This window comes from Schistocerca nitens, chromosome 3, assembly GCF_023898315.1.
Source record: "Schistocerca nitens isolate TAMUIC-IGC-003100 chromosome 3, iqSchNite1.1, whole genome shotgun sequence".
Taxonomy (NCBI): domain Eukaryota; kingdom Metazoa; phylum Arthropoda; class Insecta; order Orthoptera; family Acrididae; genus Schistocerca; species Schistocerca nitens.
The window spans coordinates 186,586,865-186,731,043 of NC_064616.1; the positions used below are offsets into that span (position 1 = coordinate 186,586,865).

The following is a 144,179-nucleotide window of genomic DNA, read 5'->3' on the forward strand; positions in this document are numbered from 1 at the left end:
ATTTTTCGACAAAATCGCCATTTCTGTCGATGCACTTTTGTAGACGCTGTGGCAGTTTTTGTATGCCCATGTCATACCAGCTCGCCGCCATACTGTTCAGAAAGATATGAACCTCTTCTTTCACCTCGTCGTCCGAGCTGAATCGCTTTCCGGCCAAATGTTCTTTTAACCTAGGGAACAGCTGATAGTCACTGGGCACCAAGTCAGGACTATAGGGTGGGTGGGTGATTATGTTCCACTGAAACTGTTGCAGGAGACCAACGGTTTGCCATGCGATGTGTAGACAACCGTTGTCATGCAGAATGTGTACGCCCTTGTTCCACATTCCTCTTCCCCGGTTCTGAATTGCCCGTTTGAGATTTTTCAGTCTCACAGTACCTGTCAGCTTGAATTGTGGTCCCAGCGATGCAGCTCCGACGACGAGGCGAAAGAAGGGGTTCATAACTTTTTGAACAGCATGGTGGTGAGCTGGTATGACATGGGCATACTAAAACTGCCACAGCGTCTACAAAAATGTATCGACATAAATAGTGATTATGTCGAAAAATAGCTAAATGTTCAAGCTGAAAACTGGTGTAAACCATTGTAGAAATAAACAACTCTACATCTACACCTACGTCCATACTCCGCAAGCCACCTGACGGTGTGTGGCGGAGGGTACCCTGAGTACCTCTATCGGTTCTCCCTTCTATTCCAGTCACGTATCGTTCGTGGAAAGAAGGATTGTCGGTATGCTTCTGTTTGTGCTCTAATCTCTCTGATTTTATCCTCATGGTCTCTTCGCGAGATATACGTAGGAGGGAGCAATATACCGCTTGACTCTTCGGTGAAGGTATGTTCTCGAAACTTTAACAAAAGCCCGTACCGAGCTACTGAGCGTCTCTCCCGCAGAGTCTTCTACTGGAGTTTATCTATCATCTCCGTAACGCTTTCGCGATTACTAAATGATCCTGTAACGAAGCGCGCTGATCTCCGTTGGATCTTCTCTATCTCTTCTATCAACCCTATCTGGTACGAATCCCACACTGCTGAGCAGTATTCAAGCAGTGGGCGAACAAGCGTACTGTAACCTACTTCCTTTGTTTTCGGATTGCATTTCCTTAGGATTCTTCCAATGAATCTCAGTCTGCCATCTGCTTTACCGACGATCAACTGTATATGATCATTCCATTTTAAATCACTCCTAATGCGTACTCCCAGATAATTTATGGAATTAACTGCTTCCAGTTTCTGACCTGCTATTTTGTAGCTAAATGATAAGGGATCTATCTTTCTATGTATTCGCAGCACATTACACTTGTCTACATTGAGATTCAATTGTCATTCCCTGCACCATGCGTCAATTCGCTGCAGATCCTCCTGCATTTCAGTACAATTTTCCATTGTTACAACCTCTCGATACACCACAGCATCATCCGCAAAAAGCCTCAGTGAACTTCCGATGTCATCCACAAGGTAATTTATGTATATTGTGAATAGCAACGGTCCTATGACACTACCCTGCGGCACACCTGAAATCACTCTTACTTCGGAAGACTTCTCTCCATTGAGAATGACATGCTGCGTTCTGTTATCTAGGAACTCTTCAATCCAATCACACAATTGGTCTGATAGTCCATATGCTCTTACTTTGTTCATTAAACGACTGTGGGGAACTGTATCGAACGCCTTGCGGAAGTCAAGAAACACAGCATCTACCTGTGAACCCGTGTCAATGGCCCTCTGAGTCTCGTGGACGAATAGCGCGAGCTGGGTTTCGCACGACCGTCTATTTCGAAACCCATGCTGATTCCTACAGAGTAAATTTCTAGTCTCCAAAAAAGTCATTATACTCGAACATAATACGTGTTCCAAAATTCTACAACTGATCGACGTTAGAGATATAGGTCTATAGTTCTGCACATCTGTTCGACGTCCCTTCTTGAAAACGGGGATGACCTGTGCCCTTTTCCAATCATTTGGAACGCTACGCTCTTCTAGAGACCTACGGTACACCGCTGCAAGAAGGGGGGCAAGTTCCTTCGCGTACTATGTGTAAAATCGAACTGGTATCCCATCAGATCCAGCGGCCTTTCCTCTTTTGAGCGATTTTTATTGTTTCTCTATCCCTCTGTCGTCTATTTCGATATATACCATTTTGTCATCTGTGCGACAATCTAGAGAAGGAACTACAGTGCACTCTTCCTCTGTGAAACAGCTTTGGAAAAAGACATTTAGTATATCGGCCTTTAGTCTGTCGTCCTCTGTTCAAATGGCTCTGAGCACTATGGGACTCAACATCTTAGGTCATAAGTCCCCTAGAACTTAGAACTACTTAAACCTAACTAACCTAAGGACATCACACACACCCATGCCCGAGGCAGGATTCGAACCTGCGACCGTAGCAATCCCGCGGTTCCGGACTGCAGCGCCAGAACCGCTAGACCACCGCGGCCGGCCTGTCGTCCTCTGTTTCAGTACCATTTTGGTCACAGAGTGTCTGGACATTTTGTTTTGATCCACCTACCGCTTTGACATAAGACCAAAATTTCTTAGGATTTTCTGCCAAGTCAGTACATAGAACTTTACTTTCGAAGTCATTGAACGCCTCTCGCATAGCCCTCCTCACACTACATTTCGCTTCGCGTAATTTTTGTTTGTCTGCAAGGCTTAGGCTATGTTTATGTTTGCTGTGAAGTTCCCTTTGCTTCCGCAGCAGTTTTCTAACTCGGTTGTTGTACCACGGTGGCTCTTTTCCATCTATTACGATCTTGCTTGGCACATACTCATCTAACGCATATTGTACGGTGGTTTTGAACTTCGTCCACTGATCCTCAACACTATCTGTACTTGAGACAAAACTTTTGTGTTGAGCCGTCAGGTACTCTGTAATCTGCCTTTTGTCACTTTTGCTAAACAGAAAAATCTTCCTACCTTTTTTAATATTTTTATTTACGGCTGAAATCATCGATGCCGTAACCGCTTTATGATCGCTGATACCCTGTTCTGCGTTAACTGTTTCAAATAGTTCGGGTCTGTTTGTCAGAAGAAGGTCTAATATGTTATCGCCACGAGTCGGTTCTCTGTGTAACTGCTCAAGGTAGTTTTTACGAGGCCTGTTCAGAAAATAAGCTCCGATTGATTGCCAAATTGAAACCACAGTGAACATCAGAAATGTTTTACTTGTAACAATTAGCTACACCTTTCAGCTACTTCTCTACGTAGTCGCCGTTCTGACTTAGACTTATGTCATAGCGTTGTACCAACTTTTCAATAGCCTCATCATAGAAGGCAGCCGCCAGTGCTTTCCGCCAATTCTCCACGCTGGCCTACACTTCGTTGTCTGTGTCAAAATGTTGTCTTCAAAGACAGCGGTTCATGTGACCAGAGATGAAACTCAGGGGGAGACAATTGCGGACTGTATTGTGGGTAATCTCACATTTCCATTTGAAAACGATGCAGGAGCATCTTCATTGCCCCTGCAGAATGCGGCTGAGAATTGTCTTGAAGAAGAAACAGCACGACAGTTATGTAATGTTAGCTGCATAACTTCAGGCGAAATTTCTCACCAGGCCCTCGTACTTGGCGGCAGACACTATTTTCTAGACATCTTTACGCACTCACTGCGAGCTCAGAAATGAGAAGAGCGACGTGATGCTAACTGGGGTTATACTAGAGACACTACCCAACACATCTGTGCAAAGCTTTATCGGATTTTCATAGTCGTTTCCATTTAGCGACCGATCGGAGCTTACTTTCTGAACGCCCCTCGTAGATAAAGCACTTAAAAAAATTTCACTGGATTCTTTGTCCCTGCCACCCGTTATGATCGTTTGAGTCTCCCAGTCTATATCTGGCAAATTTAAATCTCCACCCAGAACTATAACATGGTGGGGAAATCTACTCGAAATATTATCCAAATTATCCTTCAGGTGCTCAGCCACAACAGCTGCTGAGCCAGGGGGCCTATAGAGACATCCAATTACCATGTCTGGGCCTGCTTTAACCGTGACCTTCTCCCAAATTATTTCACATTTCGGATCTCCGTCAATTTCCTTCGATACTATTGCACTTCTTATCGCTATAAACACGCCTCCCCCTTCACTGTCCAGCCTGTCTCTGCGGTATACATTCCAATCTGAGTTTAGGATTTCATTACTGTTTACATCTGGTTTCATCCAACTTTCTGTCCCTAGTACTATATGGGCGTTGTGACCGTTTATTAATGAGAGCAGTTCTGGGACCTTTCTATAGACGCTCCTGCAGTTTACTATTAGCACATTAATATTGTTATTCCCTGTTGCATTTTGCCTACTCCAACCATGCCGCGTCTCAGGAGGCGTCTTGTCGGGCATAGGGAGGGAATTCTCTAACCTAAAAAACCCCCGTGTGCACTCCACACGTACTCCGCTACCCTTGTAGCCGCTTCCGGCGTGTAGTGCACGCCTGACCTATTCAGGGGGACCCTACATTTCTCCACCCGATAGCGGAGGTCGAGAAATTTGCACCCCAGATCTCCGCAGAATCGTCTGAGCCTCTGGTTTAAGCCTTCCACTCGGCTCCAAACCAGAGGACCGCGATCGGTTCTGGGAACGATACTACAAATAGTTAGCTCTGATTCCACCCCGCGAGCGAGGCTTTCCGCCTTCACCAATTCCGCCAGCCGCCTGTACGAACTGAGGATGACCTCTGAACCCAGACGGCAGGAGCCATTGGTGCCGACATGAGCAACAATTTGCAGTCGGGTGCACCCAGTGCTCTCTATCGCCACCGGTAGGGCCTCCTCCACATCTCGGATGAGACCACCCGGCAAGTAGACAGAGTGAACACTGGCCTTCTTCCCCGACCTTTCCGCTATTTCCCTAAGGGGCTCCATCACCCGCCTAACGTTGGAGCTCCCAATAACTAATAAACCCCTCCCCCCGTGTTCCTGCTCGGACCTTGCTGAAGGAGCAGCCACATGTCCACTCACAGGCAGAGCGGGCGATGCCACACGGCCAGCCTCCACATTTACCCTCCGCCTCGTGCGCCGCGAACGCCGCTGAACCCGCCACTCCCCTTGGGGAGAGGGTGGCCCAACCGCGCCCGGTACCCTCGAAGATGTCTCGACAGCAGGGACAGTGGGTGAAGCATGTAACACCTGGGGTATACCTTGCGACGCACCAGACTCCCCACTGCCGCTACACTCCGAGGCAGCAGCCTGAAGACGGCTGACCGCGGCCATCAACACGTTCAGCTGTTCGCGAACAGTGGCCAGCTCCTCCTGCGTCCGTACACAGCAGTCACACATCCTATCCATCCTAAGGAATCTATTTACTGAAGAGAGTTAATCAACTTTTAACTAGACTGCTAATTCACTAAAGGCGGCTGATTATTGACTAAACTGTGATTGCTAGCCACTTCTTGTAGGAAGCAATGAAAATAGCACTACCTGTCTCTGGACTGTATTGAAAACAAACACTAGCACTACTGGCACTATGGTTGACTAAAGGGACTCTCTCTGACTGTATTCAAAACAAACACGAAATCTATGGAACACTATTAATAGCACTCGACAATAAAAGCTTCCTAAAAGCAAAAACACACGGAAGAAGAAGCGACAAGTAAGAAAAATACAGTTAATACTCAAATTAAGGTAGCTCGCTGCACAGCAGACGTGAAGCAGACGGCGGTTAGGACGACACTGGAACTATGTACTTATAAAAAATAGGAGAACTTACTTTTGGGATTACCCTCGTTTTACCTTTTTTTAGAATTTTGAGATTTCTAGCACTTTTTTTGTTCTTGTTTTTACTACAACATACCTTTGTTTCACGTTACAAAACAACAATTTGCAAATAAAACCAGAACAAAACATTGACACCTTCAGTTTTGTTGTACTGTTTATTTTTAAGAAACAGACGGGAGAACGAGTATGTAGAACAAAAATGTTTCGTAGGTTATGCGGCCCTTTATATATTCTCACTCAGTTTCTAGACGGTTAATCGCTTCCGTTTTCTAGGGGGAATGTAGTAAGACACCGATCGCATACACAAAAGAATCGATAGAAATGCGGTAACGCCCGATAGGTATGCAACACACCGAAAGTACTGTTAGCGTGGTTGCGATCTGAATTGACCAAGACCACTAGGTTCAAATGGTTCAAATGGCTACGAGCACTATGGGACTTAACATCTGAGATCATCAGTCCCCTAGACTTAACCCTAGCTAACCTAAGGACATCACACACATCCATGCCCGAGGCAGGATTCGAACCTGCGACCGTAGCAGCAGCGCGGTTCCGGACTGAAGCGCCTAGAACCGCTCGGCAACAACGGCCGGCAGACTACTAGGAAAACTACAGTAGTTCAAAGTGACCGCTTGACTCACACTGGCAAGAAGAATCGAACCAGATGCTTCGAAGGTGACACGGTATGGCATCACCTTCATTGGGTGTCATTTGTTAGCGGAAGCGATAAGCAAGTGAGGTGTAACACCATAAGTGCTGTCCGAGTGTTTATTTCTAAGGCCATGTAGCACGTTTTCAAACTCGCATATTAGATTACAGTGTCTACATAGAGGAGAAATGGGAAGTTTAGGTAATATTTAATCTATTTACTATTGGTTACTATTTAACTGTATTTTCTGATAACGTGTTCCGTAATTTCGTAGTTAAAGTTCCATTTTTTTTAAAATAGTAGTCAGTAATGAAAGAAAATTTTACTAGATTTAACCCTTGTATTATTCTGTTTAATACTTTACTATAGATAGGTTTTAAACCGAGAGATGGGGAGATGGGAGCCGATGGAGAGTTTCTGCTACAATCTTTTTGTCAAACATAAGTATCGCCACCTCAAGGTATCGAGACTTTTTCTTCGACACTTTTATGATCACGATAGTTTTCTTAGGATAGGAGAGAGTCGTGCAGTATCGACCGGCTTACATTATCGGCCAATACTGTGATTTCCCTTTCCGTCTCCAAACGGCGAAAGCATGCATTAAGCAGAAGAAGCGTATGTATGCATGTGCACTGGAGTACAATACCTTCCTCCTCTCTTCAGCGCTTTGTCTGCTCTGAGTGCTTCATGGTCTTGCTGTAGCTCTTAGCACTCGGAAGGTATTTAGAGGCCGGTGGTACCCGTTTTTAAGGTAAATCATTAATTTCGTTGCTATGTTTCGGTCACCGCTTTATGCCGGGAAATCTTTCATGATAATTTCCATAAAAGAACGTATACGCTATGACTAGATCCTATTACCTGTTTCTCGTGCAGTTCAGGTCACCCGATTGTCTTTCAGTATCGGCCAGAAGTAATATCAGTTTTTAAATTATATTTTCTTCTTCTTACTTCTCTTCCGATTGAAATGGAGGAAAAAGAGCAAAGAGTAAAAGGAAAATGGAGTGAATGCTCCATGAAAATGGCTTAGAACAAGGTTATGTCTAACAAAATGACAGCGAGGGAAGCAGCTGAAGCGTTTTCAACAATTAGGAAAGGAAAATCACCACCGAAGCAGAAAAAAATAAAGTCTGAAATAAAATTGAATAAACTTGAACATAAGCCGGGTGTTCCAAAATAAAATAAACACGCAAAGAGTGGTCATGGGTAACCAATTACAAAGCAGAGAAGAAAACTGGTTTTTACTGGAAGTAATGAGTCATCGCAAGAGACGAGCATTATATGTCTGGAGTCATTTAAAGAAGACTGAGTGCTGTGTACCCAGTGTAGAGGCCGGACACATGTTGGACGTGTAGATCAGGAGAATATTTTGTACTTTCTACGCAATCTCTGTAAAACAGTGAGTTGATATAGTACCAATAAGTTCCCATGTTTATGTGTTCTGTTATTATTCAATAAGTATCGGTGCAGTGTATTATTAACAACTGATATTACCACAGAAAAGACAATAGCCGATACTGCAAAACTCTTTCCACAAGGTTTGTAACTGTAGCTCTTTTACTTTCGATGCCTTTAAGTACTATTAATGAAGAACAAAAATTATTACACTGTGCTACTCATAGAACATTTCTTTAGGTGAGAAAATAGTAAATCTATATTCTCATTAACGAGCACAGTTACTGCGTAAAGTCAAAAACCTTACGCTGGCCGATACACTCCCCTACAGTATCAACACTTTTAATGCAATACCGTGGTGATAATGTTGCTCAGACAGTGGTTCAAAAATCAAGGTGCATAGCATTTCAGAGCTTATATTAGTGAACTAAAGTTTTATTACGTGTTACTTTCACAGATTATGCGGCAGTAAAATAATTGATTTTAAAAAATACTTGTAATTGTTGACGAGCGGAAGCACGGCAGTGGTGGTGCAAAGGTAGCCCCTGTGGGCCAGAAACCCATATTACAACACAGAGGACGGGGTTGTCTATGTCCAAGGCGTACCAAAAGCACCATGGTAAACACCAACTACACTCCTGGAAATTGAAATAAGAACACCGTGAATTCATTGTCCCAGGAAGGGGAAACTTTATTGACACATTCCTGGGGTCAGATACATCACATGATCACACTGACAGAACCACAGGCACATAGACACAGGCAACAGAGCATGCACAATGTCGGCACTAGTACAGTGTATATCCACCTTTCGCAGCAATGCAGGCTGCTATTCTCCCATGGAGACGATCGTAGAGATGCTGGATGTAGTCCTGTGGAACGGCTTGCCATGCCATTTCCACCTGGCGCCTCAGTTGGACCAGCTTTCGTGCTGGACGTGCAGACCGCGTGAGACGACGCTTCATCCAGTCCCTAACATGCTCAATGGGGGACAGATCCGGAGATCTTGCTGGCCAGGGTAGTTGACTTACACCTTCTAGAGCACGTTGGATGGCACGGGATACATGCGGACGTGCATTGTCCTGTTGGAACAGCAAGTTCCCTTGCCGGTCTAGGAATGGTAGAACGATGGGTTCGATGACGGTTTGGATGTACCGTGCACTATTCAGTGTCCCCTCGACGATCACCAGTGGTGTACGGCCAGTGTAGGAGATCGCTCCCCACACCATGATGCCGGGTGTTGGCCCTGTGTGCCTCGGTCGTATGCAGTCCTGATTGTGGCGCTCACCTGCACGGCGCCAAACACGGATACGACCATCATTGGCACCAAGGCAGAAGCGACTCTCATCGCTGAAGACGACACGTCTCCATTCGTCCCTCCATTCACGCCTGTCGCGACACCACTAGAGGTGGGCTGCACGATGTTGGGGCGTGAGCGGAAGACGGCCTAACGGTGTGCGGGACCGTAGCCCAGTTTCATGGAGACGGTTGCGAATGGTCCTCGCCAATACCCCAGGAGCAACAGTGTCCCTAATTTGCTGGGATGTGGCGGTGCGGTCCCCTACGGCACTGCGTAGGATCCTACGGTCTTGGCGTGGATCCGTGCGTCGCTGCGGTCCGGTCCCAGGTCGACGGGCACGTGCACCTTCCGCCGACCACTGGCGACAACATCGATGTACTGTGGAGACCTCACGCCCCACGTGTTGAGCAATTCGGCGGTACGTCCACCCGGCCTCCCGCATGCCCACTATACGCCCTCGCTCAAAGTCCGTCAACTGCACATACGGTTCACGTCCACGCTGTCGCGGCATGCTACCAGTGTTAAAGACTGCGATGGAGCTCCGTATGCCACGGCAAACTGGCTGCCACTGACGGCGGCGGTGCACAAATGCTGCGCAGCTAGCGCCATTCGACGGCCAACACCGCGGTTCCTGGTGTGTCCTCTGTGCCGTGCGTGTGATCATTGCTTGTACAGCCCTCTCGCAGTGTCCGGAGCAAGTATGGTGGGTCTGACACACCGGTGTCAATGTGTTCTTTTTTCCATTTCCAGGAGTGTATTTACATACAAATAGTGGAAACAGACCTTCCGAGCACTACTTCCTGCAGGAGGAGCTCGAGCCACGGCCTGCAGGAAGTATCACTACGCCACGCCAAAACCTGATTGGTTGGAGACAGCTATTTAGGGGCTAGAACCAGCCCCAAAGTTCACCCCCACCCTTAAGTACCTTGGCGTCACCCTCGACCGTCGCCTCTCCTGGACTCCCCATCTCCGGACAATCCAAGCCAAGGCACGCTCCCGACTCCGTCTCCTCAAGCTCCTATCCGGCCGTACGTGGGGTCTGGACCCCTCCACCATCCTCCACACCTATAAATCCCTCATCCACCCTATCCTTTGTTACGTCCATCTGGCCTGGATCTCCGCCCCCCTACCTTTTATAAATCCCTCCAAATCCTTGAACGCCATGCTCTCCGCCTCGCCTATCGCATCCGTCTCCCCTCCCCCACGCGGATCCTGTATGATCTCATCCCCTTCCCCCACCTCCTCCTCTTCCTTGAAAGGATACAGATCCTGTACACCTCCCGCAAACTCGATCCTCCTCATCCGCTCGTCTCACCAATCCTCTCCCACCCCCGCCCGCTGCCACGCCTGTATTCCCACGTCCCACCCGGTCTCCACCTCTCCACCCTCCTTACCCTCTCCCAAGGTGGCTTCCGCCAGCTCCCCCTCCCTGATGATGTCCTCCTCCCCTCCATCTACCCCTCCTATCAGCTTTGATCCCCCCCCCACTTCCTGTGTCCTTTCCTTTAGGCACCCTCCCTCCCTTCTCTTCCCTTCCCTTCTCTTTCCTTTTTCCCCGTCCCCTCCCTCCACCCCTCTTCCCGCAGGCTTCCCCTCCCCCTTCCTCCCTCCTCCTATCTCCCCTGCCCATGGCATCTCTGCTCTCCCCTCTCCCTCTCCCACTCCCCTTCCTCCTCCTCCTCTCTTGGCAGGTCCCCGGACTCCCACACGCTCAGTGAACATTCGCGCGCCGGAGATCATCGCCATCAGTGTTTCGTGTGTGTGCCTTCGTTTGTGTGTAGTGTTGTTCGCCGTCACGCCACCACCGTTCACGTGCCGTCGCCATCAGCCATGTTATGTGCGCCGTGTCGCCTAATGTTAGTGATGTTTCTCGTCCAGCGTGAACGGCTCCATGTTTTTTTGGTTTTAGTGTCTATATTTTTTTGCCCACCGTTTTGACTGCCTTCTCTGTGCCACCTTTATGTACTACTTGTTGTCAAACTCAAGGCTGAAGAGCGGCGTATTGTGCTGCTGACAGCCCGCCTTTGTATAAGGTGTTTAAAATCACAATAAAGAAAAAAAAAAAAACAAAGTTCAGTTCACTCCCGATGCCGATCTCGTGGACTTCGACCGCTGAAGATTACGTCTTCGTCTCTGCCTCAATTAGGAGACTTTTACTGGCATCGTTATTGTTACCTTTCTCTTGCTGTTCAGTCATCAACCTTGTAAACTTACATGCATAAAATTGTGTTTGCAAAAACCTGAGAATTTTCGGTCACAACAGTGGGTGAGGAAAGAGGGCCTGGCCTACCGCAGAGCTGATAAATCCTGCGAGATGAAGTGTGTCGTCTAGTGGGATAAGCAGGAGTTGATATTCCGGGAAATCATCCCAGTCCGGCGGCAGTCCTTTTAATCGGGGTAAGGCAGGAGCGGCAGCTCAGAGAAAGGCCGACGGACAATTACCGGGCCTGTCGCGTTCGACCGCTTAGCTCTTGGAGCGGGTTAAGTTGCGTGAGCGGGTCAGCTCTTTGAAGCTGTGCAGCTGCAGCGGCAGCGGAGGTGCTATCAATGAAATTTTTCTCGCAAGTTTTTTACTGACAATTAAGTCCAGTTTAAACCAAACCCACCAGACTGTATCGAAAAACTGAGAAATATTTCACCCTCTTTAGCACAATGCGACGGTAAGGTGAAGAGTTTAAGGAATAGCACAGAGGTGTCACTATTGTCACTAAAATTTGTCTTTGTTATTGTGGTAAAAGCTGTGCAAGACAAATACGGGGTATTCAAAAATTCTCTCCGCAGTGCCGTAAGATTGTTAGCCGCGCCCGGGTTCGATTCCCGGCGGGGTCAGGGATTTTCTCTGCCTCGTGATGGCTGGGTGTTGTGTGCTGTCCTTAGGTTAGTTAGGTTTAAGTAGTTCTAAGTTCTAGGGGACTGATGACCAAAGCTGTTAAGTCCCATAGTGCTCAGAGCCATTTTGTTAGCCGCGCGTGCCGTATACCGCAGTGAATATACCGAAATAAAAATCAGTGAAATACAAGTTATTAATTTATTGAATATTCATTTTTACTTACAAATTTTCTCATTAAATGTTGAAAGTGTCCCCCCTGTTGTTGAATACACAGTTGAATTCGTCTAATCATGTTTCCAAACACAAGCTGTAACATTTCTTCTTTAACAGAAGCAGTGAAAGTGGATATTGCAGTTTTCAATTCATCGATGGATTTTGGGCGGTTTTTATGGACAGTTGGTTTCGCTGGAACCCAGAAGAAAAAGTCAGGTGGTGTTAGGTAAGGCGATCGTGGAGGCCAAAGTCCCTGTGAAATTATGCGATCACCAAAAACATCAGCAAGCACTGACATTGAAACGCGAGCTGTATGCGTGGTTGCACCATCTTGTTGAAAATAACCATTCAGTATTTCACTTTACACAAGTTCCCCATGAATGCGTACAGAATATCACTGCAGTATCGTTGTGCGTTTATTGTTTCGTTGAAAAATATGGACCCACAATCCGACGTCTAGAAATTGCAATCCAAACTCTAATTTTCACAGAATGAAGTGGTTCCTCATGAATACACAATGGATTTGCAGTACTCCACATACGAGAATTTTGCTAGTTCATGTACCCGGATAAATGAAACCAGGCCTCATCAGTGAAAAACGTTTAATTAAGAATATCCCTTCCATTTTGTTGAACGAAATTTTTGAGCCATTGACAATAATACAGTCTCTTGCCGTGATCAGTATTTTTCAGTTCTTGCACGACTGTCACTTTGTATGGGAAAAGTTCTAATTCTTTCCTTACAGCTGTGTGGGCCGTTTCGACACTAACATCGATTTCCTGGGCGAGTTTTCTTACTGACTTGTTCGGACTCATGGACATTTTATCGGAAATATCGAGTAGTTTATCCTCAGACAAAACGCTAGGACGACCACTTCACGGTGCATCTGTCACTGAACCCGTACTTCGAAATTTGTTAATCAAATCTCGCGCAGTATCCCGATGTGGGAGTGTTGTCTCCGGGAAAACTGAATTAAATGTTTGTCGAACTGAAACTGTGTATTTACTGCCAGCTTTGAACACTTGTTCGACTCTAAACACACGTTCTTCAATGGTTTTCATTTTAACAGTGATAAAAACGAAACAAACGAACAAAGGAACTAAAACGTTCACGTCAACACGTAACGAAACACACCAACGATACTACTGACGCTGGGGGAGATTAACGAAACAGTAGAATGTTGGGAGAGTCCACTTGATGGGAAGTAACCCAGGCAGGCGAACAATCATACGGCACTCGCGGGTAACAATCATACGGCACTGCGGAGAGACTTTTTGAACACCCCGTATTAATTTGAATATGCAAAGGTAGTCGTACTGTGCTATGTGTATTTCGTTCAAACAGACACGGTGGATTACTGTGCCGTCAGAAAATCCTTTTTTTTAGGGGGGGGGGGGGTATTAATCGGCGAAGCAAATTCTTTTATAGTTGGCAAAGGTTTATATGAAGTCCGCTCCTTCTTTTTCAACATTTAAGAAAAGTATTGCTGAACTAAAGCGTGACGGTCCTTCTTCCTTAGATTATCCACGTGAAATAGATGACATACCGAGGGTAACAGGATCTTTGCACAGCTGTGCGATTGCAATTCTTGGTATGTGTGTGATAATAACGCATAACTAGCACCATATAGGCATGCACCATCTCCACGCCTTTGTCAACCTCTGTCTGCTGTACATACACTTCAGTGATGACGCGTTCAAGTTGTAATAAGTTGGTTACGCTGTAGAGAGTTAAGCGATAATGCAGATATACTGAAAGAAAATTGAAAATGTTCTGTTATAACTATGCAGATGCAGGAGTTAAAATTTTCAGCTTGTGTATTCTGTTGACGAATCCTTTATTTCTTCGTAGATTTAGATTTAACACGCTCACCTATCTCGTCTCTACTGCGGACATGTGAGGGGAAGACAACTATAGAATATAAGTGCACCGTTCTACAGAAAGTATTGACGATGATTTTGTTTGGTTTAGGGATACATGAAGTTATTATCATTAGCATTCATATGATATCTATTGTGTAAAAAATTAAATGTATAGCTCTTTTCTTTCATATTAATCAACCCAACGGCTGATGACGAAGATGACGGCTCACCGATTGATGTCGACCAACTGCTTCTTAAAGACCTTAAAATACCAGGCAGGGGATGATTCTAGGACGTATCACTTTCGTATGATGCTTTAAATACAGAATCATTGATATCAGAAAACAATGAGTTACGTTCAATTACATTAATACTTTCAGTCACTTTCTAAACCCGCACTACACGTACATATTTTTTCTTGTAATTGTTGTAAATCGTGATCTGTGTAGTCCTAACCTGCTAAATAAGTGTTGCGATTTCATATAAAATGTTCATAATGTTTCACTATTTTTATCATAACAATAGCTTTCACGGGGCGATAAGCTGTCAACGGTTTCCAGACTAAGACAAAGTTAACTTCTTTCAACGAAACTCTGATCGATCGTTGCAAGCAGAAAAAAGTTTTAACGTTGAATAGTCTTGTGATATATACTTTCCGGATGTCACCAAGCTAAATTTTTCACTGTAATCTGTTATACAGCGGAGCGAAATATAACTGAGACGCCGCGCGGGATTAGCCGAGCGGTGTAAGGCGCTGCAGTCACGGACTCTGCGGCTGGTCCCGGCGGAGGTTCGAGTCCTCCCTCGGGCATGGGTGTGTGTGTTTGTCCTTAGGATAATTTAGGTTAAGTAGTGTGTAAGCTTAGGGGCTGATGACCTTAGAAGTTAAGTCCCATAAGATTTCACACGCATTTTTTTTATAACTGAGACGGAAAATACGAGGTCTTCCAGGAGCGTTAGTCTTGCAAGATTCGCAGGAGAGCTTCTGTGGAGTTTGGAAGGTAGGAGACGAGGTACTAGCGGAAGTAAAGCTATGAGGACACGTCGTTAGTCATGCTCGGGTAGCTCAGTCGGTAGAGCAGTTGCCCGCGAAAGGCAAAGGTCCCGCGTTCGAGTCTCGGTCCGGCACAAAATTTTAATCTACCATGAAGTTTCATATCAGCGCATAGAATTTCATTCTGGAACTATGGGTTTGTCAGATACAATATTAACTCTGCTTAGTTCCGTAGGAATTAAATGTTCTTTAAATACACAGCTGCTTTTTAAAAAATACAGAGTGTTCCACTTATCTGATGACCGCATGCGCAGTGTAACATCGCGAGTGTAACAGTGAAGTCTCCGAACGCAACAATAGCAAGACTGAATTATTCAGTTTCACAACGCCTGTTCATTTACCGTTCGTATGTGCTTATAGGGGCCGCTCGTATTGTTCGGTGAGTGTTTGAACAGAAAATTATAGGTGTTCGAATTCAGAGTCGTGGCGCAATTCACGAATCAATGAATAAATTTCGTGAAGCGTGAACTGTTCATGACGAGAAGGGTAAACGACGACGTACAGTGCTGACAGAAGTTCATCTCGATGCACACCGTATTCGAAAATCCCATAAAATTTCTCTTAGACGTCTTTCACAGCTTAAATTTCTTGCACTTCTATACAAGGAGCTGCTAAGATACTTCGGCTAAGGCACTGTAAAGTAATAGTAGTGCAAGAACTTAAACCTGGTGATCCCCCGCAAATGTCAGGTTCTGTGAATGGCTTTTGAAACAAGTACCGGGTATCAAAAAGTCAGTATAAATTTGAAAACTTTATAAATCACGGAATAATGTAGATAGAGAGGTAAAAATTGACACACATGCTTGGAATGACATGGGGTTTTATTAGAACCAAAAAAAAACACCTCATATTGCTAGACGCGTGAAAGATCTCTTGCGCGCGTGGTTTGGTGATGATCGTGTGCTCAGCCGCCACTTTCGTCATGCTTGGACTCCCGGTCCCCAGACCTCAGTCCGTGCGATTATTGGCTTTGGGGTTACCTGAAGTCACAAGTGTATCGTGATCGACCGACATCTCTAGGGATGCTGAAAGACAACGTCCGACGCCAATGCCTCACCATAACTCCGGACATGCTTTACAGTGCTGTTCACAACATTATTCCTCTACTACAGCTATTGTTGAGGAATGATGGTGGACATATTGAGTATTTCCTGTAAAGAACATCATCTTCGCTTTGTTTTACTTTGTTATGCTAATTATTGCTATTCTGATCAGAAGAAGCGCCATCTGTCGGACATTTTTTGAACGTTTGTATTTTTTATTTTATTTATTTATTTATTTATTTATTTTTGTTCTAATAAAACCCCATGTCATTCCAAGCATGTGTGTCAATTTGTACCTCTCTATCTACATTATTCCGTGATTCATTCAGTTTTCAAATTTATACTGACTTTTTGATCATCCGGTACATGATGGTGAAGTGGATCCTAACCTCATTCTGTTTTCAGACGAAGCTTGGTTCCATGTACACGGGTATGTTAATTACCATAGCTGTCGACACTGAAGCGCCGGTAGACCTATTCTGTTTCACGAGGAACCCTTTCACGATCAGAAAACTGGAGTGTGATGTGCAGTTAGTGGTAACAGAATAACAGGCCCAATATTTTTAATTACCCAGTTAACAGTGAAAGATATGCGCATAATATTTTGCTACCGTTTTTAATGAACTGAGTGAAAGAGAAGGAACGTTTACGTTATTCCAACAGGATTCGGGAAGGGCTCATATGGCCAATGTTTCTTTGCACGCTATTCACGAACAGTTCCATGGCGCAGCCATTATCAACAATATCATGCGCGCTCGAAGTCCCGATTAACCCCGTGCGATTTGTATTTGTGGGGAGTACTAAAGGAGAAAATGTACACAACAAATCTGCACACGTTACAGGAACCCAAGGAAAATATTCGCGAGTCAGTTAATTCAACTTCTCAGAGAGAATTACACTGTGTGATGAGTAGTTTATAGAGTAGACGTTAGAAATGCGTGGAAAACAATGGCAGGTTATTTTCAGCTTCTCTTTTGCGTGACATGGCTGGGTACAACATTCATTTGCATATATTTTAAATTTAATGCTGCGGTAATAGACGGACGACATGTCATCTGATTTGCCGGGCGATGGAGTACTCGCCGCGTGTCGTCTACCGCGCCTTGCGTGCGGTCATCAGATAAATGGAAGACCCTGTATATCTAGCAATTAAAGCATTAGCTCTCACGCCAAAAGTTTCAAATCCCTCATTCCCCATACGTTCCGTGTAGTTTTACAAAAAACACTGTTACTCATGATTTTTTGAAGATTCGTCTATGGCTGTAGAGAGAAAGCGAGAGAAAGAGAGGCGGTGAAGGGAAGAGAGACTGCATTCCATACACAGAGAGAAATGAATGTCAGATGTCCCTATCTGAATGCCATACAATTTCTTGGAAAGCTTGCGTTCCACAAGCGCGTCCGGATAAGCGAATACATGATGCAGTTTCCAAGTAGAAACTGCTCGCTTCAGCCTTTACCATGAGAGGTAAATGACGTCACTTTGTGAGACGTTTTTGATCCCTATTAACAATCACTTCTTTAAATTAATTCTATTACATTATTAACCTACGATATCTACTGTATAGATTGGAAGTGCAGCCATCCCTCAGTCGACCGATGCTTTCAAAATGGACCTCAGCATGTCTCGAAAGCAGGACCTCGACATCCTAACGCTGGACTGAGGGGTGCGTCAGAGATTACGTAGCTCTCCTATTACCGCGTTTGCATTAGCCAAACGGAAAATAGACTAGCGATCCTGATCAGACTTTGAAGATGCATCGAACGCTGGTGAATTCATCTCAGTACATTTGAACTCACTGAGCTGTATTCTTCAATTAATAAGGAGCATGAATTATAGAGAGCTTTTGATTCCGTGTATCACAGGGACGAGCCTAAGAAAATGCCTGTGATGCCCCAGAATTCTAAAGAAGAGTAGCTGCCAACATGAGTAACTTGTAAGTACATATCCCAGGACTAGCTAATCAGCTTAAAACAATTGATCAAAACACTTAGTTTAAAAATTCTGTAAAATTAGTTTTCCTTTAGAGCATGCAGGTATAAGAGTCCTATAGTTAGCGGTCATGTACAGCCGCTCACTCGACGAAACATACGTGCCTAAAGACCAGAAAGTTGCACACGTCACATCAATACTTAAGGAAGAGTAATCTGCTGAATTACAGACCCATATCATAGTCGTCTATTGGCACAAGGATTTTAGAACATTCGTACATTACGGATTAAGAGCGCGTACGGAAAAGTAATGCCTCCGAATTTTTTTGAGTGAAAACTCTTAAACGTTATTAACATTCTACATCTTTATTCTTCATGTGTACATATTTGCAGCCTTCTGCGGCTAGAGGGCTCAGAATTGTAGCGTTTAACATGGCGATGTGTAACGTAACTATGCCGGTGCGGGAGAAGAAGCGTGCTGTAATTGAGTTTCTAATTCGAAGAGTTCGTCCACACATGGAGAATCCCCTTCTTCAGCATGACAATGGCAGACCACACACGAGCGCTGCGACCTCTGCAACAATCCGAAGCCTTGGGTTCTCTGTCATCGATCGTTCTCCATACAGTCCAGACTTGGCCTCATCCGATTTTCATCTGTTCAAAATGGTTCAAATGGCTCTGAGCACTATGGGACTTAACATCTGTGGTCATCAGTCCCCTAGAACTTAGAACTACTTAAACCTAACTAACCTAAGGACATCACAAACATCCATGCCCGAGGCAGGATTCGAACCTGCGACCGTAGCGGATTTTCATCTGTTTCCATAACTTAATGTACACCTTCGAGGACACCGATGAATCGGTGCAAGAACACTGAGGTTGTGGCTCCGTCAAAAAAGTCAAACATTCTACAGTAACGGTGTCAACAAACTAATCTATCGTTGGGACAATTTCTTCGTCGCCAGGATGACTATGCTGAGAAATAAATATGTGCACATGGAGAGTAAAGATACAAAATGTTAATAACATTTGTTTTATTTAAAAAGCTTTAAGAATTTTCACATAAAAAAATCAGAAGCATTGCCTTTTAGCACTCCCTCGTAAACAGTTTATTGACACTGTCAGCACGGACTCAGAAAATACCGTTCTTGTGAAACACAACTAGGTCTTTATACACACGAAGTAATGAGTGCTGTCGACAGGCGATATCAAATCGGTTCGGTATTTCTAGATTTCCGGAAGGTTTTTGCTGCCGTTCCTCACAAGCGACTTCTAATCAGATTGCGTGCCTACGGAGTATCGTCTCAGTAGTGCGACTGGACTCGTCGCCTCCTGCCAGGAAGGTCACACTCTGTAGTAATCGACGGAAAGTCATCGAGTAAAACAGAAGTGATATCTGGTGTTCACCAAGGAAGGATTGTAGGCACCCCCTGTTTCTAATCTATGCAGAATTAACGTTAACAAAACCGACAAACTCCAGGAACTGATTCCTACACTATGTGATCAAAAGTATCCCAGGTACTCCATATCAGCGACCTCATTAGTCATTAGACATCGTGAGAGAGCAGAATGGGGCACTCAAGGACTTCGAACGTGGTCAGGTGATTGGGTGTCACTTGTGTAATACGTCTGTACACGAGATTTCCACACTCCTAAACAGCCCTAGATCCACTGTTTCCGATGTGATAGTGAAGTGGAAAAGTGAAGGTACACGTACAACACAAAAGCGTACAGGCCGACCTCGTCTGTTGACTGACAGAGACGGCCGACAGTTGAAGAGGGTCGTAATGTGTAATAGGCAGACATCTATCCAGACCATCACACATGAATTCCAAACTGCATCAGGATCCTCTGCAAGTACTATGACATTTAGGCGGGAGGTGAGAAAACTTGGATTTCATGGTCGAGCGGCTGCTCATAAGTCACACATCACGTCGATAAATGCCAAACGACGCCTCGCTCGGTGTAAGGAGCGTAAACATTGGACGATTCAACTGTGGAAAAACGTTGTGTGGAGTGACGAATTACGGTACACAATGTGGTGACCCGATGGCAGGGTGTGAGTATGGCGAATGCCCGGTGAACGTCATCTGCCAGGGAATGTAGCCAACAGTAAAATTCGCAGGGTGTGGTGTTACGGCGTGGTCGTGTTTTTATGAAAGGGGCTTGCACTCCTTGTTGCTTTGCGTGGCACTATCACAGCACAGGCCTACATTGATATTTTAAGCACCTTCTTGCTTCCCACTGTTGAAGATCAATTCGGGGATGGGGGTTGCGTCTTTTAACACCATCGAGCACCTGTTCATAATGCACAGCCTGTAGCTGAGTGGTTACACGACAATGACATCCCTGCAATGGACTGGCCTGCACAGAGTCCTGACCTGAATCCTATAGAACACCTTTTGGATGTTTTGGAACGCAGACTTCGTGCCAGGCCTCACCGATCGACATAGATACATCTCCTCAGTGCAGCATTCCGTAAAGAATGGGCTGTCATTTCCTAAGAAAGTTCCATCACTTGGTTGAACGTATGCCTGAGAGAGTGGAAGCTGTCATCGAGGCCAAGGGTGGGCCAACACCATTTTAAATTCCAGCGTTACCGATGGAGGGCGCCACGAACTTGTAAGTCATTTTCAGCCAGGTGTCCGGATACTTTTGATAACATAGTGCATCTCGAAATGATGGAAAAAAAGTCCTATGAGCATGTGTCTGGAAATGGACGGTGTGCGTGCGACGATAACAAATTGTACTGGAACACAGTACGGAGCTGCGATGCATCTACATCACAATACATGTTCAAAGTGGCCTCCATGGGATTGCAGGTGTTAGGGATAATAACGATTGCCATGCAGGATACACATAGTCGTACTTTGGCTTGCACCACGTTGGAGGACCACTTGCCTCTAGCTTGTACTCGTCTCAATATCTTGTAGAAACTGGTCCTCCAAATCTGGTGAACGCACAGTCCGCCGCCTCCCTGTACGTTCGTCTGTTTGAAAGGACCCATGATCACACAAATATCCAAGGGGGGATTGACATGCTGTGTGATGTGGTCGGTGTCTGTGAAGGTACTTGTTTTGGTTCAGACGTTCTGCCCCTCGACCGTTCACTTTCTGCTTGACCGTACATACTACCATCTGGGCTTGTTTCCGACATGAATACCGGACCATTCTGCTGCTTACAGTACGCTGCGTCAGTCACACAGCCTGTGACACACAAGGAACACACGGCACGTGGCAGAGGAACTTCCGTTCGTCAGCGCCATTTACCATGACAACGATTCTTCCGAATGCATGTTCGTAGGACCTTTTTTTCTCCATCTCCAGTCAGGAATCCATCCCTACAGTTTATCGGTTTTATTCATGTTCAACCTGTATGAGAGTCGAGGGGCATGAAAGGGAAACAGTGGTTGGGAAGGGAGTGAGACAGGGTTGTAGCCTCTGTATATTCAGCAAGCAGTAAAGAAAACAGAAGAAAAATTCGGGAGTAGGTATTAAAATCCATGGAGAAGAAATAAAAACTTTGAGGTTCACCGATGACATTGTAATTCTGTCAGAGACAGCAAAGGACTTGGAAGAGCAGTTGAACGGAATGGATGGTGTCTTGAAAGGAGGATATAAGATGAACATCAACAAAAGCAAAACGAGGATAATGGAATGTAGTCGAATTAAGTCGGGTGATGCTGAGGGAATTAGATTAGGAAATGAGACACTTAAAGCAGAGCAGGAGTTTTGCTATTTGGGGAGCAAAATAACTGAGGATGGTCGAAGTAGAGAGGATATCAAATTTAGACTGGAAATGGCAAGGAAAGCGTTTCTGAAGAAGAGAAATTTGTTAACATCTAGTATAGATTTAAGTGTCAGGAAGTCGTTTCTGAAAGTATTTGTATGGAGTGTAGCCATGTATGGAAGTGAAACGTGGACGATAAACAGGACAAGAAGAGAATAGAAGCTTTAGAAATGTGGTGCTACAGTAGAATTCTGAAGATTAGATGGGTAGATCATATAACTAATGAGGAGGTACTGAATAGGATTGGGGAGAAGAGGAGTTTGTGGCACAACTTGACTAGAAGAAGGGATCGGTTGGTAGGACATGTTATGAGCCATCAAGGGATCACCAATTTAGTATTGGAGGGCAGCGTCGAGGGTAAAAATCGTAGAGGGAGACCAAGAGATGAATACACTAAACAGATTCAGAAGGATGTAGGTTGCATCAGGTACTGCAAGATGAAGAAGCTTGCACAGGATAGAGTAGCATGGAGAGCTGCATCAAACCAGTCTCAGGACTGAAGACCACAACAGCAACAACCTGTATAAACGATTTAGAGGACAGTCTGAGCAGTCCCCTTAGATTGTTTGCAGATGATGTCATTAACCTTCTAGCGAAGTAGTCAGAAGATCACAACCAATTGCGACGGCCGGGGTGGCCGAGCGGTTCTAGGCGCTACAGTCTGGAAACGCGGGACCGCTACGGTCGCAGGTTCGAATCCTGCCTCGGGCATGGATGTGTGCGATGTCCTTAGGTTAGTTAGCTTTAAGTAGTTCTAAGTTCTAGGAGACTGATGGCTTCAGAAGTTAAGTCCCATAGTGCTCAGAGCCAAAACCAATTGCAAAATGATTTTGATATTATATCTTTGTGGTGTGAAAAGTGTACGGTCATCCAAATGTGCACTAAAAGCGATCCGTTAAACTTCGGTTACACCATAAATGACAAAAGGCTAAAGGTGTCAGTTCAACAAAATATCTAGGTATTACAATTACAAACAATTGAAATTGGAACGATCACACAGAAAATGTTGCAGTGAAGGCGAACCAAAAACTGCGTTTTCTTGGTAGAACACTTAGGAAGACAACAGGTCTGCTAAAGAGACTGCCACCATTACGTTTGTCGTCCTCTCCTGGAATACTGCAGAGTGGCATAGGATCCGTAAAAGATAGGATTAACTGAGGACATCGAAAAAGTCCAAATAAAGGCAGCTCGTTTTGCATTATCGAGAAATAGGGGACAAATTGTCACAGATATGATACGCGACTTGCATGGCAATCATTAAAACAAAGGCGTCTTTTTTTGCAGCGAGATCTTTTCACGAAATTACCATCACCATATTTTTTCTCTGAATACTAAAATACTTTGTTTACGCGAAGCTGTATAGGGAGAAATGATTATCGTGATAAAAGAAGAGAAATTAAAGCTCGTACGGAAAGATTTAAATGCTCGTTTTTCCCACGCGCTACTCGAGAATGGACCGGTAGAGAAATATTAATAGTCTGAAAGTTGTTCGATGAACACCATGCCAGGCACTTAAGTGTGAATTGCAGAGTAGACATGTAGTTGTAGATGTAGATGAAAGTGCAAACTATGTATGTTCTACGAGTATATTACAATGTTCACATTTTTGCAGTGTTAAATGTAATGTAATAAATATCTTAAGGGAAGACGTTCATGAAATTGACCGAAAATTTAAATATTTAATTAATTTTTTATTTACTAGTTGAGCTGATGGACAATAAGTACACGAAGTTTCAATGATGAAATCGCATCCGAAGTACCTGAAAAATAACATTCCTGTCACTCCCACTTCTTGAAGCAACACTTCAATATACGGGGTGGTCCATTGATCGTTACCGGGCCAAATATCTCACGAAATAAGCGTCAAACGAAAAATCTACAAAGAACGAAACTTGTCTAGCTTGAAGGGGGAAACAAGCTGGCGCTATGGTTGGCCCGCTAGATGGCGCTGCCATAGGTCAAACCGATATCAACTGCGTTTTTTAAATAGGAACCCCCATTTTTTATCATATATTCGTGTAGTACGTAAAGAAATATGAATGTTTTAGTTGGACTACTTTTTTCGCTTTGTGATAGATGGCACTGTAATAGTCACAAACATATGGCTCACAATTTTAGACCAACAGTTGGTAACAGGTAGGTTGTTCAAATTAAAATACAGAACGTTGGTACGTTTGAACATTTTATTTCTGAGAACGCATGCTGCTACAGCGTGATTACCTATAAATACCACATTAATGCAATAAATGCTCAAAATGATGTCCGTCAACCTCAATGCATTTGGCAATACTTGTAACGACATTCCTCTCAACAGCGAGTAGTTCGCCTTCCGTAATGTTTGCACTTTCATTGACAATGCGCTGACGCATGTTGTCAGGCGTTGTCGGTGGATCACGATAGCAAATATCCTTCAACTTTCCCCACAGAAAGAAATCCGGGGACGTCAGATCCGGTGAACGTGCTTCGACGACCAATCCACTTGTCATGAAATATGCTATTCAATACCGCTTGAACCGCACGCGAGCTATTTGCCGAACATCCATCATGTTCGAAGTTCATCGCCATTCAGTCATGCAGTGAAACATCTTGTAGTAACATCGGTAGAACATTACGTAGGAAATCAGCTTACATTGCACCATTTAGATTGCCATCGATAAAATGGGGGCCAATTATCCTTCCTCCCATAGTGCCGCACCATACATTAACCCGCCAAGGTCGCTGATGTTCCACTTGTCGCAGCCACGGTGGATTTTCGGTTGCCCAATAGTGCATATTATTCCGGTTTACGTTACCGCTGTTGGTGAATGACGCTTCGCCGCTAAATAGAACGTGTGCAAAAAATCTGTCATCGTCCTGTAATTTCTCTTGTGCCCAGTGGCAGAACTGTACACGACGTCCAAAGTCGTCGCCATGCAATTCCTGGTGCATAGAAATGTGGTACGGGTGCAATCGATGTTGATGTAGCATTCCCAACACCGACGTTTTTGAGATTCCCAACTCTCGCGCAATTTGTCTGCTACTGATGTGCGGATTAGCCGCGACAGCAGCTAAAACACCTACTTGGACATCATCATTTGTTGCAGATCGTGGTTGACGTTTCACACGTGGCTGAACACTTCTTGTTTCCTTAAATAACGTAACTATCCGGCGATCGGTCCGGACACTTGGATGAAGTCGTCCAGGCTACCGAGCAGCATACATAGCACACGCCCATTGGGCATTTTGATCACAATAGCAATACATCAACACGATAGCGAACTTTTCCGCAGTTGGTAAACGGTCCATTTTAACACGGGTAATGTATCACGAAGCAAATACCGTCCGCACTGGCGGAATGTTACGTGATACCACGTACTTATACGTTTGTGATATCGTAGTTATTACGTACATTACCGTGATCAAGAAAGTACTACACTATAACGTATTGCTGTGCTACAGAAAAGGCTGTCTCATTGTAGCTATACCACAAAAGTTACTACTAAAACATGATTTATTTTCCAGAAGAATTCAGAAAAACTGTCTAGATATAAAATAGATACAGCGCAAAAGCAATAATATAAATTGTGTCACTCATTAGTAGCGTCGTGATATAATCGTGTAGCTGTCAAATAAACTGACCACTGTGTCATCTGGTATATCTCAGAAAGTACTTTAAATCCAGAATGTACTTTCAAGTAAACCAAAATGATGCATTAATCTTATTAGCAGTACCGGTATATGTTCTAAGTATGTAACCCTTATACTCGTTGCATTATCGTGCAACGAACAAGGAAGAATGTGCACACAGTAACATTGTGCCGTCTTTTCACTACAAAAATGCATTCGTAATTACTGTCTAAATAAGTTCCCTTGGTTCTTGACTGGATAGTTAATTTTAAAACATTGTTGCATGTTAACAGTTTCTAAATCTGACAAAGCGTACTAGCAATGTGAAGTGAAAGATTTTATGGCAAGGACTAAGCTAAAAAGCAGATTATCTCTCAATAAACGGTTTTACATGTGAAATGTGGTGCAATCCTTTACTCTTCCTAGTACGCAGAGTTTCAACTTCAACGAAATTATCATGTGGTATACGTCGAATTCTGTAAGGTCCATTGTAAATCAGAAAGAATTTGTGACTCAAGTGTTTCTTCTTATGTGACAATGAATGAGCTTTAATGAGAACTTTCTGACCAATATATAGTTTCTTTGCATTTGCTTTACCATGCAGTTTTCTCCTTTTGTCTGCAGCAGAATTTATATTTTTAATAGCCAAATAAATTATGTCTTTGTGCCGAAGTTTACGAGTATTCGGAAAAGGTACAAACTCTCTGATTCTGTTCGGTGGTTCTTCATTCTTCAGTACAAGAATAGGTGGTAAAGCAGTGGAGCCATGAGGCATTTCATTCAGCACGTTTTGAAATAAGTGTAAATATCTGTCCCAGTACTGATCCTTTCTGTGACAATAAAGTCTGCAAAGCTTATTGATTTCATTCATAATCCGTTCAGACGGGTTGCAATGTGGTGAGTACAATGAAATAAAAACAGGTTTGATTTTATGATTCCGAAGCATGCGTGACCAAACAGCAGATATGAATTGCGGTCCGTTATCTGAAATGACTTTAGCAACGTGGCCAACTTCACGTAAGAAATTTTTAACAAAGGCGTTGGATACAGACCGTCCATTGGATTTACGTAACGCTGTGAAAGTAAAAAATTTTGAAGTAAGTTCAACAGCGACTAAAACGTACGAAAATCCATTCGATGTTCTGGCAAGGGGTCCCAAGGGATCAACAGCATCAAATTCTATTAATTTATAAGGAATGATACGAAACCACGGAGAACGATGTAAGATAGTAGAGGGTTTAGCATTTTGACAGAGTTTACAAATTGACAAGACTCTTCGAATTCTCTTTTCCATATTGTTAAAATAACAAGTCGTCCGAAGAATATGATAACATTTTCGTGGACCAAAATGTGCGTAGCTGAAATGAATGTACCAAATGAGCTTATTAACAAAATCGTCAGGAATGCAAAGTACCCATAGCTTGTCATCAACAGTGCAGCGTTTGAAGAGTATGTTGTTTTTAACCAGATAATAATGCCGAATCTGCGTGTTTGTCCTTTCATGTCATTTACTTTTGATGTCTTTCCAGATTGGATCCCTATCTTGTTCATGAGCAATGTCCTTTAAAGATGTGGTGATGAAGTTTTCAAAGGCGACTTTCTGAATGTAAAGAATACTGAAATTTTTTTCGAGGTTGCCTTCTGTGTTACTTTTCCCAAGCGCGGCCGGTGCACGTGGCAGTTCGTCCGCCTTGCGGGGAATGTAGACTATTGTGAAGTGGTATTCTTGCAGAAACAATGCCCAACGTTTTAAAGTGTCATGATTTAATTTTGAAGACATAAGAAATTGTAATGCACGATGATCACTGTATACTTTTACGAGTTTACCAGAAGGAAAGAAACGGTATTTGTTAAATGCCCAAACGATAGCTAAAGCTTCTAATTCAGCAACGGAATAATTTCTTTTCAGATTTTGTTAGCACGCGGATAGCAAACGCAATGGTTTTCTGAACAGTAGTGTCATTTTCTATGGCTTCTTGAAAGAAATGGGTACCAAGACCGACTTTAGAACAAACCGTGTTAAGGCAGAAATCTTGTGCCAGATCAGGATGAACATTGGCGCGTTGAGAAGCGCTTCTTTCAAAGAATTGAATTCCAACTGTGCATGTTCGTGCCAGTTCCAAATAGTATTCTTTCCAGTGAGAGAACAAGAATTTGCATATTCAGAAAACGACGGTAAAATTTACAGACCTAGAAAACTGTTGACTTGTTTTTTTTTTTTTTTTTTTTTTTTTTTTTTTTTTTTTTTTGATGGACCTGGAATGGCTCTGATTGCTTCTAACTTTTCAGGATCCGGCTGAATGCCTTTAGAAGAAATAATATGTCCCAAAAACTTCACCTTAGACTTCAAGTTAACTGTAATTCCTGATTCTGCAAAATTACGTAACACACTGTTGAGGATGCGATTATTTTGTTCCTATGAGGCTTCTGCTATTAGAATATCGTCCACATAGAACTCAGGTAATATGGAATTTAGCCCACTAATGTTCAAACCAAAAGGAAGTTTCCGAAATTGATAACAAACGCCGAAACAAAGAAAAGCTTTGTATTTTCTACATTCTGGATGAAGTTCGATCTGATAAAAGCTGGATCTGAGATCAATAGAACACTTTTACACCATCAAAATTTTGAAGAAGTTGTCTAACGTTTTCGGCCTGTCTGTTTCAGGGATGATGATAGTATTGATTTGCCTCGAATCTAAGACAAGCCTGATAGATTAATTTTTCTTCTCAACAACATGTAATGGATTGTTGTATGAGCTTACTGCAGGCTCAACAATGCCCTCATCAAGCATGGATTGTATTTCTGTTCTAACACGGTTCCTATAATGTGTCAGAATTACGTATGGTCTAACACAAAATTTTGTATGTTCACGAACACGAAATTGGTATCGAAATCCCTTGATCCTGTTTTGTGAGTAAAAACTGTGGAATGTGCTTGTAAAATCTCAAAAAGGTCCTGCCTACCGGTGTCATTACAATTCTCAATTGTCTAAATTTTATTCTGAATTCACTCATTAGTATCAAATATGCCGTCGATATCATCCCTGTCAATACTTGCAGAGTGATTGTTAGTGTCAAGCTCTGTCAAAAGTTCTGACCTGTTGTCTAATTGCCTCGTCATGGTTTGAGAGCCAATCTTCAAATTTCAAAACTATTGACACCTTCTTTCTCTAAACTTACTTCAGCATCGTGAAAATTTAAGATTGCTTTGTATTCCTTCAAAAAGTCTACTCCCAATATAATTTCTGATGACAATAAAGGAACGATAAGGAAGTTCATAGAGAAACTGTGGCTTTGACAAAAGAATTCTAAGTTGGTTTGTTGGTGTATATTTACACTTTTTCCAAAGATTGTACCTTGTAATTTAATCTTACGTAACGGCGGTGTGGGGCAGTCGTTCGATTTGTTGCATTTGGTAAAGGCTGTTTCTCTAATTACTGAAACGGGATCGCCAGAGTCAAGTACTGCCGTAAATTTTACGTCATTTACTGTAATGTGAATTACAGGATATGTTGTTTTGTTCTACGTCGTGTTCCTGGAGTAAGATGTCTCTAGTGTCTTCCATTTTTACGTAATTAATAGCCACGGCAGCTGCGTCGTCAACTTTATAAGTACGTTTTGTGGCTGCTAGCGGTGTGAGTCATTGTCTACTGTCTCTCTGTTGGTGCGCGTCGTTATTGGGATTAGGAGACCCAACTTTTACAAATTCACCTTGCCGAGAGGGCCCTGCCCTATTTGAATCCCGCCAATTCTGATGAAATTCAGGTCTGTCGTTAACATTATATCGTCTGTCGTCATTTCGGTAGTTTCTGTAATTTCTTTCTTGTCGGTCACGTGGTGGAGAATTTCTCCCTGAGTCGTAACTGCGCGGTGGACTGTTGCGTCTGAAGGTATTCTGTCTCCCTTGATATTAATAGTTCTGGTTCGCATGTTGTCTGTTTTTATGATTGCCTCTGTCATAGTCATTACCGCAGAGAGGTGATCTTTCCCTGTAATTATTATTACTCTGCCAACGGTTGTCATACGGGTGGTGTCTGTTTTGGTCACGATTTGCGTTGTAAGAATAGACTTGTTGTGTCCAGTTATTGTTTCTGTCGTCACGGAATTGTGACGGATGTGACCTGTAATTGTTGTTCTCCTGGTTTCGCGTCCCGCAATTGTCAGTGTCAATTTACAATTCTTGTAAGAGTCCCTGAAAAGCTTCATTGTCGTCTTTGCAACGTCCTACCAAAATAATATGTCTTAAATGTTCAGGCAATTTGATTAAGCAAATGCAGATGACTTCTGAGGGGCTGTATGGGTTTGACAGGTACTGATTCTCGTGCAACATGTCTTCAAAATATTTGACAAGACTGGAAAATTCAGATTGTTCAAAGTGTTTCATCATTATGATGCTATGTTTTACTCGGACTTGAGTAGCTTGAGACCAATATGCTGATTGAAGGCATGATAAAATTCTCCTTCACTGTGACAATCGTGAATGACCGATCGCATTCTTTCAGCTGATTCATTCTCTAAATAGCCACACATAAATTCTAATCTGTGCTCTAATGACCAGTTCGGAGGAAAACAATGAGAGAATTAATGTAGCCACGCTTGTGGATGAATGTCATTGCCAGAATTCTTAAATGTTTTGAATTTACGTGTAGTAATGAACTACTTATAGTCAAAGTCATCGTGTCGGCGAGTAGCATATCGGTCATTGTTACGTCGTGTCGGCGGTTCCATCTCAAAATTCGGTGCACCTTGCCAATTTCTTTCATAATTTCCGAAATGCCCTGTGTTATTATTTTGTGGATTTTCCGTATTTCTAAGTCCCTCTTCCCGTGTTGGAACGCGAGTCTCCTCTGAAATATGTAATTCTTGTATTACTTGTTCCAACTGATCTTGTACTTCCTGGATTTCTCTTATGTGTTGCGTATTAATTTGATTCTGATTTTGTTTGAAATTCCTAATTTGTTCATACTCTTCTGTGTCAGTGAAGGCTACCGGTCTTGTGTCATTCAGATTATCATCTACCTTCGTAGATAAATTATTTAGCTGATCCGAAAGTTCGACTACTTTCTCTGCTAATGAACTGATTTCCTCCGTGTGTCTTTCTGAACCAATTTTCAGAGTATCTACTGTGTCCTTTAAGTATTCCAGAGTTTTTGCAAGTTGCGTAACCGAATCGGTAGATGCAACTAAGTCAATTTTAGCCCGCAAGGTCTCGTGATTTTCATGAACAATGGTTTGCATTTCTTTTATTGCTGCTTCGTGATTCTGTAATTCATTTTCATGCCGCGAAAAAATAGGTTGAAAATGCTCACAAATTTGTGTTTTTACGTCATTACAGATTTTTTGACATTTCGATTCGATGTCATGTAACTCAGTAGTTAAAATGTTTGTTGAAGTGTTTCTTTAATTTGTTTCTGATTTTGTTCCATTTGTTTTCGATTTTGTTTCATTTATTGCATTAATTGCAATAATAATGTATTAGTGTCTGGAATCTGTTCCTCTATGCTTTTCGGCAGTGCATTTGCACCGGCAACATTCGCATTTTGAAAAGCAGAAAATGTGTCTTGACTTAACTGAGAAAAAGGTGAGGACGCAAAACCTGAATCTACGGTATTTGCAAGATTGTGTCCTGTCATTTCGGGTTCCTGAGGTGAGCTGTTCCCGACCGATCGATACTACCCGGTTCACTAGCTGTTTCACTGTCTACAAGATTATTTATTGCCTGGTCCATTCCCCTATGCACAATTACCAAATTACTATGTTGAACATTAGTTAATTCATTACACGGAGGCGCTAACACGATACTCTCGTCTTCACTGTCATTTCTCAGTTTACTTTGGAGCCTAGTATTACGTTTTTCACACGCCATAATTGTAACAATATTTCACACGGTAACACAGAAAAGAACAATTTGACGAGTAAAATAAGAAAATACATTAAAATAGCACTGAAAGTAATATCTAATTAATTGCAAGCACAGCTGCGAAATACTTGGAGCAAATCTACATGCATGCCACAACTGTTTTACTGTACAACAATTAAAAACTACAACCACAAATGTAATTCTCTCTACAATTACGCTCTAGCAATAAACAATAGCTACACTAATTACACAAACTACAAGAAAAAATCAGAAGATTTCAGTGAGGTATCCTCGGCTAAAGGTCGACATATGTAACGTCCCCTTAGAAAAATTTATAAATGACTGTGCTGGTAAACCTCTACGTTATTTGATTTTCAAAAAGCTGAGCAAAACTGAACGTAGTCAGACATTTCTCTCTTTACTTATTCTGATCAACAGTAAACTGACACACAATAATTTTTTTAGCTCAACGCAATCTGACTTTCAATAATCCCTACAAAAGAATGGCCCTGACTAACAATAACCTATACCTTACATGAATCACTTACCTCACAAAAATCTTCGTTACTCGAACTACTGCAATACAGCGAGCGCCAATACTGCCAGCTAAATAAAAGATTCTAATTACTGAAGGCACTAACTACTGGTACGCATAGTTAGAAAATGAAAGATTTTGATAGAGAACAAACAATGTATTTACCTTAATAGCGTTCAAAAGTCATAATATATATATATATATATATATATATATATATATATATATATATATATATATATATATATATATCAGTTCATGACACCCAGTCTTACTAATTTCCTTTTTCTGATGGACACACGTCCAGATCGTCCGCTCTCAAAACTCCGCCATCTCCCTCCCCACATCCACCACCGCTGGCGGCTCACCTCCAACTGAGCAACGCTACGCGCTGTTCACATCCAGCTGCCCAACACAACACTAGCAAATATTCCAACAATGCAAACCAACCACAGACTGCACACAGCACAGTCAGTGATTTTCATACAGAGCGCTACGTGGCGGCCGGCCGGTATGGCCGTGCGGTTCTAGGCGCTTCAGTCTGGAACCGCGTGACCGCTACGGTCGCAGGTTCGAATCCTGCCTCGGGCATGGATGTGTGTGATGTCCTTAGGTTAGTTAGGTTTAAGTAGTTCTAAGTTCTAGGGGACTGATGACCACAGATGTTAAGTCCCATAGTGCTCAGAGCCATTTGAACCATTTGCTACGTGGCGTTACCAACATAAAAACCTAAACAGCCTACTTGCAACCCAAATATCAGATCTGATGTGAAATGAGAGATCAAATAATTTCGCTTACTATGTGGGTTATTCCAGTGACCGGTGTAAAGACTATAGCACTGCTTACGAGCATTACTGTTTTTTAATTACGCTGTTTCCTTCTATTACTATGCCTATCAAGTACTGGACTCGCCGGTTCGACTGTTTTTTAATTACGCTGTTTCCTTCTATTACTATGCCTATCAAGTACTGGACTCGCCGGTTCGACTTTGTTTGAAACACAGACCTTTGAGTAAGAGATCTTCTTTCCTATGATCTGAAGTAGTCCAGTTACTGAATCGGACACCTGTTGCCCCGTCTCCATCAATAGGGCAGGAGTGTAGCGTTCGTCGTCACGACAGAACATGTGCGTCGTTGGCAGACACGTAAATGTTTTATTCCAAGTTTCACCGCACTTCTCCACAGTTTCCTGTGTGGTTGCATGTGAGATACCATCTGCGTCTAAATATACGCCATACATCAAGATAGCTGTGTTCTGTTTCTCGACAGAACATTGCGGAAGAAACGAAATGCGCGCAATTTTAAACCTTTCTTTTCTCCCTTGAGCCCTTCGAGCGTTCGTTATTTTTATATCTCGGATCTTTGGGAACAACTATAAACGATTAAGTAACATATATGAGTGTGGAATTCCATCGATAACGTCAGCTCCCGAATGAGCTTTAGAAGTTTTCATAGATTTCTTTAATTCTGTGATTGGATCAAGTAGTTACCCAACACGACGCGCGCCTCCTATTACTCCCCCCCCCCCTCTCTCTCTCTCTCTCTCTCTCTCACACACACACACACACACACACCAGGTATCTCTCCTGAGAGTCGTCTCTTGTATTTGGGCAGATATTTGTAATCTCACGTCTTCAGGGTAACCTCAAGATGGAGAACCGAATCGAACTTTTTCGTTTGCACTGGACGTCGCTTGAAACATGTTATGCATGAAATTAGATGTATCTGTTTATGCTGATATACAGGGTGTCACAGAAAAACACCAAAAAGCCTTAGGGACAGGTTCCTTACACCAAAAAAAGAAAGAAACGTCAGTAAAACATGAGTTCTAAAATGATAAATGAAAAGCACCAGTTTGCTTTTGTTCTACAATATTACTTTTATTTTAGTAAATGTCTGAAGATGGCCTAGTAAGCCGAAAACCGGTTAACAATAAAAGTAATATTGTAGAACAAAAGCAAACTGGTGCTTTTCATTTATTATAATGTTGTTCTACCAAGAACCGACGGAAGATTCTGTTAATATGCTTTCAAAATGCATATCTTAAGACCTATGATCACTTGTTCATCTTCGATACTACGAAATATACCTCCTCCACTTCAATCTCTTTGCTTGCCACTCAGTCGGAACGCCTACAAGAGAATTGTAATTTCTTATCTATTGAAAATGAAGCTTATAAAGGTTAGTCAACTCTGATTCAATTTTTGTTGGCAAAAAAACCGCCTAAAACAATTTCATGACGTAACGGAATTTCAGTTTATTGATCTTCACGAATCACAAGTGTGCTTTAAATTTCCGAGTAAAGAAAAGAGCTGTGTCCATCATATTGCCAAATTGACGCCAGTCTTTTTACATAACAATCACCGACGTGTCAAAAACAAAATTTTATGGTTTTCAACGCCACTAATGTGCAATACCGAGACATATCTGCCTCGCCATCATGCAACCGTGCCCGAGATGGGGCTCAAACCTGCGACCTCCGCTTTGAGAATCGTCGATACTACTCCTAACGAGGCAGCCCCGGATGTTAGCGGCTTACTACCACGGAGAAGTGTCGAGAACTGCCTCTGTGTTAGCCGACAGCGAGATGGGCCACCGGTTACTTCACGGGTGGGCAGCCGTGCGAAAACAAAGGGAATCGACTTCCCACAAACGAGACAGGCCGTCTCAGAAATCTGCTGCAAATTTGCATTTGGTACGTCAGAAAAACGAGGAGCCCGTATCAGTCTCTATAGCGACAGTCGTAATTAGGGAGCATCCTGGACATCGTCGTTAGGGCGGGGCAAGCTAATAATAGAACCGAGCTCCCACCCTCGCGTGTACCGGGGGCTGCAGCTGGTTTCAATCAATAACTGCGACCCCGGCAGCGCAGATCAATCTGATGAACGTTCTCGACTGCCATTCGTCGTGAGCACCTGAAACTCGCTCGCGATTGATTCGGCACCTGGCGCGCATCGCTGCTATTCGGCGGGACCAGATCGACGCGGAGGTGCACGAGTGCGCATGCGCGGCGACCGCTGGCCCGGGGGCGGCGCGCCCGGGCCGCCCGGGGAAGCGGAGCGTGGGCGGTGGCTGCCGGCCTATATAAGTCCGACGCCGCCACCGGGTCGGCCGCAGTCGCTCGACGCCCTCAACCGGCTCGCCACCGCAGCGCCCGCTGCCCTCCTCCCTGAGCAGCGCCAGCTGCCTCTTCCCTGAGCAGCGCCAGCTGCCCTCTTCCCTGCACAGGTAGGTCTTTACAACAGAGCACCTAACTTGTAAATCCAACAGCTTCCACCTTTCAGTTGCCACGTGCAACAGTCCACTACATTTGCATTCTTAGCTCGCACGCCACCTTTCAGTTGGTGGACGATTTGAATTACTACTGATCTTTTCAAAAACGGGTACAAGAGAGAGAGAACAGTCATTTTGCTTGCATTCACTGGTTAGCCGTTCTTTTTCTGCAAAAATACTTTTCTGAAATAACAGAATTATTTGTAATTTGTTTGAAACAGTAGCTTTCAGTATTTAACGCCTCACATTTCTATAGAAGAATATCAACTCTCGTTCCAAGTTTTAAGTAATGTGCATAGAAATAGTAACTATTCCTGAACGTTATAGAATCATTGCATATTTTGTCTTAATAACGAAGATTTTACCAGATACTTCTTGTGACGTAAATCTCTCTCTTCCTGCACCCGTGGTAGATAATCTAATCGGTGACAAATCAGGAAGCACGTCTCGAATATTTTCTGTCAGAGTAACTTGATATAGCTGTCAATAAGATATCACACTGCCATACGATCTGCTTCACAGATCTTATAAACTTTCGCATAATTCTTCTTACAGTGTATTTAAAAGAGCATATAACAATTAAAAACTGAATGCACAGAAAAAAATTGTCATTTCCATCTGACAAAGTGTATGTTCTTTTGTTTAACTTCAAAGTCTTGCATTTCAGCACCAGATACATTTTTCCTCTAGTTTACGCTGGTTCGAGGCAACACAAGGTAAGTTCTTAGAATAAGCCGCTCGTATCATTCGACTGTTGTATTGAATTCACGAGCAGAAATCCTCGAGTCTCTGTTCCATTTCCATTCAGAGGACTCAGTATATTCAAGAGCATGAACGCAACAATCAGAACAATGTCTTAGCAGATTCTAAAAATATGAAAAAAATTTAAATATCAATGAGGTAAATGTGGCTGGCTGGTAAACTGAAAAACATTGTATGAGCCAGCTACTGTACCAATTCAATATAATCTCAAACTGAAGTAAAAACTCAGAATTTTAGTTAAAATGTGAAAGTGATTACTAGTAATATTAGCTTAGTATCTCACAGGATACAAATGTGTTTTTAAGAAAGCTTTCATAAATGGCTGTATTAGTACTAACATGATCTCTTAACTTTAATCTCTCCCGAAACTTGATTTTCAATACAATAGTAAAGTTAAAGTAAGTGAAATGAGAATCACCACATATTTTCCATAGCAGTCTTTATGTTGACTCATTAATAACATGCCAGAAAAATAAAGTGCATATCAACCAAATGGAAGTTCTTTGTCAATGTTTCAATTGCAGCTTCTTCGGACATCGACGCAGAATGCAGAGGTCTACAACGATGGGTTTGATCAATGCTAGTTCTACAAGGCAACCTCGTTGTTCTAGCAATAAGCAGAAACGTTTCTTATAACACAGTAACAGAATTTTTTAAACACAATTCGAATCGCATAGGGCTTATCGCAATTTCAGCTTACAGCAAGCGGCAATCTAAACAGGTCTCATCTGTACTGTAAAACAGAGCTAAGTGTTGTATCTGCGTTCAATTCCCATGAGAGCACAAGAACGGCATCTGTTAATAAAAAGTAAAGACAGCCTAAACTAATTTTATGCTAGTTTAATCTTGTAACTCACACTGGAATGTACAGAATTCTAAGAGATTCGACTCGAAGAGAAAAGCAATGAAAACAAATTTCCACATTTCTTTGCACATTTTAGCCAATTGGAGGCTCTGACAAGGAGTTTGATACCAATGTTTCATTTTCTTGTAAATTTCTTAGCTGTCCCCAGACGCATTTCTTTCAAATTCGTGTAATTCCCCATCTCAAGCGCCATTTCGTTTCCAAGTGACCTGTCCCTACATTTATTTTCTTTTCTACTCTCCCTTCGGTAAAAATCTTAGACACACTTAGATACATTGGTGAAAAAATTCACACATATTTCTCTTTGAACCAACGTCTGAGCCTGAGCGTCTACTTGAGACGTTATCTCTCTCTCTCTCTCTCTCTCTCTCCCTCTCCCTCTCTCTGTCTCTGGGTGCCCCTCCCTAGTTTTGCTTAAGGTATTCGCCTATTCGCCGCTATACATCTCTTCAGAAGAGTAATGTTTCCAACAGTGAGAGAGGCGACGACACAATGAAACTTGTAGTTAGCGAGGAAGACTTTTTCGGATTGCTCAGATGGTTCAGCACATTTCATCAAACGTCAAAATATCAGTTTCAAACCTGGTTTCACTCACAGTCAAGGGCCCCTTCTCCTCAATCAATAAGAGATTTTTTGCGATTTTTGGAAAAAAGTAATGACGAAATTAACGTAAATCTGTTTTCACATTATTTATTGATTTTTGGGCGCCATTTTCGTATTTTTGTTAAGAAATTCAGTCATCACTAAGCCCACCGTCAGAGGTGTTAAAGCTGCTCTGACAAAAACGAAGTGCTTCCAGTGCAGTCTCCGAATCAAATCTGAAATAAAAATAAATAAATAAAACAGTTTTCTTAATCTATAGGATATTCCGCGTGGAGTACTAGCACGGTTTATTGAAATTTCACAAAATAATAACATGACGGACGTTTCGACAGAGATGTTGCCTTGTCGCGTGTTTTTGGTCACGTATGTTGCAGTAATTAATAAATAAATTCAAATAAAAAATTAGTCTATTATTCTTTGCGGTCACACCCGACGAATAATTCAGCCAAATTTCTGAAAGATATCTTACCAGTGTGCTCGCCATCCATTTCGTCAGCTTGAAATACGCTGTATCTCAAGCTGACGGAATGGATTGCAGACACACAAATAAAGATATCTTTTTGAAATTTGGCAGAATTATTTCTCGGACATGACTCCAAGGAGTAATGGGCTATTTTTTTTATTTTGGTTTATTCATTAGTTATTACAAAAAACCGTGACCAGAAACACATGACAAAACTACATCTTTGCTTCGGACATCCGCGATTTTATTATTTCGTCAAATTTCAAAGAACTGTGTTATTACTACGTGCGCAATATCATATAGATTAAGAAAATTGTTTGATTATTGATTTCAGATATGAGTTGCAGACTGCAGGACGTTAGGTCATGGACACGCCTCGTTTTTGACAGAGCAAATTTAACTCTTCGGATGAGGTACTTAGTGAAGACTGAATTTCTTAAAAAAGGAAACAGAAAATGTTGTCCAAGAACCAGTACATAATGAGCAAAAAGATTGTATTGATTGCTTCATTAGTTTATCCAAAAAAATTGTAAAATTCGCTTATATTATATACTGGCTGAGGAGAATGGGTCCTTTATCCACCGAAATCGATCCTTTCAGTTCACATTTCGAGGCAGAATGAGAGACTGGCTACAAAATTGTAAATATTCGACAGAATGAAAGGTCCCTTTTTTTAAGATCTGTGCATAAGAAATATATACATTGCGCAACACAATTACGGTATCAGTCTTTCGAAAAGCCGTAATTGCCTCCCATTCAGCGCATAAGTTTCAAATTTGCCTCAAATGTGCCTGTAACATTCCTCTTTAATGGCACAAAGGCGTGGCACCCTGCGACGCCATCCTCGGGCTCTGCGACATTTCCAACAGCAAGGCACCGACACAAGCGGGAAAAAAACCGACAGCTCAAAAGTTCATGTGAGCAGTAAGGTGACTAATAATGTCACACCGGCATCAAATTTTTTCACAATTCCGCTCAACATGACCGTTGACGTGTCACACGATGAGAAGATCGTCTCAGTCTCACATTTCATCCCGTCTTTTGATGTCTTAGCGATGGAGATAAGAACCGCGACACACAGCGTTGAAATGACGCGGTTGTCTTATGGGTGGCGGAGGGAAACATTTGAGAAACAGCGCCGCTCAGAATCTATACGCAAGGCCTCAGGGTGTGGCACAAAGGGAGAGAATGAAACCACTCCTTCCTCAGGGGCGTTGGTTCCCACACATTTCACGGTTAAAAAGACCGTTCGCAGAGTGATGAAAAACAGCAATATGTTCTTGACAAACTTTGACACAACTGATACCCCCTTACGTTTTCACCTTTCTCCAAGGACATTGTGGGGCTGCATCCCCACTCTACGTAATCGCACCCCTTTGGAGTGCAGCACGACTGCAGTTATTGCTTTCTTGTGCAGTTTGGAACCAGTACAGACCGTTCAAAACCATCCGACGAAATCTGAACGTAATTCGAAGCAGTAAGGGTACTTACCTTTTGCAACCATCCTGTTTTCCACCCTCCTGCGGCGTGATCAGGCCAGATTGAAACATTAACATGCGCCTGAATAGATCGGCAAAGGGTCTCTCTAAGAACCATCCAGTTCGGCACCCACACACCTTTGTTGACCATGCTATAAATATACATGCAGGAAACTTTGACATCAATTCAGCGTGGAAGCTGCTCTAGCGCCTGAAAACGCGCAAATCCCACTCAAAGGGTATAGAAGGGATTGCGTAACCCTCAGGCACTAGAACAGCCGCCAGGCTGACTGTGTCGAAATTTCTGAAAGTATATTTCTAACATGCTTAACTGAGGTGCGTGGATGACATCGAAAGTGTTACCGAACTGGAGGGTCTCAGAGGGAACATCTGCGGATCTATTCACGCATATGTTAATGTTACACAACAGCTTGATCACAACACAGGCGGACGGAAAGCGGAAGTGTTGAAAAAGTACAAGTAGCCTTTGTTGCTTCGGATCACGTTCAAATTCGTCGAATGGTTTTGAACTGTTCCTAACGGCTCCAACCTGTAAACGAGAGCAAAAATCGCGATCGCACTGCACACCAGAGAGGTACGACAACGTTCAATGGGGATGCAGGCCCACAATATCCTTATAGAATGGTTGAAACGTCCGAGGGTGTCAGTAGTGTCAAAGGTTGTCAAGAACATCTTCCTGTTACTCAGCGCACTGCGATCGGTCTATTTAAGCTTGTAATGTGTGGGGACCAACGCCCCAGAGAAAGAGGAGGTTCCATTGACGACCTTTATGCCACCTACTGAAGCCTTCTCGTCGATTCTGAGCGCCAGCGTTTCTGAAATGTTTTCCTCTGGCTCCCATAAGAAAACTATGTGATTTCAACACGGAGTGTCGTGGTTCTGATCTCCATCGCAGTGACGTCAAAGGAAGGGGTGAAATGTAGGTAAGAGAGGCTGTGATGGTCTTCTCATCGTGTGACACGCTCATGGTGGTGTTGGGCAGAATTTTGATGAAATTTGATGTCAATGTGACATCATTAACTCACCTTACGGCTCACATGAACTTCCGAGCTGTGGCCTTTTTTTTTTCGCATGTGTTGACACCTTGTTGTCTGAAGCTTAGCCGAGCTCGAGGGTGACGTCACAGGGCGCCACGCCATTACACCATTACAGAGGAATCTTTTAGGCACCTTTGAGATAAATTTCATACTTATGCATCGGAATGGAAGGCAGTTATGGCGTTTGAAAAAAGTGATCCTCTAATTATTTTGCGCAGTGTATATGTTTCTCATGCAACAATCTGAAAAGGTACTCAAAAGGAGATATTACATTTCTTCATAAATCCTTTATTCGGTCGATTGACTGTGGATTTACAGCCAGTTTCTCACTCTGCCGCAAAGTGTCAACTGAAACAATCGTTTTCAACCAATTAAGGGCCCATTTTCCTCACCCGGCCTATAATATATGCCATTTTTTTTAAAAAAACTAATGAAGCAATCAACTTAAATCTTTTTCCGCAATATTTATTGATTCTGGGAAAAGAATTTCTGATATTTTGAAGAAATTCAGTCATAATTGAGATCCCGTGCGAGGAGTTGAATTTTCTCTGTCCAAAATGAGCATGACACAAGTCCTGCATTTGCAAATGTTACCTAAAACCAAACAATCTTCTAAATGCATACAATATTGCACAAGGAGTAACAGCAGAGTATTTTGTAATTTGACGAAACAATAAAATGGTGGACGTCTGAAACAAAGATTTAGTTTGGTCATGAGTTTTTGATCACGTTTTTTGTAATAACCAATGAACAAAGTAAAAAAAAATTAGCCTATAACTAATTGCGGACATGTCCGAGGACTAAATCAGCCTAATTTCAAAAAAGATATGTTTATTAGTGAGCCCGCAATCGATTCCGTCTGCTTGAGGTACATCAAGCCGACGAACTGGATTACGGACATACTAATAAAAAATCTCTGTAAAATTTGGTTGAGTTACTCCTCGAGTATGTCTGCAAGGAGCGATAGGCTAATTTTTATTTTAATTTATTCAATAGTGACTGCAAAAAAGGGCAAAAAACACATGAAAAACTACAACATCGTTTCAAACGTCCACCATTTTATTACTTCGTCATATTTCAAAAATCTATGCTATTACTCCATGAGCAGTATTCTATGGATTTAAAAAATTCTTTCTTTTTTATCTCAGATAAAAATTGCAGATTCCATGACTTCTGTCATGGACACATGTCATTTTGGACAGAGCAATATTAACTCCGCAGGTGGGGGAGGAGTGGGGGAGGCTTCAAGATGACTGAATTTCTTCAAAAAATCAGATAATGTTGTCCAAGTATCAATAAACAACATGAAAAAAGATTTACGTTGATTGCTTCATTAGTTTCTGGAAAAAAAGGTTGTAAAATTTGCTTCTATTGTAGGCTGGCTGAGGAGAACGAATCCTTAATCCGTCGTCAACAATCGTTTCAGCTCACACTTCGGGGCGAAGCGAGAGGCTATAAAATTACAAATAATGGGCCGAATCAAAGACGTACGCTGATATGTAAGGTCTCTTTTTTAAGAACTCTTCAGATTCTTGCAAAGACACACACACACTGCGCTACATAACCAAAGGATCACTTTTTCCAAACGCCTTAATTACCTCCCATTCCAGCGCATATGTTTGAAATTTGGCTCAAAGGTTCCTACTGTAATGGTACAAAGAGTGGGACCCATCGACGTTACCTTCGGGATCGGGAACGCTTCAGACAGCAAGGTGTCGACAAATTCGAGAAAAAAGCCCCATCACGGGAGTTCATATAAGCTGTAAAGTGGGTTAATTACGTCACATTGGCATCAAATTTCATCATAGTTCTGCTCTACGCCACCGTGGGCGTATCACACGATAAGGTCATCACAGATCCTCTTACATTTCCTCTCTTCTCTTGACGTCTCTGTGATGGAGGTCAGAACCGCGACTCCCAGCGTTGAAGAAACGCTGTTTTCTTAGGGGTGGCCGAGGAAAACATTTCAGCCACACCACCACTCAGAGTCGCCACAAAAAGGCCTCAGGACGTAGCATAATAGGCGTCAAAGAGACCACTCTTTTCTCTGGTGCGTTACTTCCAACACAATCCACGGTTAAAAAACGGTGTTCGTAGTGTGATGAGCAATAGAATGATGTTCTTGACAACCTATGACACTGTTGACACGCCCGAACGTTTCAACCTGTCTCTAAGGGCAGTGTGGGGCTACATCCACAATGACTGTGTTCGCACCCCTTTGGAGTGCAGCGAAGCGCAATTATTGCTCTCGCGTACATACTGGAACCACTACGGACCGTTCAAAATAATTTGACGAAATCTGAACGTGAACCGAAGCAGTAAGGGTACTGACACCTTCCAGCCCTGCTGTTTTCCATCCACTCACGGCGTGATCACGCGGGAGTGCAACATTAACATGTGCGTGAATAAAATGGCAATGGTCCCTATAAGACCCCTAAGTTTGACACCATTTTCGGCGCCACTCACACAACATTTTTGAGCCTGTTACATACGTACCTGTCATAACCTTTGACACCAATTCAGCCTGGTGGCTGCTCTAACGTCTGAAAGTATGCAAACCCCACCCAAAGGGTGTAGAAGGGTTTGCCTAGCCTTCAGGCACTAGAGCAGGCATCAGGCTGAATCGATGTCGAACTTTCTAAAGGTACATTACTAAGGTGCTCAAAAAAGGTGTGTGAGTGACACCGATGGTGTTGCTGAACAGTGGGATAATGGAAGGATCCTTCGCCGATCTATTCACGCACATATTAATGTTGCACTCTCGTGTGAGCGCGCGCCAGGAGGATGGAAAACAGCAGCGTGGAAAAAGTGTAAGTACCCTTTGCTGCTTCGGATCAAGCTCCAATTTCGTCGAATGATTCTGAACGGTCCCTAGTCGTTCTGCCTTGTACACGGGAGCAAAACTTGCGATCGCTCTTCACTTCAAAGGGGTCGGAACCACGTTCAATAGGGATGCAGCCTAACACTGCCCTTAGAGACGAGTTGAAACGTCCGAGGATGTCAGCAGTGTAAAAGGTTGTCAAGAATAGCTTCCTGCTCCTCATCCCACTGCGATCGGTCTCTTTTAGCCTTGTAATATGCCGGGACAAACACCCAGAGAAAAAAGTGGTTTCATTAACGCCCCTTATGACACCTCTTGAGGCCTTCTCGTCGATTCTGAGCGGCAGCATTTCTGAAATGTTTTCCTCGGACACCCATATAAAAACCGTGTGCTTACTAGCGCTGGGTGTCGCGGTTCTGCCCGCCATCGGAGAGACGTCAAAAGGAGGGGTGAAATGTGGTAAGAGGGGCTGTGGCGACCTTTTCATCATGTGACACGTTCACGTTGGGCAGAATTTTGATAAAATTTGGTGCCAGTATGAAATGATTAACCCAACTTACAGCTCACATGAACTTCGGAGCAGTGGCTATTTTTTTCGCATGTGTCGACAACTTAGTGTTTGAAACGTCACCGGGCCTGATGGTGAAGTCGCAGGGCGCCACACTTCTGCACCGTCGCAGAGGAAAGTGGAGGCAACTTTGAGCGAAGTTTCAAACTTATGCGTCACAATTTGAAACAGTTACGGGGCTTCGAAAAAGTGATCCTTAGTTTAGAATGAAATTTTCACTCTGCAGCGGAGTGAGCTCTAATATGAAACTTCCGGGCAGATTAAAACTGTGTGCCGGACCGAGACTCGAACTCAGGATCTTTGCCTTTCGCGGGCAAGTGCTCTACTGACTGAGCTACCCAAGCACGACTCACGCCCCCTCCTCACAGCTTTAATTCCGCCAGTACCTCGTCTCCTACCTTCCAAACTTCACAGAAGCTTTCCTGCGAACCAGGAGAGCTTCTGTAAAGTTTGGAAGGTAGGAGACGAGGTACTGGCAGAAGTAAAGCTGTGAGGACGGGGCGTGAGTCGTGCTTGGGTAGCTCAGTCGGTAGAGCACTTGCCCGAGAAACGCAAAGGTCCCGAGATCGAGTCTCGGTCCGGCACACAGTTTTAATCTGCCAGGAAATGACCCTTAATTGTTGTTGCGCAGTGTACATGGAAAAGAGCTCTGCCTCTAAATTTCCAGTGATTCAATACAATGCCGTCGAAGCCAATACGTTGCCAATCAGTATGTCCTAATTTAGGTACTTAAATAATTTCTGGTGTCTACCAGGATGTTTTTCAAACAGGCCACAGCGTTCAAATTTCAGGAGCCTTTTAGCAACAACGGTAAGTATATCACATACAATTAACAGGTAGATACATCTTGAGGCTACTACGCATCACAGAATTCAACCTTTTGCAGCGTTTGTCATCTCAGCAGGGAAGCATCATTGTCTTATGTTCGAATTCACAGGTTCTTAATGGCATGATGATACCTATCTCATTTTCGGTATGTTCAAAGAGCGCTACACCTTGCAGCATTAGTAATAAATAATTTCGGAAAAAACGTCGGAATCAACGAGAATAGTGCAAGAAATTGATCATGGACTTTCCGGAGGAAACGACTAGGAATTCAGCAGAAGTAGTTTTAGAAAACTACAGAAAACATTAAATCTGGATGGCCGGACGAGGATAACTGCAGAACCCATCGAGAGCTACCCCAATTTTTTCCAACAGCGCAATATCTGATTGCTGCAGAACATTAAGTCATTTCACGCTTTTGAGAATATACTTGAATTAACTTCAAGTGACCGATCCCGGTGCTACAGCAATGATCGGTACGTCCAGCCATCCCACCACCCTTCGGACGGTGCAGTCGTTCCACCCGACAACATGGTCACCACCCGAGCTCCAGCGACGGACGCCACAGAGACGAGTACCTCTCTAAACCACCCACTTCACCGACTGAGATCTTCGAATAGGTCCACGTTCCCACGCCCTGACAGTGAAGAACACGTGCTCAAACAACGCTCTCCCTGTCGGAGCAAACGTCGTCGCTGCTGGCTCACGAATCCTCAAGACATACTTATCTGAGTCAATGTGGACGCCGCCCAACCAGCCGACGGTCCAACGCCGATCTCGCCGCACGGCACTAGCGATGACCAACACGTTTTGTCGGATGTGCAACCAGCTCAGGCCGACAAGAACAGCACCTGTCTTCCTGTGGACACCTTATGATCTCTCTCACCAAGACGATGTTCACATGGGCATTGGACTGACCCTCAGTACAGGGGCGTCGCATGGGATGACGATATGGAGGACGAAATGCCTCCTCCACAGGACTGTCTACGCCTCCAATGAGGTTGCTCGTTAATATCGGAAACGACGCATGGCGGCCAGTGGGACGGGCCCTCCTTAGGGACCCTATTCTACATCACCCCCAACGGCGGTAGACGCGAGTCCACCACTGCTACCACAGGCGTACCGATTCGCGACATCGAAAATCAACGTGACTCACGCAGCAACAAAGCTGCAGCTCTTCTGCGATGTGCTTCGTGCTCCTGGCGTCGACGTCGCCCTTCTTCAGGAAGTTGGTGTTGCCCCGCTACCACCAGTTTACAGCTAAGACTCATATAGGTCTGTGGGCGGGGTGCGGCGTAGCCTTTTAGATATGCGTATGCATCCTGGTCACAGATATGATACTCCTCCTGTCCAGGCGAGGCATATCTGTAGCCATTTTTTACATGCGTGTCATCAATATCTATGCCGTGTCTGGCTCCACGAGTCGTCGGCAGCGGTCCACGTTCGTAGCAGGCGACGTGGCTCCCCTGTTTTCCAAATACTATGATCGCTTCGTTGAGGACGGCAATTTCAGTTGCGTCTTCCACTCAAAGGACCCGACACCTGGTTATTCAGCATGCCGGATGCTACATATCTTGGTCAAAGGCTTTCATCTCACTGACGTTTGGGACATGATCCATGCTGACACGCCTGATTATACCCATTATAAAGCACATTCTGCGAGCAGACTCGACCGTTTTATGTCTCCATCCACGTTGGAAATGAAGTCTCCCAAGTAGAAAAATGGTCCCTTGCTGCGTTTTAGAACGATTGTAACACCTCAGTCGGCCTGGTGCAGCAAAGGTTCCTGAGAGCGTAACACTTCCCTGTTTGGAGACCAGCATTGCCGACAATGAATAGCCACTACATGGGCCTCATGCAAAAACCGTCTCCCATGGTAGGTGTCACCATTACACTGGTGACTTAAGTGTGAAAAACCTGCAATCACAAAGATCTTCGTGCAATGTGGCAAGAAAGCAGCAGCATGCCATTGGGACACCACCAATCTTCGCAACACCATCCTTCGCGAGCTCAGTGCGATCTTCCCGTCACCTGATATCCATGGGGAACGCCAGCATGCTAAAGCCTGGATTCTCATTCTTCAGCGTGAGAAACTGTACATTGTCGACGTGCGTTCGTGACAACAGAACCTTCTACACTAGGAATCGCCGTCCACAGTAAACGTTGCATCTGACCATCGTCGTCGACGTCGACTCTTCATCTCTACCCTCACCACCTCCGATAGTACTCTCCACACAACGCAGGCGGCGGTGTTGTCTGCCTTTGCCGGTCACTACCACAACTTTTACGACGACGTTCCGATGACGGGGCCAGTTCCTGACTCCTGAATGGATCCTCGCCATTGCAGAGTAGACACCAATGATGTTTGCTGTTACAGCAGACGAGGCGGCGGACGCGATGGACAAGGGGGCGAAGACAAGTCGTCAGGACCAGATTGTCTGCCGGTGGAGTTCTACCAGGCATTCACCACCTTAACGCTCCCTTGCTGGACGGAGATGCTTCGGGAACTCTTTACTCCGTTCTTCTGGATTCCAGCCGAGTTTCTCACTGGCGTTCTTTTACTGGTGCCTGAGCCATCGCATACAGCCCTCTGAACTTATGAATGGAGATCATAAAGTCTAGACGTGCCTCTTAGTGGCGCGCATAATCACTGCCTTACCTGTGTTCCCTTCATCAGAACAGACTACCTGTGGTTGTGGGGCTACCCTTCAAACTGCCTTGGGTGAATGCCGTGACCTCATTGCGATAGCCGCAGGTGTCATCATTTGAGAGAGGGCATGTAGTAGCGCTCAAAGATGCCTGTTGGAGTAATCGGCGATACGCTCGACATTTGAATTGGAGCGATGCCTATATTAGACGATGTCGGCAGGAATGGCAGAACACAGCGTCAGGAAGGAAGAGCTGGATCTAGAGAGACGACAGAACGTGAAGACGGAGCAATTGTCAGATGGGCACTCAAAGTCCCGAATTCATCATTATCATCGATCCAACATACAACTGGTGTTCAGTGACCACAAGGACCATTAATTGGTGGATCACAGAAAGGGAGCTCATGGCGCCCCTTGAGCCAACTACCACTGTACACCAACAAGTACGTTGTCCGTGGCGCGGGAATATTCGGCCTGAGATCTCATTGACTGGAGTGGAACTGTTTTCAGTGATGAGTCCCGCTTCGGACTGAGCCCCGCCGACCAGCGAAGACGTATCTGGAGACGCCCCAGTCTATTGAGGAACACCAACCTGACTGTCACCTTTGATTGTCATCCACGGCACCTTTACAGCACGGCGGTACGTCGGCGATATTCTACGTCCCGTTTTGTCGTCCTTCATGACAAGCTATCCTGAGTTTACATTTTACCAAGGCAATGCCCACCAGCATGCAGCAAGATTTTCTACTGCTTGTCTGTATGCTTTCCAGAGTCCAGCTTGGCCAGCAAAGTCGCCGGATCTGTCCCCAATTGAGAACGTTTCGATGTCAGGGCCCTCCAATCAGTTCGGTCTTTTTGGCGATGTAACGCCCCAATTGGACGGAATTCGGCAAGGCCCTCCAATCAGCTCGGTCTTTTTGGCGATGTAACGCGCCAATTGGACGGAATTTGGCACGACATTCTTCAGGAGGACATCCAGCAACTCCGTCACCCAATACCAAGCTGAATAACTGCTTACATAAGAGCCAAAAGTGTACCAGCGCGTTATTGACTTGCTCGATTTGTAAAACTGTTTCTCTTGAATAAATCATCCATTTTTTTTCTGAAATAGTAATAATTCTTCTGTACATGTGAGTCACATCTACTGATTTCCGTTCCACTCGCATAGTTCCTTTGTGGTTGGTCGTTTTTAATGCCTAAGGGTGTATTATTATGGAAAGGACGAGGTCTTTACCATTGAAGAAAAAGTAAAATATTAACTTGAGTAATATTTAAGTACGTGAGTTCAGAGTTGCTGCTGCACAAGAGCGCTTTTTCAGCACATCGAATTTCTCATTTCGTCCAGCAGGCGTCTTCCTCAGTGCTTTTATATGTAAATATCTAGATTAGTTCATTCGCCTACCAGCAATAATGAATAACAGACATACTACTTAAATTATAAGTAATGGATTTTTACAATCAAAATGGATGGGATGGGCAGATTCTGATCATACATGTGGTAGTAGCCAGTAGATATCAGTTAATTCTCAGAAGTATGAGGACAAGCCTGGCACTGGACGAAGTGGCACAGTGTTTAAGAGCACAGTTCAAATCCGCATCCGATGATACAGGTTTGAGTTTCCCATGGGTTTCCCAAACTGCATCACATTCCATTCAAAACGACATGTTCAACTTCCTTCTCTTCTCAGGTGTGGTCCGTATCAAACGACCTCGTCATGGATCATACATTCAATTCTATCCTTATTTGATTTTTGTTGTGCTTCTTATTCCAAAAACGTAAAGAAGGATATTGGGATATTCATTATGCCGAACATGGGTGTTTGCCTTGTCGTGTTGTGTCAGTACCTCAATCCACTGAGCAGAGTCCCTAGCGAATGGCTTTCACACGCTTAGGTCTATGTGCCTAGACTGCATTTATACTGATGAGCCATATCATTGCGACCACCTGCTTAATAGCCCACCTTTGGAACAAAGTACAGCAGCAATTCTGCTTAACATGGATTCGGAAAGTAAATGGTATCTTTCTGTAGATATGTGGGACCAGATGTCTACACACAGATCAAGCAATTCCCATAAATTTCCGATTGGCAGTTTCTGGGCACGGAGCTGGTGCCCGATAGTGTCAGCTCAGATCAGGCGATTTTAGTGTCCAAAAAATCTACGTGAGTTCACTATCATGCTCCTAAAACCACTGTAACACAATTCTGGCCTTGTAACACGGTCTGTTTTCCTACTAGAAAATGCTATCCCCGTCGGAGAAGACATCAAGCATGAAGGGGAGCAGGGGTTCGCAACAATGTTCACGTAGCCCACAGCTGCCATAGTGCCTTCAATTAGTACCACAAATTCCCTGAAACCCCAGGTAAATGTCCCCCACAGTATAATACTACCCCGCCACCATGGGTCCGTGGCGCAGTCCATGTTTCGAGCAGCCACTCGCCAGGATGACAGAGTATTTGGGCAAGAGCATCCACCTGGTGTAACGAGAAATGTTACTCATTCGACCACATGTCAAGTTTCCACTGATTCGCTTTCAAATCTCGATGGTCCCGTGCCCACTGTAGTCGCAAATAACGGTGCCGTGGGTCAACATAGGTACAGTAGATGTCGTTCATTGAGGAATCCCAGGTTCTACTATGGATGATGTGCTCCGAAACACTTGCGCTAGCACCAACATTGTACTCTGTCGTCATATCTACCATAGATCTCCCATATCCTACTTTACAGAGCGGGCAAGCCTCTGTTTTCCCTGTTCCATGATGGGGCGTGGGGTTTTACTGTCCTTCAAAAACTTTCCGTACATGCTGACGACAGTAGTGTGCGAACAGCCGACCGACTTCACTGTTTGCGAGATGCTCGTTCCAAGGCGGCAGGATATACCAATCTGCCCTTTGTCAAAACAGCTTAGCTCGCTGGATTTCCCCATTTGCGGCCCGTATTCGCACTACTCCATCCGAACAGGCCTTGGAAGGCCCAGCGGTACCGACCGGCCGCCGTGTCATCCTATCAGCCCAAGGGCGTCACTGGATGCGGGTACGGAGGGGCATGTGTTCAGTACACCGCTCTCCCAGCTGTTTTCAGTTTTCATGATCGGAGCCGCTACTTCTCAGCCAAGTAGCTCCTCAGTTTGCCTCACAAGGGCTGAGTGCACCCCGCTTGCCAATAGCGCTCGGCAGACCGGACGGTCACCCATCCAAGTGCTAGCCCAGCCCGACAACGCTTAACTTCGGTGATCTGAAGGGAACCGGTGTTACCACTGCGGCAAGGCCGTTAGCGTATTTCCACTACAATGTCCCTAATTCGTCTATGTTGCGCTTATATACAACCCGCACCGTGCCACGTGCTCCCAGCACACTCTCACGATGGGCGGCTGTCGTAATGTTATCAGTGTACTTCCATATTACAGTACATGAATGAAATGTACTGCACCCAGGCCATTTAGAGAAACGTGCAATGGTCGTTTGGTCAAGACAGACATTAACCCAAACCTCCGCCGTTCCGCCGATTTTGTGCCTATCAAGGCATGAGATATGCCAACATTACATGGCGTCTGGTTTGTTAAGACCATAGGCTGGTCACAGTCTGCCGTCGGCAGTGCTACAGTCACGCGCCAGAGATCCAATAGCGGGACAAATGAGCGTGTTGTGTTTATTTGGCCACTGCTAAATGCCGTCTTCCTTATAGATCAACCTAGCTCATAGCTATCGCAAAACGACTTTACGTTTCACCTTTTGTTCAGACTACGCCCGTCACACGTTCGTGACGACGTTAAAATACCACACAGGATCCCATTGGCATCCTCCTGTTCATAGTAGTACACGATTAAAGACTCAGCGTGCTACAGGGTGCCACAGGAGGCCTAACATGGACTACCTTTCTGTCATTACCGTAGACCACGCCAGTCTTGGTCTACCAACGATACAGATAATCGAAATGCCGTTCGAACTACCAAAGGACGCCATCATTACGGCGCTCCGACCCTACGGCAACGTCGTGGAACGTGTCGCCGAATACGGGTACAATTCCCAACTTACCCCGTCTTAAATGTTGTCAGGCATATTCGTATCGATCTGCAGACTCACATGTCCTCCTACCGTAGCATCAAAGGCTGCCATGACATTATAATATATCACTGTCAGCCCCGCACCTGTTTCAATTGCGGGAAAAGAGCCATATGCGGTATGACTACGTCCAACGACGTCTCATGCAATTCCCATTGTCAGAAGCCTCCGTGCCACTAGCCCGTCGCATGGACTCTCCTATCAGCATGCACCGTTACCCCACCACCCTTCGGATGGTGCAGTCGCTCCACACGGCTGCATGGCCTCCATCCAGACTACCCCGATGGACTCCCCAACATCCCCTTGATTCATTGTACTGACTGAGACCTTAGAACAAGGTCGACGCTCCTCCTTGTCGTCGTCCGACACTGGGAATCACGTGCTCAAACAACGCTCCCCCCATCGGCACAAACGTCATCGCTACTGGCTCATGAGTCCTCAAAACACTCTTACCGAAGACAATGGAGACGTCGCCAACCCAGGCGACGGTTCCGTGCAGATGTCGGCGGACGGCACTACCGATAACCAACACGTTTTGTCCGATGCGCAATCAGGGCAGGCCGCCAACAACATAGTACCGACCTGTGTGCAGGTTGGCATACGTGACTCCCTGCGGATGCCTCATAATCTCTCTCAACAACGCGACTTTCACAAGGACACTGGACTATCCCTCGTCACAGGCACGCAAGGTGATGACTTGGAGGACGAAATACCTCCTCCACAAGATTGTCTAATCCCTCCAATGAGGTTGCTCATTAATATCAGACTCGACGCATGGCGGCTAGCGAGATGGGCTCTCCTTGCGGTCCCCATTCCACACCGTCCCCAGTGATGGTAGACGCACGTCCACCATTGCTAGAACAGACATACTGGTTCACCACATTGAGCATCAACATGACGAGCACCACAACAAAACTGCTGCTCTTCTGCGGTATGCTCCAGGCCTCTGATGTCACGTCGCAATTCTTATCGAAGCTGGCTATGACTCATAGACGTCTGCAGGAACCTCTGTTTTCCGGACACTATGATCTCTTCGCTGTGGCCAGCGATTTCACCTGCATCTTCCACCCGAAGGACCAGAAGCCTGATTATACCCATTACACAGCACATTCTGCGAGCAGACTCGACGCATTTATGTCTCTACCCACCATAGAAACGAACTCTTCCAAGCGGAAATATGGTCCCTCACGTTTTATGACCATTGTGCCATTCTCAGTCGGTCTGGCGCATCAAAGGTTTCTGGAAACTTAACACTTCCCTACTTGTAAACCCACACTGCGAACAACGTATTGCCAGTACATGAGCGTCTGGTGAAAATCATCTCTCACAGTACACGCCCATGTTGCACTGATGGCTCAAGTGTGAAAAACCTGCAATCACAAAGGTATGTGGTCAGATCGCAGCGCTGTGGCATCGGGACACTATAAATTTTCACGACACCGTCCCTTGCGAGCTTTACGTGCTCTCCCCAACATCTGATGTCCACAGGAACTCGCAGCGCACGAAAGCCTGCCTCCTCACTCTCCAACTCGATAAACTGTACGTCGTCATGGTGCGTTCTCCATGACAGAACGTTTTATATGAGGAATCGCCGCCCACGGTCCACATTGCATTTGACTATCGTCCTCAACGTCCACTCTTTGTCTCCATCCTCACCCACCTCCGTTGGTACTCGCCAGACAACGCAGGCGACGGTGTCCTCTGCGTTCGTCGATCACTATCACCAATTTAACGATGACGATCCAATGGCAGCGCTCCGCTTCTGAACGAACGCTCACCATTGCAGAGTCGACTCCAGTGATGTCTGCGATCACCGTGAATGAGGTGGCGGATATGATGGACAATATCTGACTGGTGTTCTTTTACCGGTGTTTAACGATCGGTAGTTAAAGGTCTCCGCATACCGCCCCCTTACATTAATGAACACAGAATATAAAATCTATGTGCGCCCCTTTGTGCCTTTGCAGTACACATACGCACGATCTTACCTATGGTCCTTTCACTAGAAGAGACTTCACGTGGTTGTGGAGCTACCCTTCAACGGCTTTGGAGGAATGCATGACCTCATCGCGATAGCCACGGTCAGTCGGCTATGTGCGGCGCTGGTCTTCATTGGTTTCACAAGTGGCTTTGGCCGCGTTCGGTACCCATTCCTCCTGATGATCGCGACTGGCATGGAGTTCCCGCCACTCTTTGTGGACGCCATTCGCCGGTTATGCTTCCCGCTGTCTCCATGGCCCAGGTCAACGGGAGACTTCAAATGGTTCAAATGGCTCTGAGCACTATGGGACTTAACATCTGTGGTCATCAGTCCCCTAGAACTTAGAACTACTTAAACCTAACTAACCTAAGGACATCACACACATCCATGCCCGAGTCAGGATTCGAACCTGCGACCGTAGCAGTCGCGCGGTTCCGGACTGAGCGCCTACAACCGCTAGACCACCGCGGCCGGAAACGGGAGACTTGTTACACCGATTTCTACACTCTGCTCTGTGCGTCAAGGATGCCCCATGTGCATGCAACTGTATGCCATCGCACAACAGTCCCTCACTGCTGGTATTACAACTCGACTACTGGGTCTCCCTTCGTGTGGTCGGCTGGACGGCCTATGCAGATTATTTCCTACTTCTCACCCACTCCACAATGAAACTCAGTGATACCATCCACTGCATCCAACAGTACGGACATATTTCTAGTAGTATCCTTAACGTGCGCAAGTCGATGAAGATGCATATCAGGAACATGCCTCCCTGTTTTTGTACCATATCGCACCTTATTTCGTCGAACTCAGCTATATTCGGAACGATCTCCTGGTCACTCAACTTCTCCCCGCGAGGAACTTTTATCTTTTGTTTACATCGTCCACCCCTCGCATCCCGATGCGGGTACAGCACACAGACGTTAACTAAATTGTCCAGACCAATCACGAACTATTGTGACGTGGTAACATGGAGCACTGCCATCCATAAAAATTCCATAGTTGTTGGGGTACATGAAGTCCATGAATGGCTACAAATGATCTCGTGGTTTCCAAGTAGCCGACATAACCATTTCCAGTTAATGTTATGATTTCACCTCAGCATACCATTGTGGAGCCACCAACAGCTTGCACAGTTGACAACTTGGCTCCTTGGTTTCGTGGGATCTGCATCACACACCACCAACTGAAATCGAGACTCATCTGACCAGGCGACGGTTTTCCAGTCGTCTAGGGTCCAACCCATACGGTCACGAGCTCAGGAGGGGGGGGGGGGGGGGGGTACGTTTGTACTTTCTCAGTTACTCCTCAGTGTTTAGTATTTTTGAGATCTTATTCAGCTTTATACACAGTACAATGGATAGGGACTGTGCTTGCTATGACAGGCACAAGGACAATTGGTTGCTGACTGTACACAGCTGGAAGCTGTGTTGGCCACAGAAGACAGGCTTCTGGCTACATCTCAAAGCTGCAGCGAACAGGGCGCTGGTGACGAGACTTCCGGCATCCTTGGTGTCGTTGGAATCTTCTGGTGATCAGGATGTGCCCGCATCTCCTGATAAGCAACAGCTGACTGGATCGTCTTGACTCGAGAGTGAGAGGCAGACAGTGGTGGGTCCACGTGTCACCGGGCAGAATGCGGGGAGGAACAAGCCACACGGCTCACTAAATATGCCTTAGCATCAGGTACAACGTGCTACACAGGGTTTATAATACACTACTGGCCATTAAAATTACTACACCAAGAAGAAATGCAGATGTTAAACGGGTATTCATTGGACAAATATATTATACTAGAACTGACATGTGATTACATTTTCACGCAATTTGGGTGCATAGATCCTGAGAAAGCAGTACCCAGAACAACCACCTCTGGCCGTAATAACGACCTTAATATGCCTGGGCATTGAGTCAAACAGAGCTTGGATGGCGTGTACAGGTACCACTGCCCATGCACCTTCAACACGATACCACAGTTTATCAAGAGTAGTGACTGGCGTATTGTGACGAGCCAGATGCTCGGCCACCACTGACCAGACGTTTTCAGTTGGTGAGAGAGCTGGAGAATGTGCTGGCCAGGGCATCAGTCGAACATTTTCTGTATCCAGAAAGGCCCGTACAGGACCTGCAACATGTGGTCGTGCATTATCCTGCTGAAATGTAGGGTTTCGCAAGGACTGAATGAAGGGTAGAGCCACGGGTCGTAACACATCCGAAATGTAATGTCCACTGTTCAGAGTGCCGTCAGTGCGAACAAGAGGTGACCGAGACGTGTAACCAATGGCAACCCATACCATCACGCCGGGTGATACGCCAGTATGGCGATGACGAATACACGCTTCCAATGTGCGTTCACCGCTATGTCGCCAAACACGGATGCGACCATCATGATGCTGTAAACAGAACCTGGATCCATCCGAGAAAATGACGTTTTGCCATTCGTGCACCCAGGTTCCTCGTTGAGTACACCGTCGCAGGTGCCCTGTCTGTGATGTAGCGTCAAGAGACTCCGAGCTGATAGTGCATGCTGCTGCAAACGTCGTCGAACTGTTCGTGCAGATGGTTGTTGTCTTGCAAACATCCCCATCTGTTGACTCAGGAATCGAGACGTGGCTGCACGATCCGTTACAGCCATGCGGATAAGATGCCTGTCATCTCGACTGCTAGTGATACGAGGCCGTTGGGATCCAGCACGGCGTTCCGTATTACCCTCCAGAACCCACCGATTCCATATTCTGCTAACAGTCATTGGATCTCGACCAACGCGAGCAGCAATGTCGCGATACGATAAACCGCAATGGCGATATGCTACAATCCGACATTTATCAAAGTCGGAAACGTGATGGTACGCATTTCTCCTCCTTACACGAGGCATCACAACGTTTCACCAGGCAACGCCGGTCAACTGCTGCTTATGTATGAGAAATCGGTTGGAAACTTTCCTCATGTCAGCACGTTGTAGATGTCGCCACCGGCGCCAACCTAGTGTGAATGCTCTGAAAAGCTAATCATTTGCATATCACAGCATCTTCTTCCTGTGGGTTAAATTTCGCGTCTGTAGCACGTCATCTTCGTGATGTAGCAATTTTAATGGCCAGTAGTGCACTTCTGAGCCGGCATGGGATGTCTATTTTGTTGGACCAGCGGCCGATTTTCCTGCCGAGTCTGGATAAGTGTAGAGGGCAGCTATGCTAACCATTGAGAGCTCCAACGTAGGGTGGTAATGGAGTCCCTCAGGAAGTAGGATGCTGGGCAGGAAAGACTGCCACTGTGCACTCCGTATGTTTGCCGGGGCTCTCGTCCACGACATGAAAGAGGCCCTGCTAGCAGCTATCGAGCACACTGGGTGTACCAGATGCAAATGGTGGCACGTGTCGGCATGAATGACGCCTGCCTCTTGGGTTCCTAGGCCATTAGTATCGCTTATTGAAGGTTCCTTTCAGAGGGTGGCTGATTTGATGAAGGCAACTAGCACTGTACTCGGGATGCAGGCTAACGACTCTGCGACGGTATCGGATACTAAGTTTTCGACCTCCGCTATCGGGTGGAGAATTGTAGGGTTCCCCTTAATAGATCAGACGTGTACAACAAGCAGTAATCGGTTACTGGGGTAGCGGAGAACGCGTGGCGCGCGCATGGGTTCTTTTTAGGTTAGAGATACCAAACGTTGGAATCAGGACGCATTGCCTGCTAAAATAAAAGTTACATAAGCCACAATGATGAATACAGAAAATGTTAATATTATGTTAGTAAACTGCAAGAGCATCAAAGGAAAGATCCCAGAATTATAACACCCAGATAGTATTAGCAACAGAAAGTTGGCTGAAATCGGAAGTGAACAGCAACGAAATCCTAAGTTCAGATCAGAATATTTATCGTAAGGATAAGTTAGTCGTCAATGGTGGAGGCGAATTTATTGCAGTACAGAAGTCGATAATATCTAGCGAGGTTATCACGGATTCCGAATGTGAATTAATCTTGGTAAACAGATGCTTTTATAGAAAGCCTGGGTCTGTAGATGTAGTGGTAGAGACCCTCAGAGAGAACTTGACGAATATCGTTAATAATTTGCGTGATCATGCCGTTGTAATAGGGTGTGACTTCAACTTGCCAGCTATAGATTCCGAGAGTCTTGTCCGAAAATTTCTTCGAGCAGATAACTAGAGAAACAGCTCTTGAAGGTAACGTCTTAGACCTCCTAGCGACAAGCAGCTCTTGACTAACCGAATCATTTAACGTAGAAGAAGGCACCAGTGATCAAAAGCTGTGATAGCAATTATGACTACAGGCTTTACAAGGAATGTTAAGAAAGACAGGAAAATATTTTTGCTTAGCAAGAGGTACAGAATACAAATTGCTGAGTATCTGAGTAATGGGCATCAAATATTCAGTGGTGAGGATGAAGATGAGGAAAACAAAAGGATAAAACTCAAAAGCGTCGTTCAATATGCATTAGATAAATATGTTCTGAGGAAGGTCTTAAGGAATGGGAGAAACCCATCGTGGCTTAACAGCCGTGTTAGAAAACTGCTACTTAAACAAACAGAGCTTCATCGCAGATTCAAGAGAAGTCAAAATCTATCTGACAAACAAAAGCTGAAAGAAGCGAAAATGAGCGTAAGGAGGGCAATGAGAGAAGCGTTCAATGACCTTGAAAGTAAAATCTTGTCAATTGATCTGAGTAAGAACAGTAAGAGGTTTTAGTCTTACGTAAAATGAGTAAGCAGTTTGAAATACTCTGTTCATTGACTCAGTGAGCGTGCTGACACCGAAACGGAAGACAACAGAGATAAATCCGAAACACTGAAGTCGGTCTTCCGAAATTGTCTCACGGCGGAAGATCGTAACATGGTCCCTCCTTTCAATCATAGTACGAAAATCGGAATGGGAGTTATTGAGATAACCGGTGTCGGAATAGAAAAGCAACTACAATTGCTTAGTAGTGGAAAGACACCACGATCAGATGAGATACCTACAAAATCCTACAAAGATTATGCGAAACTACTTGCGCCCCTTCTAGCAGAATTTTATAGTAGAAACCTCGAGGAATGAAGGGTACCTAACAATTGGAGAAAAAAACGCAGGTCATTTCCGTTTTGAAGAAGGGTCGTAGGACAGTTGTAGACCTATATCGTTGACGTCAATCTGTTGTAGTAATATGGGACATCTTTTATGCTCAAGAATTATGTCGTGTTTTGGAGAGCTAAAATCTCCTCTATAAATTCAACGCGGATTCCGCAAACAGAGATCTTGCGAAACAGCTCACTCTGTTCGTCCATAACGTCCATGCGCTGTAGATAACGGCGCTCAAGTTGATGCCATGTTCTTTGACTTCGCTCAGCCGGGTTATCTCCACTGCTGCTGCCAGATCTCCAGTGTTGCTGCCGAAAGTGGGAGATCTGTGTACTAGATTCCACACCTGTGTATACCACCAAACGACCTTCAATAAATGCGTATTCTTCCTACTATACTGTATACTGGATGCACAACAAACAAAATTTCATTAGTGTGACTTCGCCTGGTGTTGCAGTTGTTATGGTCAGTAGTGTACTTGTGGAACACTTCTCGCAATGTCTACAGTCACTAGCACGCACAGTTTAGATGCCATCTAGTCCTACATTTGCAACTTTTACGATGTTCTTCGTTCAATGTTATTCTTTGTGCATGCAGAAACATGTCGTTTAAATACACTTTCAGGTTTCTGTCCAGTTTGCAGTTGCTGCTAGAGACGAACGACTCGCCAGTGTACCATTGTTGACGGTCTGTTTACCACCGTGAAACCGAGAACTGGTTTCTTTTTTCCGCAGGGAAAGCGACTGTGACGTCAGCATGTGGCTGATTGGGAGGCTCGTGCAAGTGGTGGTGGTGCTCGGGCTACTGAATGGAGGGGCCCTCGGCTGGGGCGGGCTCTTTAACCGCTTCAGCCCGGAGATGCTGAGCAACCTGGGCTACGGCGGGCACGGCTACGGCGCCTACCGCTCCTCGCAGCCTTTACTGCAGGTAAAACACTCTACTCTCTCAAAATTCATTAATTTGGAAACTTCCTGGTAGATTAAAATTGTGAGGCACACTTGGGCCCAAACCGGGAACAGTGCCCTCACACAATAAGCTGTCAAGGCACGACTCACGACCCATCCTTACACCTCTACTTCCACCAATACCTCTCTTTGCTAACATTTCATTCACTGTTCTTCCATTTTGCCATTCGAATATGGACATCTGCCTTCCGCGAGCATCTCTCTACCAGACGAGCTATCCGAAAATTATTAGAGCCATATACGAAGCCTGAGTCCATCTATTCTATTCTTACAAACAGCCTCCGTACCCGAGGTCGCTAACGCACGTCAGAAGGAGTCAGTTCCTGTTCACCAAAGCGGCCATCTGTATTCAAGGTTAACCCTAAAACTTCCGCAGTGGCCAGCACACTGGACTCGCATTCGGGAGGACGACGGTTCAATCCCGCGTTCGGCCATCCTGATTTAGGTTTTCCGTGACTTCCCTAAATCGCTCTAGACAATTGCCGGGATGGTTCCTTTGAAAGGGCACGGCCGACTTTCTTCCCTAATCCGATGAGACCGTTGACCTCGCAGTTTGGTCTTTTCCCCAAAAACAAAAATATGGCTCTGAGCACTATGGGACTCAACTGCTGTGGTTATCAGTCCCCTAGAACTTAGAACTACTTAAACCTAACTAACCTAAGGACATCACACACATCCATGCCCGAGGCAGGATTCGAACCTGCGACCGTAGCAGTCGCACGGCTCCGGACTGCGCGCCTAGAACCGCGAGACCACCGCGGCCGGCCCCCAAAAACAACCCAACCCAAACCTAAAACTTCTCTGACATCTGGAAAAGTCGGTGTTTCTCGGTTCTTCGGATTTGAGCCTTAATTTCGGCAGTGACCTTGATATAGTTCGAGAAAATCAGGGTATTTGCAAGCACTCTCTGTCACCTGGATCACCAGACAGAACAAACACGTGCCCTACAACCAGTCATTGGAGTGAACTGGATGAGGTTGGCTGGCACAGGTCGCACATTCAGAACAGTGCGAAGGGGCGCTCTGTGATTGCACTGGACGCGCATTTGGTAGTACGGCGGTTAAAATCCAGCCATCTACGTTTTTGTTGTCTTTGTGTGCTGGTGTTCATGGGTGTGGGCGCGTGGTTGTTTGGTGTAGGTGGGGTGGATGGGTGGAAGATGAAGGCAGCCAAAGGCTGACCATACAAATTATTGACTTTCTAAATCGATATGCATTGTAAATACGCTCCCATGAGTGCCGGGTGTCAGGCGGAGAATGATGAACCTCCGATCCAGGCGGTCTGGTGCAGATGCGCCAGTGTGAGCGCTACTTGTCCACGCAGCTCTTCAATGAGTAACCATGCCTAGCTGCATATTCCAAGTTGTTTCGCAGTACCGTGTTACGCGACCGCGCGTTGGCTCACGGAACTGTGAGCGAAGTGATCCACCATTCCACCCAGTGGTTCGAATGGTTCAAATGGCTCTGAGCACTATGGGCCTTAACATCTGAAGTCATCAGTCCCCTAGAACTTAGAACTACAACCTAAGGACATCACACACATCCATGCCCGAGGCAGGATTCGAACCTGCGACCATAGCCGTCGCGCGGTTCCAGACTGAAGCGCCTAGAACCGCTCGGCCACACCTGCCGGCCCGCCCAGTGGTAGTCCGTGGCGTTGTCTAGGGCCAAACCCCGGACCAGTATCTCGAAAGCGGTGGCTAACATTGGCGGACCCCAGTGGCTCGGGGATGGGAGCCTCTTATTTCGACACTCTGCCCGTCTAAACTGCGGCTGGACCACCGGTCTCGCGATCTCGTCGAGATATTGGAAGAACGTTGGCGGCCTCGCGGCGGAGGCCTGTACAAAGCGGACGCCGATTCGTAGCGCAGCTGCACCCGTGATCAGCCTGGTCACGCAGCTAACTTTCATACACAACAGGGCACGTCATGCTGCTCCAGGGGTCACGCAGCTCGCCAAGCGCCGCCAAAAGGTCTCGAACTCAACTCATTGCCACAGCTGGTTGCGGAACCGCTGCCATGGCGTAATGCTGAACCAGCGCATGGTACTACGAGCCTGGACTTCAGCACCAGGCTCTGGCATGGTCCAGCGTCATTACACGTCGTTTCCCTAAATCGCTTGTGCTCCTCTCTAATGGAGTCGTCGTTGAGAGGATGTTAAACTCTAACCTTGCTTCCTTCCATCGAGTCGCAAGGAGCGGGGTTCAAATTCTCGTCGGTGCACAAAGGTTGAGCTTTGTCTTAATCTATTAAGGTGAGTTTCGCGATGGTTCATTTGAAAAAGACGCAGTCGATTATCTTCTCTACCCTTACTCTAGCCGATATTGTGCCCCATTTCATATGACTTCGTCGTCCACGGGACGTTAATATTCCATCCTTAATCGGTGTCGCCTTTATCAATCAGCTATCCTTAAAATACAAGGAAAAATAAAGGCGCCATCGTACATAAAGCCAGAAAACCCCTCTGGGTCTCCTAGATAACAGTTCCACAGTATATTTTTGTACTCTAACCTTGTGTTAACGTTGAAACACAAAGTTCCTTACCGAGCGAGGTGGCGCAGTGGACTCGCATTCGGGAGGACGACGGTTCAAACTAGCGTCCGGCCATCCAGATTAGATTTTCCGTTACGTCCCTAGATCACTTCAGGCAAAGGCCGGGATGGTTCCTTTGAAAGGGGACGACCAACTTCCTTCCCCATCCTCCCCTAATCCGATGGGACTGATGATATCGCTGTTTGGTCCCCTCCCCCGAATCAACCAACCAACAAAGATGCGTAGTAAGGCCAGGGGGTATCCGTGAGCACAAACTCTCCCAAAGTAAAACACTTTCAGTCTGACAATATATCAGTTCCTCCCTTCGCCGCATAAAGCAGATTTGCTTTTAAGGATGACTCGACCTTTATAAATTCTTCGACTTAGTACCTTTCTTTATCGTTTATACATCAGTCTTTAGACTTTCCAAAAGGAAGGAGAAAATACCTCGATAATCCTGTGGGAATTCACGGAATGTCCAGAACGGATGAAGTGGCTGCTATGTCAGTTACCTTAGCAAGGATAGAATGACAACTGCTGCTATCAATAGGAACTTTGCGTGACTGTACCTCTCCAGCCTTGTTGTTTGCTAATTACGGCTAAGAAAATGTTCTTACGAGACGATTTTTAAAGCGAATAATTTGCATCCTTATCGTTGCTGGCGTAGCTCTGCGAACGCTGCTGTTAATCTCACGCAACGTGGCGCTGCACGCGAAGTGGGCGGCTAATTCTTGGCCTTGGAAGCCGTATCTGAGACCAAAATTTCGTGTCACCGTTTTACTGCAACTCGTTCTCGAATCAGCCTCCGGATCTGCTCCGCCCTTTCAGGAGAACTTTACGAGTTTCACGTATTCGCTTCGAGCAGTCACTTACCTTGCATGTACGCAGAGTAGCTCAAATCGAGAACAGCTTAGCTACCAAGTCACGAAACAGTGACGTGGTAACCGAGTTTGTGCTGGACGTATGGTCTCTGGATTCGAAGATTACGTTAATCCATTTCTTTCACTCTAAAAGATAGAACGGGCAACCATTTATGAAAAGGCAAAAGAGCATATGTTACGTAAATAATGGCAAAAATAACATTCACCCTTAATACCACCTCCTGTTTCTGTATCCTTTTGTTCCCGTTTGTTTCCATTGTAAAGTGCCATTTACTTTAACGATATAGATTTTTCTAACAATATTTTCCCATCAGCCCCTGCGTTTCAAACTCGTATGGTACATGAAGTTCAAAAATCATCAAAATGGTGATCAAAACGTTCTCTGAATGGTAGCAAGGTCTTTTCCAATCTTTAAAGTGACTGAACTATAGGAAACCATGGTGTAATACTGAGCACGTCTACCCATGGTTATATTTGCATGTTGAGTTGCAAGTCGGAGTAAGAAAGTGGTAGCCCCTCCATTACAATTATGGACAGTGAACCTATGATTTCAGAAGATTCCGTTCATATCACTGACCAAATGCTGCAGTATAAGAGAAATAATTTTATTGTTAGTTTTAGCACAACAAATTAAATATCAGTCTATAAATTTCTACCTCAGAGAATCAGGTTTTCGCGAAATGTAATGCTGTGAGTATCAAGTTTCTTTCATTGATATAAACTACAGCATTACTGATTTATTCATTATGCATGAAAAAGTCCATAACCCATAAATATTGGACTCTAATTTTATCATTTAGAGGAAGTTGGATTATGAATCGCATTGATATTAAGTACACAGAAGAACGTTTCCTCACTTGGAGGGATAAACTATTGAGCACTCCGACGCACTTGACGAATGATTCATGAACAACGTCGAAGAAGTGTTATGAAATGGTGTTATTGATTTTTTTAGAACACCAATGAAATTTTCAAGATAACGTAAGTTCTTATCAAAGACTTTGAAACTGCAATTCAATATAATATCAACGTAGATGACACAGAAGATAAAGAACGACCAGTGCAAACTTCGAATGCTATGATTGTGTCTTTGCTATCAGAACGATTAACGTTCCGGAGAAAAAGAATGTTACCTGAAATCACATAGAAAAGAAAAGGTCACCAATAACTGATTGACTTCAGTAACTGAAATAACTATACAGTAAGTAAATACTCATCGCTTAAGTTAGGAATCTGGTTCACATTTTACTAACTGAAGACGTTAGCTGCTGTGAAAATTTCTTTACTTCGGTATTATTTTGGACTACTAATTTTTTAGAATCATTACCATTATTATGGCTAATATAACTTTCTCGCTAGATACATAGTTTGTAGGTTAATAAATAATGTAGTGAAAATTGCAATCTACTCGTGAGTTCCTTAAAATCAACCAAACTTGTAGTAAAATGTCAATTAATTTGGGCCATAGAATTCAGTGTTGACTGGACTGATGTAACACTAAAAGCCCAGTCAACGTACTCTCCAGTTTATTTGAATAACTTGGTATCACTGAAGGGTCAAATAAACTGGTGGCGAAGAGAACAACAGAGCATACACTACTAGTCATGAAAAATTCTACATAGTCTTTCAGCACGTGCGGATACAGGGACCAGTATTCGAATTGGAAATATTGGGAGAGTCATACTTCCTTATTCACTCTCTATATATATATCTCTCTCTTTCTCTTTCCTTCCCTCCCTCCCCCCCGCCCCTAAATATAACTTGCCGTCATCCAAACTTTTAATATGTCACAGACGCCCACGATTTCAATAATAGTACCAAAATTTATGCAGTGTTTTAATTTAATAATAATAAATTGCTTAGTCACAGTAAAGTATATAATAATGATAATAATAATAATAATTGCTTGCATCTGCACATAGTGTATTGCTTTCGCATAACCTCAAAGAACTTGCTATTCAGAGAACTGCACCATCTGAAAACAGTATGTTGAAAATTTGAGAATTGCATGTGTCATGCACTTTACTTAAGATCTCTGATAGCAACGAACAACTTTGAAGACGTCATAATTTACACTTGCAATCACCATTACAAGCTGTTTACTAAGCACAAAGACTGTCAAAACATCTCTGCAGATAGGCAATGCGAGCGTGTAAAAGAGAGGAATGTGTTACCTTTCAGTACTTTCCATCAATGTTCGGGAAGTCAGTCCCCTGTTTTTTCACCCTTAGTGAAGGGTCTTTTCCTTTATGTATTTCCTTACTCCATTTCCTGAGATTTGGCGGTTATTCCTGTAGAAATTCGAACTACAAACATCAAAAAAGTTGTACATCATCCCGGTTCCCAGAACTCCTGAAGATAGACGTTGACTGTGGATATTGTATCACAGACACAGTCCCTTTGACTGTTCAGAGATGTCACTAAAACCTCCCAAAGATGGAAAAAACCATGCAAGAGCAGCGCCTATTATACGTAGAGGGTCCGGCAGCTTATCAGTTCCAGTCAGTCCACCGGGAAGGAGGAACACGGCTCGTGTTGTCTGTAGTTCAACCATGCCTAGACGGTCAACACTGAGGTTCCATTGCGTCCGCATTGTTACTTTGTGCCAGCAAGGGCTCTCAACAAGGGAAGTGTTCAGGCGTCTCGGAGTGAACCAAAGCGATGATGTTCGGACATGGAGGAGATACAGAGAGACAGGAACTGTCGATGACATGCCTCGCTCAGGCCGCCCAAGGGCTCCTACTGCAGTGGATGACCGCTACCTAGGGTTTATGGCTCGGAAGAACCCTGACAGCAACGCCACCATGTTGAGTAATGCTTTTCGTGCAGACACAGGACGTCGTGTTACGAATCAAACTGGAATATGCGCAACTTCACACCCAATGTCCATGGCGATGTCCATCTTTGCAATCACGACACCATTCAGCGCGGTACAGATGGGCTCAACAACATGCCGAATGGACCGCTCAGTATTGGCATCACGTTATCTTCACAGATGAGTGTCGCATATGCCTTCAACCAGACAATCGTCGGAGACGAATTATGAGGCAACCCGGTCAGGCTGAACGCCTTAGACACACTGCCCAGCGAGTGCAGCAAGAAGGAGGTTCCCTGCTCTTTTGGGATGGCATGATGTGCGGCCGACGTACGCCACAGGTGGTCATGGAAGCCGCCGTAACGGCTGTACGATACGTGAATGCCATCCTCCGACCGATAGTGCAACCATATCGGCAGCATATTGGCTAGGCATTCATGGACAACAATTCGCGCCACCATTGTGCACATCTTGTGAATGACTTCCTGCAGGATAACGACATGAACCCTATCGAAAAAGCCTAGGATAGGGCTGTTTGTGGACGACGTGACCCAACAACCACTCTGAGGAATCCACGCCGAATCGCTGTTGAGGAGTCGGACAATCTGGACCAACAGTGCCTTGATGAACTTGTTCATAGTATGCCAGGATTAAGCTTTTCGCAGCAGAGGTACTGAACATAGGTAGCTAGCTGAGATACACAGGCGGCGACATTTTAGGTGTTTGCCTCTAATATATGTCAGACTATTGAAGATATCCCTTTTCAGTTTTCACTGAGCTAAATTCAATGTTCCTCCCTTAATGTAATGTCAGTTACTATGACAAAAGCGTAGTTAGCGAAGTTCAGCGTCCAGTCTCAGTAAGAACAAAAGTCTCCGTGTGGTAGTGGAGCAATTGGTTCGTCTCTGTTAGAAAGAGCAGCTCCAACTTTAACAAGAGGCAGTTGTGGTGTCATGACCAACGCAGAGGATGCAGCAGCGGCCGTTTGGCGGGCCAAAGTCCATTGTAATGCTAAAGAGTCGGCCGTTTGGCGGACCAAGGTCCAATGTAATTATTCGTTGGTTTGCGAACACTAGACCTGTCCACCTCTTCCTTCAAAGGCACGTCCAGTGTTGTGCAAGAAGCTGCTCTACAGTAGACTCGCTCGCTCCAAGAGCGTCAACGCCCTCGACAGCCTGAAATTGAACAGTGTCATATCAAGAAATGACAATGGCAACATACTCATAAAACAGCGTGAATCCGCTCCTCCCTCAGTAAGATTGTAAATTCTTGCTAGATGCAACGTGAAACCATCGGACTTCTCTCGGTCAGTACTAAAATAGCAGCAAAGTACACTCCTGGAAATGGAAAAAAGAACACATTGACACCGGTGTGTCAGACCCACCATACTTGCTCCGGACACTGCGAGAGGGCTGTACAAGCAATGATCACACGCACGGCACGGTGTTGGCCGTCGAATGGCGCTAGCTGCGCAGCATTTGTGCACCGTCGCCGTCAGTGTCAGCCAGTTTGCCGTGGCATACGGAGCTCCATCGCAGTCTTTAACACTGGTAGCATGCCGCGACAGCGTGGACGTGAACCGTATGTGCAGTTGACGGACTTTGAGCGAGGGCGTATAGTGGGCATGCGGGAGGCCGGGTGGACGTACCGCCGAATTGCTCAACACGTGGGGCGTGAGGTCTCCACAGTACATCGATGTTGTCGCCAGTGGTCGGCGGAAGGTGCACGTGCCCGTCGACCTGGGACCGGACCGCAGCGACGCACGGATGCACGCCAAGACCGTAGGATCCTACGCAGTGCCGTAGGGGACCGCACCGCCACTTCCCAGCAAATTAGGGACACTGTTGCTCCTGGGGTATCGGCGAGGACCATTCGCAACCGTCTCCATGAAGCTGGGCTACGGTCCCGCACACCGTTAGGCCGTCTTCCGCTCACGCCCCAACATCGTGCAGCCCGCCTCCAGTGGTGTCGCGACAGGCGTGAATGGAGGGACGAATGGAGACGTGTCGTCTTCAGCGATGAGAGTCGCTTCTGCCTTGGTGCCAATGATGGTCGTATGCGTGTTTGGCGCCGTGCAGGTGAGCGCCACAATCAGGACTGCATACGACCGAGGCACACAGGGCCAACACCCGGCATCATGGTGTGGGGAGCGATCTCCTACACTGGCCGTACACCACTGGTGATCGTCGAGGGGACACTGAATAGTGCACGGTACATCCAAACCGTCATCGAACCCATCGTTCTACCATTCCTAGACCGGCAAGGGAACTTGCTGTTCCAACAGGACAATGCACGTCCGCATGTATCCCGTGCCACCCAACGTGCTCTAGAAGGTGTAAGTCAACTACCCTGGCCAGCAAGATCTCCGGATCTGTCCCCCATTGAGCATGTTTGGGACTGGATGAAGCGTCGTCTCACGCGGTCTTCACGTCCAGCACGAACGCTGGTCCAACTGAGGCGCCAGGTGGAAATGGCATGGCAAGCCGTTCCACAGGACTACATCCAGCATCTCTACGATCGTCTCCATGGGAGAATAGCAGCCTGCATTGCTGCGAAAGGTGGATATACACTGTACTAGTGCCGACATTGTGCATGCTCTGTTGCCTGTGTCTATGTGCCTGTGGTTCTGTCAGTGTGATCATGTGATGTATCTGACCCCAGGAATGTGTCAATAAAGTTTCCCCTTCCTGGGACAATGAATTCACGGGGTTCTTATTTCAATTTCCAGGAGTGTAATTGTCACCAGAAACATCACGATTACTGTCGTCTTCGGTACGAACGTCAGGAGCTGTGCCCGAAAACAAAGAAGAGGTATCATCAATAAAACGAAAACTACTGTCAAACAGATGAGAAGTGCGATATTTTGCGCATCGGGAAGACAGACAGTAATGAAATGCGACTGCCCATAGGCAACGCTTTTCTTGGGTGTATACTGACGGAAAAAAATCGCAACACAAAATATAATTAATGTAAAATAATGGAATTTCCGGAATACATTCCTGTAGGTAACAAAAAAATGGTTCAAATGGCTCTGAGCACTATGGGACTCAACTGCTGAGGTCATTAGTCCCCTAGAACTTAGAACTAGTTAAACCTAACTAACCTAAGGACATCACAAACATCCATGCCCGAGGCAGGATTCGAACCTGCGACCGTAGCGGTCTTGCGGTTCCAGACTGCAGCGCCTTTAACCACACGGCCACTTCGGCCGGCTGTAGGTAACATATTTAAGTGATTAACACTACAAGATCACAGGTTAATGTAAGCGTGAGATAAGCCACTGCAAATGTGAAATGCTGGTACGTTAATAACCGGTGTAACTGCCAGAATGTTGAATGCAAGCACGCAGATGTTCGTGTATTGTATTGTGAATGTGCCGGCTGTCAGTTTGTGGGACAGACGTCCATGACTGTTGCACTTGGTCGGTCAGTACAAGAACAGTTAATGCTGTTTGTTGATGACGCTGGAGTTTTCATCCGATGATATCCCGTATGTGCTCGATTACACACAGATCACGTGATCGAGCAATCCGAGACAATATGTCGACACTCCAGGCGCAACCAGCTTTCATCAGAAAATACGAGGGACTTCCAACGTGCCCTGTAATGAGCTCTCACTTCACACCACTGAAGTCGCAGATGCGATGGTTTAATTAACTCCTCCCGAACAGGCCATGAAGGCCCAACGGTACCGACCGGTCGCCGTGTCATCCTCAGCCCACAGGCGTCACTGGATGCAGATATGTCTACATCTACATCTACATTTATACTCCGCAAGCCACCCAACGGTGTGTGGCGGAGGGCACTTTACGTGCCACTCTCATTACCTCCCTTTCCTGTTCCAGTCGCGTATGGTTCGCGGGAAGAACGACTGCCGGAAAGCCTCCGTGCGCGCTCTCTAATTTTACATTCGTGATCTCCTCGGGAGGTGTAAGTAGGGGAAAGCAATATATTCGATACCTCATCCAGAAACGCACCCTCTCGAAACCTGGGCAGCAAGATACACCGCGATGCAGAGCGCCTCTCTTGCAGAGTCTGCCACTTGAGTTTGCTAAACATCTCTGTAACGCTATCACGCTTACCAAATAACCCTGTGACGAAACGCGCCGCTTTTCTTTGGATCTTCTCTATATCCCCCGTCAACCCGATCTGGTACGGATCCCACACTGATGAGCAATATTCAAGTATAGATCGAACGAGTGTTTTGTAAGCCACCTCCTTTGTTGATGGTCTACATTTTCTAAGGACTCTCCCAATGAATCTCAACCTGGCACCCGCCTTACTAACAACTACGTTAAGAGTCAGTTGCCACTCCCTGCACCAAGTGCCTATCCGCTGCAGATCTTCCTGCATTTCGCTACAATTCTCTAATGCTGCAACTTCTCTGTATACTACAGCATCATCCGCGAAAAGCGGCACGGAACTTCCGACACTATCTACTAGGTCATTTATATATATTGTGAAAAGCAATGGTCCTATAACACTCCCCTGTGGCACGCCAGAGGTTACTTTAACGTCTGTAGACGTCTCTCCATTGAGAACAACATACTGTGTTCTGTTTGCTAAAAACTCTTCAATCCAGCCACACAGCTGGTCTGATATTCCGTAGGCTCTTACAGTGCGGAACTGTATCGAACGCCTTCCGGAAGTCAAGGAAAATAGCATCTACCTGGAAGCCTGTATCTAATATTTTCTGGGTCTCATGTTTCCGGAATCCATGTTGATTCCTACAGAGTAGATTCTGGGTTTCCAGAAACGACATGATACGCGAGCAAAAAACATGTTCTAAAATTCTACAACAGATCGACGTCAGAGATATAGGTCTATGGTTTTGCGCATCTGCTCGACGCCCCTTCTTGAAGACTGCGACTACCTGTGCTCTTTTCCAATCATTTGGAACCCTCCGTTCCTCTAGAGACTTGCGGTACACGGCTGTTAGAAGGGGGGCAAGTTCTTTTGCGTACTCTGTGTAGAAACGAATTGGTATCGGTCAGGTCCAGTGGACTTTCCTCTGTTGAGTGATTTCAGATGCTTTTCTATTCCTTGGACACTTATTTCGATGTCAGCCATTTTTTACTCTGTTGAGTGATTTCAGTTGCTTTTCTATTCCTTGGACACTTATTTCGATGTCAGACATTTTTTCGTTTGTGCGAGGATTTAGAGAAGGAACTGCAGTGCGGTCTTCCTCTGTGAAACAGCTTTAGAAAAAGGTGCTTAGTATTTTAAGGACGGGCATGTGGTCAGCAAACCGCGCTCCCGGCCGTATGTCAGTTTCCGAGACCGGAGCCACTACTTCTCAATCACGTAGCTCCTCAGTTTGCCTCACAAGGGCTGAGTACACCCCGCTTGCCAACAGCGCTCCTCAGACCGGATGGTCACCCATCCAAGTACTAGCCCAGCCCGACAGCGCTTAACTTCGGTGATCTGACGGGAACCGGTGTTAACACTGCGGCAAGGCCGTTGGCAATGCGATGGTTTGGGGTCAGGGTCAGGGCGTCTGGCTCGGAGCCGTCCCTGAAGTAATTGATTTGTAACAGTTCATTGTGTCACTGTAATGCCAACCGTAGCTCAAGTTGCTGCTGCAGATGTAGTACGATACGCCAGAGCCACACGCCGTACACAGTGGTCGCCCGTCTCGATAGCTCCTCGTGGCCGCCCGAAACCGGGTCTTCCCGCAAACGTACGTTCTCGTGACCAATCATGTACAGTCCCTACATCCAAGTCTTTCTGCAGTGTAGCCAAAGGATTATCCAGCTTCTCGTAGCCCTATTACACCATCTCGTTCAAACCCAGTGAGTTTGTGCACGAGTTTGAACGCAATTTCTCCCGAGTACGTCATCCTGTACGATAATGACTGCGCTGTTTCTCTCTTTGCCACGGGATAGAAAATACAGGGAGTTACAAAAAGGTACGGCCAAGCTTTCAGGAAACATTCCTCACACACAAAGAAAGAAACATGTTATGTGGACATGTGTCCGGAAACGCTTACTTTCCATGTTACAGCTCATTTTATTACTTCGCTTCAAATTACATTAATCATGGAATGGAAACACACAGCAACAGAACGTACCAGCGTGACTTGAAACACTTTGTTACAGGAAATGTTCAGAATGTCCTCCTTTAGCGAGGATACATGCATCCACCCTCCGTCGCATGGAATCCCTGATGCGCTGATGCAGCCCTGGAGAATGGCGTATTGTATCACAGCCGTCCACAATACGAGCACGAAGAGTCTCTACATTTGGTACCGGGGTTGCGTAGACAAGAGCTTTCAAATGCCCACATAAATGAAAATCAAGAGGGTTGAGGTCAGGAGAGCGTGGAGGCCATGGAATTGGTCCGCCTCTACCAATCCATCGGTCACCGAATCTGTTGTTGAGAAGCGTACGAACACTTCGACTGAAATGTGCAGGAGCTCCATCGTGCATGAACCACATGTTGTGTCGTACTTGTAAAGGCACATGTTCTAGCAGCACAGGTAGAGTATCCCGTTTGAAATCATGATAACGTGCTTCATTCAGCGTAGGTGGAAGAACATGGGGCTCAATCGAGACATCACCAACAATGCCTGCCCAAACATTCACAGAAAATCTGTGTTGACGACGTGATTGCACAATTGCGTGCGGATTCTAGTCAGCCCACATGTTGATTGTGAAAATTTACAATTTGATCACGTTGGAATGAAGCCTCATCCGCAAAGAGAACATTTGCACTGAAATGAGGATTGACACATTGTTGGATGAACCATTCGCAGAAGTGTACCCGTGGAGGCCAATCAGCTGCTGATAGTGCCTGCACACGCTGTACATGGTACGAAAACAACTGGTTCTCCCGTAGCACTCTCCATACAGTGACGTGGTCAACGTTATCTTGTACAGCAGCAACTTCTCTGGCGCTGACACTAGGAGAATTGCCTCGTCCATTGCAGGTGTCCTTGTCGTTCTAGGTCTTCCTCAGTCGCGATTCATAGGCTGGAATGTTCCGTGCACCCTAAGACGCCGATCAATTGCTTCGAACGTCTTCCTGTCGGGACACCTTCGTTCTGGAAATCTGTCTCGATACAAACTCACCGCGCCACGGCTATTGCCCCGTGCTAATCCATACATCAAATTGGCAGCTGCCAACTCCACATTTGTAAACATTGCACTGACTGCAAAACCACGTTCGTGATGAACACTAACCTGTTGATGCTACGTACTTATGTGCTTGATGCTAGTACTGTAGAGCAATGAGTCGCATGTCAACACAAGCGCCGAAGTCAACATTACCTTCCTTCAATTGGGCCAACTGGCGGTGAATCGAGGAAGTACAGTGCTTACTGACGAAACTAAAATGAGCTCTAACATGGAAATTAAGCGTTTTCGGACACATGCCCACATAACATCTTTTCTTTTGAAAGTTTGGCCGTACCTTTTTGTAACACCCTGTATATAAGGAACACATCGGACACCTCTGTTGTCTGACGCCATGACGGAAAAAATATCTTATTGCGACACGTGGCGACCTCACGAAATACGAAACTTTCTTCAGATTTTTTTCTACATTGGTCTGAAACATTAGTTTTTCTTTTGTACCTGTGTTAATTAAGTATGTACCACTTTTTAAGTTCCGGTTTTTATTGGTCCCTGATCTGCTATTTTTGTCTGCTGCTGTCTGTCCCATTAGCTGTGTGGTCAGCGCCTGTGACTCCCATGCAGAGGGCCCGGGTTCGATTCCCAGCCGGGTCGGAGATTTTCTCCGCTCGGGGACTGGAAGTTGTGTTGTACTCATCATCATTTCATCATCATCGATACGCAAGTCGATCAATGTAGCGTCAACTATAAAGACTTGCACCTCGGCGGCCAAACTTCCCCAGGTGAGGACTCAGTACCATACGATCATATGTCCTTAATTACTTAAGGCAGTACATGAGTACACTGCACAAAAAATTAGTCTACCAAGGTATCATCTGCGCATAGCGTTAAACGTCTCATTGGACTGCCTGTGCAGTCATCGCCTTGCAATATTTGTGTAGTGTTGGCAGAAGAGCCACCACCATGTTACTATTGGAGGCCGAAATGCACGCGTTTAGCTCACGCAGGCTGGCGTGAGGAGGGAAGGACTATACTGACGTGAGGTCTGGAACCTGACAAGGAATTAGAATTCAGAAAGCGGACGTAATTAGTGAAATACTTAACTTTAATCCATTAATGATGAACGTCGCTCTTGACGGCACATGAGTCACAATATTATCTATTCAGAAGACATAGTAACTGAATATGGCGCCTTGCTAGGTCGTAGCAAATGGCGTAGCTGAAGGCTATGCTAAACTGTCGTCTCTGCAAACGAGAGCGTATGTAGACAGTGAACCATCGCTAGCAAAGTCTGCTGTACAACTGGGCCGAGTGCTAGGGAGTGTCTCTCTAGACCTGCCGTGTGGCGGCGCTCGGTCTGCAATCACTGATAGTGGCGACATGCGAGTCCGACGTATACTAACGGACCGCGGCCGATTTAAAGGCTACCACCTAGCAAGTGTGGTGTCTGGCGGTGACACCACAATTTGAAAAGAGGCAAAATCGCACGTCGTCGAAGTGCACTACGTGCCTCTAGTCGGCTACTGTCCTATTTCTGTGTTGTTTGTCCCGTTGAAGGCAAGCAGCTTTATGTGCCGCTGTACGATACCTGAGTCATAACGTCCATTATAAGCATCTCCCTCCGCAAAACTGTTTGAAATGGACCTGCGTTCGCTGGCAGTAGTAATTCCTGTCGGGTTTGAAGCCGATTGTCACTGGCAAGGTGTGATACCCTGCTCGTTTTGCTGGTTACACGACTTGGGGTGGTACACCATTCATTATAGACACGATGCAGCGTCTACGCTGATATTAGCAAATCGGGTAACTTCAGATACAGTGTGGTCATGGGCACGTCCAAACACAAAAGCTCCGTTCTGTCACGCATCTACATAGACACGTGTTAGAGCGATGATCCCATACAATCGTCTGGCACATAAATGCCATACATAGCTTACGTAAGCAGTGGAGGATCGCATAACAGCCTGGTACCAGATATGCAGTGCTCCAAAGCCACCAATATGCTCGTCTATGAGGCAGGGAGGGGAGGTTATGATATTATGGCCAGTAAGCTCCCGTGGACGTAACTTGCCTAATTCTCCTTATTCCCGTTGACAGGCTTAGCGCAGTGGTTAAACCACTAGACCCGTAGCCTAGAGAAGACAGTTTCAAATCTTTGTCCGATCATAGCAATTTAGGTTCCCTATGGGTTCACTTTGGACCAATCTACATCTACATCCAAACTCCGCAAGCCACCTGACGGTGTGTGGCGGAGGGTACCCTGAATACCTCTATCGGTTCTCCCTTCTATTCCAGTCTCGTATTGTTCGTGGAAAGTAGGATTGTCGGTATACTTCTGTGTGGGCTCTAATCTCTCTGATTTTATCCTCATGGTCTCTTCGCGAGATATACGTAGGATGGAGCAATATACTGCTTGACTCTTCGGTGAAGGTATGTTCTCGAAACTTTAACAAAAGCCCGTACCGAGCTACTGAGCGTCTCTCCTGCAGAGAGGCAGCTTCTTCAGTAAGAAGGGGGATAACTATTTACCACGTACGAGTTCAACATTTTAACCATTACAAATAATCTGTAGCCTCTTCCTAAAGACCTCGATTCTGACGAGATTAAATTGTATCATTCCTTTTCTTTCATGACTAATACGGACAAGACGCAGGGCGGGCACTTCCCTCAAATTCGTTCACTGTTCAGTGTGATTCAGTAAACATTGCTGACAGTGCTCAAACGTGTCATTAAGGTTATGTAGGCCATACCTATGCGAGTGTGTAAGAACAATCTAAGATTTTCCGTTGTAACTTTAACATTGGTACTATGACGCGTTCTCCCTGCACATTCGTTGATACATCGTTTGTCGATGAGCAAACCTATATCCCTATCCCTGTCGACAATTTTCTGTAAAATTAAAAAAACATTATTTTTCGTCACGTACAATGACTTATTTAGCGACCGCCACGCTCCATTGCGGAAAACAACATAGTTTTCATAAGTGCCTACCGTGCAAATCCAGCCCATTGTATTCGTTATGTTCAGGAGGCTATGTTCGTTAGCTCTGTTACTAATTCCGTGCTTTTTACTCTCTTTTTATTTCTTTCTTGAAATTTTGAAATTTTCTCCGAATCTCTCAGCGTCCATCCGGCTGTAGGCAACGCGGGGCTCATTGCCTGAAAAGCAATTTACCTGGAAAAGCATCGGGCGCGCGGTTTCGAAGAAAAAAAGATGAGATTATAGAAAACATCCAAAGAAGAGTAGTGGGTTTAATCACAAGTTCTTTTAATAGCTGTGAAAACATATCAGAATTTATGGAATTGTTGGAAAATCATAGTAGCTGATCTCGGATTAGATTTGACGCTTAAAACGGTGAGTCAAACGTTTTCGGTTTAAGTTTGACATGTAACTGCTACAACGTTAAATCTGTGAATTGCGACGATATTGTTGTCGGTGGCTATGAATCCAGGACAGTAGGAATAACACCAAGTGCCTTCTCTCACCTTAAATGGTGGGTAAAGGACAATTTTCTTCCGCAACTAGAAAATCTATAAAGCTAAGTGATCTCATACCAGTTCTGTTGAAAACAAATAAACATTATCAGATTACACGGAATAATTACATTTCAAAAACAGAATGGCCCAATGGTACCGATTGAGCCATTTCCATACCGTTCTACGGATACAAATGTAATGTAATTGAACGGTTTAATACGTATTAAGCACACAATGGCGAATATATTTAAGTGATTAACATTGAAAGATCACAAGGTAATGTAAGCGCGAGATTAGCCACTAAACAAGTGTAACCACCAGAATGTTGAATGCAAGCACGCAAACGTCCATACTTTGTGTTGCATAGGTATCGGATGTAAGTTCGTGGGATAAGTTCACTGCCTGTTGCACTTGTTCTGTGAGTACAGGCACAGTTAATACTGTTTGTGGATGACGCTAAAGATGTCGTCCGACTAAGGCCCATATGTGCTCGATTGTAGACAGACCAGGCGATTGGGCAGGCCGAGGTAACACGTCGACACTCTGTAGAGCGTGTTGGGTTACAACAGTGGTATGTGGGTGAGCGTTATCCTGTTGGAAAATACCCCTGAAATGCTGATCATGAATGGTACCACAACAGGTCGAATCACCTGATTGACGTACAAATGTGCAGTCAGGGTGCGTGGGATGACCACGAAAGTGCTCCTGCTGTTATACGAAATCGCACCCCAGACCAGGTACAGGACGAGTGGGTACAGCACGCAGACAGGTTGGTTGCAGATCCTCAACTGGTCTCCCTCTAACGAACACACGGCCGTTGCTGGCACCGAGGCAGAACCAGCTTTCATCAGAAAACACAACAGACCTCATCCACCCTGCATCCTGCCCTCCAGTGAGCTCTCGCTTGACACGACTGAAGTCCCAAATGAAGGTGGTTTCGGGTCAGTGGAATGCCCGCTACAGGGCATCTGGCTCGGAGCTGTCCTTGAAGCAACTTATTTCTAATAATTCGTTGTGCCACCACTGTGGTGCCAACCGCTGCTCAAACAGCTGGTGCAGATGCAGTACAATGCGCCAGAGCCGAACCCCGAACACGATGGTCTTCCCTATCGGTAGTGCCACGTGGTCGTCCGGAGCCCGGTCTTCTTCCGACAGTACATCCCCCTGACCACAACTGCCAGCAGTCATGTACAGTGGCCAAATTCCTTCCAAGTATTTTTGCAGTGTCACAGAAGGAACATCCAGCCTCTCGTTCCACTGTAACACGACCCCATTCAAATTCAGGGAGGTGTTGATAATGGTGTTTTTGTCACCTTAAAGACATTCTTGAATAACATCAACTCACCACGTCTAATCTCGAAGGTGACTAACGCTCACGACCCTTACAGCATGTATTTAAAGTACTTTTGTTTTGCATTCTCATAGTGGTGCTACTAGCACCACTCTTACGCGACTGGGGCGAAATTTAAATAAATATCATCTTTCAGTCGCAGAAACATGCTTACCAACTTTCGTTCACGTAGCATAACTCCTTCTTCATATTGTAAGTTTTTCCCTTTCGTATATTTGTCCCTATAAAAGGAACTAAACATTCGTCTCTGGCGATTAGTTCATTATCTCAAATTGCTCAGTTTAGGATTCTCTACATTTACAGGAAAGAGGCTGCAGTTATTAGAGTCGAACGATATGAAAAGAAAGCTGTAGTTCTACATCTACATTTGTATCTACATACATTCTCCGCAAGGCACCGTATGGTGCATGGTGGAGGGTACCTTGTACCACGAGTAGTCGTTCCTTTTCCTGTTCTGCTTGTAAATAGAGCTTGGGAAAAACGACTGTTTATATGTCTCCGTACGAGACCTAATTTCTGGTATCTTCGCGGTCCTTGCTCTAAACGTACGTTGGTAGCAGTCAATCGCTCTGCAGTCAATTTCAAATGCCAGTCCTCTAAATTTTCTGAATAGCGTTTCGCAGAAACAAGAGAAAGAAGTAAGACAGTGTTGTAACCTCTCCCCAGTATTCTGTAATCAGTCCACTGAGCAAGCATTAAAGGAAACAGAGGAGATATTTGGAAGGTAATTAGAGTTCGGAGGCAAGAAATAAAATACTTTGAGGTTTCCCGATGACACTGTAACTCTGTCAGAAACGGCAAGATCTTGAAAGATTAGTTGAATGTAATGGATAACGTCTTGAAGAGAGGTGATGAACACCATCAAGAGTAAAGAGCAAGTAATGGAATGTAGACGAGTTAAATCAGATGTTGATAGATTTGGATTACGAAATGAGACACCAAAAGTAGTAAAAGAGTCTTGTTATATGGGTAACAAGATAACTGACGATGGCCGATGTTGTGAGGATACAAAATGCAGATTGGCTTTTGCAAGAAAAGCGTTTCTGAGAAAGAGACTTTTGTTATTATCGGATGAAAATTTAAATGTTAGGCAGTCTTTTCTGGGCTAATTTGTGTGGAATTTAGTTTTGTATGAAAGCGAAGCGTGATCGATAAACAGCGCAAACAAGTAGAGGATAGAAGCAATTGGAACGTGGTACTATACGACAAGGCTGAAGATTAAACGGACAGATAAAATAAGTAACGAGTTACTGAATGCAAATGAGGAAAGTAGAAATTTGTGGCACAGCTTGACTAAAAGAAAGGATCGGCTGACAGAACACATTTTGCGGCATGAAGGACTCGTCTGCTTGATAATGGAAATATGTTGATAAAATTTGTAGCGAGACACCATGGTATGAGCTCAGTAAGCAAGTTCAGATGAATGTATGTTGCAGTAGTCATGCCGAGATGAAGAGGGTGAAACAAAATAGACTAGCATGGACAGCTATATCAAACCAGAATTACGACTGAAGACCACATCGATAAGACGCTAGGAAGGTTGCAGCATCATTACTCCATCTTTTACTCCACACGCAGATGGAGGGCAAGAAGAACAGTTGCCTGTTCCGCTGTGCACGAGATCGAACTTCACTCATTATACCAATTCTGGCATTCCTCCTTATGTGTGATGGAGTCCAGTCATACACTGTGGGGACAAAAGACATGGGATACCGATTTACACATATGCCGATGGCGGTAGTATCGCGTACACGAGGTATAAAACGGCAGTGCATTCGCGGAGCTATCATTTGTACTCAGGTGGTTCATGTGAGAACGTTTCCGACGTGATTATCACCCCATGACGGGAGTTAACACACTCTTAAAGCGGAATGGTAGTTGTAGCTAGACGCATGGGACATTCCATTTCGGAAACCGTTAGGGAATTAAATATTCCGAGAGCCACAGTATGAAGACTGTGCCGAGAATTCCAAATTTCAAGCATTACCCTTCACCGCGGACAACGCAGTGACTGACGGCCTACACTTTAACGACCGGGATCAGTGGCGTTTGGGTAGAGTCATAGCGCTAACACACAAACAACACTGCGTGAAACAACCGCAGAAATCAATGTGAGACGTACGGCGTACGCAATTGTCAGGACAGTGCGGCGTAATTTGGCGTTGATGGGTTATGGTAGCAGACGACCGATGCGAGTACCTTTGTTAACAGCGCGACATCGTCTGCAGATCTTCTCCTGGGCTCGTGACCTTAGCTGTTGGACGCTAGACGACTGGAAAACCGTGGTCTAGTACGGTGAGTCCCGATTTCGGTAGGTAAGAGCTGATGGTAGGGTTCAAGTGTGGTGCAGACCCTACGAAGCCATGGACCCAGGTTGTCAACAAGACACTGTGCAATCTGGTGGTGGCTCCATAATGGTGTGGGCTGCGTTTACATGAAATGGACTGTATCCTCTGGTCCAACTGCACCCATCATTGAATGGAAATGTTTATGTTCGGACTCGTAGACTTCATGTACGAGGGCTGTCCAGAAAGTAAGTTACGATCGGTCGCGAAATGAAAACGACTATGAAAATCCGATAAAGCTTTGCAAAGATGTGTTGGGCAGTGTCTCTAGTATGATTCTAGGTAGAATTATGTCGCTCTTTTCATTCCTGAGCTCTTAGTGAGCGCGTAAAGATGTTATAGAAAATAGTGTCTCCCGCCAAGTACGAGGGCCTGGTGAGAATTTTCCCCTGAAGCTATGCAACCAACATTACATAACTGTCGTGCGGTTTCTTCTTCAAGACAATTCTCAGCCTCATTCTGCAGGGGCAATGAAGATGTTCCTGCATCGTTTCAATTGGAAATGTTTGGTTACCCACAATACAGCCCGTAATTGTCTCCCACTGAGTTTCATCTCTGCTCAAACGAACCGCTGGTTATGAAGACAACATTTTGGCACAGACAAGGAGCTTTAGGCCAGCGTAGAGAATTGGCGGAAAGCACTGTCGGCTGCCTTCTATGATGAGGGTATTGGAAAGTTGGTACAACGCTACGACGAATGTCTGAGTCAGAACGGCGATTACGTAGAGAAGTAGCTGAAAGGTGTAGCTAACTGTTACAAATGAAACATTTCTGATTTTCCCTGTGATTTTCATTTCGCGATCAATCGTAACTTACTTTCTGGACAGCCATCGTATATAAACAACACTGGAATGTTTGTGTATTACAATGCACCATGTCACCCATCCACAATAGTTGGTAACTGGTTTGAAGAATATTCTGGTAAATTCGGGCGAATGATTTGGCCGCCCATGTCACCCGTTATGAATCCCATCGAACATCCATGGGACATAAATGAGATGCCAATTTCGAACAAAATCCTGCGCCGGCAACACTATCGCAATTATGGACGGCTATAGAGGCAGCATAGCTCACTATTTCTGCACGGGACTTGCAACGGCTTGTTGAGTCCATGCCAGGTCGAGCTGCTACAATAAGCCGGCTAAATGAGGTCCGACACGGTATTAAAAGGTATGCTACGTCTTTTTTCACCTCAGTGTATGTTCCTCGACTCCTCTTGGAAGGTTTTGCGCTTGAATTTTAAGAGCGGTCTCTTTTTTGTGATCGTGAGTCTTTGCTTTACCTCGTCTCACTGAGTTTGTCGTGTTTAACATACTGAATTGCTGCAGCATTCTTTTCATCCTCATAGACACCATACGAGTCAGTTGCCTCATATGTAATCCTTGGGAAACTAGGCAGCATCCCCTGCGTTACAGCTGGTGGGTGCATTGAACTGGAAATTCCAAAGCACCGTTTCTTAATAGCACATACTCTACTGTCTTCACGGATACATTTCCTCGCATAATTCCCTTATTACAATTTCTTACAATCATAAAACACATTTGTAATGCTCTTACGTGTTCATGAAATACAGTATGCAATGAATAACAACGTGAATAATACTCTTTTCTGTTTCAGAGGTTTCACAATCCGGTGGAGGTCTTCCAGGAGCTACAGGAAGATGAGGAGCCCTGCTACGGGAAAAAATGCACTTCCAACGAACATTGCTGCCCGGGAACAGTCTGCGTGGACGTAGATGGAAGTGAGTATATTACTCACTGCTGCTGGTCTCATCACTTTCGTAGCTTCCGTAGACACCCTCTAGGCTGCCACAATGATTCTCGTCTGTATATGCACTGAAACGACATGACGTCACACTGACTTACGTACATCCGAGACTAGTCCAGTGTAACTAAAACCGTATCTCTAAAGAAAGTCTTACTGATGTTTGGCAGTGTCACTTTCTTTTGTAGTCACTTCAATTCTACATGGTAACCAATGCTGGTAGTTGAGGGTACTTCTCAAACAACCGCCATTGTTCATGGCTGACAATGTGTGTACAGCACTCGCTACCACACATATAAACTTCTCATAGTTGTCTCTCTATCTCACGAAATAGAGACTTAAGGGCAATTTGTCATTCGTAACACTGAGACAACTTTTCATCAGTCCTCGGTGTAGGAAGCCGCAGAAGGAATTGCATGTCGGATGGCACTGAAAGAAATGCATACTCTAGAAAAGTTATCGCAGCGAGAACTCCATTGTAAGTCCATACTCTATCCCATACCACAACGAAATTAATATTCCTGTCAGCTTCTATCGAGACAAGTTTAGGTTATCTTCTATTGCAATTCTCTTACCAGTTTTCAAATTTTGCTTTTAAATATTCTTCATGGAAGCTTTTTCATTGACACTCTGCGGTACTTTATCACACCGATCAAGCATGTTCTTCGTCCAAAACGATGAAAAATCGTAGCGTTAATGTAACATTTAAAAAGGTACTCCTATACCCTACATTTTGTATCCCAGCTCAAGTTAACATTTTACTACAGCTGTGTTTCTGTGCTTCTACATATACCTCTACAATAGACGAAACCCATAGGCAGAAGAGTGGAGGGTCGATTGTGTACCAATATCATTTTCCCTTTTCTTCCCCACTGGCGGGTACTGACGCGAGAAGAACAACTGTAAGCATGCCTCCAAGATCTGATCGACTTTTTTTTCAGATTTCATCACCATCATCATTACGCAAAGTCTGTGGGAGTAAGGAATATCTTTCTGATACGTCTTGGTTAGTGTATCCTTGATCTTCCGAACACCCATACTGCTTAAACAAATTCTTGCGGAATGGCGTAACTTATCTTTAAACATCTAACACCTCATCGGTTAATAAAGGATCCCAGAGTAAAAAAATCATACACAAACGACCAACAAACGAATTGTGTATACGATTTTCATTTTGGATGGACAGTGATTTCAAATAATGCTATTGCAATCAGTATCCAGTTATTTCGCCAATTTACGAGAAAATCCTACAGTTACGTACGCAGAGCTCACTTGGCAGACTTTGCACCAAGCAGTGTTCAACAGTTCTTCGGGAGGCATTTAAAAACAATCTTCAAGTGAACTATATAACTGCGTCGAGGGAGCAGCCCCATTTGCCGCTATGCTATAGGAGACATGGTCCCATAACTCCCTCATGACATCATTTCGCATCTGTTTTATAGCCAATAGTCTCATTAGGAAGAACCAATATCCACAATTAGTGAGAGTCGATATCAGTGCCTAATGCTTTCACAAGAGACCCTTCTAATTTAGACGGCCTCTGTAATCATAATATGAATTACCTCTGTCTTCTATAGTGTTGTGGAGCAAAGTGTGGGTGTTCAGCTGGAGAAACCATCATGAACTAATTTTCTCACATTGTTTTTCTCAACAACATGCCGAATGTACACACAACCTGATAAAACAACAACGCGAAGTGGCACAGTGGTAAGACAGTGGACTTCCTTGCCATGTCACCCTATACAGAATATCTACTCTATCTGCAAAAATATCATCGTTGTCAATATGTTAAACAACAATCACCATTCTCCTTCTCCTGAAAACCTTCCATAATCCCAAATGAGGTTTCCCCCTGATATTTATTTCATTTCAATTTATTACTTTAGGTCGGTTATACAACTTGAGCCACATACCGAAAAACAGCTTAGTGACAATATGTAACTACAGTGTCTATGAGGAACATTATCTGGAACATTATCTTACAGGTTATGTATCTTCAAATGATTTGCAATCTTTTGTGAGTCCGATTTTCTTCGCCTTGCAGTTCCTTTTAATTTCATTTATAGCTACATCTTTTTATTTTGTTTTCTACAGATATGTGATAGTGACAATGTCTGAAACTTATTATACTGGAGTAGTAAATACACCTTCCACACACTGAACGACTTTACCCAAAGGTACCTACTTCAGATTTAGCAGACTTCACGTATGTTGCAACACGGTTCCATAACAGCTGCATGACTTCATGTCGCAACTAAGTTACAGCCAACTGTTTCATTAGGAAAAACTAATATCCACACTTAATGAGAGTAGCTCTAAGTGCCTAAAGATTTCTCAAGGTTCACTTATACTTTAGATGGTCTCTGTAGTCATAATATGAGATATGTCTGTCTTCTGTAGTGTTGTGGGGCAACATCATTCACACTCTTTAATGCCACCACTAAATGATTTCAAGTGCGTATGTTCAGGTGGAGGAATAATGTTGAACTAGTTTTCTAGCCCTGTTATACTTAATGAAATGACGAATGTGCCTATACCCAGATGAATATACCGAGTGAGGTAGTGCAGTGGTAAGACACTAGACTCGCATTCGGGAGGACAGAAGTTCAAATCCCTGTCTGGCCATCCACATTTAGATTTCTGTGCTGAGCCTAAATCGCTTAGGACAAATACATGGTGGTTCCTTTGAAATGAATATATCTGACTTCCCTGCAATGCTTCTCTAATCTCAGCATATGCTCCATCTCTAACGACCTCTTTGTTGTAAGGGCGTTAAACCCTCATCTTCATTCGCCTTCATAATCCATACCCAGGTTGTGGAGTTGTGAGAGTTATCATTATCCCTTTGGTATGTGATATTCTCTATTGGTGTCGCTGTGTATCAGTCTGGTGGGAAGTGTGAAGTGTGTGAGTGACTTGCCTCACCCAGAATATAGGTGCCGAACAGATGCAAACATGTTGATGTGGACATCCCTAGATGACCAAATCCGAGACGAGGTACAGATGACGAAGGATCTGTGGGTGAGGTGGTACGTATATGCTTACAATTTACATGACATGAAAGTGATAGTTTATCACTTATGACGACATGCCCATTTCTTAAATTATGATTGTGCTGTGTATACCATGTCTCTCATTCTATGCCTGAAAATTTTCACTTTGTTTCATATCAAATACTTATGAATATATTGTGTCTGTGTGATTTTTTGCGATATGATACTTTCTTGTTGGTGCCTTCAAACTTTATTCACCGACATTGTTGTTTGTGCCAAGTGTATTTTCTTGTCTTTGTGTCATTTTATTGTGTTCACTTTTTTTATGTCCCCATATATTTTTCAGTGCTACGCCTAAGGCAGGTGCATGCAAGTCATTAGGACTTAACCCGCCAGTGGCACTGTCCCTCCTTTAGGTTAAGCGCTCAAAGGCTGTAAAGACTGGTGCATGCGGGTCAATGACCTAACCGGTCTCGGGAGAAAGCATGTAAACAGTTAAACTTCGTTAACCCGAATCCGAACGAACCACAAAATCCGGAGATCGTGTTAAAAAAATTCGTATGAAGTGAAACACACAGATTTTAATAAGTATACATGTAGAGTAGTACACTAATGTGTAATACACTACACTATCAATCACTTTATTGTAGACTTATAACACTATAAAGTGATTGTAATATCCAAGTACTCACAAATCATGTACGTTACTGTGTGGAAAATATTCGGTCATTGTTCGCTGATGTTCATGGGGACGATAATATTTCGTAATTTCACAACCGATTGTAATGATAGCTTCCGTAAACCCAGCACTGACGTCAGATGTTGAAGCGAACTATTCTAATCAGTCTAACGCTGTTAACATCTCCTGACGGGAAGGTGCAATGCTATCTGTATTCTCTTACTCTTCACTTTCTTCCGACGGCCATTCTTGCACCTCATTATCAGCTTTTGGCACTTACAGTATTCCTGGCGGGAATTATATTTTTTACGCGTTAACCGTGAGTTCGTCTTAATCGAGTTCCCGTTAACGAGGTTATACTGTATGTTAGTTTTAAGGTTGATATTTAACTTTTCCATGTGCATGTATATTATGTGTGTTTATTATTTCACAATATTTCCTGCTGTGTCATGTTATTGTCGTCTTTCCATTCTTTTTACGAATATTCATATTTTCCCTTGTTCAATACCTGTAAGTGTGTTTTTATATCTATGTCGTATTGTTTGGTGTGTTATGTCCTTGTTATTGTTTAGAATGTCTTTTCTTATTTTCAATAGCTACATCCAAAGGGAAGGTACTAAAAGTTTGTACAGCGTTGTGTGTACACCGTTTTTTTTTTTTTTGCTATGGGACTGTTGTAGCAGCAGTCTCCTGTCGACAGGGAAAGAGTTTTTGTAGAAATATCTTAACACCCTTGACTCAACGTTTTCACTCTTGTATGCCAAGCATTACATACAGACTATCAATAGGTGCTGTCCACAATTGGGTGATTACGTCTCTGAGGGAAAGTGATTTTCTGGTACCAAGCCGCCTTTAATATTCTAGCAACATATTTTGTACTTTGCCATCATCAGATATCTGTACAAAAAATGTAGCTATATATGAAATAAAAAATAGCTACAAAATATAGTTAAGGGTAAATAAAAGTATTAAAAACCAGTAGAAGATACATATAATTCCTAGCGAATGATAATTCATGAAATTTTTGCCTATTTGCTGGCTCCAATGAAGGTGTCATTATTTAGACTTTTTGAGACCTGTTAAATAGGAGAACTGTCATCATTGGAAATTTGTCTCTGATATTTATTTCAATTCAATTTACTGTTCACTTCTACTTTAGATGGTCTCTGTAGTCATAATATGAAGTATGTCCTTCTTCATCTTTCTTCTGTGGGGTTGTTGGACAACATCACTCAACCTCTTTAATGCCACCACTAAATTATTTCAAGTGCGTGTGTGCAGGTGGAGAGACAAACTTAATTTAATTTTCTAGCCCTTTTATACTCAACGAAATGACGATTGTACCTATACCCTGATGAATATACCGAGTGAGGTCGTGCAGTGGTAAGACACTGGACTCGCATTCGGGAGGACAGCAGTCCAAATCCCTGTCTGGACATCCACATTTACATGTCTGTGCTGAGCCTAAATCGCTTAGGACAAATAAATGGATGGGTCCTCTGAAATGAATACATCTATCTGACTTCCCTGAAATGGTTCTCTAATCTCAGCATGTTCTCCATCTCTAACGACCTCTTTGTTGTAAGGATGCTAAACCCTCATCTTCATTCTCCTTCATAATCCATACCCAGGTTGTCGAGTTGTGAGAGTTATCATTAGCCATTTGCTATGTGATATTCTCTATTGGAGTGACTGTGGAACAGTCTGGTGGGAAGTGTGTCAGTGGCTTGCCTCACACAGAATATAGGTGCCGAACAGATGCAAACATGTTGATGTGGACATCCCTAGATGACCAAATCCGAGACGAGGTACAGATGACGAAGGATCTATGGGTGAGGTGGTACGTATATGCTTACAATTTACATGACATGAAAGTGATAGTTTATCACATATTATGACATGCCAATTTTTGAATTATGATTGTGCTGTGTATACCATGTCGGTCATTCTATGCCTGAAAATTTTCACTTTCTTTCATATCAAATACTTATGAATATATTGTGTCTGTGTGTTTTTGCGAAATGATACATTCTTGTTGGTGCCTTCAAACTTTATTCACCGACATTGTTGTTTGTGCCAAGTGTATTTTCTTGTCTTTGTGTCATTTTATTGTGTTCACTTTTTTTATGTCCCCATATATTTTTCAGTGCTACGCCTAAGGCTGGTGCATGCAAGTCATTAGGACTTAACCCGCCAGTGGCACTGTCCCTCCTTTAGGTTAAGCGCTCAAAGGCTGTAAAGACTGGTGCATGCGGGTCAATGACCTAACCGGTCTCGGGAGAAAGCATGTAAACAGTTAAACTTCGTTAACCCGAATCCGAACGGACCACAAAATCCGGAGTTCGTGTTAAACAAATTCGTGTTAAGTGAAACACACAGATTTTAATAAGTATACATGTAGAGCAGTACACTAATGTGTAATACACTACACTATCAATCACTTTATTGTAGACTTATAACACCATAAAGTGATGGTAATATCCAAGTACTCACAAATCATGTACGTTACTGTGTGGAAAATATTCGGTCATTGTTCGCTGATGTTCATGGGGACGATAATATTTCGTAATTTCACAACCGATTGTAATGATAGCTTCCGTAAACCCAGCACTGACGTCAGATGTTGAAGCGAACCATTCTAATGAGTCTAACGCTGTAAACATCTCCTGACGGGAAGGTGCAATGGTATCTGTATTTTCTTACTCTTCACTTTCTTCCGATGGCCATTCTTGCACCTCATTATCAGCTTTTGGCACTTACAGTATTCCTGGCGGGAATTATATTTTTTACGCGTTAACCGTGAGTTCGTCTTAATCGAGTTCCCGTTAACGAAGTTATACTGTACTTTAGTTTTAAGTTTGATATTTAACTTTTCCATGTGCATTTATATTATGTGTGTTTATTATTTCACATTATTTCCTGCTGTGTCATGTTATTGTCGTCTTTCCATTCTTTTTACGAACATTCATACTTTCTCTTGTTCATTACCTGTAAGTGTGTTTTTATATGTGTGTCATATTGTTTGGTGTGTTATGTCCTTGTTATTGTTTGAAATATCTTTTCTTTTTTTCTATGGCTACATCCAAAGGGAAGGTACTAAAAGTTTGTACAGCGTTGTGTGTTCACCGTTTTATTACTATGGGACATTTGTAGCAGCAGTCTCCTATCGACAGGAAAAGATTTTTTGAAGAAATATCTTAACACCCTTGCGTCAACGTTTTCACTCTTCTATGCCAGGTATTACATACAGACTATCAATAGGTGCTGCCCACAATGGGGTGATTACGTCTCTGAGGGAAAGTCATTTTCCGGTACCAAGCCGTCTTTAATATTCTAGCAACATATTTTGTACTTTGCCATCATCAGATATCTGTACAAAAAATGTAGCTATATATGAAATAAAAAATAGCTACAAAATATAGTTAAGGGTAAATAAAAGTATTAAAAACCAGTTGAAGATACATACAATTCCTAGCGAATGATAATTCATGAAATTGTTGCCTATTTGCTGGCTCCAATGAAGGTGTCATTATTTAGACTTTTTGAGACCCGTTAAATAGGAGAACTGTCATCTTTGGAAATTTGTCTCTGATATTTATTTCAATTCAATTTACTGTTCACTTCTACTTTAGATGGTCTCTGTAGTCATAATATGAAGTATGTCCTTCTTCATCTTTCTTCTGTGGGGTTGTTGGACAATATCACTCAACCTCTTTAATGCCACCACTAAATTATTTCAAGTGCGTGTGTGCAGGTGGAGAGACAAACTTAATTTAATTTTCTAGCCCTTTTATACTCAACGAAATGACGATTGTGCCTATACCCTGATGAATATACCGAGTGAGGTCGTGCAGTGGTAAGACACTGGACTCGCATTCGGGAGGACAGCAGTCCAAATCCCTGTCTGGACATCCACATTTACATGTCTGTGCTGAGACTAAATCGCTTAGGACAAATAAATGGATGGGTCCTCTGAAATGAATACATCTATCTGACTTCCCTGAAATGGTTCTCTAATCTCAGCATGTTCTCCATCTCTAACGACCTCTTTGTTGTAAGGATGCTAAACCCTCATCTTCATTCTCCTTCATAATCCATACCCAGGTTGTCGAGTTGTGAGAGTTATCATTAGCCATTTGCTATGTGATATTCTCTATTGGAGTGACTGTGGAACAGTCTGGTGGGAAGTGTGTCAGTGGCTTGCCTCACACAGAATATAGGTGCCGAACAGATGCAAACATGTTGATGTGGACATCCCTAGATGACCAAATCCGAGACGAGGTACAGATGACGAAGGATCTATGGGTGAGGTGGTACGTATATGCTTACAATTTACATGACATGAAAGTGATAGTTTATCACATATTATGACATGCCAATTTTTGAATTATGATTGTGCTGTGTATACCATGTCGGTCATTCTATGCCTGAAAATTTTCACTTTCTTTCATATCAAATACTTATGAATATATTGTGTCTGTGTGTTTTTGCGAAATGATACATTCTTGTTGGTGCCTTCAAACTTTATTCACCGACATTGTTGTTTGTGCCAAGTGTATTTTCTTGTCTTTGTGTCATTTTATTGTGTTCACTTTTTTATGTCCCCATATATTTTTCAGTGCTACGCCTAAGGCTGGTGCATGCAAGTCATTAGGACTTAACCCGCCAGTGGCACTGTCCCTCCTTTAGGTTAAGCGCTCAAAGGCTGTAAAGACTGGTGCATGCGGGTCAATGACCTAACCGGTCTCGGGAGAAAGCATGTAAACAGTTAAACTTCGTTAACCCGAATCCGAACGGACCACAAAATCCGGAGTTCGTGTTAAACAAATTCGTGTTAAGTGAAACACACAGATTTTAATAAGTATACATGTAGAGCAGTACACTAATGTGTAATACACTACACTATCAATCACTTTATTGTAGACTTATAACACCATAAAGTGATGGTAATATCCAAGTACTCACAAATCATGTACGTTACTGTGTGGAAAATATTCGGTCATTGTTCGCTGATGTTCATGGGGACGATAATATTTCGTAATTTCACAACCGATTGTAATGATAGCTTCCGTAAACCCAGCACTGACGTCAGATGTTGAAGCGAACCATTCTAATGAGTCTAACGCTGTAAACATCTCCTGACGGGAAGGTGCAATGGTATCTGTATTTTCTTACTCTTCACTTTCTTCCGATGGCCATTCTTGCACCTCATTATCAGCTTTTGGCACTTACAGTATTCCTGGCGGGAATTATATTTTTTACGCGTTAACCGTGAGTTCGTCTTAATCGAGTTCCCGTTAACGAAGTTATACTGTACTTTAGTTTTAAGTTTGATATTTAACTTTTCCATGTGCATTTATATTATGTGTGTTTATTATTTCACATTATTTCCTGCTGTGCCATGTTATTGTCGTCTTTCCATTCTTTTTACGAACATTCATACTTTCTCTTGTTCATTACCTGTAAGTGTGTTTTTATATGTGTGTCATATTGTTTGGTGTGTTATGTCCTTGTTATTGTTTGAAATATTTCTTTTTTTCTATGGCTACATCCAAAGGGAAGGTACTAAAAGTTTGTACAGCGTTGTGTGTTCACCGTTTTATTACTATGGGACATTTGTAGCAGCAGTCTCCTATCGACAGGAAAAGATTTTTTGAAGAAATATCTTAACACCCTTGCGTCAACGTTTTCACTCTTCTATGCCAGGTATTACATACAGACTATCAATAGGTGCTGCCCACAATGGGGTGATTACGTCTCTGAGGGAAAGTCATTTTCCGGTACCAAGCCGTCTTTAATATTCTAGCAACATATTTTGTACTTTGCCATCATCAGATATCTGTACAAAAAATGTAGCTATATATGAAATAAAAACTAGCTACAAAATATAGTTAAGGGTAAATAAAAGTATTAAAAACCAGTTGAAGATACATACAATTCCTAGCGAATGATAATTCATGAAATTGTTGCCTATTTGCTGGCTCCAATGAAGGTGTCATTATTTAGACTTTTTGAGACCCGTTAAATAGGAGAACTGTCATCTTTGGAAATTTGTCTCTGATATTTATTTCAATTCAATTTACTGTTCACTTCTACTTTAGATGGTCTCTGTAGTCATAATATGAAGTATGTCCTTCTTCATCTTTCTTCTGTGGGGTTGTTGGACAACATCACTCAACCTCTTTAATGCCACCACTAAATTATTTCAAGTGCGTGTGTGCAGGTGGAGAGACAAACTTAATTTAATTTTCTAGCCCTTTTATACTCAACGAAATGACGATTGTACCTATACCCTGATGAATATACCGAGTGAGGTCGTGCAGTGGTAAGACACTGGACTCGCATTCGGGAGGACAGCAGTCCAAATCCCTGTCTGGACATCCACATTTACATGTCTGTGCTGAGCCTAAATCGCTTAGGACAAATAAATGGATGGGTCCTCTGAAATGAATACATCTATCTGACTTCCCTGAAATGGTTCTCTAATCTCAGCATGTTCTCCATCTCTAACGACCTCTTTGTTGTAAGGATGCTAAACCCTCATCTTCATTCTCCTTCATAATCCATACCCAGGTTGTCGAGTTGTGAGAGTTATCATTAGCCATTTGCTATGTGATATTCTCTATTGGAGTGACTGTGGAACAGTCTGGTGGGAAGTGTGTCAGTGGCTTGCCTCACACAGAATATAGGTGCCGAACAGATGCAAACATGTTGATGTGGACATCCCTAGATGACCAAATCCGAGACGAGGTACAGATGACGAAGGATCTATGGGTGAGGTGGTACGTATATGCTTACAATTTACATGACATGAAAGTGATAGTTTATCACATATTATGACATGCCAATTTTTGAATTATGATTGTGCTGTGTATACCATGTCGGTCATTCTATGCCTGAAAATTTTCACTTTCTTTCATATCAAATACTTATGAATATATTGTGTCTGTGTGTTTTTGCGAAATGATACATTCTTGTTGGTGCCTTCAAACTTTATTCACCGACATTGTTGTTTGTGCCAAGTGTATTTTCTTGTCTTTGTGTCATTTTATTGTGTTCACTTTTTTATGTCCCCATATATTTTTCAGTGCTACGCCTAAGGCTGGTGCATGCAAGTCATTAGGACTTAACCCGCCAGTGGCACTGTCCCTCCTTTAGGTTAAGCGCTCAAAGGCTGTAAAGACTGGTGCATGCGGGTCAATGACCTAACCGGTCTCGGGAGAAAGCATGTAAACAGTTAAACTTCGTTAACCCGAATCCGAACGGACCACAAAATCCGGAGTTCGTGTTAAACAAATTCGTGTTAAGTGAAACACACAGATTTTAATAAGTATACATGTAGAGCAGTACACTAATGTGTAATACACTACACTATCAATCACTTTATTGTAGACTTATAACACCATAAAGTGATGGTAATATCCAAGTACTCACAAATCATGTACGTTACTGTGTGGAAAATATTCGGTCATTGTTCGTTGATGTTCATGGGGACGATAATATTTCGTAATTTCACAACCGATTGTAATGATAGCTTCCGTAAACCCAGCACTGACGTCAGATGTTGAAGCGAACCATTCTAATGAGTCTAACGCTGTAAACATCTCCTGACGGGAAGGTGCAATGGTATCTGTATTTTCTTACTCTTCACTTTCTTCCGATGGCCATTCTTGCACCTCATTATCAGCTTTTGGCACTTACAGTATTCCTGGCGGGAATTATATTTTTTACGCGTTAACCGTGAGTTCGTCTTAATCGAGTTCCCGTTAACGAAGTTATACTGTACTTTAGTTTTAAGTTTGATATTTAACTTTTCCATGTGCATTTATATTATGTGTGTTTATTATTTCACATTATTTCCTGCTGTGTCATGTTATTGTCGTCTTTCCATTCTTTTTACGAACATTCATACTTTCTCTTGTTCATTACCTGTAAGTGTGTTTTTATATGTGTGTCATATTGTTTGGTGTGTTATGTCCTTGTTATTGTTTGAAATATTTCTTTTTTTCTATGGCTACATCCAAAGGGAAGGTACTAAAAGTTTGTACAGCGTTGTGTGTTCACCGTTTTATTACTATGGGACATTTGTAGCAGCAGTCTCCTATCGACAGGAAAAGATTTTTTGAAGAAATATCTTAACACCCTTGCGTCAACGTTTTCACTCTTCTATGCCAGGTATTACATACAGACTATCAATAGGTGCTGCCCACAATGGGGTGATTATGTCTCTGAGGGAAAGTCATTTTCCGGTACCAAGCCGTCTTTAATATTCTAGCAACATATTTTGTACTTTGCCATCATCAGATATCTGTACAAAAAATGTAGCTATATATGAAATAAAAACTAGCTACAAAATATAGTTAAGGGTAAATAAAAGTATTAAAAACCAGTTGAAGATACATACAATTCCTAGCGAATGATAATTCATGAAATTGTTGCCTATTTGCTGGCTCCAATGAAGGTGTCATTATTTAGACTTTTTGAGACCCGTTAAATAGGAGAACTGTCATCTTTGGAAATTTGTCTCTGATATTTATTTCAATTCAATTTACTGTTCACTTCTACTTTAGATGGTCTCTGTAGTCATAATATGAAGTATGTCCTTCTTCATCTTTCTTCTGTGGGGTTGTTGGACAATATCACTCAACCTCTTTAATGCTACCACTAAATTATTTCAAGTGCGTGTGTGCAGGTGGAGAGACAAACTTAATTTAATTTTCTAGCCCTTTTATACTCAACGAAATGACGATTGTACCTATACCCTGATGAATATACCGAGTGAGGTCGTGCAGTGGTAAGACACTGGACTCGCATTCGGGAGGACAGCAGTCCAAATCCCTGTCTGGACATCCACATTTACATGTCTGTGCTGAGCCTAAATCGCTTAGGACAAATAAATGGATGGGTCCTCTGAAATGAATACATCTATCTGACTTCCCTGAAATGGTTCTCTAATCTCAGCATGTTCTCCATCTCTAACGACCTCTTTGTTGTAAGGATGCTAAACCCTCATCTTCATTCTCCTTCATAATCCATACCCAGGTTGTCGAGTTGTGAGAGTTATCATTAGCCATTTGCTATGTGATATTCTCTATTGGAGTGACTGTGGAACAGTCTGGTGGGAAGTGTGTCAGTGGCTTGCCTCACACAGAATATAGGTGCCGAACAGATGCAAACATGTTGATGTGGACATCCCTAGATGACCAAATCCGAGACGAGGTACAGATGACGAAGGATCTATGGGTGAGGTGGTACGTATATGCTTACAATTTACATGACATGAAAGTGATAGTTTATCACATATTATGACATGCCAATTTTTGAATTATGATTGTGCTGTGTATACCATGTCGGTCATTCTATGCCTGAAAATTTTCACTTTCTTTCATATCAAATACTTATGAATATATTGTGTCTGTGTGTTTTTGCGAAATGATACATTCTTGTTGGTGCCTTCAAACTTTATTCACCGACATTGTTGTTTGTGCCAAGTGTATTTTCTTGTCTTTGTGTCATTTTATTGTGTTCACTTTTTTATGTCCCCATATATTTTTCAGTGCTACGCCTAAGGCTGGTGCATGCAAGTCATTAGGACTTAACCCGCCAGTGGCACTGTCCCTCCTTTAGGTTAAGCGCTCAAAGGCTGTAAAGACTGGTGCATGCGGGTCAATGACCTAACCGGTCTCGGGAGAAAGCATGTAAACAGTTAAACTTCGTTAACCCGAATCCGAACGGACCACAAAATCCGGAGTTCGTGTTAAACAAATTCGTGTTAAGTGAAACACACAGATTTTAATAAGTATACATGTAGAGCAGTACACTAATGTGTAATACACTACACTATCAATCACTTTATTGTAGACTTATAACACCATAAAGTGATGGTAATATCCAAGTACTCACAAATCATGTACGTTACTGTGTGGAAAATATTCGGTCATTGTTCGTTGATGTTCATGGGGACGATAATATTTCGTAATTTCACAACCGATTGTAATGATAGCTTCCGTAAACCCAGCACTGACGTCAGATGTTGAAGCGAACCATTCTAATGAGTCTAACGCTGTAAACATCTCCTGACGGGAAGGTGCAATGGTATCTGTATTTTCTTACTCTTCACTTTCTTCCGATGGCCATTCTTGCACCTCATTATCAGCTTTTGGCACTTACAGTATTCCTGGCGGGAATTATATTTTTTACGCGTTAACCGTGAGTTCGTCTTAATCGAGTTCCCGTTAACGAAGTTATACTGTACTTTAGTTTTAAGTTTGATATTTAACTTTTCCATGTGCATTTATATTATGTGTGTTTATTATTTCACATTATTTCCTGCTGTGTCATGTTATTGTCGTCTTTCCATTCTTTTTACGAACATTCATACTTTCTCTTGTTCATTACCTGTAAGTGTGTTTTTATATGTGTGTCATATTGTTTGGTGTGTTATGTCCTTGTTATTGTTTGAAATATTTCTTTTTTTCTATGGCTACATCCAAAGGGAAGGTACTAAAAGTTTGTACAGCGTTGTGTGTTCACCGTTTTATTACTATGGGACATTTGTAGCAGCAGTCTCCTATCGACAGGAAAAGATTTTTTGAAGAAATATCTTAACACCCTTGCGTCAACGTTTTCACTCTTCTATGCCAGGTATTACATACAGACTATCAATAGGTGCTGCCCACAATGGGGTGATTACGTCTCTGAGGGAAAGTCATTTTCCGGTACCAAGCCGTCTTTAATATTCTAGCAACATATTTTGTACTTTGCCATCATCAGATATCTGTACAAAAAATGTAGCTATATATGAAATAAAAAATAGCTACAAAATATAGTTAAGGGTAAATAAAAGTATTAAAAACCAGTTGAAGATACATACAATTCCTAGCGAATGATAATTCATGAAATTGTTGCCTATTTGCTGGCTCCAATGAAGGTGTCATTATTTAGACTTTTTGAGACCCGTTAAATAGGAGAACTGTCATCTTTGGAAATTTGTCTCTGATATTTATTTCAATTCAATTTACTGTTCACTTCTACTTTAGATGGTCTCTGTAGTCATAATATGAAGTATGTCCTTCTTCATCTTTCTTCTGTGGGGTTGTTGGACAATATCACTCAACCTCTTTAATGCTACCACTAAATTATTTCAAGTGCGTGTGTGCAGGTGGAGAGACAAACTTAATTTAATTTTCTAGCCCTTTTATACTCAACGAAATGACGATTGTACCTATACCCTGATGAATATACCGAGTGAGGTCGTGCAGTGGTAAGACACTGGACTCGCATTCGGGAGGACAGCAGTCCAAATCCCTGTCTGGACATCCACATTTACATGTCTGTGCTGAGCCTAAATCGCTTAGGACAAATAAATGGATGGGTCCTCTGAAATGAATACATCTATCTGACTTCCCTGAAATGGTTCTCTAATCTCAGCATGTTCTCCATCTCTAACGACCTCTTTGTTGTAAGGATGCTAAACCCTCATCTTCATTCTCCTTCATAATCCATACCCAGGTTGTCGAGTTGTGAGAGTTATCATTAGCCATTTGCTATGTGATATTCTCTATTGGAGTGACTGTGGAACAGTCTGGTGGGAAGTGTGTCAGTGGCTTGCCTCACACAGAATATAGGTGCCGAACAGATGCAAACATGTTGATGTGGACATCCCTAGATGACCAAATCCGAGACGAGGTACAGATGACGAAGGATCTATGGGTGAGGTGGTACGTATATGCTTACAATTTACATGACATGAAAGTGATAGTTTATCACATATTATGACATGCCAATTTTTGAATTATGATTGTGCTGTGTATACCATGTCGGTCATTCTATGCCTGAAAATTTTCACTTTCTTTCATATCAAATACTTATGAATATATTGTGTCTGTGTGTTTTTGCGAAATGATACATTCTTGTTGGTGCCTTCAAACTTTATTCACCGACATTGTTGTTTTGCCAAGTGTATTTTCTTGTCTTTGTGTCATTTTATTGTGTTCACTTTTTTATGTCCCCATATATTTTTCAGTGCTACGCCTAAGGCTGGTGCATGCAAGTCATTAGGACTTAACCCGCCAGTGGCACTGTCCCTCCTTTAGGTTAAGCGCTCAAAGGCTGTAAAGACTGGTGCATGCGGGTCAATGACCTAACCGGTCTCGGGAGAAAGCATGTAAACAGTTAAACTTCGTTAACCCGAATCCGAACGGACCACAAAATCCGGAGTTCGTGTTAAACAAATTCGTGTTAAGTGAAACACACAGATTTTAATAAGTATACATGTAGAGCAGTACACTAATGTGTAATACACTACACTATCAATCACTTTATTGTAGACTTATAACACCATAAAGTGATGGTAATATCCAAGTACTCACAAATCATGTACGTTACTGTGTGGAAAATATTCGGTCATTGTTCGTTGATGTTCATGGGGACGATAATATTTCGTAATTTCACAACCGATTGTAATGATAGCTTCCGTAAACCCAGCACTGACGTCAGATGTTGAAGCGAACCATTCTAATGAGTCTAACGCTGTAAACATCTCCTGACGGGAAGGTGCAATGGTATCTGTATTTTCTTACTCTTCACTTTCTTCCGATGGCCATTCTTGCACCTCATTATCAGCTTTTGGCACTTACAGTATTCCTGGCGGGAATTATATTTTTTACGCGTTAACCGTGAGTTCGTCTTAATCGAGTTCCCGTTAACGAAGTTATACTGTACTTTAGTTTTAAGTTTGATATTTAACTTTTCCATGTGCATTTATATTATGTGTGTTTATTATTTCACATTATTTCCTGCTGTGCCATGTTATTGTCGTCTTTCCATTCTTTTTACGAACATTCATACTTTCTCTTGTTCATTACCTGTAAGTGTGTTTTTATATGTGTGTCATATTGTTTGGTGTGTTATGTCCTTGTTATTGTTTGAAATATTTCTTTTTTTCTATGGCTACATCCAAAGGGAAGGTACTAAAAGTTTGTACAGCGTTGTGTGTTCACCGTTTTATTACTATGGGACATTTGTAGCAGCAGTCTCCTATCGACAGGAAAAGATTTTTTGAAGAAATATCTTAACACCCTTGCGTCAACGTTTTCACTCTTCTATGCCAGGTATTACATACAGACTATCAATAGGTGCTGCCCACAATGGGGTGATTACGTCTCTGAGGGAAAGTCATTTTCCGGTACCAAGCCGTCTTTAATATTCTAGCAACATATTTTGTACTTTGCCATCATCAGATATCTGTACAAAAAATGTAGCTATATATGAAATAAAAACTAGCTACAAAATATAGTTAAGGGTAAATAAAAGTATTAAAAACCAGTTGAAGATACATACAATTCCTAGCGAATGATAATTCATGAAATTGTTGCCTATTTGCTGGCTCCAATGAAGGTGTCATTATTTAGACTTTTTGAGACCCGTTAAATAGGAGAACTGTCATCTTTGGAAATTTGTCTCTGATATTTATTTCAATTCAATTTACTGTTCACTTCTACTTTAGATGGTCTCTGTAGTCATAATATGAAGTATGTCCTTCTTCATCTTTCTTCTGTGGGGTTGTTGGACAACATCACTCAACCTCTTTAATGCCACCACTAAATTATTTCAAGTGCGTGTGTGCAGGTGGAGAGACAAACTTAATTTAATTTTCTAGCCCTTTTATACTCAACGAAATGACGATTGTACCTATACCCTGATGAATATACCGAGTGAGGTCGTGCAGTGGTAAGACACTGGACTCGCATTCGGGAGGACAGCAGTCCAAATCCCTGTCTGGACATCCACATTTACATGTCTGTGCTGAGACTAAATCGCTTAGGACAAATAAATGGATGGGTCCTCTGAAATGAATACATCTATCTGACTTCCCTGAAATGGTTCTCTAATCTCAGCATGTTCTCCATCTCTAACGACCTCTTTGTTGTAAGGATGCTAAACCCTCATCTTCATTCTCCTTCATAATCCATACCCAGGTTGTCGAGTTGTGAGAGTTATCATTAGCCATTTGCTATGTGATATTCTCTATTGGAGTGACTGTGGAACAGTCTGGTGGGAAGTGTGTCAGTGGCTTGCCTCACACAGAATATAGGTGCCGAACAGATGCAAACATGTTGATGTGGACATCCCTAGATGACCAAATCCGAGACGAGGTACAGATGACGAAGGATCTATGGGTGAGGTGGTACGTATATGCTTACAATTTACATGACATGAAAGTGATAGTTTATCACATATTATGACATGCCAATTTTTGAATTATGATTGTGCTGTGTATACCATGTCGGTCATTCTATGCCTGAAAATTTTCACTTTCTTTCATATCAAATACTTATGAATATATTGTGTCTGTGTGTTTTTGCGAAATGATACATTCTTGTTGGTGCCTTCAAACTTTATTCACCGACATTGTTGTTTGTGCCAAGTGTATTTTCTTGTCTTTGTGTCATTTTATTGTGTTCACTTTTTTATGTCCCCATATATTTTTCAGTGCTACGCCTAAGGCTGGTGCATGCAAGTCATTAGGACTTAACCCGCCAGTGGCACTGTCCCTCCTTTAGGTTAAGCGCTCAAAGGCTGTAAAGACTGGTGCATGCGGGTCAATGACCTAACCGGTCTCGGGAGAAAGCATGTAAACAGTTAAACTTCGTTAACCCGAATCCGAACGGACCACAAAATCCGGAGTTCGTGTTAAACAAATTCGTGTTAAGTGAAACACACAGATTTTAATAAGTATACATGTAGAGCAGTACACTAATGTGTAATACACTACACTATCAATCACTTTATTGTAGACTTATAACACCATAAAGTGATGGTAATATCCAAGTACTCACAAATCATGTACGTTACTGTGTGGAAAATATTCGGTCATTGTTCGCTGATGTTCATGGGGACGATAATATTTCGTAATTTCACAACCGATTGTAATGATAGCTTCCGTAAACCCAGCACTGACGTCAGATGTTGAAGCGAACCATTCTAATGAGTCTAACGCTGTAAACATCTCCTGACGGGAAGGTGCAATGGTATCTGTATTTTCTTACTCTTCACTTTCTTCCGATGGCCATTCTTGCACCTCATTATCAGCTTTTGGCACTTACAGTATTCCTGGCGGGAATTATATTTTTTACGCGTTAACCGTGAGTTCGTCTTAATCGAGTTCCCGTTAACGAAGTTATACTGTACTTTAGTTTTAAGTTTGATATTTAACTTTTCCATGTGCATTTATATTATGTGTGTTTATTATTTCACATTATTTCCTGCTGTGTCATGTTATTGTCGTCTTTCCATTCTTTTTACGAACATTCATACTTTCTCTTGTTCATTACCTGTAAGTGTGTTTTTATATGTGTGTCATATTGTTTGGTGTGTTATGTCCTTGTTATTGTTTGAAATATTTCTTTTTTTCTATGGCTACATCCAAAGGGAAGGTACTAAAAGTTTGTACAGCGTTGTGTGTTCACCGTTTTATTACTATGGGACATTTGTAGCAGCAGTCTCCTATCGACAGGAAAAGATTTTTTGAAGAAATATCTTAACACCCTTGCGTCAACGTTTTCACTCTTCTATGCCAGGTATTACATACAGACTATCAATAGGTGCTGCCCACAATGGGGTGATTACGTCTCTGAGGGAAAGTCATTTTCCGGTACCAAGCCGTCTTTAATATTCTAGCAACATATTTTGTACTTTGCCATCATCAGATATCTGTACAAAAAATGTAGCTATATATGAAATAAAAACTAGCTACAAAATATAGTTAAGGGTAAATAAAAGTATTAAAAACCAGTTGAAGATACATACAATTCCTAGCGAATGATAATTCATGAAATTGTTGCCTATTTGCTGGCTCCAATGAAGGTGTCATTATTTAGACTTTTTGAGACCCGTTAAATAGGAGAACTGTCATCTTTGGAAATTTGTCTCTGATATTTATTTCAATTCAATTTACTGTTCACTTCTACTTTAGATGGTCTCTGTAGTCATAATATGAAGTATGTCCTTCTTCATCTTTCTTCTGTGGGGTTGTTGGACAATATCACTCAACCTCTTTAATGCCACCACTAAATTATTTCAAGTGCGTGTGTGCAGGTGGAGAGACAAACTTAATTTAATTTTCTAGCCCTTTTATACTCAACGAAATGACGATTGTACCTATACCCTGATGAATATACCGAGTGAGGTCGTGCAGTGGTAAGACACTGGACTCGCATTCGGGAGGACAGCAGTCCAAATCCCTGTCTGGACATCCACATTTACATGTCTGTGCTGAGACTAAATCGCTTAGGACAAATAAATGGATGGGTCCTCTGAAATGAATACATCTATCTGACTTCCCTGAAATGGTTCTCTAATCTCAGCATGTTCTCCATCTCTAACGACCTCTTTGTTGTAAGGATGCTAAACCCTCATCTTCATTCTCCTTCATAATCCATACCCAGGTTGTCGAGTTGTGAGAGTTATCATTAGCCATTTGCTATGTGATATTCTCTATTGGAGTGACTGTGGAACAGTCTGGTGGGAAGTGTGTCAGTGGCTTGCCTCACACAGAATATAGGTGCCGAACAGATGCAAACATGTTGATGTGGACATCCCTAGATGACCAAATCCGAGACGAGGTACAGATGACGAAGGATCTATGGGTGAGGTGGTACGTATATGCTTACAATTTACATGACATGAAAGTGATAGTTTATCACATATTATGACATGCCAATTTTTTGAATTATGATTGTGCTGTGTATACCATGTCGGTCATTCTATGCCTGAAAATTACCACTTTCTTTCATATCAAATACTTATGAATATATTGTGTCTGTGTGTTTTTGCGAAATGATACATTCTTGTTGGTGCCTTCAAACTTTATTCACCGACATTGTTGTTTGTGCCAAGTGTATTTTCTTGTCTTTGTGTCATTTTATTGTGTTCACTTTTTTTATGTCCCCATATATTTTTCAGTGCTACGCCTAAGGCTGGTGCATGCAAGTCATTAGGACTTAACCCGCCAGTGGCACTGTCCCTCCTTTAGGTTAAGCGCTCAAAGGCTGTAAAGACTGGTGCATGCGGGTCAATGACCTAACCGGTCTCGGGAGAAAGCATGTAAACAGTTAAACTTCGTTAACCCGAATCCGAACGGACCGCAAAATCCGGAGTTCGTGTTAAACAAATTCGTGTTAAGTGAAACACACAGATTTTAATAAGTATACATGTAGAGCAGTACACTAATGTGTAATACACTACACTATCAATCACTTTATTGTAGACTTATAACACCATAAAGTGATGGTAATATCCAAGTACTCACAAATCATGTACGTTACTGTGTGGAAAATATTCGGTCATTGTTCGCTGATGTTCATGGGGACGATAATATTTCGTAATTTCACAACCGATTGTAATGATAGCTTCCGTAAACCCAGCACTGACGTCAGATGTTGAAGCGAACCATTCTAATGAGTCTAACGCTGTAAACATCTCCTGACGGGAAGGTGCAATGGTATCTGTATTTTCTTACTCTTCACTTTCTTCCGATGGCCATTCTTGCACCTCATTATCAGCTTTTGGCACTTACAGTATTCCTGGCGGGAATTATATTTTTTACGCGTTAACCGTGAGTTCGTCTTAATCGAGTTCCCGTTAACGAAGTTATACTGTACTTTAGTTTTAAGTTTGATATTTAACTTTTCCATGTGCATTTATATTATGTGTGTTTATTATTTCACATTATTTCCTGCTGTGTCATGTTATTGTCGTCTTTCCATTCTTTTTACGAACATTCATACTTTCTCTTGTTCATTACCTGTAAGTGTGTTTTTATATGTGTGTCATATTGTTTGGTGTGTTATGTCCTTGTTATTGTTTGAAATATCTTTTCTTTTTTTCTATGGCTACATCCAAAGGGAAGGTACTAAAAGTTTGTACAGCGTTGTGTGTTCACCGTTTTATTACTATGGGACATTTGTAGCAGCAGTCTCCTATCGACAGGAAAAGATTTTTTGAAGAAATATCTTAACACCCTTGCGTCAACGTTTTCACTCTTCTATGCCAGGTATTACATACAGACTATCAATAGGTGCTGTCCACAATGGGGTGATTAGGTGTCTGAGGAAAAGTCATTTTCAGGTACCAAGCTGACTTTCATATTCTAGCAACACATTTTGGACGTTGCCATCATCAGATATGTGTACAAAAAATGTAGCTATAAATGAAATATAAACTAGCTACAAAATGTAGGTAATCGTACAAATAAAAGTATTAAAAATCTGTAGAAGACACATACAATTTGTAGGGAATAATTCGTGAAATTGTTGCCTATGTGCTGGCTCTAATGAAGGTGTCATTATTTTGACTTTTTGAAATCTGTCAAATAGGAGAACTATCATCATTGAAGTTTCTCTCTGATATTTATTCAATTCAATTTACTAATTCAGTTCGGTTATACAATCTGAGCCACATACTTAAAACCAGCGCAGTGCCCCTGACAAATTTCATTTGTCTAGCAGGGATAATGTGGGAATTTATGGCCAATGTGCGAGCGTTGACGTAGACAATAGTAGCAAGTCAAATGTAGGTCTCTGACTGGTGGATGGAATCCCCCAAATTATAAAGGGCGGAACAATGAGAATGAAGGCAGTCGCTGTTTCTGGCGCTATTGTTAGTACAAGCACTCAAAGTAGAAGACGCACGTCACATCAGCCTGTTAATATTATATCAGACGTATATGGTAGTAAACATGAGGCAGTGAATATAATATCCTACGAGTGATAATCCGAGGAATTATGGCTTATTTGCCAGCGCTGACGAAAGCGAAACGGTGATTGAAAGGCGGGAGTGTGAGGGGTGGATGGAGGATCCCACATAAATAAAAAGGAATAATCATTAAAAAAAAAGTCAGTCGCATGGGGTGACGCTGTTAATAGTGCAACTATTGGAGAGGTAAGAGCCACCCCACATGGAGCCACAATCGGCAATAGTGACTGCTTAAGCCACACTATACCTCAACTTCTTATTACAAAGGTCAGCAATCGTTTTATTTTTGACAAGCTGAAGCTTGCAGACGTCAGTATTGTAGTTAAAGACGGCTGCCACTCACAGAACTGTGTAGAGTTTGGCAACGCAATTATCGCTCATTTCTTTCCTAATCTGAACTTGTGTTCTGTCTCAAATAACCTCGTCATATTCAGGCCATTGTAACTACTGAGGTTCGTCAGGTGCAACTTGTCGTTAACCCTATGGCACATGGGTGCCTACGTTGGTGTGTCTCTTCACCGTTTTTGTGCTGCTGAACTGTGGTAGCAATAGTTTTCTATCGACGGGAAACGACGTTTTGGTTATACATATTAAGCTCTGTGAGTCACTGTTTCCGATAAAAAGGCACCAGGTGTGTCTTGTAGGCAACTGACACTCAGATTATCGGTCTTTTTTGAATATCATTATTTGTGACTGTTAGCGGAAATGTTTTGTTTCACTGATGCTTTCGCTGTATCATTTCTTCATCAGCTGTACATCATTATGCGTTTTCTTACTCATATGTTCACATGCTAATACGAACCTCGTTCATTAGTTATTATTATAATTCATGCTAATAAATTTTCCATTTGTTTCCACCCATAACTTTGCTCATCAATGTTTTCACATTTGACCGTAACTATCTTTGTGGGTTCTAGTTATCTTTTAGTTTTCAAAATGACCGGCCCAATTATTCGTTGGTATCTAATATACGTTAATGTGTGGCCAATGAACGTCTTTCACGTTGTGCAAGGCCAGTCACACTTTCATTTCCCTGCAATGTAGCTAATATTTAAAGTGGATACTTTCTGGATGGCAGTCTCTCACACTTGGTTGTTGCTCCTATCTCAGGTACACAATCGCCTTTCCACGTCGAATGGCAGTGAGCCCGGCAAAACGCTATTTATGTTTTCTTTGATTGTCACATTGTAAATAAGAAAATTATCAGTTTTCCACAACAGCTACCTCTTCTAAGATTATTTCTGTGTTAGTGTCTGCATAAGAGAATTACAGTTCGAGTATTGCAAGCTTGTGTAATCTGTTCGTCAGATAACGCATGCCCTTTATTTGGTGTCATACCACTGTCAAGTGTTCTTCAACTTGACACAAAATTGTCAATATGAGGACTTACCTCGTCCTTTACCTGTGAGATTCTGCCCTATGGACGCTGTGACGTGATGAGCCCGCAGCAGCGGTAATATATTTTCAGTTGTAGGGTCCTGCCTATTCGCGTACGGGCTGAAACAGGGGGAGCTGTGCCGCCGAGACAGCGACTGCGAGACGGGTTTATTGTGTGCAGACTCCGCAGATGGGCGCACTTGCCAGCCACCTCTCACCAACAGGAAGCAGTACAGTAAGTATTTTCTGATTATATTCCCCATTGTAGAACCAATTGCCTCACCTGTCTCCAACTCCTAAGCTCTACAGACCAGGGAGCGAAGGGCAACACTAGTAAGCCAGAGGACTCGCATTCAGGAAGACAACAGTTCAAGTTCCCTAGAATCAATTAAGGAAATTGCCAGGATGGTTCCTTTAAAAATGACTCATTTGATTTCATTTCTCATCCTTCCTTAGTCTGAGCGTAAGCTCTGTCTGCTCTGTCTATAATGACCTTTTCATCGGTGGGATATTAAACCATTTTCTGCTCAACCCTTCCCCATTCCGAGTTGGAGCTTTGTCCCTAATGAGTCGTCGACGGGACGTTAAACCACTTCTTTCCCCATCCATCCCCAGTTCGAGTTTGGCCGCCATCTAATGATCTCGACGTCGACGGAACTTTAAACCACCTCCTTCCCCATCCTTCGTCATTCCAATCTTGAGCTCAATCTCTAATGACCTCATCACCATTTGGATGTAAAACCTTAATCTTCCCTCCTTCCACATATGAAAGACGTTCTAAAATTTCTAAACCTATCACAAAGATGACACGAGGATGGCAAAATTACTGTGGGAAATGTTCGTTTAGTTACTTGTTTGTGGATCTGTGATAAATATTAAACCAGATATACCGATGAGCCAAAATGTTATAACCACCTGCTTAATAAAGTGTTGGTCTACCTTGGGAATGCAATACAGCAGTGATTCTGCGTGATATGGATTCGGCAAGTACTTGGTAGTTTTTCGGAGGTATACAGCACCAGATATTTATGCTCAGTTCACACAGTTCTCGCAATTTATGGGCTGGTGGTTTATGAATGGAGATCTGCAGCCAATAACATATGAAATATCTCCATCGGTTTCAGATCAAGCGAATTCATTGGTCAAGACAACGTAAGTTCACTATCATGGTCCTCAAACCACTGCAGCACGATTCTGTCTTCGTGATACGGAGTTAACCTGCTGAAGATGCCATTGCCACTGGGAAAGAGATCAGACTTGAAGATATATAGGTGATACGCAGTAATGTTCGCGTAGTCCACAGCTGTGATTGTGGCTTCGACTACTGCCACAGTTTCAGTAGAATTCCAGGTGATTTTCCCCTTTTGCATAATACTGCCTCCATTGTCCTGTGTCCGTAGCACAGTGCACGTTGCGAGCAGCCATTTACCTGGATAACAGTGTAGCAAAAAACGTGATTCATGCGACCAGCCGACACTTTCCATTGATTCACTTCCAAAATGGATACAACCATGCCCGCTGCAACCATAATTGATGATGAGACCACATCGTTGGATCGACAGCGGAACACTTAGGGGTCGTCTATTGCGAAGCCACATCTTCAATGTAATGATCTGTGACGGAGTGATCTTGAACACTTGTACCTGCACTATCTCTGTATTCTATCGTCAGATCTGCGACAGATAGCCGTCTATCCCGATTTACAGGGCGGAGAGGACTCCGACCTCTATGTTCTGTGAGGAGGCGTGGAGGTCCAGCACTTCGTTACCTGCCTGTACAGACACAGCCCGTAACGATAGTACCAGGCGCATGCGCGCAGGCTATGCTGCTACTCGTTTGCCGCGACATTGCTTCTCTTGCGCATGATCGTCGGCCATCTGGAATCTTAGACTATCGAAGGGCTTGCTGGTGTGGAAGCTCCTCGGCTCCGTCACGGATTCTGTCTGTACATTTTTAAAATTCGCAATAAAGGGGGGCAGGTGTCACTGAGGGTTTTGCCGAACTAAGCGGTCTTAGAGACACCGTTTGCCGTTTTCTTCACGCATGTATTAATGTCGCCTCCCTCTCCCTGATCACGCCACAAGGGGACACAAAGTAGGAGCGCTGAAAAAGCGTAAGCACCCTAATCTGCTTCAAATCACGTTCAGATTTCGTCGAATGGTGTTGAATGGTCCCTAGTGGTTCCAATCTGTTCAAAAAATCAAATCGCTCTGAGCACTATGGGACCTAACTTCTGAGGTCATCAGTCGCCAAGAACGTAGAACTACTTAACTACTTAAACCTAACTAACCTAAAGACATCACACACATCCATGCCCGAGGCAGGATGTTCCAATCTGTACACGAGAGCAAAAATTGTTTCACTCCATATAACGGGTGCGATGACGTTGATGGGGATGCAGTCCCACATTGTCCTTAGAGAAGGGTTAAAGCGACCGAGGGTGTCAGCACTCGCAACAGTTGTGACCGCGAACTGTCTATTTTGATGGCGAAATGTGCGAGAGTCGATATTCCACGGAAGGGGGTGATTGCATTGATGCCCTTTACGCCATCACGTGTGGCATTTTCTGAGAGGCGGTGGGTCTGGAATGTTTTCCTCAGCCACTCATAAGAAGAATGCGTGAATTCAAAGCCGGTCGAAATGGGATGAAATGTTGATAAGACGGGGTGTGACGACCTTTCGTCGAACCCGAGGGTGACGTCGCAGAGCGCCACACTTTTGCGCCGTTACACAAGAAGGTTATACGCAACTTCGAGCCAACTTTCAAACTTAAGCGTCGCACTGGGTAGCAATTACGGTCTTTCGAAAAACTGATCCTTTAATTCTGTTGTTAATTGTAGGTGTTGCATTGTAACTGTCGGCGACAAGGATCAAACTGCGGTACGACTGCTTCTTTGTTTTCTTAAACCGCTCGAAATGGCAGTGGGGATACTTTCTACATCTACGCTGTAATAGCGATCATGATCCAGTCATACTAAAGCTATGTTGATCATATCAAAAACAACAACTAAATATCTCTACACTTCAAATAACACGCAGACACAAATATGAATACTAAAAATATTTTGTATATTGCAATTTTTACATCTTGGTGAAATTTTTTTTAGGGCATAATGCTTCGCAAACCTCGTTTGGAGAAAATGACGCACCGAATTAACAATCAGAAATCTGGTAGCCATGGTTGTTAAGGTTCGTTCTTTTTTTTTACTGGGTTTTCCTCGGTTACTGGAGTGGTTTTCCATTTACGTCAGTAAAATGTAATACATCAGTATTACGAGATAAAATGGAGCAAAGCTTACGTTAAAATCAACTGCTATTACAACCTCCAAACCCCGCTCGATTGTACGCTTAGGACGGGTGAGATGGTAACAGTGGGAATGCAGAGAGATGACAGATCATTCTCGTAGAGTGCATTACTATTGTGTAGGAATGAGCAAAGCTTCCACATTGCTGCATTTTGGCAGCTGACACAACACGTGTCTTCCGAAATGAGTTTCTTCTGCCAAAAGAAATTTAAATTGTCATTTCATATTTTATCTTAACGACTCCGTGAATGCTTCAGATTATTAAGACACTGTGCCCACTCTTTGTCCCTCCAAAGATATCGAATTTTATACGCTATATGTTATAAAAAAATTAAGTTTTACTTCTTTTTCTGTGCGATGGGACTTGATGTTGTGGTCTAATCTCGTCCTGTGTTTGTGAGGTTGAGTGTGAGGCGCCGGCCGCAGTGGCCGACTGGTTCTAGGCGCTTCAGTCTGGAACCGCGTGACTGCTACGGTCGCAGGTTCGAATCCTGCCTCGGCCATGGATGTGTGTGATGTCCTTAGGTTAGTTAGGTTTAACTAGTTCTATGTTCTAGGGGACTGATGACCTCAGATGTTGAGTCCCATAGTTCTCAGAGCCATTTGAACCATTTTTTGAGTGTGAGGCGATGGAAATTTGTCAGCAACAATACATGTTGATCTCTTTTTAAAGTGTTTACTCTTTGCGATGTACTTGCAGCAGCGAATTTTCAGTGTGGTGACCGCTATAAAAGCTTTGATATCATTAGCAGTTTAAACCCTTCATATATTTATGTCAGTCTGAAACTGACAATTATATTTGTTTCCAGGTGAGGACTGTACTATGAGCAGTGAATGTGACATCAATAAAGGTCTGTGCTGCCAACTGCAGAGACGTCACCGCCAGGCCCCTCGCAAGGTTAGTGCAAGTTACAGTTACATGCTACCCATTAATAGAATCCGGAATTGCAAAAGGAAGTAATTTCGGAATTCCAGTGCGTGATGTAACTTATCATGAATTTTGTCTGTTGCTCTTATAGGTTTGTTCGTACTTCAAAGATCCCCTCATCTGCATTGGTCCTGTTGCTGCCGACCAAGTGAAGGAAGACATAGAGCACACTGCAGGGGAGAAACGTATTACTGGGAAAGTGGCTTCATATAATCATATTCGTCGCAAATAATTGGAAGACACGTGATTACTTAAGGCCTATATAAATCATCTTGTGATTATGGCGTACACAAACAAAGAAAATATTCAAAAATTCTCTGGATTTTGAAAAGCATTACATAGAATGAATGAGTGTCCTTGCGGTAGTTAATCTCTGAAACTCCCCATGTTCATTGTAAACGTTCACAGGCTTAGAGTTTCATTTTGCATTGTTATTATGAGAGGATTTTGATAAAATTGTTGTAGTAAATAACAAGTTAAATAAATTTCGCGGTAGTCTGTTTTCCTTATCTCTGTATCCTTAAGTGCAGTGGATTTATTCAATAAAGAAGTCACTGAAATGTTTTGATAAGGAGAACAGTATTATACTGCTGCATTGTCATAGTACCTTTAAAACTTTTTAGGAATGAAGTTCTATGAACGAAAAGCATATTATATTTCTACGAAATTACAAAGCAAGAATTCATACTGAACAGATAAAACTTGTTTTTAAATATTTGATGAGATATTAAGCATAGCATGATTGTGAATCCCATTTCATTCACAACATGGTGCAAGTGTATGAGACATTGCTCTGATGAAATTCACATTCAGCGTTAAAGTAAAAGATGGGCATTCGAAGCAACCTATGAAGCATTATAATATGTGGCTAAAAATTCCTGGAAAGTTACTTTGACAAATCCTCTCATAACTTATAAAATTATGAGCTTCATTTAACACAAAAATGCTCTAATGACTGCTGCATATATATATTACCAAGTCTGTCCTATACTCCCAGAAATCCCTGAAAATTTATGTATCTATGTTGATGTTCCTGTATGAATAAAATATATAATAAATCGATGTTTATATTTAATGTTGAGAATAATATAGACAACTGCTGACATAATGACAAAAAAGTGAAGTTACAGATGTGTAAGAGATTACAAATACCACTGACAAAAACTACAGCATAATATCACAAGGTTATCTCTTAAAAGTATAGAACATCCTCATCGATAGTGTTCACTGTTCCTCTCGTCTATGGCCTGATTATAAGCTGTTGTGATATTTGAGAAATATGACTTTATTGCAACATGTTTCCACACAGTTGTCTTCCTTAATTTCATTTACAGTAAACTAATTGCATCAGTGAAGATATTATATGACTACATATTTTAATTCAATTATACTTTAAAATATTACAAGAAATTTACATGACTTAATATCTCTAAAACACTAACAAAAACATCCATTGCGATACATATCAAATAAAGAAAAGTATTTTTAAATATAATTTAATACTGAAATTTACATTTCATAAGATCTATTAAAGTTTAGTGTGAATTATATTTATATGAGGTGATGCAAAATGCAACATACTTTCCACAAACACATATCAAGGCAAATGCACGAATCAATATATTTTAACATATGTCATTATATACTGTTTATACATTTGAGTGAATTAAAGTATAAACATATGTACCATCCAAAAGACACTTTTTTAACATAAATCATAATTAATTTTAAAAGACAGCTTCATGGCATGAGATGTACAATTGTTATTTTTTCTCAGAGTATAGTCTTGACAAGAATGAAATTTAAGGAATATTCCTTTGAAACCTGTCATATGTATTTTTTGTCATCAGTCTAATGTATGAAAAGTCTGTATTTTATTTTTCATATTCTGTGAAAATCTTTTCTATATTACAACATAGATTGTAACTTATTTTGACTAAGAGGGAAGATCATCATTCAGATTTAATGTATGTTAAACTGTACCATTAAATATATAACTTGAAGTAAATGTCCTGTTTTGCTTAACTCTATCCACAAAACATTAATCAGAAAAAATGAACATTCCTGCTTTCTTCTTTCATATATCTATGCCTCTCTATTGTCTTCCACTGTAACAATGTTGTGCCTGCACGATTATTAACAGAAGTATCAATTCTGTTTCACATTATAAAATCACTATTTTTTCGAAATCATTTGCTGATGATACATCAAGAACAGGAGGAGAGCATTTCAGTAAGAACGTACAGGAATCATATATTTGGACACGCATTTACATTGTGGTATAAACTTTCTGGATCCCCTTCCTTGCTGCTTAATCCAAACAGAAAACAATCGAATAGTACTGTACTGTTTTCAGTTCGCCAGCTGATATATGTAATATGAAAACTATTCGCTATAGTCAGATACTCGGTGGTGTATATTCTGTAGTTACACTGATCTGAAGTATTCTGGTTAGTATATAACCATAATGAACAATCATATATTCAAAAGCAATACAGACTTATTATCTTAAATAAATTTAAAATGATCTAAACCATTGTACAGTTGTGGGGATACAAGGAGGCTGTTGCATCCCGCGTGTGACGACAAGGTACAGGTGGTCGAGTGGTCGGGACTTGTGACTGGGCAACCAGGGCTGACATTCAATGATAGAACAGGAGATTTGGTCAAGGAAAGAGAATACATTTCATAGAACAGGAGATTTGGTTAAAGAAAGAGAATATATTTCAGAGTATGGGATACAAGGGGCGTGCTTAGAGTAGGAAAAAATCAATAATTTGGGTGACAAATATAATAAACAGCACACTACAAAACATTGACACCTGACTTGGATTAGAACTGGATTAAGTACAATTGAAAACAGTAATAACATCCTCCATGTATTAGTTATTGGTAATAGTTGCACACAGTTCTACAGACTACAACATATCAAGACAGTTTCAATAAAAATGCAGAATTCCATTACCAAGTGCAAGAAATTGTGTACCATAAAACAAATGGAAACCTAATCTGCATTAACCAGTGTTAAAATACAGAAGTACAAAATCTTTTATTACATAGCATATTCTCAGTCTATGAGGTCGAACAAACTAAAAGTGGGCAACGAGAGGGGACGCGATCCATGCTAAGTTTTGTTGGTGACCGGTCATGGAGTGCAGTGCCAGAGGCTCTGCCTCCCAAGAAAAGACGCCAGCTCTACTCGAGGTCTGGTTCGTAAGAGAGAGAAGCAGCTGTGTTCTGCTCTGCAGAGCCATCCAGCATCCACACACGTCACCTTCCTTCCACACACACTACTGCTGAAACCAAAGGCGTGAATTCGCTATCAATTTCAACAAGGGCTAAAGACATCCCATGTCGGCATCTTTAACCGGACGGAACTGCCTTGATTCAGGAAGGTAGACAATTTGTGTCCTGTGGGCACAGCCGAAGTTTCAATTGGAGAAAACTTGTAAACATTTGGTTGGGGCCTTTAAAATAAATTTTTTTCAATCAGTTCCCTAAAATATTCCTTAACTGGCTGCCATGCTTCCCCTTTCCAGAGGAGTGGTGATTCACATTGTTTACAGAAGGATGTCAGCCAGCCCCTAGAAAGACGGTGTTCTCAAGCTGGGAACTTAAAAATTATTTTGCTTTCACTTACATATAGCCACATTCATCAAAATCTTGAGGTAAGTAAACAGTGAAATATTAAATAGTCAAATTTTGTGCAAGGCTGTAGTGTTCTTAGTAAATCAGATAGTCAGAACTGTAAAAGAATGATTACAATACAGTAATGGAATGAATTTTGATGAATCAAAAAATTTATCTTAATGGTTTATGGTTTACACTGCTAAACACTGTGTAATAAATAGCTAGATATTGGTGAACTTAATCAGCACAGATATTTTAAAGTTTTACAGGTGCCCCTAGAAACTGGTAGTTGTTTGTGTTGTCCGGCACATATTTATCTCTCTGCTGCATAATGACACCAAGACAACAAATGTAAAATGCATCATCAACCTAACAGAACACTTAACTCCCTAAAAATCAATAATCTGGGTGACAAATATAATAATCAGCACACTGCATAACATTAGAACTGGATTAAATACAATTAAAAAACAGTAATAATATCCTCCATGTATTAGTTATGAGTAATAGTTGCACAAAGTTCTACAGACTGCAACATATCACTACAGTTTCAATAAAAATGCAAAATTCCATTACCAAGTGCAAGAAATTGTGTACCATAAAACAAATGAAATCCTAATCTACATTAACCAGTGTTAAAATACAGAAGTACTAAATCTTTTCTTTTATTACACAGCAAATTCTCATTCAGAAAACAGAAAAATTTCTAATTTCTGGGTGCAAGCAGGTGGCTGATTTCCTTAGAATGCCACGAATTTATACTCTACCACACTGATGGTGAGGCACAGTAATAAAAACTAACAACTCATGAAATATATGTAGATGCTAAATTGATCCCAAGGTAAATACAATTCAATATTTAAGTTTAGCTGCTTAAAACAGCTGGATAAAAGTAAAATACAATTCATAAAAGCAATCGTTGATATATTAAGCCTCGACGTTGGTTCCATTAGCTTGGACCACTTAAAAAGACAATGTACCGACAAAACACTGGAGTTACGGTTAAAATTAAGGGATAGCAAAGGCTACACAACGAAACCCATGAACTTCTAATATTAAAATCCTACCTACTCACTTTAAAATATTTTATACTACCTCACACAGTAACAGTCCTTGAAAACATTGCACACTGTAGCATACTTGGGAGCACACAGCAAGAGAGACACAGCAAATTATTACACCTATCAAAATTAACCTGTAGTTTCAACTGGAGAAATGGTAGCATAAACTAATCAGAGCATGTGATAAACTATCAATGCCTTAACTTGGATACATCACCGGAAATGGCCAATACAGCTAAATAATAGTGAAAATATCAGAAAAACTAAAGAAAAAATATACCTGTTCACTTAAAAACCATTTTAAGTTACGTCATGCGATTATAATGCTGATGCACATCAAATGCATGTCCATTATCTAACATAAGAACAATACTCCCTACCTCATCAATGGACATTAAGGAAAACCATGGTCCACTAATTCAACACCACTGTAAGTCTCTTATGCCGAAAAACACATAAAAATTAGTAATGCCCATTAATCTAAGAAGGTAAAATGTGAAAATACTCCAGGAAAGTACAAAATACACTGACAGATACAAAACGCAACACCAAAAAATAATTAATGTAGAATAACGAAATTTCGGGAATACATTTGTCTGGATAAAATATATCAGTGATTAATATTGCAAGGTAACAGATAAGTATAAGTGCGAGATAAGCCACTGCAAATGTGACATTCCGATACATTGATAACCGATGTAACTTCCAAAATGTTGAATGAAGGTATGCAAACGTACATGCACTTGTTGTACATATGCCGGATATCACTTTGTGGGATGGACTTCCATGCCTGTTGCGTTTGGTCGATCAATACAAGGACGATAATGCTGTTTGTGGATGACAGTGGAGTTGTCGTCCGATGATGTCCCATATGTGCTCGATTGGAGTACATAAGGATCTGCTGATCGAGCAGGCTTATGCAACGTGTCGACAAGCTGTAGAGCATGATGAGTTACAATAGCGGTATGTGGGCGAACGTTGTAAAACATCTGCTGGAATGCTGTCCATGAATCGCAGCACAACGGATCGAATCACCAGACTGATGTACAAATTTGCAGTCAGGGTGTACGGGTTAACCATGAGAGTGCTACAGTTCTCATATGAAATCACATCCTAAACCATAACTCCAGGTGTAGATCCAGTTGGTCTAATACGCAGTCAGGTTGGTTGCAGATCCTCAACAGGCCTCCTCCTAATCGACACAAGACAGTCACTGCCAGGCAGAAGCAGCTTCCACAACAAAATACAACAGACCCCCCACCCTTCCCTCCATGACCACTCGCTTGACATCACTGAAGTCGTAAACAGTGGTGGTCAGGGGTCAGTGGAATCAGATCGTCTGGCTCAGAGCTTTCTTTGAACTAACCGATTTGTAACAATTCGTTGCGTCGCTGTGGTTCCAGCAAGTGCTCAAATTGCTGCTGCAGATGCACCGATGCGCCAGAGTCATACACTGGAAACGATGGTCTTCGCTCTCGGTAGTGCACATGGCGTCTGGAGCCTGGTCTTCTTGCGACCTTTCCTATCCGTGACCACCGCTGCCAGAAGACATGTATAGTGGCTACATTCCTGGCAAGGTTTTCTGCAATATTACGGAACTAACATCTAGCATCTAGTAAGTCTATTACATGACCTGAGGTGTTGATAAAGGCATCTCTGTCGCCTTGAAGGCATTCTTGACTAGCATAAACTCACCACGTCCAACCTCAATGGTAACTAATGCTCACCACCGTTGGAGCGTGTATTTAAAGTACACTAGATTTCCATCCTCACAGTGGCGCCACTAGACCCACTCTTACGCGACTGGCGCGAAATTTGAATAGATATAATCTTTCAGATGTACAGACATGCCTACCAACTTTCGTTTATGTCGCACAACTCCTTGGTGTTGAGATTTTTTTCCGTCAGTGTATAAGGTTACTGGCGTGGTAAAACACAAGGCAAAAATCTAGACAGAGTAAATTAAATGTGTGTCAATACAAAAAAATAACTACACTCATCAAAAAAAGTTTTGCATCACCCCAGTTCCCAGAACCCCAGAAGATAGACATTGACTGTGGATATTGTATCACAGACACAGTCCCTTTGACTGTACAGAGATGTCCCTAAACCCGCCCAAAGGTGGAAACAACCATGCATGAGCAGCGCCTATTGTACGGAAAGGGTCCGACAGCCGATCAGTTCGATCGCGTCCGCATTGTTACTTTGTGCCAGGAAGGGCCCTCAACAAGGGAAGTGTCCAGGAGTCTCAAAGTGAACCAAAGCGATATTGTTCGGACATGGAGGAGATACAGAGAGACAAGAACTGTCGATAACATGACTCGCTCAGGCCGCCCAAGGACTACTACTGCAGTGGATGACCGCTACCTACGGATTATGGCTAGAAGGAACCGTGACAGCAACGCCACCATGTTGAATAATGCTATTCGTGCAACCACAGGACGTCGTGTTACGACTCAAACAGTGTGCAATAGGCTGCATGATGCGCAACATCACTCCCGACGTCCATGGCGAGGTCCGTCTTTGCAACCACGACACCATGCAGCTCGGTACAGATGGGCCCAACAACATGCCGAATGGACCGCTCGGGATTAGCACCACGTTCTCTTCACTGATGAGTGTCGCATATGCCTTCAACCAGACAATCATCGGAGACGTGTTTGGAGGCAACCCGGTCAGGCTGAACGCCTTAGACACACTGTACAGCGAATGCAGCAATGTGGAGGTTCCCTGATGTTTTGGGGTGGCATCACGTGCGGCCAACGTAGTGGGTGGTCATGGAAGGCGCCTTAACGGCTGTACGATACGTGAATGCCATCCTCCGACTGATAGTGCAACCATATCGGCAGCATTTGGCGAGGCATTCGTCTTCGTTGACGACAATTCTCGCTCCCATCGGGCACATCTTGTGAATGACTTCCTTCAGGATAACGACATCGCTCAACAAGAGTGGCCAGCACGTTCTCCAGGCATGAACCCTATCGAACATGCCTGGGATAGACTGAAAAGGGCTGTTTATGGACGACGTGACCCACCAACCACAATGAGGGATCTACGCCGAATCGCCGTTGAGGTGTGGGACAATCTGGACTAACAGTGCCTTGATGAACTTGCGGATAGTATGCCACGACGAATACAGGCATGCACCAGTGCAAGAGGACGTGGTACTGGCTATTAGAGGTACCGGTGTGTACAGCAATCTGGACCACCACGTCTAAAGGTCTCGCTCTATGGTGGTACAACATGCAATGTGTGGTGTTCATGAGCAATAAAAAAGGCAAAAATGATGTTTATGTTGATCTCTATTCCAATTTTCTGTACAGGCTCCGGAATTCTAGGAACTGAGATGATGCAAAACCTTTTTTGATGTATGTAATAATATTCTCGTCCTACTAGTAAAACTTCATATTAGGGAATGGAAAGACTCGACTGCGTCTCTTCAACTCATTAAATAAAAAATGGTTCATGGCCAGAATGTGATATGGGGCGACAGAAGCGCACGTTTGTAACCAAACTTCAGATTATACGAATGTGTGGTGTCTGTTCATTCGGACATGTCCGAAAAAACAGACACCACACGGAATATGCAACTGTGATGCATATTATGTAAATTGAAGATGGAGGGGGAAGAACGGAAAGGGAAGAAGCTGATATCAGAAACATTGGGACTTTATGCGGAAGCAGCGGCGACCAGAACGGAGGTCTCCTGCTGTGATATTCCTGGATGTGTCCGCCAGTAATTTATTTTGCTAGAAGCTCGCCTTAATGCAGCTTGATACACGCGAAGGATCATGTGGTACAAAAGTGGAGTGAGGAACAAGCGACCAGTCCCGTCGGAGAGTCCGCCAACTGTCGTGAATTTGCTTCTGATTGGTCGGCACATTCGGGTGCTAGGCGCCAAAACGCCAGACTTCTCCTATTAATTATTTATATACCTTGCATTGTATTTAACCCAGTTTTTAGTGTGACAATCTCTCATGGTTACCCTACGAGTTTATAGTTCTTGTTAATTAAATTTCACTAGTTTTCAGAAACACAGGAGTAACGATATTGCAACCGAAGTGTTTCGGACACCTTCTGGTCGCTTTGGCGCGCCAGGGACACGACGTTCTTCGGCTGCGCTAGTGACTCTGTTTCTGGCGTTCTGGAAGGCCGGACATGTTGTAGTATACAGGGTGATTCAAAAAGAATACCACAACTTTAAATATGTGTATTTAATGAAAGAAACATAATATAACCTTCTGTTATACATCATTACAAAGAGTATTTAAAAAGTTTTTTTTTCACTCAAAAACAAGTTCAGAGATGTTCAATATGGCCCCCTCCAGACACTCGAGCAATATCAACCCGATACTCCAACTCGTTCCACACTCTCTGTAGCATATCAGGCGTAACAGTTTGGATAGCTGCTGTTATTTCTCGTTTCAAATCATCAATGGTGGCTGGGAGAGGTGGCCGAAACACCATATCCTTAACATACCCCCATAAGAAAATATTGCAGGGGGTAAGATCAGGGCTTCTTGGAGGCCAGTGATGAAGTGCTCTGTCACGGGCTGCCTGGCGGCCGATCCATCGCCTCGAGTAGTTGACGTTCAGGTAGTTACGGACAGATAAGTGCCAATGTGGTGGCGCTCCATCCTGCTGAAATATGAATTGTTGTGCTTCTTGTTCGAGCTGAGGGAACAGCCAATTCTCTAACATCTCCAGATGTTCTCGGCCGTCCAGAACTTTTCCCTTTGCACAAACACCCATTCTCTGTAAACTGTTTATACCAACGTTTAATACACCACCTATCAGGAGGTTTAACACCATACTTCGTTCGAAATGCACGCTGAACAACTGTCGTAGATTCACTTCTGCCGTACTCAATAACACAAAAAGCTTTCTGTTGAGCGGTCGCCATCTTAGCATCAACTGACGCTGACGCCTAGTCAACAGCGCCTCAAGCGAACAAATGTACAACTAAATGAAACTTTATAGCTCCCTTAACTCGCCGACAGATAGTGCTTAGCTCTGCCTTTTGTCGTTGCAGAGTTTTAAATTCCTAAAGTTGTGGTATTCTTTTTGAATCACCCTGTATATCAGGAGTTGGATGGAAAAGCTTTGTCGAGTGTTCTAAAAGACAGTGTAAAATGAGTGAATATTTAAGTAATAACCAAACAGGACACATTAATGAGAAGTGTCGCCCACCATCATTGTCAGTACTACAAATCTTGCTCTCTGTTGATACAGAGACTAACCTGGTTCAGAGTCATCCCACAGAAAGCACACTCACAGGTTCGAGACGACAGCACAGCAGCCTCCGCCGAAGAAGATATCACGACCGACGAGCTGTCTTATGCGCTGGGGACACAACTTTAAGAGACGACAGGCTGGTAGAAAGAACGGTTAGAGACTCTTATTCAGTCTCTCCAGATCTCTCCAGCTTCCAGATGTGACTTCCAAAGGACACATAATTTAAACATGGTTACTATCCGTCAGCGAGAACTGTGAACTGGGTGAGACGTGAAAATCATAGTGACAACAGTGGACTGTAATGATTATAATAAAACGACCGAATCCGTAGCATATGGACAGTGAAAAAGATAAAAAGCGACACTGTGTGAACTGTGAAATTGTATATTGTTTGAACTTTTGTAAGTTTCTTTGAACTGTTAGGCAACAAAATTTGTAAATGCCGCTAATTAATCCGAGTCGCGTAGTTGAAAGTGAAAACGCGAAAATGCAGGTCGAAGTGTAAAGTTATAAATATGTGCATGGTCCAAAGGGATTACGTTTTAATTCGCTGCTACGAGAATCAACGCTTCAGGGATCAGTTAGCAGAGCAGCGTACAGCAGGCGAGGCGGATGACATGGAAGCAACACCTGTCGCCTCCAACAGCTGCAGTCCAACGTCAGCGAGCTGCGAACGGCACGGATAGGCGTCTGTGGTTGACTATGGCAGCATAAGACACTCAACACGACAAAGACAATGCGGTGAGCATCAGCATCGCGCCGGAGAAGAAGGTGGCGTGTATGCTAATCACTTTACAGCTAGCGGGAGGAAGCATTGACAACCATAGGGATTTTTAAGAATATTGTTAAAGTGTTTCGCAGTAATTTCTTTAATAACAAAATGTCTGGAGAAAGCAAAACGTAGTACAATCTTAGAACTAGACAGGCCGTGCAGCCTCAGGGTAATGAAACTGAAGAGGCAAGTCAATTGTAGGGCATGCCAGATGAAATTAGTAATGTAACTGACAAGTTAAATAAGGTGAATGGTGATGTCAGAGGTGGTGACTGACACCACCATTACTATCGAATCAATAAGTAGAACAAGTAGATTAAGCCACTGAACAGCATCAGCTAATACATTGCCTATAGAAGATAATAATAAAAGTATGGTTGAAATATTAGTGGAGTTAGTATCCAGGCAAAAGAATTAAAAATAAGGCTAGAAGAAAAGATAGAACATGGGCAAAAAAATTAAAACTAGAACAGGTAGAACAGGTGCAAAAAGAATTAAAGGAAGGGCAAACATTACTTGCTTATAAAATAGAAGCAACAGATAAAGACATAACAAAAATTTATTAGTTTAAAAATTTAGAGAACAGGTTTGATTCTCATGAAACTAGAATAGGGTCTTGTTAAAAAAGAACTGAACATAAGAATAAGGAATGGGATCAAAAATTAGATAAGTGTAAGCAAGGGGTTAATCATAACACTGATGATGAAGTAGCGAAAATAAATGATCTCATGCAAGTTGAAGATACTTTTGTATGAAGTCATTAAATTAAGTAATGGTCAGAGTAATATAAACAAAACTTGCCAAGACACCCATGAAAGGCAAAACAAACAAGTCATAGACTTAAAGGACGAAAATGCAGGCATTAGCCATGAAGTATCACGAATAGAACGATTCAGGGTAGTTTGAGAGAAACAGAGCAGAAGATAGAAAACATATCTCAACTAAGTGAGGTGAGTAAAAATATAGATAATATGGAAGTTGTGTTAAAACAAACTAGAAACGTGGGTTGAACAGGAAAAACGTATGGGTGTTGTTCATATTAATGAAGTAGTCAGTAATGCCAATGCTTACAAATTTCATAACTTTTCTAGCAAAGGTAGTATACATCCCGTTACTTTCATTCATCAGTTTGAGGGCATCATACCTGACAACATGACAGAACAGCAGAAAATCAAATCTGCAACCAATCGTTTTGAAGGGGGCGCAATATCACAGGGAACAGGAGCCAGTAACACATGTAAAACATACCAAGAATTTGTTAGAGCATTCTTAAATCAATATTGATCCACAATACACAAAACAGTATAAAAACAGAAATATTTGAAGCTAGGGGCTTTGAAAACGGTGGCTGCGATAGTTATAAGGAGTTCTTTCAGCACTACTCGGAAAAGAACCAGCATTTAACTGTTCCTTTTCCTGGATAACCTCAGGGGCAATAGCACTCTTTGCATTTCTAGGTAGCTGAGCCTACCAGGCACCCAAATTAACTAAGAGTTTACTTCCATTCTTTTCATGCTGTTGGTTCTTCCCTCTTCATCTTTCTGAACTAAAATCTGTCATCTATCCTTCTTCTCTATTCAAAATAAAAATATACAAAAAGAGACAAGAAAGGGATCAATTGAAACAAAAGACGTACTAATTGAATAGTTAAGCAACCAAACATAGACTATACTTATGTATAACAAAATATAACATGCAGCATGAAGTTTTCACAACAAGTACAGAACCTAGGCTATAAGACCTAAAATCATTATCCATACAGGTAGGAGAACACCCTATAAACTATGTACAGAAACTTTTTATGTATGTTATGTTACACAGAGAAATCACATAAACATACATATATACAGAGAAAACAATCTTCTACATTTCTTTATTTAACTAGCTTGGAGCTGACACAGAGGAAGAGGACGACGCCAAACCAAGTAAAGTGGACACAATTACAACAAACAATACACAATGGTCCTGAGACGATTAGATTGAACTTTATTAGCAACAATTGGTAGATGGTCTTCAAGTTATTACAAGCAGTGATGAGGTTTCCACTGCAATACATATAATAGGTGACGTGAGAGTCGGCCACACATTTTGGAATCAGTAGGCGAGGTATTTCTACCAAAGCATCATAATTAATTGTATCACAATGCAGAAATATTACCCACACAGCTAATGAACACAAGACATGAATCTCACATAGGACAAAGACAATAATAAGCAACTGAGGTACAAATACATAAAGCACATGAGTAATGTTTGTTATATTCATAGTGTTTACATGTTTGAGCAGCAAAGTCCATAATAAGCTAAGAGCGAATTAAAGCAACAGGATTTGTTTCGCTATCTTTCTCTGTTATCACGATATAGGGTACCTTCAGTTCTCTCAAAAGACCTGTGAATCTTGTTTCAATGCCTAGTTAAGTTATCGAATGAAATGCAAAAAGGAACCTGAAGTATAAAATGAGAACTATTCTCATACACTTCCATTCTCAATACGTAGACGTAAGATAGCGGTGCGTCGAGCGGCGCTGGGGTGAGACCACATAAATGACAAAGGCATTTTAAATATTATTGTGTTATATTCAATGCAAGATTTGTATATTGTAAAACTATGTAACATCTATGTATGAATTTTATGTAAGGACACTAATGTGCTGATATAATTTAAAGTGTTTTTGAGCTATGTGATAGTAAACAACATATATGGACGGCCTAGTGCTGGCATAAGTAAAAAAAATGTGAGTGTTATTAGGTAAAAGTGGATGGCACTGCACCAATGTTAGATAAAAAAAAGTGTTATTATGTAAAAGTTGACGGTGCTGCGCTGATATTAGATGAAAAACGTGTTTTGTGTAAAGATGGACAGAATTGTGCCGATAACATATATTGTTTAGTTCCTATCATATATAAACGTCAATAAGTGTAGTGAGTGTTTATGAGGAGATTTAATGGCACAGTTGCCGATGTTCATTGTTCAATAACAAGACTACAGAAAATTTAAAGGACAGCTGTGTGCTGAAAATCATAAATGATATTTCGTAGCAAGAAGAAGTTCATGATGTAATGGGTACATAGTTAAGGTTTTTTCATAGAATTAAGATGAGAAAGTGTATGTTGTATTAGTAAGTCAATGGTTTTGGTTATTTGGGGTAATATTTTAGGAACAACAATTTCCTAGCTTATTTTTAAGAATTTACGTGAATAAGAGAGTAGGGGAGCTACTGAGAGACTGGAAACAATTTTTTTTTCAAATTGGGGGCAAAATTTTCTCATTTCCAAACTTGTTAGTTATCTTCTAGAACAGGCAAGTTTTGGAAATGAGAGGAGGGGGATGTGTGACATTCCTAGCTATGACCGCCAGTATTTTATTTTACTAGAAGCTCGCCTTGATGCAGCTTGGTACACGCGAAATAGCATATGATACAAAAGTGGAGTGAGGTACAAGCGACCGATGGTACAGTACGTACCAGTCTCGTGGGAGAGTCAGCGAACTGTTTCTGATTGGTCTGCACACTCAGGAGCTAGGCGCCAAGAAGCCTAACTCCTCTTATTAATTATTTATATACTTTTCATTGTACAAGGTGCATTCAAGTTCTAAGGCCTCCGATTTGTTTTCTAATTAACTACTCACCCGAAATCGATGAAACTGGCGTTACGTCTCGACGTAATCGCCCTGCAGACGTACACATTTTTCACAACGCTGACGCCATGATTCCGTGGCAGCGGCGAAGGCTTTTTAGGAGTCTGTTTTGACCACTGGAAAATCGCTGAGGCAATAGCAGCACGGCTGGTGAATGTGTGGCCACGGAGAGTGTCTTTCATTGTTGGAAAAGGCCAAAAGTCACTAGGAGCCAGGTCAGGTGAGTAGGGAGCATGAGGAATCACTTCAAAGTTGTTATCACGAAGAAGCTGTTGCGTAACGTTAGCTCGATGTGCGGGTGCGTTGTCTTGGTGAAACAGCACACGCGCAGGCCTTCCTGGACATTTTTGTTGCAGTGCAGGAAGGAATTTGTTCTTCAAAACATTTTCGTAGGTTGCACCTGTTACCGTAGTGCCCTTTGGAACGCAATGGGTAAGGATTACGCCCTCGCTGTCCCAGAACATGGACACCATCATTTTTTCAGCACTGGCGGTTACCCGAAATTTTTTTGGTGGCGGTGAATCTGTGTGCTTCCATTGAGCTGACTGGCGCTTTGTTTCTCGATTGAAAAATGGCATCCACGTCTCATCCATTGTCACAACCGACGAAAAGAAAGTCCTATTCATGCTGTCGTTGCGCGTCAACATTGCTCGGCAACATGCCGCACGGGCAGCCATGTGGTCGTCCGTCAGCATTCGTGGCACCCACCTGGATGACACTTTTCGCATTTTCAGGTCGTCATGCAGGATTGTGTGCACAGAACCCACAGAAATGCCAACTGTTGAGGCGATCTGTTCAACAGTCATTCGGCAATCCAACAAAACAATTCTCTCCACTTTCTCGATCATGTCGTCAGACCGGCTTGTGCGAGCCCGAGGTTGTTTCGGTTTGTCGTCACACGATTTTCTGCCTTCATTAAACTGTCGCACCCACGAACGCACTTTCGACATGTCCATTACTCCATCACCACATGTCCCCTTCAACTGTCGATGAATTTCAATTAGTTTCACACCACGCAAATTCAGAAAACGAATGATTGCACGTTGTTCAAGTAAGGAAAACGGCGCCTTTGTAAGTATACAAAACAGTTCTCATTCTCGCCGCTGGCGGTAAAATTCCATCTGCCGTACGGTGCTGCCAGCTCTGAGACGTATTGACAATGAACGCGGCCTCATTTTAAAACAATGCGCATGTTTCTATCTCTTTCCAGTCTGGAGAAAAAAAATCGGAGGCCTTAGAACTTGAATGCACCTCGTATTTAACCCAGTTTTTAGTCTGACAACCTCTCATGGTTACCCTACGAGTCTATAGTTTTTGTTTATTAAATTTCGCTAATTTTGAGAAACATAAGAGTAACGATATTTCAACCGAAGTGCTTCAGACACCGTCGGGTCGCTTTGGCGCGGCTGGGAGACGAAGTACTTCGGCTGCGTTAGTCAACCTGTTTCGGGCGTTCGGACACGTAACTCTGTTTTGGGTGTTCTGGGGGGACGGACACGTGTCGTACTCTATATCGGAAGTTGAATCGAAAATTTACTGTACAATTAAGAAAGCTACCATCATTGTCACTACTATAGATCTTGCCCTCTGTAGATTGTAGATACAGAGACTAACCTGGGCAACTGGCATCCCATAAAAAGCATGATCACAGAAGAAGATCCCACGACCGATGAACTGTCTTCTGGGTTGGAGACATAACTTTAGAAGATAACAGGTTGGTGGAAAGAACGGCAGTTGTGTTAACTACTGCGCCATCCAGCTGCTGTGTTTACCGCAAATGCACGGACTATCTCGGTACTTACCTCGGCTGACTCACATTCTCACCCAGCACCACATATGTGCAGTCCCATCCGTGTCCTCCAAGATAACTTATTTTAGATTATATGAATGCGTGAGCTGACCTAGTCGACCTTGAAGAAGTCATACGTAATTTTTAACACAGAGCTGATGGCACATACCGGCTCCGGCTCGTCTACAACATCAGCAACAGCATGTAGAACAGAGTAAGAAAATATTGTCTGACGGCAGGTTAAATGTCAATAACAATAGTAAAATGTTCAGTGTGGGTGCTTGGGGGTTCTTTTGTTCCAGCCATTTCGCCTTCTGTTTTGTGAATATGTTGAGATATTTTTAGAAAAGTTTGTGTGTTTTTCTGGTATCTTTGTGTTGGGTCACTGGTTAGCTTTGTTATGTTGTCGTCTTCCAGAAATTTTAAGGTTTTATCTTTGTATTCATCTTGTTTTATTATTATCATGCCGCTGCCCTTGTCTGATCTCGTCTGATTTCGTGTTTTATTTTTCTGCATGTTTTTTCTTCTTCAGTTTTTGTTCCTGTCAAAATGTTGTTCTTGTTTTTCTTTACTATGTATCTTATTACTTCTGCAACTAACTCCCTTGTCAGACCTGCGTTGAAGTTTGGGTTACTGTTCCTTTCTTGTTGTTTTATGATGTATTCACTTTCTGTGATAAGATTCTCCACCGTCTTGTGTGGAATGTGTGGTTTCGTTGCTTTCTATTTTTATGTGTAATGATTTCATTTTGTTTCAAGAGGGCGTTTAGTTTTCGTTGATGTTTATTCCATTTTGTTTGTATTTGTGTTCCTGTGTTTTGTTTGTATTCATGATACCATTAAATATTTCCGAGATTTTAATGGGATTTCCTAGTGCAAGGTGAATTATGAACATTTCAGCACTGAGTTCCTGCTTCTTTGTATGTAGGTATCTAATTTCTTGCTTTAGCTACTCAATTTCAGCTTTTTGTTTGGCACGTTGGGCTGCAGGTGACATATTGTATACATTTACATGTATATAGTTAGGTATTACATTATGTGAAGGACAGATTCTGTTGAATTTTATATGTAAAATAGTTTGATGTACTTGTTTGAATTTTTAAACACAAACAGAATGACATACAGCATCTCTGTGTCGATTTTCAGTAAATTCAAGGTTCCAAAAACGATGTCCATCTGTTTTAGGAATCTGTTTTCTGCATAAAAACCAAAACACACTCACCTCAAAACGACGAAAATTTCGATACGCAAGGACTGAGCTACGATAAGGAGCAATGCTGTTACAGTTTCGGAAGAAAATTAGGCTGGTTACGTCCGATGAACAAGAAAAGAGTTGTTATTATTTTCACGGATCACAGGGCAAGAGAATATCGTAAAGAAATGCGGGGTTTAAGCAATTCAAAAGAAAAACCGAACAGACATCCCATAGTGAGCCTGCACATTCTGTATCTGACAACAAAACGAAACACTCAACAGAGTAGAACTGCAAGACAAAGTTTTATAGAAAAACTTTAGTAAGCTTAATGCATTCTTTGGAAAGACAAGACAAAATCTTTGTAAACAAAAGAGATCTGCAAGGGAAATGAATACAAAAAAGTTCTACAACAAAACTGAATAATGCAAATAGCTTAATATCATCAAATGACAAAGACTTAGACAGCAGATGAGATAGGGTACCTTCAAATACCCCATATCCTTCAGAAATATTATACTCTCCACCTAACAGAAACAGGCGTACACCTGGGACACCCTTCTCACAAAAAATATGAACATTTACAATCACTTGAAACTTACGTACGATATGATAGTCTACTGAACAAGTCCATTGTCACAAATGAATTTTTAGAGAAGAACTACAACTTAAAACACAGCCAGCAGACTCACAGTCTTTCAAAAGATGGCGTAATAGTCTCCCACAAAGTTCACTATAGTTTATGCTCACTCCAAACCTACACCACATAAAAACTAGACTTAATTACGACAGGCAAAACGAAGAAAGGGAAGCGAAGTGGTAACGTGTTCACGTGGCAACGGCTGTGCTGGTTCACGTGTTTGCACCATGCGTTCGCAGGTGAGAGAGTGAAACTTAAATCAGTCCAAAACACATTGTTGTCTTAACTGGAAATTCGGTGCATGGTAAAACGAATCATGGTTAACGGTTCCACTCTGATCTCTGGGGACAACAGTATAAAATAGACCAAGTAACAACACTCAATTGTCTCCACAATATCGTAAAAGGTATCTTCCTCAGCTTCCAACACAAAACATTATCTGTACAACAGAACAACATCACTTGAAACAATTGACACAGGTTCTCTTTCCTGCACATAATTACCTCCAACTACATTACCCACAGGACCTCTTGCCTGATCACAAATAACCTCAATAAAAACAACCTCACACATATCTTCATGTCAACAAAACTTCGCTGTCCTCTGAGAAATAAGAGACGAAAGTCATCTTATCCTCACAAAACAACTTATAAGGACACAACAGACCAATTTTCCTTCATCATTTATTATAAATCTTAGCATGGTACATCACTCATTACATCGTAGCTTCTTAGGGCAAAGTGCATTCCTTTCATTCCGCAATTCAGCATGTCACACTATGTCCAAGTGGTTTCGGCAACACAGGTGTAATTACGACTAAGTACGCGCTTTGGGCCTCAAGTCACCTAGTCCCAATTGTAATCTGATAGACAATGACAGGATGGTCATAATCTCATAGTTTATCGCTTTTCTTACAAGGCCTAGGCGCAGATTTTGCGTCGATGCCTGGTCTACTAATAACAACATCCTCCCATCAAAGTTCAAAAGATTTAGAGCGCCGATTTCAGCAACCTCGCAAACGCAGTATTCGAACAGAAGGGACTTGTGTGCTGCCTAATGCTCTCACATTAGTGGAAAAAAGCGTAAGAGCCTACTCTCATCTGGGCACAGGAATCGTACTTAAAGAAAAGACGAAAGAAAGTAGGATGAAAGCGAAACAGAAGAAACTAGCATGAACAGCTGGGAGTCTCTGCGCTTGCTACGAACATTTTGCTACCTGCAAATTCCTGGAGATTAATCGACATATACCTATAGAAAATTCTCATCATAACAACTAAGCATGATATACTTCAACAACAACAAAGATAAAAACAAGGATAAGAAATCCACTTCAGTAGACAGATTCAACGGAAGTATGTGTCTAAATTACACAGGCATTAACTATACAAACAACATATATTTGGAGTGTTTATCTAGGAACAATTCGACATTCAACATACCTCACAGTAACTACACTCAGAAAAATTTATAGTTCAAATTGTCCTTCTAAGCAAAGATTCCTTCAAACAACGCAGGTTAATAACTGCATAAGATGCAAACTTTAACTCTTTACAATGCACTACTAAGTACTGAGAAGAAGAAACCCATGCAAGCAGCAACACTAATGGGGCATAAAACCACAGCCTAGTATCAGGAGAATTTTGTCTCTAAACCTATCTGAGTCTGTCCTAAGATGTGCTGTCACCTTCTAGGTTCAAAAAAAATGGCTCTGAGCACTATGGGACTTAACATCTGAGGTCATCAGTCCCCTAGAACTTAGAACTACTTAAACCTAACTAACCTAAGGACATCACACACATCCATGCCCGAGGCAGGATTCGAACCTGCGACCGTAGCAGTCGGACGGTTCCGGACTGAAGCGCATAGAACCGCTCGGCCACACTGGCCGGCCCACTTGCTAGGAAAATAAGATTGAGTCACGACGTTTTTACACTGCAGGCAATAGTAGTCAAAATAACAGCTTGTGTTACAAAAAGTGAGCTCTAAGACTCACAATACTTTTTCATTTAAAACTATAATTTACTGATCTGAGAAGTCCTATTTGTTCACTTACGTTCTCTTCTGAACAAATCGCTGCAGTGCCGTGGTGCATAGCAACACTTACAGTACACTCGTTGCGTCGCGACGCGTGGAATGCGGCGGCGGCGGCGGCGGCGGCGACGCGGCGGCTGCGGGTCGTACGCAGGCGATGACCCCTTGGCTGCGGCATGGGCGTCAAAAGTACTGGTTATTGTTTACAAGGAGCTTGTGTTCTTACCAACCAGAATGTCTGGTTCGTAAGAACAGAAGCTCCTTGTAAACATAAGCCGGTAGTTATCTGAAGATGGCCTAATGAGCCGAAAACTAGTTCATACAAATAAAAATCAGTAGAACAAAAAACGGCCTAAGTGTTATTCAACCCTCAAATATCGTAAGTGTTTCACTGTACAATACTTATGCAAAACGTAGGTTTATCTTCGGTTCCGTAACTGTAATCTTAAATAAATATAAATCCGAAATGGCACCGAGCAAATTCCAATTCTTTCGTCAGTATACACAGCCCTACTTAATTTCTATGGAAGCCAAGAAAATTGCTACGACCCCAAAACAGCCATCCTCACCGCTGACTGAATCAATAATTTCGTTTATGCTATTAGGAGACTGAAATATTAAGCTCGCTATGCAGCTACAAACGGATAGAAACTTTTGAAGAAATCCGACAGGTAAACGTGCTGAAACTTCTGAGGTCTTTCCTTGAGTTCTGCAAATCTTTCCCATAATACTTAGAAATTTTGCACCATCATCCACTCAATCGAGTAAGTAAACAATTTGTTATCGTCACGATTAGAAATATATTACACTGACTGCTTTCTATACTGCTCGGAGCAAAGCTGGTAATGAGCTAAGAGAAAAGCACCGTTCGACCATAACAGCTATTATGGGAAAATAAGTTTGAGTAGTGATGATTTAGTCACGTTCAGTTTTCCTAGGTTCATCTGATGAGGAAGAGGCTTCCATTCAATGATATTCCGTTCACAGCAAATGTCTATCACGTGACCTCAGAGTAAACTTCATGAACAAGCTGGTTGGTTGGTTTGTGGGGATGGAAGGTATCAGACTACAAAGGCCATCGGTCCCTCATCATCAAGCATTATGTTTATAACGTCGTACATTAAACAATGCATTATTACTGAAGAAATGAAAGTGGCAGTTTTCAAAATGGCATGCGAGTAAAATTTTGGGAAGCTTTCTCATGAAAGTTCGTACACACTGTCACCTGATACTATACATTTCAAGAATTCTACAAATATTTCGTTTGTAATTCGTCATTTTACTAATCAAAAAAAAATGTTCAAATGTGTGTGAAATCTTATGGGACTTAACTGCTAAGGTCATCAGTCCCTAAGCGTACACACTACTTAACATAAATTATCCTAAGGACAAACACACACACCCATGCCCGAGGGAGGATTCGAACCTCCGCCGGGACCAGCCGCATAGTCCATGACTGCAGCGCCCCAGACCGCTCGGCCAATCCCGCGCAGCTTTTATCTAATCAAAAACTGCTTTTATTGACATTTTTCCGAAATTACAGGCTGTTTCAGTGTCAGACCAGTGTAACAGACACATTACTTATTACAACGGCTATTTCTTCATCATATCCGTATAATTTCTTTGCCACGATGGTCTAAATACGTGAATATACATTAATATTGAAACTCGTATTATCAGAGAATAAGAGTGAAATGAAAGCTACACACCAAAAACTGACGCTGCGATCACCACTCCCAAACTGCTACAGATAACTCGCTTAAGCAGTGTAAGTCCGTATACACGCTTTCCTAATGTTTGACCGAAGAACGATGAGTTGTTAAGCTGAAAAAAAATGCATTTGCTTAGTAACTACTCAAAAATGGTTCAAATGGCTCTGAGCACTATGGGACTCAACTTCTGAGGTCATTAGTCCCCTAGAACTTAGAACTAGTTAAACCAAACTAACCTAAGGACATCACACATAGCCATGCCCGAAGCAGGATTCGAACCTGCGACAGTAGCGGTCTCGCGGTTCCAGACTGCAGCGCTTAGAACCGCACGGCCACTTCGGCCGGCCTTAGTAACTACTATTTTGAGCTCCTGCTATCAAAATACGGAGTCAACGTTTGTAACATTGTTTGACGAACTTTTAACCCAATAAACATTTTACAGGAGTAGGTGAAAAATATTGCAGTTGAGAATAACGCTCCTTGTCAGAGTGAAGTAGGAATCGTGGGTACCATTAACAACTTATTCAATACATGGACAACTCCTTTGGCTTGTTCGCAAGTGTACTACGGTATTCAATAACTTTTAGATGACTATGTAGCGACAGGTCCGTCCTCTCACAGAAAAAAAGTCCTCAGGAGATTGGTCGAAACCTGAGCGCCCAGTACGTTCTATTATTAGCTCTCTCATTACTGAAGTTAGCAGCTTTAGTTAATACTTCTCGTACAGGGATGCAATCCAGGACGAACTAATGAAAGCATTCAGTCGTTTACAGTGTCAATTCTATAGCCGTGTACTTTTGTTCAAAATCTGTACATATACAAATACCGAGTGATCAAAAAGCCAGTATAAATTTGAAAACTGAATAAATCACGGAATAATATAGATATAGAGGTACAAATTGACACACATGCTTGGAATGACATGGGGTTTTATTAGAACCGAAAAATACAAAAGTTCAAAAAATGTCCGACAGATGGCGCTTCATCTGATCAGAATAGCAATAATTAGCAAAACAAAGTAAGACAAAGCAAAGATGATGTTCTTTACAGGAAATGCTCAATATGTCCACCATCATCCCTGAACAATAGCTGTAGTCGAGGAATAATGTTGTGAACAGCACTGTAAAGCATGCCCGGAGTTATGGTGAGGCATTGGCGTCGGATGTTGTCTTTCAGTATCCTTAGAGATGTCGGTCGATGACGATAGACTAGCGACTTCAGGTAACCCCAAAGCCAATAATCGCACGGACTGAGATCTGGGGATCTGGGAGGCCAAGCATGACGAAAGTGGCGGCTGAGTACACAATCATCACCAAACGACTCGCGCAAGAGATCTTTCACGCGTCTAGCAATATGAGGTAGAGCGCCATCTTGCTTAAACATCGTACGTACCAGCAGGTGTTTAACAGCCAGGCTGGGGATGATGCTATTCTGTAACACATCGGCGTACCTCTCACCTGTCACGGTAGCAGTTACAAAACCAGAATCACGCATTTCCTCGAAGAAAAAAGGCCCGATAACTTTTTTTTTCTTATAAAACCCCATGTCAATCCAAGCATTATTCCCTGGTTTATAAAGTTTTCAAATTTATACTGACTTTTTAATCACCCGGTATATTTGCTATAGAAGTTCTAGTGCCAATATTCACTCTGTACAAAGTGGTCACCTCAAATTAAATATACATTTACCGTGATTGGACAAAAATATGGAAGCACAAAAAACAGCACATTGGCGAGCCTAATGCGGTGTAGGAAACGCTTGTCATTCAAAACAACTTCCATTCGTCTTAGAATGGATAAATACAGGCTCTGTCTGGTTTTCAAGGGAATCTTATACCATTCTTCCTGGAAAATAGTAGCAAGTTCAGGTAACGATTATGGAGGTGTATAGCGATCTTGCTGCCTTCTTTTCAAATTACTCCACAAGGGCTCAATGATATTGAGATCGGGTGACTGTGGTGGCCATGGAAGATGTGGCAATTTATCCTCGTTCTCACAAAACCAGTTGGCTGGTTGGTTGATTTGGGGGTGGGGGGGGGCGGGAGGGGGGGGGACCAGAGAGCGAGGTCGAACGTTCCATCGGATTAGGAAAGGATGGGAATGAAATCGGCCGTGCCCTCTTAAAGGAACCATCCCGGTATTTGCCTGAAGCGATTTAGTGAAATCACGGAAAACCTAAATCAGGATGGCCGAACGCGGGTTTGAACCGTCGTCCTCCCAAATGCGAGTTCAGTGTGCTAACCACTTTTCGTTTTTCCATTTTATGTTCGTTATTGTTCATTGTGTTTGGTCGTTGCGGACGTCACATGACATCCGTTGAAGTTCGCTGTTGATCCCTTCACTCAGCTTCTTTAATACAGAGAGCGGCAAGCTCTCTGACCGAACACGCTGAGCTACCGTGCCGGCTACCTATGGGCTACCCCGCTCGACAAAACCAGTCCTGTACGATATGAGCTGTGGGAGCAGGGGCCCTGTCGTCTTGGAACAGAGCTTCGACACTGGCGAACAAACATGGTACTATGTTATGGACCTAATCAGCCAAAATGGTCATATAATACTAGGTAGCAATGCGACATTGCACAGTACGCGTTTCCTTGTTTCGCCACTGTGTCGCCTTTACGGCACGGCGGACTGTCACAGTCTTCCGCGCAGGACTGGCGGGCGTCTCTTCCGACATAATGGTCTTCTTTCAGACTGACGATACTCTACTCGGAACCTTCACGCAAATATGAAACTTAATAGTGTGTTGCAAATCTGAAGTACATTCTGAGTGTTGTTGTTGTGGTCTTCAGTCCTGAGACTGGTTTGATGCAGCTCTCCATGCTACCCTATCCTGTGCAAGTTTCTTCATCTGCCAGTACTTAATGCAACCTACATCCTTCTGAATCTGCTTAGTGTATTCATCTCTTGGTCTCCCTCTACGATTTTTACCCTCCACGCTGCCCTCCAATGCTAAATTTGTGATTCCTTGAAGCCTCAGAACATGTCCTACCAACCGGTCCCTTCTTCTTGTCAAGTTGTGCCACCAACTCCTCTTCTCCCCAATTCTATTCAATACCTCCTCATTAGTTATGTGATCTACCAATCTAATCTTCAGCATTCTTTTGTAGCACCACATTTCGAAAACTTCTGTTCTCTTTTTGTCCAAACTAATTATCGTCCATGTTTCACTTCCACACATGGCTACACTTCATACAAATACTTTCAGAAACGACTTCCTGTCACTTAAATCTGTACTCGATGTTAACAAATTTCTCTTCTTCAGAAACGCTTTCCTTGCCATTGCCAGTCTACATTTTATATACTCTCTACTTCGACCATCATCAGTTATTTTGCTCCCCAAATAGCAAAACTCCTTTACTACTTTAAGTGTCTCATTTCCTAATCTAATTCCCTCAGCACTTAATTCCACTACATTCCATTATCCTCGTTTTGCTTTTGTTGATGTTCATCTTATATCCTCCTTCCAAGACACTGTCCATTCCGTTCAACTGCTCTTCCAAGTTCTTTGCTGTCTCTGACAGAATTACAATGTCATCGGTGAACCTCAGAATGGCTCTGAGCACTGTGGGACTTAACATCTATGGTCATCAGTCCCCTAGAACTTAGAACTACTTAAACCTAACTAACCTAAGGACATCACACAACACCCAGTCATCACGAGGCAGAGAAAATCCCTGACCCCGCCGGGAATCGAACCCGGGAACCCGGGCGCGGGAAGGGAGAACGCTACCGCACGACCACGAGCTGCGGACTGGCGAACCTCAAAGTTTTTATTTCTTCTCCATGGATTTTAATACCTACTCCGAATTTTGCTTTTGTTTCCTTTACTGCTTGCTCAATATAAAGATTGAATAACATCGGGGAGAGTCTACAACACTGTCTCACTCCCTTCCCAACCACTGCTTCCCTTTCATGCCCCTCGACTCTTATAACTGCCATCTGGTTTCTGTACAAATTGTAAATAGCCTTTCGCTCCCTGTATTTTATCCCTGCCACCTTTAGAATTTGAAAGAGAGTATTCCAGTCAACATTGTCAAAAGCTTTCTCTAAGTCTACAATGCTAGAAACGTAGGTTTGCTTTTTCTTAATCTTTCTTCTAAGATAAGTCGTAGAGGCAGTATTGCCTCACGTGTTCCAGTATTTCTACGGAATCCAAACTGGTCTTCCCCGAGGTCGGCTTCTACCAGTTTTTCCATTCGTCTGTAAAGAATTCGTGTTACTATTTTGCAGCTATGACTTATTAAACTGATAGTTCGGTAATTTTCACATCTGTCAACACCTGCTTTCTTTGGGATTGGAATTATTATATTCTTCTTGAAGTCTGAGGGTATTTCGCCTGTGCCGGCCGCAGTGGTCTAGCGGTTCGAGGCGTTCAGTCCGGAACCGCGCGACTGCTACAGTCGCAGGTTCGAATCCTGCCTCGGGCATGGATGTGTGTGATGTCCTTAGGTGAGTTAGGTTTAAGTAGTTCTAAGTTCTAGGGGACTGAAGACCACAGATGTTAAGTCTGCTCAGAGCCATTTTTTATTTCGCCTGTCTCATACATCTTGCTCACCAGATGGTAGAGTTTTGTAAGGACTGGCTCTCCCAAGGCCGTCAGTAGTTCTAATGGAATGTTGTCTACTCCCGGGGCCTTGTTTCGACTCAGGTCTTTCAGTGCTTTATCAAACTCTTCACGCAGTATCGTATCTCCCATTTCATGTTCATCTACATTCTCTTCCATTTCCATAATATTGTCCTCAAGTACATCGCCCTTGTATAGACCCTCTATATACTCCTTCCACCTTTCTGAGTATAGCACAGAAAAAAGACAACATTAAGTACTGAATAGTGGGGAAAAAAATAAGCACAGATGGAACACAGTACTGTTCCAGTCTCTCACAGAATATTCATAAAAGTGATCATTTGTTAAGTGGAGACATCCATACGTACACTTCTCTAAGCAGAATCCATACAAATGCTTAGTCTGGAAGAGAAACCCTGGCTTTGAAAATCTAAAATCTGAGAGAGCTCAATGGGTTCAAGAAAACGGTATACACCGTTCTTCCAAAAAGTTCAGAAACTGGTTTTATTTCTGTCGTAGGCTATGAGCGACATCAGCGCAGAAACTACAGTGACAGAGTGAACTAACTACAGATGTGCATTCGACCAGTCAGCTGAAAGCAGGCAGTGTGAAGTAGTTGAATTGCGGCCGTAGACCGCCAAAGTTGTGTCGGAGATCGCAGTGGAGACGCATCTCCAAATCAAGTGTTTCTGACGTTCTCCAGAATGTTTTGAAGAAAACAGTGTGTGCCAAGTTTGTTGCGCACATCTCGACTCCGAACAGAAACGACACATGGTCGCCTGCCGCGACTTCATTGGAATCTTTTCTGGAAAAAATCATCATGGGAGACGAATCTACCACAAAACGGCAAAGTGCAAAAATCCACATGAAGTGTGAACGCTTTGATGACATAACAGGCATTCGAGCCAAAGTGACGAGCGAGTTGAACAACATTTCAAAGAAGGACTTTTTCTGACAGTTTCACATGGTTGTATGATCATTCTGTGCGTTGCCACATAACTGGGAGCTATATGAATCCTTGAGGACTATCCACGATCTGTTGCTTACACTCCGAAAATTTGTATCTATAGCCCTACTTAAACTGAGTGTATATGATCTCCCTCGTTTTATTAAAGAAATCGAATATGACAGTAGGTCCATAATTTCCAATGCAATAGGCAAATAAAGGACAGTCGAAATTTAGAAATTAACCTCATGGAAACTTTAGTCTTTCAAAAATTATTATCGAACACGTAGGATATCTATTTGCCAAGTGAAGGACTCTTCTTATTTGATTGTACTGTTGCCAGACTAACGATACAGGCTGCGCAATAGTCTATTAGAGAAAAAAATGCAGATGTTACGTTTTAGAAAGACAAATTATTTCCAACACAAGATTTTAGATTTATTCGCTTCTTTCTATAATTAACCTATTTTCCCTGTTTACCCATGCGACGTTGGAATCAATGTAATGTTCTCACACACATGTATGCTGCTTCAGATTCACGTCCTCAGTAGACGCTTTTAGTTTTTGAAGCTTTTTTGGTTTCTTTCCACAGCCGTCATCTGTAAATAAAAGCGCTGGGAAAGACGCACTAAGGTGAGGTCGCGTGACTGAGGTGCCATTTAAATGACTGTAGCTGTCACATCACTTTTTGATTTCAAACATCATCGATCAACAATTCAGAATTGACGGTATGCATCATTATTCATGGGGTTGAATCCTCACGAAAATGTATTCTTAATGATGTTATCACTAATAAAGTAGCCATCAGATTGAAAAACCAGTTGATATTGCTGCCCTAACATTTATACCTGGCTGACAGAGCGCTTATTCTTTAAAAAAACGTGTCGTCATTAAATACATATTGTCGGTTTACATGATATGATAGTTGAAACATGGGTTCATTCGACCACAGAGTGTTACGAACAAATTGGGATCAGTCGTGGTGTGACCTATTATTAGATGGTAAAATTGTAATATTCGGGCTGGACAATTTTCTGATAACATGTTTAACAAAGGCGAAATGCACAACTTCAGGAATAGAACACAAAGGCATGATAGTGAAATGTTTGGATATTCTGCATATAATCCTTTTCTGACCTTTTTACTGTGTCACAGTGAGGCAAAGGTGCAGTTCACATACCTAGGTACGCGCTGCCCTTGGTCAGACATTTTATCGACAACACTTCCTGTTACTATAAAAACTTCTCTATAAAATCACAAACAGTCCTACTTCCCTATTCATGTCGAACATAGTGACACCACTTTCGTAACTTATTTTTAACGTAAAATGTCTCTTTCTTTGGTCATAAATGGAAAATAAATTTACTGTTAGGTGACACTCAGTTTTAATTCAGTTGTACTTTGTAGTTACTTCCTGCCTCATCATCGCCAACAGTGAAACATTTTTCCTAATAAGCTGCTTTCAATGTGTACATAAATTGATTTGACAGTAATTATGTGGATAAACTTCGTTGCCCAATGTCACAAGCATGAAGTGAAGTTTGTGCCACCATGAATCGTTAATGGGAGTACTTCAGACGAAGTTGTTTCGGCCTACAGATGTAATACCCTGCAAAATACAAAATGAATTACATATTATAGCTCTAGGTTTATAGCCATGTGCACTTAATTTGGGACAAATATGGTATATTACGACAAGCTTAAAAGTTCTTGAGATGGTACCGAAAGACTGTCGTTATTGGTCAAAAATTCATTTATTTTTCGACGTAGCCGAAACTGTTCATTCAACTTAAAGCGTATTTATCCACAGATTTCTTGAGATGTGTGATTATTTGTTATGTAAAGGGTACAAAACTTGCTAAACAGGATGGATGTCAAGCAATTCATACGTTTAATCCTTCAACTGCTGTTTGGGCAGATATATTGTCCCAAATAATAATCTGTTTTTCTAACACAGATCAGGTCTCGCAGATATTTTCATCCGGAATGTTCGTAGGACTCTCGTAGTATTCATTAGTAGTAATTTAACCAATTACAAGGTAATATGAAAAAGGACTCTATTTGCATCAAAGAAAACGCTTCTCATAAACTTTATGGAAGATTACATAGCTTTCTGGTGTTTCAGCGCAAGGTCACCGGCTTCCATCAACAGATTGTACTAATTTTTCACTTCTGGAGTGCGGTTGTGAGTCTATGTCTCACTTACAGTCAAGAAAATAATAATAATAATAATATAATAATAATAAGTTGGGTTCTTTTCAAAATCATCCTAACATTGCATCTGCATTTGGTAAGTAAGTTAGAGATTTTAGGGCTTAACGGCCAATCGACGGTGAGGTCATCAAAGATGGAATAAAATCCCGGATTAGTGACGGTTGGGCAATTAAATCCACAGTGTCCTTCCCACACGATTTATTCCGGCATTTCCCTCAACGATCTAGTGAAACCAAGGAAAACCTAAATTAGCCGAACGAGGATTTGAAGGGACGCTTTCTCGATTGCGAATCAAATGTACCTCAGCGGTGCATTTAATCAGTATTCACCAAGTTAAGGTTATAATAAATCCCATTAGAGAGAAAGCGACAGAAGAGATTGTTAATGATGTTTTACAAAGAATGATTAAGTTGTTCTCTGAACGTGGGCTGTACCTAAATTTTGAGAAAACACATTCAGTTCTGCTCAACAATCACACGAACAACTGATGTAGCGCATGATCAGCAGTTAATAAATAGTATAGAATGATTGAATTTTTGGGTGTACATATTAATGAAAGCTTGAATTACAAGAAGCATATTACTGATCTTCTAAAACAATTAATTTAAGATACTTTTTCTCCTCGTATTACTGCTGACCTTGAAAACAAGGGAATCAACCTCCTGACATTTTTACGTTCAATAATTTCTTATGGAATAATTTTCTGGGGAACTCATTACTTACAAAGAAAGTATCGATTGCACAGTAACAGGCAGTAAGTATAATATATGGTGGTCACCTGTGGTCGTCATGTGGGTACCTTTTCACGGAGCTGGACGTTTAAAATGCTTCATTACAATGAAATTCATCATAAATAATCCATCACAATTTGAGAAGAATAGTAATACCCATACCTACAACATGAGTGGAAAAAATTACCTTGATTAGACATTATTAAAGCTGTCAGTGGCTCCAAAAGAAGTTAAGTACGCAGCAACAAAAATGTTTGATAATTTTCCCAATACCACAAAATGTCTTACAGGTAGCAAAAAAAGTTTTAAATGTAACCTAAAATCATATCTGCTGGACAACACATTCTATTAAGTGGACGAATTTCTATTTAAAAATTACTAGCCTATAAAGAAAATAAAAAATGAGAAAAAAATAAAAAGCAACTAATTTTTAAGTGTAGTGGCATGAGTACGGCTAAAAATAATGTATTCATAAATGATAACAATCATGTGTACCTGCAAATTGACTCGTTGCGCATCATTTAGATAAAGGAATCGTTCAAATGATCGACAGAACATGTAAATAACAAATGCTGGGCACATATCGCATACAGTTCATTATCATTGTGCACATTCTTAGTGCTTCCATGTATCTCTGTCAACGGCACATTTGTTCTTCAAAATCAATACCTAATGTGGATACCTGGGCATACAAATACTATCTAAACATTTTCACTGCATGCTAGACACAAAACGAGCCAGCCGCTGTAGAAGCCAAGGTAGTCACGCCTAACGTCAATGAAAGATACACTATGTGATAAAAAGTATCCGGACACCCCCAAAAAACATACTTTCCTCATATTAGGTGCATTGTGCAGTAACCACGTACTTCATATCAGTGACCTCTGTAGTCATTAGACATAGTGAGAGAGCAGAATGGGGCGCTCCGTGGGACTCACGGACTTCGAACGTGGTTAGGTGATTGAGTGTCACTTATGTCATACGTCTGTACGTGAGATTGTCACACTTCTAAACATCCCTATGTCCACTGTTTCCGATGTGATGGTGAAGTGGAAACGTGAAGGGACACGTACAGCACAAAAGCGTACAGGCCGACCTCGTCTGTTGACAGACACAGACCGCCGACCCACAGGCAGGTTAAGCTGTCGTTTATACAGAGTGTTACAAAAAGGTACGGCCAAACTTTCAGGAAACATTCCTCACTCACAAAGAAAGAAAATATGTTATGTGGACATGTGTCCGGAAACGCTTACTTTCCATGTTAGAGCTCATTTTATTTATTTCTCTTCAAATCACATTAATCATGGAATGGAAACACACAGCAACAGAACGTACCAGTGTGACTTCAAACACTTTGTTACAGGAAATGTTCAAAATGTCCTCCGTTAGCGAGGATACATCCATCCACCCTCCGTCGCATGGAATCCCTGATGCGCTGATGCAGCCCTGGAGAATGGCGTATTGTATCACAGCCGTCCACAATACGAGCACGAAGAGTCTCTACATTTGGTACCGGGGTTGCGTAGACAAGAGCTTTCAAATGCCCCCATAAATGAAAATCAAGAGGGTTGAGGTCCGCCTCTACCAATCCATCGGTCACCGAATCTGTTGTTGAGAAGCGTATGAACACTTCGACTGAAATGTGCAGGAGCTCCATCGTGCATGAACCACATGTTGTGTCGTACTTGTAAAGGTACGTACATGTTCTAGCAGCACAGGTAGAGTATCCCGTATGAAATCATGATAACGTACTCCATTGAGCGTAGGTGGAAGAACATGGGGCCCAATCAAGACATCGCCAACAATGCCTGCCCAAACGTTCACAGAAAATCTGTGTCGATGACGTGATTGCCCAGTTGCGTGAGGATTCTCGTCAGCCCACACATGTTGATTGTGAAAATTTACAATGTCATCACGTTGGAATGAAGCCTCATCCGTAAAGAGAACATTTGCACTGAAATGGGGATTGACACATTGTTGGATGAACCATTCGCAGAAGTCTACCCGTGGAGGCCAATCAGCTGCTGATAGTTCCTGCACACGCTGTACATGGTACGGAAACAACTGGTTCTCCAGTAGCACTCTCCATACAGTGACGTGGTCAACGTTACCTTGTACAGCAGCAACTTCTCTGACGCTGACATTAGGGTTATCGTCAACTGCACGATGAATTGCCTCGTCCATTGCAGGTGTCCTCGTCGTTCTAGGTCTTCCCCAGTCGCGAGTCATAGGCTGGAATGTTCCGTGCTCCCTAAGACGCCGATCAATTGCTTCGAACGTCTTCCTGTCGGGACACCTTCGTCCTGGAAATCTGTCTCGATACAAACGTACCGCGCCACGCCTATTGCCCCGTGCTAATCCATTCATCAAATGGGCATCTGCCAACTCCGCATTTGTAAACATTGCACTGACTGCAAAACCACGTTCGTGATGAACACTAACCTGTTGATGCTACGTACTGATGTGCTTGATGCCAGTACTGTAGAGCAATGAGTCGGATGTCAACACAAGCACCGAAGTCAACATTACCTTCCTTCAATTGGGCCAACTGGCGGTGAATCGAGGAAGTACAGTACATAGTACGAAACTAAAATGAGCTCTAACATGGAAATTAAGCGTTTTCGGACACATGTCCACGTAACATCTTTTCTTTATTTGTGTGTGAGGAATGTTTCCTGAAAGTTTGGTCGTACCTTTTTGTTACACCTTGTATAGGCTCACATGACGCGCTTCCCACGCGATCACGCACTCTTCTCCTGACCTCAGCTATTTCCAGAAGCTTACTAGCGTCCCTACTGCTGTTTTCACAACCTCTGGGGAACCTTCTATTGCCCTGGACGCCTTCCGACCTTCATTCGGCCACGCAGTCTCTCCCTAAGGAAACTTACCCCTTATCACATACTGTACAGCTCTAGTTTCTTCCGATCCGTTATTTTTGAAACCAGGAAACGTCTCTGTGAAGTCGTTTCATAAGACGCTTGTCGAATTCGGTACAACCTATTCATTTTACTACCTGATTTTAGCTCAATTCATGAACTCTTCCAGAAAGACTGAACGTTCAAATAAGGCCTATTGATTATTATATGTGTGTTTTAATGTGGGTTTCGTTTTTGTTTTGTGGGAATCGCTGAATTGGTCATCGTCTGCTGGGAGAAGACGATGTTGCTTTTCGTTCAAAGTAGAGCTCAGAACTTAGGTTTCCAGTATCTGAACAGAGAGGTTTACCCATCTTAGTCGAGGGCTGTGTCGAAGGCTGTTTTTATGTGTGAGTTGGCGACGGAGGGCTACCCCTCTGGTAGCTTCCGCTGCACGAGGAGGTAGGTAAATTCGTGAGAGAAAGGGGACTCTTCGGTGAACGCTTGGTGAGTGCGGATCGTAGCTCTTAAGAGGGGGTTTCGAGTGATAGGAAGCAAGTTGAGTTAGGACTTTGTTATGTTTAACTGGTGAAATACTTAAGAACTTCAGCTTAACTGAAGCGTGTGAAACAAGTTATTTTTTTAATGATTTTTAATCTTATATTTTGTGGAAATTGCTTTTGTCTTTGTGTGTCGATTTTGTGCCACGTGTTTGGCAATAAATGACCCTTCTGGTCCACCACGGCACCGCAATAGGCTTTATTTTAACAGTTTGCTTGTTTAATGAGCTACCATTTCTGCAAGAATATCTGTTCTTTCGTGCGCTTTCTACAAAGCAGCACAACAGTTTGAGTCAGAATGCACCACGTGCTCTAGTTCGGCCGTTTGCAAGCAGCAGACGCAGTTAGTATGTTAAATAATTATCGCACAGCCTTGTGAATTGGTTAAACCTCTGTCCAGAATAGTGCATACGTAGAATCGTAATGCAAATCTCACTGAGATATTTTTATGGTATTAATGCAAAGGAGATGATAGTATCATTATCTCCCACCCCCGTTCAAAAATGGTTCAAATGGCTCTGAGCACTATGGGACTTAACATCTATGGTCATCAGTTCCCTAGAACTTAGAACTACTTAAACCTAACTAACCTAAGGACATCACACAACACCCAGTCATCACGAGGCAGAGAAAATCCCTGATCCCGCAGGGAATCGAACCCGGGAACCCGGGCGCGGGTAGCGAGAACGCTACCGCACGACCACGAGCTGTGGACCCCACCCCCGTCTTCTGTGTTTCTTCTTGCTGTAGTTAAATTGTGCTCTGCTTCATTCTCAAGTAATTATTACTTAAATATTTCGAGTCAGGCACCCGTTATGTGTAGTTACGATGTGCAACCAAATATTTAGTTACAATAAATAATTTACGTGAAAGATAAATTCTTTGGTGTCGATCTTACCCCCTTACTCCGATTTCTAATCCGGAATTAACCAACTTGCTTCATGCACGACATGGAGTGCTATTTATCTGGCTACTTAAAGAAATTTTCATACTTGTAATTAAATTATTAAGTTAATTAAGCTAATAATTTTCCAGCTCCGTTTTTCTCTAAATGTTTAGGAAGGGCGTGGGCTGGTGGCGACCCTGAATTTTTATCATTATTTGTGTGAGACATGCAGCTATAAAT

General features: G+C 42.7%; 1 protein-coding gene and 2 pseudogenes across 1 annotated transcript; 1 reads left to right on the forward strand and 2 right to left on the reverse strand.

Moving 5' to 3' along the window:
* The first annotated feature begins 34,872 nt into the window (after nt 1-34,872).
* LOC126248129 (ITG-like peptide) lies at nt 34,873-111,491 on the forward strand. The gene is made up of 6 exons (XM_049948816.1): nt 34,873-34,998; nt 58,984-59,176; nt 81,299-81,422; nt 105,342-105,485; nt 109,365-109,453; nt 109,575-111,491. Exons 2-6 carry the CDS (start codon nt 59,006-59,008, stop codon nt 109,713-109,715), a joined length of 669 nt encoding a protein of 222 aa, XP_049804773.1. The 5' UTR covers nt 34,873-34,998; nt 58,984-59,005; the 3' UTR covers nt 109,716-111,491.
* Nucleotides 50,292-50,409, reverse strand: LOC126250292 (5S ribosomal RNA; annotated as a pseudogene).
* LOC126250143 (5S ribosomal RNA) lies at nt 70,787-70,904 on the reverse strand (annotated as a pseudogene).
* Nucleotides 111,492-144,179: the final 32,688 nt, after the last annotated feature.

Bases quoted from the DNA above. Each gene is read 5' to 3' on its own strand.
- LOC126248129 (XM_049948816.1), top strand. From the start codon at position 59,006: ATGTGGCTGATTGGGAGGCTCGTGCAAGTGGTGGTGGTGCTCGGGCTA. The intron at 105,486-109,364 runs GTAAGTATTTTC...ATTTGTTTCCAG, and splicing joins CACCAACAGGAAGCAGTACA to GTGAGGACTGTACTATGAGC. The intron at 109,454-109,574 runs GTTAGTGCAAGT...TTGCTCTTATAG, and splicing joins ACCGCCAGGCCCCTCGCAAG to GTTTGTTCGTACTTCAAAGA.